Source organism: Malus sylvestris, chromosome 4 (genome assembly GCF_916048215.2).
Source record: "Malus sylvestris chromosome 4, drMalSylv7.2, whole genome shotgun sequence".
Taxonomy (NCBI): domain Eukaryota; kingdom Viridiplantae; phylum Streptophyta; class Magnoliopsida; order Rosales; family Rosaceae; genus Malus; species Malus sylvestris.
The window spans coordinates 23,487,764-23,629,772 of NC_062263.1; the positions used below are offsets into that span (position 1 = coordinate 23,487,764).

At 39.5% G+C, this 142,009-nt stretch overlaps 8 protein-coding genes, 4 long non-coding RNA genes and 3 pseudogenes across 21 annotated transcripts in view; 6 read left to right on the top strand and 9 right to left on the bottom strand.

Moving 5' to 3' along the window:
• Positions 1 to 8,129: 8,129 nt before the first annotated feature.
• On the bottom strand, positions 8,130 to 18,244 carry LOC126619130 (putative receptor like protein 25). Its single transcript, XM_050287406.1, has 3 exons — positions 17,651 to 18,244; positions 8,681 to 9,793; positions 8,130 to 8,570 (listed from the first exon to the last, which is right to left on the bottom strand). The coding sequence occupies exon 2, from the start codon at positions 9,581 to 9,583 to the stop codon at positions 8,726 to 8,728; it is 858 nt and encodes a 285-aa protein (XP_050143363.1). The 5' UTR covers positions 9,584 to 9,793; positions 17,651 to 18,244; the 3' UTR covers positions 8,130 to 8,570; positions 8,681 to 8,725.
• Positions 18,245 to 26,658: 8,414 nt separating this feature from the next.
• LOC126619140 (phosphoinositide phosphatase SAC8-like) lies at positions 26,659 to 28,857 on the bottom strand. Its single transcript, XM_050287424.1, has 4 exons — positions 28,613 to 28,857; positions 28,449 to 28,526; positions 27,972 to 28,338; positions 26,659 to 27,129 (listed from the first exon to the last, which is right to left on the bottom strand). Exons 1-3 carry the CDS (start codon positions 28,767 to 28,769, stop codon positions 28,313 to 28,315), a joined length of 261 nt encoding a protein of 86 aa, XP_050143381.1. The 5' UTR covers positions 28,770 to 28,857; the 3' UTR covers positions 26,659 to 27,129; positions 27,972 to 28,312.
• Positions 28,858 to 35,681: 6,824 nt separating this feature from the next.
• Positions 35,682 to 36,750, bottom strand: LOC126619143 (uncharacterized). Its single transcript, XR_007621976.1, has 3 exons — positions 36,715 to 36,750; positions 36,194 to 36,231; positions 35,682 to 35,813 (listed from the first exon to the last, which is right to left on the bottom strand). It is a non-coding gene; the product is annotated as an uncharacterized LOC126619143 (long non-coding RNA).
• Positions 36,751 to 38,475: 1,725 nt separating this feature from the next.
• LOC126619146 (uncharacterized) lies at positions 38,476 to 39,931 on the top strand. The gene is made up of 3 exons (XR_007621979.1): positions 38,476 to 38,621; positions 38,934 to 39,032; positions 39,623 to 39,931. It is a non-coding gene; the product is annotated as an uncharacterized LOC126619146 (long non-coding RNA).
• Positions 39,932 to 59,781: 19,850 nt separating this feature from the next.
• On the bottom strand, positions 59,782 to 60,588 carry LOC126618235 (membrane steroid-binding protein 1-like; annotated as a pseudogene).
• A 5,492-nt stretch (positions 60,589 to 66,080) lies between these two features.
• LOC126619125 (receptor-like protein 35) lies at positions 66,081 to 68,914 on the bottom strand. Its single transcript, XM_050287403.1, has 2 exons — positions 66,649 to 68,914; positions 66,081 to 66,379 (listed from the first exon to the last, which is right to left on the bottom strand). The coding sequence occupies exon 1, from the start codon at positions 68,674 to 68,676 to the stop codon at positions 66,694 to 66,696; it is 1,983 nt and encodes a 660-aa protein (XP_050143360.1). The 5' UTR covers positions 68,677 to 68,914; the 3' UTR covers positions 66,081 to 66,379; positions 66,649 to 66,693.
• Positions 68,915 to 69,773: 859 nt separating this feature from the next.
• LOC126619138 (uncharacterized) lies at positions 69,774 to 73,099 on the top strand. Of its 8 annotated transcripts, none has more exons than XM_050287418.1 (9): positions 69,774 to 70,044; positions 70,413 to 70,935; positions 71,074 to 71,182; positions 71,916 to 72,082; positions 72,173 to 72,259; positions 72,384 to 72,423; positions 72,508 to 72,561; positions 72,651 to 72,707; positions 72,790 to 73,099. In XM_050287418.1, the coding sequence occupies exons 5-9, from the start codon at positions 72,180 to 72,182 to the stop codon at positions 72,865 to 72,867; spliced, it is 309 nt and encodes a 102-aa protein (XP_050143375.1). In that variant the 5' UTR covers positions 69,774 to 70,044; positions 70,413 to 70,935; positions 71,074 to 71,182; positions 71,916 to 72,082; positions 72,173 to 72,179; the 3' UTR covers positions 72,868 to 73,099. The 8 variants fall into 8 exon arrangements, with proteins under 8 accessions (XP_050143375.1, XP_050143376.1, XP_050143378.1 ...); XM_050287419.1 differs by having other exon boundaries at positions 70,413 to 70,480; positions 70,897 to 71,182; XM_050287421.1 differs by lacking the exon at positions 71,074 to 71,182 and having other exon boundaries at positions 70,413 to 70,480; positions 70,897 to 70,935.
• Positions 73,100 to 88,197: 15,098 nt separating this feature from the next.
• LOC126618236 (bifunctional monothiol glutaredoxin-S16, chloroplastic-like) lies at positions 88,198 to 94,324 on the bottom strand (annotated as a pseudogene).
• A 3,023-nt stretch (positions 94,325 to 97,347) lies between these two features.
• On the bottom strand, positions 97,348 to 99,079 carry LOC126619142 (uncharacterized). Of its 2 annotated transcripts, XR_007621975.1 has the most exons (4): positions 98,729 to 99,079; positions 98,563 to 98,643; positions 98,106 to 98,454; positions 97,348 to 97,977 (listed from the first exon to the last, which is right to left on the bottom strand). It is a non-coding gene; the product is annotated as an uncharacterized LOC126619142 (long non-coding RNA). The 2 variants fall into 2 exon arrangements; XR_007621974.1 differs by having other exon boundaries at positions 97,348 to 98,454; positions 98,729 to 99,073.
• Positions 99,080 to 99,884: 805 nt separating this feature from the next.
• LOC126619132 (receptor-like protein 7) lies at positions 99,885 to 101,862 on the bottom strand (annotated as a pseudogene).
• Positions 101,863 to 106,979: 5,117 nt separating this feature from the next.
• On the top strand, positions 106,980 to 109,505 carry LOC126617950 (protein trichome birefringence-like 3). Of its 2 annotated transcripts, XM_050286030.1 has the most exons (7): positions 106,980 to 107,288; positions 107,391 to 107,416; positions 107,450 to 107,664; positions 107,927 to 108,098; positions 108,184 to 108,383; positions 108,660 to 108,818; positions 108,922 to 109,505. In XM_050286030.1, exons 1-7 carry the CDS (start codon positions 107,099 to 107,101, stop codon positions 109,253 to 109,255), a joined length of 1,296 nt encoding a protein of 431 aa, XP_050141987.1. In that variant the 5' UTR covers positions 106,980 to 107,098; the 3' UTR covers positions 109,256 to 109,505. The 2 variants fall into 2 exon arrangements, with proteins under 2 accessions (XP_050141987.1, XP_050141986.1); XM_050286029.1 differs by having other exon boundaries at positions 107,391 to 107,664.
• Positions 109,506 to 115,948: 6,443 nt separating this feature from the next.
• LOC126617983 (uncharacterized) lies at positions 115,949 to 117,104 on the top strand. Its single transcript, XR_007621612.1, has 2 exons — positions 115,949 to 116,399; positions 116,484 to 117,104. It is a non-coding gene; the product is annotated as an uncharacterized LOC126617983 (long non-coding RNA).
• A 12,360-nt stretch (positions 117,105 to 129,464) lies between these two features.
• On the top strand, positions 129,465 to 135,157 carry LOC126620099 (uncharacterized). The gene is made up of 5 exons (XM_050288579.1): positions 129,465 to 129,517; positions 129,733 to 129,831; positions 134,485 to 134,546; positions 134,649 to 134,710; positions 134,810 to 135,157. Exons 2-5 carry the CDS (start codon positions 129,752 to 129,754, stop codon positions 134,825 to 134,827), a joined length of 222 nt encoding a protein of 73 aa, XP_050144536.1. The 5' UTR covers positions 129,465 to 129,517; positions 129,733 to 129,751; the 3' UTR covers positions 134,828 to 135,157.
• A 1,300-nt stretch (positions 135,158 to 136,457) lies between these two features.
• On the top strand, positions 136,458 to 139,110 carry LOC126619189 (protein SCO1 homolog 1, mitochondrial-like). The gene is made up of 7 exons (XM_050287483.1): positions 136,458 to 136,755; positions 136,937 to 137,131; positions 137,227 to 137,317; positions 138,027 to 138,239; positions 138,395 to 138,484; positions 138,584 to 138,716; positions 138,804 to 139,110. Exons 1-7 carry the CDS (start codon positions 136,621 to 136,623, stop codon positions 138,910 to 138,912), a joined length of 966 nt encoding a protein of 321 aa, XP_050143440.1. The 5' UTR covers positions 136,458 to 136,620; the 3' UTR covers positions 138,913 to 139,110.
• Positions 139,111 to 139,360: 250 nt separating this feature from the next.
• LOC126619188 (AMP deaminase-like) overlaps positions 139,361 to 142,009 on the bottom strand; it is a 9,844-nt gene continuing 7,195 nt past the window's right edge. Inside the window, exons 12-20 of the mRNA XM_050287482.1 lie at positions 141,817 to 141,957; positions 141,500 to 141,652; positions 141,111 to 141,164; positions 140,925 to 141,035; positions 140,667 to 140,840; positions 140,507 to 140,587; positions 140,167 to 140,265; positions 139,884 to 140,008; positions 139,361 to 139,808 (exon numbers count right to left, since the gene is read on the bottom strand). Coding sequence (XP_050143439.1) covers positions 139,940 to 140,008; positions 140,167 to 140,265; positions 140,507 to 140,587; positions 140,667 to 140,840; positions 140,925 to 141,035; positions 141,111 to 141,164; positions 141,500 to 141,652; positions 141,817 to 141,957 — 882 coding nt within the window. The 3' untranslated portion in view covers positions 139,361 to 139,808; positions 139,884 to 139,939. The remainder of the gene's footprint in view (positions 139,809 to 139,883; positions 140,009 to 140,166; positions 140,266 to 140,506; positions 140,588 to 140,666; positions 140,841 to 140,924; positions 141,036 to 141,110; positions 141,165 to 141,499; positions 141,653 to 141,816; positions 141,958 to 142,009) is intronic.

Sequence of the window (142,009 nt, forward strand, 5' to 3'; positions counted from 1 at the left end):
TAACCCTGAACACTGGGCGAGCCCGTGGTTGAGCATTTTGAACCACTGCCCTCCTTAATTCGGTCAACTCATCCCTTAGTTGTTTAGTAGCTGTATTATTATTCTGGAAGAGAAGAGCAGACTCGTTCTTCGGGCTTCGGTCATTGCCTGTGAATGCTTCTTTCTTTGATTCAGGCTTTCTCCAGTTGGCTCCCCCCCTTATGAGCCAATGGGGGTATCCTATAAGGAAGAGGTTTATCCGAAGCTGCGGAACTTTCTTTTTGGCTGGACTCTCTTGTTGTTATGGGCATCCCATACTTCATCCTTTGTTGCTCACTTTGCTTCCTATTATTAAATGATAACAATGGGAAGCTAGGAAATTCCTTCTCCAGAACTGGTTCTATCACGGGTTGACTTTCTTCAGGAACTGCTTTCTTCTTTCCCCTATTCTTTTCTTCTTCTAACAACGGAAATAGGGGAATAACTGGTTCACTTCTGATGGTAACCTGGCGCATCCCACTTCCCTGAGCGCATTTTGGAGTGGAAAACTCCAGATCTAGCGTTCTTTGTAAATTCCTTGTTAAGGTACACAGTCTACTGACTTCCCCCTTGGTTTCCAAAGAGATTTTTTCATACTTCTTAATACTTGTATCATAGTAGCCTGTAATTCCTCATTAGTTCCTTTCCCTTCCGACTTTCCGGATGAAGATGGGTTTTCCAGGACCACTTGTCCTGAGAGGGAAGGAGGATTTCCTGGTTGATCTGCCATTTGTAACAAAGGTTGAGAAGAACCGTCCTTCGTATTTTGTTTCTGCAAAGTTTATGGCTTTTCTTCTTGTGCCAAAACTATGTTCGTTGCTAGAATTTCTGCTGGGGATGTTTCCTAGTCGACGAGCACACAACTCCCCGAGAGGTTGGTGCAGGTTAATGCTTTCTGTCGAGCTTCTGCTTCACTGGTGGGCTTATCGGGCAAGGCTTGTCTGGCAAAGCTGAAAGAGAAAGACATAGTTAACTTTGAAATGTGCCTTCGTGGGGCCTTAGGTGTAGGCCTTGAGGCTCACAATTAAGATTAACTTTTAAGTGCTCAGGCGTGCCACTGCCATCTTCAGCATGGCAGATGTAAAACGGACGTTGAGTTTTAATTGTATATATACCCGAGAGACTATGTTAGTTATGACAGGTGCCTTTGTGGGGCCTTAGGTGTAGGCCTTGAGGCTTCCAGTCAATAACTAACTCAGTACTCGAACATATAATGTTCGTTTCATTGATTGTATGAGTCTTATAACCATTATACTTCTGATTACCCGAGTTCGAAGATCAAAATGAATCCAAATAGGTGCCTTTGTAGGGCCTTAGATATAGGCCTTGAGGCTTCCCATCAGAACTCCTTCTATACTCAACGTTCTAGCCCGAGGAACAAAATGAATCCAAATAAGTGCCTTTGTAGGGCCTTAGATATAGGCCTTGAGGCTTCCTATCAAAATTCATTCCATACTCAAACATTCTATGGTAATCATAATATAATAGAAATAAAGCTAAGGGATAGGTCGATTACTTGCGCCCCAAGTAACTTCGGACTTCTTGTTATCAAAGCTTGTCGTGGATGGGTTAAGTCCACATAAAGTTCTTTTTTTTTTGCCTTAAGGCCAAGGACTTTTAAGTGATCAAATCTTACATGTCCGAGGGCTTAGAACTTAGATCTGGTTTGAACTGTGAAGACATATTCAAATCGGATTCAAGCACTGAGAAAACCTTTTAATAGTCATCTTACTAGAAATAACTTGAATACAACTTGAAGTTTACAACATATTGCTAGGTTAATGAATGAAAAGACAGAAACAAAGAAGGTCGGGCAAGGTTTAACCTTGTCGGGCAAGGCTGATCGTCTTGCAACTTCCTAACTTTGTGGTTTATCAAGGGGGTTGAGAGCTTTAGAAAAGAGGTAATGAGATGAGTTTACAGAAAGAAATCGATACTACAACAGGTCTTTGACAAGGTAGCAGAGCTATTACAAAGGGTTTATCCCGAGAGGGATGAAGGCTTGGGCTGACTACAGCTTCGTTTTTAAGGCAAATCTGGATTTGAGCAGAGTTTGTGCTTGTATTTGTTTGTTTGATTGAGTGTGTTCAACTCTAATTTCTCTTTCTTCTTGTATAGACACTTTGGCTTGGCCTTTTGTAGCAGTAATCTTTCCCGAATGCAGTTTGAAGGATAGTGACTCATCAGCTATTTACTTGTACTGCCACTGTAAAATACTTTTGGGCTGATTAGCTGGCTGGTCTATACCACTTGGTCTTTGGGTAGGTGAGCAAGTGGTGCCAATGATCTGCACCTAGTCGAGAAAGGTCTTTTCTACCTTCTGGGCTTCGGTTGGGCTTCGAGTTTCTCTCCTCTTTTTGGGCCACCTCCATTTTGAGCCCAAAGTTCAAGTTTTAACCCAAACACTTCTCCTTTCTGCGGAAAGGTTTTACCAAAATTAAAAAAATATATATAATTGTGTAAGGGTATTCTACATGTTAAAAGATGAAGATGAGTGGGGATTGAAAAAATTGTTAACATTTCTCTTGATTTGAAGATATATAATAACTATTATATTTTAACCATCGTGTTTTAGCCATGTCCGTGTCCTTTGTTTTTGAGATTTATTGTGTCTCGTGTGACCTTATCTGTATATATATATATGCAACTTATGATTTGATTTCTTAGTTGGATTCCATGCTTGTGGAGAGATTTTGTTAATTAACTATTTGATTAGGATTAAGATTCACTTCCAATGGGATTAGGATTCTAACTCATTGTAACCTAGACTTTAGGGTTAGTTTATTTTTGTGTGCCAAAATGAGGGAGGAGAAACAAAGCCAAAACAAAGGAGAAGAAACAAAAACAATTAAGTAAAACTGTTTGATTCAATGTTGATTTCCCATTTGATTTCGTTTCCTTGTTGACTCTTAATCTCGATAGATTACGATGTGAAAGCAACTCCATAGGACAGAGAAAAGGGCATAAAATTTCGACACTGATAAAAGCTACTTCAAAAAATGAATGTTGATTGATCCCAATTAGTCATCATCCAAAGTAGTAGATTTCTCAGTTTAGTGCAAAAGAACAAATAAGTCATCATTCAAAAATAATTAATAACGATAAGAAGTCATCGTCCAAAAATCAAAGCAAAATAGTATGAATTCCCTTTAAATTTCAGAACTTTATTTGGCAGGACCGGAAGTTTAAAGCAAAACCAGCTTTTATCCACTTATTTTCAGTGAATTACAAACTTGCAGTTTGAACTAATCACAACATGATTTTATTCTTATCTGGGATCACCAGATTAATCCTAGTTCATGGGGATATAATAGGAGATTACTACTAATGATAAAACTGTTGAATTTGTGGCTCATTCCATGTGGGCCTTTAGACCTTGTAAAAACGGCTTTAGGGTTAATTGGCCGCAATCACTCAAAAGGTACTCCCATTTGAAAAAGACATTTTGTATAAAGTGGATACCTTTTATTTCAAAGAGAGGGAAATCAGAAGCTACCCCTTTACGAGTAACGTTGAGTAGATCAAATTTATAGACTAAATTTGCAAACTAAATGATGTGTCACTAATAATAAATAAACACGTTAATCAACACTTAAACAAGCAAATAAGGAATAAGCCGTATCCTTTTTACAGAAGAAACTGAGAGTTGCTGCTCTTGCGGTTTGGGCAATTAGTCACTCAAAGATATTGGAGCCATATCTTGCAATGTCTTTTCATCTTTTCCATATCTAGTAAAAAACAACACTTTGCATGACGCAGGTCCTTCATCGCACAAAGTCAAAAAAACGTCGCGCAAAAATTAGCACAACGAACCTTCGTTGCGCACCAACCGTCGTGCCAAGGCAGTGATAGTAGGGTTTACGCAACGAAGAAGTGACATACGTCGTGCATAACCGCTTTGCACGACGTAGACCACTTCTTCGTCAAGCAAACCCTTTTTTTTTTGGCAAAAAAATTTTTTATTTAATTTTTAATAAATATTGTAATTAAATTTTAAACAATAATTAATAAACCAAGAAAAAGTATTTAATTATAAAATATATGAAAATATACATACAATATGTCCGAACGAAAAAGAAAAAACTACAAGTCCTCTAAGTTTAATACATCATGCTAATGGGTATCGGCTGGGCAAAGTGGCTAGGAAGTTGAAGGTGGAGCAAGATCAGGTGTTGGCATCAGGATTTGGAGGCCGAACATCTTTAAGGCCCGTACAATCACACTCATCTTCTCGTTTTGGGCCCTTATCTGCTCATCCTAGGCCCTCATTTGCTCGCCCTGGGCTGTAAGCTGACCTTTTAGGGTTGTCACTTCCTTCTTCAAGGCATTGACCTCTCATGTGGATGATCTGGAAGATGAGGCACCTGTCTCACGAGCCCCCGCCTTCCTCATACACCGAACAACCTTGCCATGACAACGACCCAACTTCTGATCCAGGACCTCAGTCACGATCTGAAGACCTACATCCTCAGGTACAGCAGTGCGCTTTTCCACCATAGAACAAAGAAGAAGCAATGGCTGAATACATCGCAAAGGTGAAGCAGCTGTAACAAGAAGTAGCCTCCACATAGATCATACAACATTAATGGAGTTCTATATCTATATCTTAAACATTTCCCGAGTGTTTCAAACTTTCAAGAAGAAAACACACACCAGAATGTAATAAACCAATCATTTTCAATTTCCATAGCTTCTGCTTTATAATTAAGTCATGATTTAAAGGTGTCACACTTCAAATGCTTGTTTAGTCATCCTCACAAGATTAAGGAATGGAATGCATAGGTATAAAAGTATTAAGCGATAAAGTATATAACCTAACTAAATCAGGGCGGCTATGGAATTGTGTCAAAAATTACAGCCCAGTATCAAAGTGAGAACAAACATCTAGTTTATTTTCATTACCAATGAACACACCATGTTTAATCAAGTGAAATGTTCATCTGACTGTAAATGTCGACAAGGAAATGCTCAACTGATAAAACAAAATGAAATTTGGGGTATGCCTATGTGTATCCAGCAGGTAAACATTTTCTATACATTTCCTCCAAGCATTTGAGTCAAATACTGTAAATTCTAACAAGAAAATGACACACATAATATTATATTTAGAAAGAAAAAAAAATTGAGAACATTCAAAGAAGAAAATAGTGAAGGAATAGAACCAAGTCCTCGAGCAATATGCTAACCTAGGTCAATACCTGCTGGCTGGCTGGGAATTGAAAATCTATACTGAACAATTATAGTGTTCAGCTCTAATGTCAATGTAACTTTTTTCACACAAGCATAAAACATTTTACCAGCTGCTAAACCAATTCTACACGCATACTTGTTGATGTTTTCGAGGCATCGTTCAAATTAATCTCAAACAATTTATCAAGGAACATATAGCATAAAAATCCCCAAATTAACAATTATAAACGAAAAATCATGATTTAACGGTAGTTTTAATTCCGATTTTGTTGATTTTTTACAGCTACACTCCTTGATTCTATATGAATACAATGAACTAATTCGATCGTCAATTTAAAACATTTACATAAGTGGATACCACAAAAGAAAAAGGCAATGCAAGAACCCAAATGAAAAGCAAAAGGGAAAAAAAAAAACTTTGCGCAACGCAGGTGCACCTACGTCGTGCAAAGATGTTTTGCGCTATGTAGGTGCACTTGCATCACGGAAAGTTGGGAAAAAAGCGGTAAAGCATCTTGGTTTGGCGCCAAAATCTTGCGTGACGCAGAAAACGTCGCGCAAACAACCTTTGCGCAACGCCAGCCTTTGTCGTGCAAAGTGTCGTTGCACAAAAGTTGTTTGCGCGACGTTTTCTGTTTGGCGTCGCGCAAACGTACTTTGTGCGATGATATTTGCTGCGTCGCGCAAGTTTCCGTTGCGCAAACATGTTTTTGTACTAGTGTTAAATGTTAATGATCTTATGGAATTGGAAAAAAGCTTCCATGCATGGTGGTTGGCTTGACTTATCAAGTCTTTTCTTCTCCTCTCCTCTTTGCATTAACCAGAAGAGAAGGGGGAAAAAAAGGAAGTATTAGCTTATAAGTAATTGGGTAATTCTCCTTATTGCCAATTAGTATTATAATTATAATTTCAACTTTCTTTATGGACCTGGTATCAGAGCAAATTATCTTATGCGTGAAGCCCAATTCCTATGTGTTCTATTGCCATGTCTGAGCCTATATTCGCACGAAATCTATTGCTGTTTAGATGAGTTTAGTTGTGATGATTTTGTTTAACTAGTTAGTCTGTTGGAACAAAGCATTAGCTTTTTTATACAAAGAAAAAAAAAAAAGAAGGGAAGCAAATGGAATTATTATCATTACGAAGATGACAAGTCACATTACCCCCGTGCTCTTCGGGTTCCCAATAAATAATCTGAAGCTTATGTGGAAATTGATGGATATTCATTTATAGATACTTGAATTGCATCATGCACTTGCTTGGTCCCGAAACCAGATTTTTAAAGCAAAACACAACTTTAAGCCAAACTAAGCTAGAATTTAGATTAGTTTTGCACGTAGCTTCAACTCATCACCCATTTCCGGAAGTATAAATAATCGCAACTCCTAAGCCAAACGTAATTCCAATTTCAACATTAATAGGATACCAACCAACCTCACGATCAGAATTTGAATGGCTTCCGTTTGATTGTGGTGGTGGTTACAATCCTGCTTTATTATCGGCAGACAAAGGAGGCCCCATAGGTCTGTGTTACCTATAAACGAGGCTTTTGGAAATGTCGAAGTCTGAGTACTTGACAAGTTGATCGTTTGAGAGATTCAAGAATTCTAGGAAAGTATGCTTTGCCAACTGCGGTGGAATTTGCCTGCTTAGCTTGTTTTGTGAGAGGTCTAACAACTTGAGCTGATGCATGTTGACGATGAGATTTTGCCTGTGAAAGAAATACTAAACTAGTTAAGGAAATATAGTGACTTAAACTCTCCCATTTCCTTAGGTATTGGTCCACTGAAATTAATGCATGAGAAATCAACCAAGGCCAAGATAGTTAGAATCTTAACCATATCCGTCCTTGAACATTTTTTGGTAATTGTTATACCATCCTCAAAAGAAAACCAAATGTGTCGTCATCATCTAAAAATTCTATGAGTTTGATTTTAAATGTTGGCCTTGTCAAGTTGTTGTGAGCTAGGTCTATGATGTGAAGCATTTGCCAGGTGCCCTTGGTTTTGGGACATGCAACGCGTCCATAAAATTTGTTGGATCGTAAAACCAGGACACGCAAAATGGATATGTTCAACCGACAAGGATTGTATGCCCTCCTTGTTTCCGTGTTCTCCCGTGCCCTCCTGTTTTGTGTGGTCACAGTTAAGCCACGTCAACATTTTCTATATATTTTTTTATAGAGATAATAAGACAAAAATGAAAAGTAATAGAAAATGTTGACGTGGCATAACCATGACAACACAGGGCATGAGAGGGCACGGGAACAAGCAGGGCATACAATCCTTGTCTATGTTCAACAAACAAGGAAAGGAATCTTTTGTCTGATTGTTTCCAAGTTTTAAACCGGCTTTAATTTGAAATGCTATTGCAGGGCCGACCTGGATAGCAGACCCCTCAAATTCTTTTAATTTTTTAGTGAGAGAAATATTCAATGTAGTTTTGGGCTCAAAAATTTTAAACGTACATTACAGGCGCTTCAACGATCACTTTGCGAAGATGTTGGGGAAATCTTCAACCAAAAACATTCAAGCTTCAACTTGAAGATATAAGAAAAAAGAAGAATTCTGCCTTTTTCTTTTCTAGCATGCGCAATTCTAACCCCTTTGATTCATTGCTTAGACATGAAAGGAACATCATCACTTGTGAAAATAGCAAAAAGCGAAGAATGGCATCTTATTCATTCCAGTATATTATAGATTGTTTAGGATTGAGCATAGACCGTTTTATCTCCAAAACTCAACATCCTCTCATACAGTAGCATGAAATTTGTGGACATTTATATATGTACACGCTTTCATTTCGATGTTGGGACGGGTGCGATCCAGTTAATTTGTGGCCAGAAACCAGAAAAGGTCATCAATTTAGAGGAAGCAAAAGCAAAGTCTAATTAATTCAATTGTGATGAACAATCACCAAGGTGTACTAATTTAACAGTCATCATTTGGCATAAATTTTTAGTTTTTACAGAAGCTGAAGGAAACTGTGGAGGAGCTGTCTTTCCATATCTTTCTCAATCAAAGCAAATTGAGCGATAATATATAAACAGAACTTGACCAGTGCACGAAAAACAGAGCAAACATTTAAAATCAAAGACTCTGTACAAACACACAAAAGAAAAGAGATAATTTTCTCACAAACCAAAGCCAAAACAAGGGAGAACAAACAAAAGAAGCATACAACAACAACAACAAAGCATTTTCCCACTAAATGGGGTCGGCTATATGAATCCTAGAATGTCATTACGGTCGATTCTAGGATATAAGATATAATGCATCCATGTCCTTGTTGACTCTTGATCTCGGCTGATTTCGATATTCATAGAAAGCAAACTAGACAGGGTAGAAACGAGGGTGCAAAACCTGTACAAAACAAAACCAACAGATATAAGATATAAAATAACTTCCAAACCTAATTACAACACAAGTTATAAATCAAAATATGAAACCATATTTTATTTGTTGGATCTTACCCTAGGCACAACATGGAGTCCAGCAGCTTGCTCCTCATAAACATTTCAACGTCTCCACCTCTGATTTATGTGAACATGTCTTCGATGAGGACCAATTCTTTCTTCAAGCTGAGGGAGTATCCTCACAATGATTTTATACATAGACCTGTAATACCATTTACTCCATCTCTTGAAAAACACAAGTGACCCAACAGCAACTGCAAAGCCAAATACAAATCCAATTTCGACTCTAATAAGATCCCAATCAATCTCATCTGTAGAATTTGGATGGCTTCCATTTAATGTTGGTGGTGGTAACAGCCCTGCTTTATAATCCACCGTTAGCGGAGGCCCCCATAATCCTTTGTTCCCTGTAAATGAGTAGTTTAGAAATGTTGAAATTTGAGTACCAGCTGGGATCTTGCCGACAAGTTGATTATTCGAGAGATTCAGGACTGCAAGGAAACTAAGGTTTGCCAGCTGTTGTGGGATTTGCCCGCTCAACTTGTTCTGTGACAGGTCCAAGGACTCGAGTTGTCGCATGTTACCAAATGACGATGGGATTTCACCTGTGAAAGCATTGCTCGACAAGTTGAGAAAATATAAAGATTTCAAAGCTCCCACTTCCTTGGGAATTGACCCACTGAAATTGTTGCATGAGAAGTCAATCAAGGTCAAGACAGATAGAATCTTTGCCAGATCCCTCTTTAAACCTTTGCTTGTAATCGTTATACCAGGCTCATAAGAAATAGCAGGCCGATAAGTAATTACAACCGTTTTGTCATCAGGGGATGCAACACACGTCCTAGGTCCAAACAATTCCCCTCTACAAGTTCCCGCTCTACCAGAATATTTCCTTCTTTTATAAGGGATTCTAGAAGCCCTGACTGTCGACGAGAAACCAATATCTCTGCCATCCTTCATTACTTGCCATGTTGTCAGAGAGAATCCTTGTACTTCACCATTGAAATTGTTGTAAGCTAAGTCTAGGATTTGAAGAACCCGCCAGGTGGCATTGGTCTTCACTGCTGGACATCCAATGCCTCCATAGAAATTGTTGGACCGCAAAGCAAAGAACGATCAAGGTGGAGATGTTCTTCAACAAGCATGGGAAGGTGTCTGTTATCTGATTCTCTGCAAAGTTTAAAAATATTAACCTTCTGCACCTGGCTAGAGACTTTGGAAATGGACCTTCAATCTGATTTTGGCTGAGGTCTAGAGCTTCTAATGACTCAGGAAATTCAAGATTGACATTGAGTGTCATGAGTGTGCTCATTGCAGCCAAGCACTGAGGAATCTCACCACTCAGAGAATTATTGGACAAATCAAGAACGATAAGACCACTTGCATTGCATATTGATAATGGAATACTAGAACTGAAATGATTGTCCGAGTAATCCAGATAATCGATATTTGGTGGGACAAATGAAATTGGCCCCTTAAGCTGGTTTGAATGAAGGTCAAGCCTAGACACATGAGATGTGGAGTTGATGAAAGGACCTTCGAGACTTTCCAAGGCATTATAAGAAACATCTAGGTAATCAAGAGAATCAAGCTTCCATATCCAATTGGGTAGCTGGCCTTCAATTTGGTTTTTCGAAAGGTCCAATTTTTTTAAATAGGTTTGATTTCTCAAGAAAACTGGGAATGTTCTCAACTTGTTGGAATCTAAACTGAAATTAGCAATTCGAGGAAATGAAGAGTACGAGGAATTGCTGCCATTGTATAAAACCAGCAAGCTATTGTGCGAAAGATGAATCTCCGTCAGATATGGCAGCTGATGAGGACCATTAAAAGGAAAGGCGCTGAAATTATTTGAAGAAAGAGTGAGGGTTTGAAGCGCTCGAAAATTAAAGATAGACACGGGTACTGGTCCTTCCAAATAGTTGAAACTCAAATCAATCAAAGTAACTAAACTAGAAGAGATGTTAAAAATTTCAGGGAGTTGCCCAGAGAAATTATTATGGGAAAGATCTAAGTAGGGTAACAAGTCAAAACACGCCAAAACTAAAAATAGGATTCACGCTCAAGTCAGCAAAGGGTTTACAAATGTATCGTATCACAAGCAATGCAAGCACTCTGTCAAATTTGTAAACCAAGCATTGTTGATTGATTGGTTGCTGAGTGGAAAAAGCTTGAGAATTGGGCTGAAGTTCTTTGGCTCAGGTTTCTTCGTTCCCGCGATTAACCCCTCTCTGCGACTTCGAAACAAAACTCCATGAAGATTTTTTGTATGGACTCAATTGCTCCGCTGCCTCTTTCGGTGCTGAAGGACAATGGGTTTTGGTTTTAGGCTCAACGTCCTCAAGTCTGGCTTTCCACTTCATCACTCTCACTGTCAAGCTGCTGCTTCTCCTTCCAAGCTCTCTTTTACTTCTGCTGATGAGTACAATGTTCCTACTCAATTGAGGAAACACATTCTGGTCACACCAACCTTCAAAACCAAAAGCAAATCAGAACCAAAGGAGCCTTGTCGAAGCTCGAGAAAATCTTTTTCAGTTGCAAGTCATCAGTGCCTTGTACTTGTTTGACGAATTGCCCCAGTCAATCTGAAAGCTCTCTTCGCTACTAGCACCTCCTCCTGCCGGAAGCTTGATCTGGATCTGGTTGCTTAGTTGAGGTGCCTTGTACCTGCTCGACGAATTGCTCCAGAGAATCTGCCTTTTTTTTTTTTTTTTTTTTTTTTTCAGGGTGCCCAAGGTTATTCTGCGTTCAACCTTGCTTTATGGTGTTGACAACTCTAAACTGATTTATCATGGGCACAAATATCGTTTGTCCATGGGATTTTCTTGTATGGACGGTTATGCCGACAACCAATATGCCCCCCACTCAACCAATTCTGAAGGCAAGGACTTTTGCTTCTGTGGTTTCCATCCCAATTGAAGACGTCCATCTCAGCCAACTTCCAACTCCGGTTGTGCGTGGGGACAAAACATATGTCAAAATTAGCGAGGATCTATACCAAGAACAGTTGAAGTTGTTTCAAAATAATCTCCTTGGGCGTTTGCTCCTAAAAAAGGGTTCTACGCCAATGAAGACCGGTGCTCTAAAATCTTGCTTAGAAGATGCATGGCGCCCTACTGCACCATGGAACCTGGTTCCTATAGGTAAAGGTTATTTTGATATCCATTTCAGTAAGGAAGATGATATGCGACGGGCATGGGGTGGCGGTACGTGTACTCTTGCTACTGGTTTATTCAGGTTATCAAAATGTTTTAAACCAGGTGATGTTCTCCCTCAAACTCATGCTCAGGTATGGATCAAAATTTTTGGTTTGAGTCAGGAATATTGGCATCCTAGACACTTGATGGAAATTGCGAGAGGGGTCGGCACTCCCTTGCAACTAGATTCAGCTACAAGGGAAAGGCAATATGGTTATTATGCACGTATATTAGTTGATGTCAATCTTGCAGATGATTTACCTACATCTCTTATGGTTGAAAGAGAAAGCCATGGCTTCCCGGTTGAGGTGGTTTATGAAAATTTACCGCCCAAATGTAGTCACTGTGGTTTGATAGGGCACTTGGCTACTAGTTGCAGACAACTTAAACAGATGTCGAGAGGTCGTTCTCGTAGCCGGACGCGAAAAGGTGGTAACATGGGGGACAACAAAACCGGAGATCACTCTCGCAGTCAACTGCACATGGAATATCGTCCCAAAAAAGATACAACAATACCGGTTAATGTCTTTTGTGGGTCACATGCTTCTGAACCTCTTCAACAGGTTGATCAATTGTTGCCTGCAGGTATTGAGGCAGCGGATGATGGTAATGCTGAGCCCATTCTTCAGTCTCCTCTTGGAATAACGCCAACTGTTTCTGGTAATGTCATACCAGAGACTGACACCGCTGATACGCATATTAGTATTCAATCCCCTGGGATTTCGCATATTAGCAATTCTATGACCGGATCGCTGTCTCCAGATGGATCACATCCTCATAATGGTCTTTCTTATGGTCAGCATTTGGGCAACACCATTGTCCCAAATAATCTTGGCCCACATGATCTATGTGACGACTCTAGCACTCCTCCTGGCTTTGAACAGGTCGAGACGGTTGCTCAGAATAGTCAGCAGTTGGGCAACACAGACGTCCCAAATAATTTTGGCATGCAGGATCCTCATGACAACCATAACATTCCCCCTGGTTTTGAACATGTTGCGACATTAGCTAAGGATGTCATCGATATTGTCAATCACATAGAAGGCTGTGATATGGATGGTTTTACTCCTGTGTTATCTAATAGTCAACGGAAAAAACAAAAGCAGCTTGCCAATCTTAATCAACCCTCTGATAAACCATATCCAAGTAGGGTCCGAGGACTACCAGCCTGTTATAAATGAAGGTTCTCTTCTGGAATATTCGTGGCATTGGTAACGATGACTCTCGGATGGAGCTCTCTAACATCTGTCGGTTGCATCACCCGGATTTGGTTTGCATTGCGGAGCCCATGGTGACTTTTAATTCTATTTCAGCTGCTTATTGGGATTCTTTAACTCTATCTGCTCTTACTTTTAATTCTAGAGGAACTCTTGCTCCCAACCTTTGGTTACTAACATCTTCGGCTTGTGCAGACCCTTTAGTTATTTCTATCTCTGATCAACAGGTTACGGTTCGCTGTACTTTTGACCATATCCCAAGCCATTTCACATTTGTTTATGCAAGCACTTCACCTATCAAAAGAAGAGACTTGTGGGCTGATTTTATCTCTCTGCGCCCACAAACACAAGTTCCATGGATGGCTATTGGCGATTTCAACGCTATCCTGGGCGCCCACGAGCAGATGGGATGAGGCAGACCGTCCCAAGCTTCATGCGCTCAGTTTAGTAACATGTCTGACACTTGTAACTTTACCCACTTGAACACATCTGGGGCAGCCTTTACATGGTCTAATGGCTGGAGGTCACGTGGTCGCACTGAAAGAAGGTTAGATCGCTCCTTGTGTGATTTAAGCTAGTTTGATTCTTGGCCCTACTCTAACTGCATAGCATTGCCAAAGGTAGTCTCTGATCACAACCCCCTTATCTTCTCTGGTTCTAGAGTTTTGAGCAGTGGTCATCGTCCCTTCCGTTTTCAATCAATGTGGGTTCAACATCCATCTTTTCGAGAAACTGTAACTCATTGCTGGAGAAATACAGTTGTCTATGGTTGTCCTATGTTTATCATTCTGCAAAAATTGAAAGCTCTAAAAACCTGCTTGCGCCAATGGAATTTTTCGGTCTTTGGTGACGTCTATAATAGAGTGGCTAATGCTCGGCATAATCTTTCTATGATTCAACAAAGAATTTCAACTGAGGGTATAAATAATGATCTTTTCGAGGAGGAGATTGTCGCCAAGACTACAGTAATGGAGTCTCTTCAAATGCAGGAGGCTTTTTGGAAAGATAGAGCTCGTGTTAAGTGGTTAACTAAAGGGGATAGAAATTCTTCTTTCTTTCATGCCTATGCTCGTATTAAATCATCCAGCTCTCATATCAGTTGTATTCTTGATGGAAACAATCTTCTTACTGACCCGCTGGCAATTGAGAACCATATTGTTAATTTCTATCAGACTTTGTTCGGCTCTTCTTTCACCCCTTCAGGTATTGATGAGGTTTGTGAAGTCATCCACCCGATGGTCACATACTCTGAAAATGATCTCTTATCTGCATTACCTACTGATGAGGAAATTAAGGAGGCAGTTTTCTCATTAAGTGCTTCCAATGCGCCAGGGCCAGATAGTTTTCCAGGTTTTTTCTATCACCACTGTTGGGATATTGTCAACTTTGATGTTATTCAATTTGTGAAGCAATTCTTTCAATCAAATTGGTTATACCCCAATGCCAATAGTAATTTCTTAGTTTTGATTCCGAAGGTAGAAGACGTTATTTCCATGACTCATTTTAGACCTATTGCTTTGGCAAACTTTCTCTTTAAGATTATTCCCAAAATTTTGGCAGTTCGTCTTTCTCATGTTGTTCAACGCATTATTTCTCCGCATCAAGCTGCTTTCATACCTGGCCGACGTATCACAGATTGTATTGGCCTTGTTTCAGAATGTTTCAATGTGCTTGACAAAAAAACTCGTGGTGGCAATATGGGAGTCAAAGTTGATATAGCTAAGGCTTTTGATACTTTAGATTGGTCATTTCTATTGCGGGTGCTTACTAACTTTGGGTTCTCCACTTGTTTTATAGACTGGGTTTCTACCATCTTAAGATCTGCTAAATTGTCCATCCTAATTAATGGTTCCCCGCATGGTTTTTTCTCTTGTTCCCGAGGAGTGCGCCAAGGGGATCCTCTCTCTCCGTTACTTTTCTGTCTTGCTGAAGAGGCTTTATCAAGGGGCCTGAGTCGTCTTCAACTTGATGGGCTTACTAAGCCAACTTTTGCTCCAAGAGGTTGTATCTCTCCTTCTCACGTTCTCTATGCAGATGACTTATTCATTTTCTGTAGAAGTGATGGGGTCACTCTGCGTAATTTGCAAGGTTTCTTCGATAGATATAGTAGAGCCTCTGGTCAATTTATCAATAAGGCAAAAAGTACTTTCTACTTGGGCTCTACCTCAAGGCATCGCAAAGCTGTAGTTGAGAGTTACTTGGGTTTCAAAGAAGGCAAAGCACCTTTTGTCTACTTAGGAGTTCCAATCTTCTGTGGCAAGCCTAAAAGGAGTCATCTTCAAGCCTTGGCAGATAAAGCTAAAGCTAAGTTAACTGGTTGGAAGGGGAAACTTTTATCTATGGCAGGAAGAGTTCAACTCACTCAATCAGTTTTTCAAAGTATGCTCTTGCATAGCTTTTCTGTTTATAAGTGGCCTTCTTCCTTGCTAAGGCCTCTTTCAAGATGTGCTCGCAATTTTATATGGTCTGGTGACGTAACCTCCAAGAAGTCTGTTACCGTTTCTTGGCGTCAGATATGTGCTCCGAAGAATGAAGGGGGTTTGGGTTTGCGTGATCTTGGCTCTCTTAACACTACTGCTATCTTAAAGCTTGGATGGCTTATTATTACTACTGATTCCCCTTGGAGTATTTATCTTCGGGAACGTTTCAAGCTACATGGTCACCTATATTCTTGTAGTTATAAGCGATCTTCTATATGGCTTGGTATTAAATCCGTTCTTCATATCTTGTTTCAGAATTGTCGTTGGGTGATTGAAAATGGTTCTACTACTTCCCTTTGGGTTGATAAATGGCTGGATAAGCCTATTGTGGACGTCGTTGGTGCAACAGAGATTGCTCCTTCTTTATCTCGTACTAAGGTCTCAAATATTATTCGTTTGGAAAAATGGGTTATTCCTTCTATTTTTTCTTCTACTTTCCCAGACCTAACTAAAGATATTTTAGAAATGCCTCTTCCAATTGATGAGGATAAGGACGTTTTAATTTGGGAAGTTTCCACATCTGGTGTTTTTTCATTCTCCGATGGTTATGAAATTGTTCGTCATCGGTTTCCTGTTAAGAGTTGGGCTTCCATTATTTGGCGTCCTTTCATCCCACCTCGTTACTCTATTTTAGTTTGGAAGATTCTATTCAACAAGCTCCCAACGGAGGATCAACTTCAGCGCCGAGGCATCCCGCTGGCTCCAATATGCCAACTATGTCACAAGAACTCTGAATCTATTGACCACTTATTTTCTAGCTGTGAATTTGCACAATGTGCTTGGCGTTGGCTAGCTACCCAATTTGGCACTATTATTCCACCTACGGGCTCCCTCTCTGATCTATGGCTTGTTTTTCTGTCAAAGCGGTTTTCTCCACATCTTCGCAATGTCTGGCTAGCTTCAGGGTTTTTCTTACTAATGGCTATTTGGAAGATGCGTAATAAAGTGAAGTTTGAAGGCAAACCTCCCTCCTTCTCACGTCTTTGCCGCTCCACCTCGGCCTGGATTCGGCAGGTTGGAGCTCTCACCCCTGGCCATGTACGAGGCATTTTGGATAGGCAACTTTTAGTTTCTCTCGGAATATCACCTAACTCTTGTAAAGCTCCTTCTATTGTCCCTGTTCTTTGGCATCCCCCTCCTTTTTCTTGGGTTAAAGTGAATACTGATGGCCTTGCTAAAGGTAATACGGGTCCTGCGGCATGTGGCGGGGTTTTTCGTGACTCTGCAGGTTATTTTCTTGGTGGTTTCTCCCTAAGCTTGGGCCATCGTACTTCTTTCTATGCGGAGCTCCATGCTGTCATCCTTGCTGTCGAATTGGCCCACGCGCGGGGCTGGCAAAATTTATGGCTTGAAAGCGACTATTTTAGTGTAATATCATGTTTTGCTTCTGGATCTTTCTCTCCCCCTTGGTCACTCCAGACACGCTGGAACAATTGTACTCTCCATTTGCAGAACATGGTTATTACCTTTTAGGTTTATAGAGGGGTTTGGGCTTATGTCCGCCCAGTCTTTTCCTTGTATTTTCTTTTCCAAGAGGGATACGGTCTATGTCCCCCTCTTTTGTATTTCCTTTCTCAAAAGGGGTAAGGTGCATGTCCCCCCTTTTTGTATTTCTTTTCTCTTGTTCTATGAGGGGTTAGGTTTATGTCCCCCTGTCTAGGTGTATCTTCTTTTTTCTTATCAATAAATTTCCCTCGTACCGCCGGGGTTCTCCAAAAAAAAAAAAAAAAAAAAAAAAAAAAAAAAAAAAAAGTAGGTTAGCAAGGGAAGAGAAAACAGAGATGACGGAATGCTCCCCACCAGTTGATTGTCGTACAACCAGAGATTTACCAGATTAATAAGGTTTTCCCAGTGAATAGAACTAATTGGACCATTAAACATGTTTGATGACAGGTCCAGATCAACCAATTTCGTTAGGTTTCCGATTGACTTTGGGATTGATCCAGTGAAATTGCATTCGGAAAGGTCTAGTGTGGACAACATGTTGAGGTTGCCAATAGAGTCGTGCAATAACCCTGAAAAGTTTGTCTGGCTTAAAATCAAGGATCGAAGAGATCCATTCTTGGGAAAATCTGGCAAGGAAACATGAAGTTCCGTATTAGAGGAAAGGTCAAGAGTTTGAAGAGTAGGTACCTGAAAGATCTGCTTCCGAAATGTTCCACGTAACCCACAATCACGTAGACTCAAGGTAGTCAACTTTGAAAAATTGGCAAAGAACTCTGGAACCGGAGCAGAGATATTGTTTCCGGCCAAGTTCAACACCGTCAGGTTTGAAAAGTTGGAAAAGAATTCTAGAATCGGACCGGAGATGTGTTGGCTGCTAATGTCAAGACCAACAACACGCCCGTTGCTACTGCAAGTAACACCGAGCCAAGAACAACAGTCTGTACTTGAATCCCACGATACAAACTTGGAAGAAACCGGAGAACCATGATCATCAAACGTGAGGTTTTTCTTCAAATGGAGCAATGACAGTTGCTGGTCCTTGAGACACTGGCTATAGACTCCAGTTGTGACATTATGACAGATAGTGAAGAACAACAGGAGGACAATAGATTGTAAAGTTTTCATTTTTGCTAGCAGAGTAAGGAAAGCGTTTGATGAACAACTGAGGGATTGGTGTGGTGGCTTTAAATTATTTTTCGTCGCTGCAGATTTGGCTTCAAGTCTTGGTCTATTTCTTCTTTTTACTTTAATCCCACTTTTTATCCCATTGAAGCCATGGTCTTCGTCTATTTCTTCTTTATACTGTGATTAGTGAATGCGACTGCACACACTTTTTATCCCTTTGAAGTCTTGGTCTTGATCTATTTCTTCTTTTTACTGTGATTAATGAATGAGACTGCACTCACGTTTTGTCCCTTTGGAGTCTTTTTGACTTGCAGATTTTGAAGTCTTGCGTCTTTTTCTTTTTCTTTTAACTGTAACCAGTAATATTAGAACATTGCAGAAATGAATTAGACAATGATGTGCCTTTAATGTCGTGGATAAATCTTCCACGGGATAATTTTTGTTGGCTTGACTTGCTTCCTTTGAAGTCTTTCCCCCATCTTTCCGATGGAGTAGGTGTGAACTGAGATAGGTGTAGGTGTAAGTAAATTATGCAACGGAAAAACTTATTCACAATTATCAACTTAACCACTTACCTGTAGAAGACATCGTCTCAGAGAACTAGGATTAATAACTGAAGTTCTTCTGCAACTCTACACTACCGAAAGCAAGGCTCGCTCAATGGGACTTGAGTTTTCTGTAAACTTGCGTGTTCTGTGAGAGAGCAGGGACCTCAGTTTTATACTTCATACGATGGAATTCAATCAGGATCCCTCCCATTAAGTGATCCTTATCAAAGAGTAGCCTTATCACCGTGAAACACTTATGCATTATATCAGCTAGAAGTGTTCTAGTCTTACCGAGAATGTATCTGACTTGAATCTCCAAAGAAATACAACTCCTGATAAGTCTACCACAAGTGTCAATCCTAATCTCCTTATCATTCCAAATGTCTTTAATCAAATCACAAAGTGTTTGCTCTCATATAGAACTTACATTCTCCCACTAGAGCAAATACTTTGTCAACTTGTATAGTTTATACTTAATATGGAATGAATCTGAATTGGCCATGAGATTAGTCTTTGACATTTTCTCGATTTACCAGTCTCTGTCATTAACAAGTATTCATGAGAACTATAGGGCAACACACTCAACTTTCAAAGAGTACCGTCCCCATAATTACTTACAATGAAACTAACCAACACATGAGACTCCAACAAGATATAAAAATAATGTAAGACATGACTGGATATGTATTTGTAATATGTCAAACATTTGGTCCCCTTCAGGATTGAAAGCAATCCCAATGCTTCTGAACGAAGCCCTTAGGTTGTTTTTCCTTCATGATAATTCAAGATCATTAATCATCATGCATAAAAACATTCATGCATTATCATAACTATATGCTGTATACTTTTTGGGAACTTTAACAACCTTACAACATTTTTCTTTATTAGCTAAGAAGCCTTTATTATTAATACTCGAATACAATTTCCAGAACATGAACTGCAACTGAAGAAAACTAACATTTAAAATGAACCTGATATGCAGCTCCCACTGATTTCCTGCATCAGTTTGCTCCCACTGGTTTCCTGCATGAGTTTGCTGCATCAAAATCACCCATTACCCCTATGCTTTGCTGACATGCTTCTTGAAAACCGCTATGATAACTGCCTTATTCAATGGATGAACAATCATTGAATTAGTCTCCAATTACTCAATCTTGACCAAACTAGCTACCACCTTTTCTCGAGAAATGAGATACTTCATATCCAAGTTCCTTGTTGCATTTTACCTTTTATTATTCTAAGTGAAAAATATAGCTACTCTGTCGTCAAATAAATCTGTATAGGTCTCAAGATTGAGTCTACCTCTTGTAGTCCTGTTATGAAATTCTTCAACCAAATGGCTAGATTCACAGTTTCACAATAGGACAAGTATTCTGCAAACATAGTTTGAAGCAACCACAGTCTGTTATTTTACACTCTTCCAAGATACTGCTCCACATGCCATTAAGATCACACAACCCCATGTTGATTTCATATCATCTGGACAACCCGCAAAATCTAAGTCATTGTAACCTTCTAAAATGATGTTTTATGTCCTTATGTAGACTAACATATGATCTTTGGTCCTATGTCATTCTGTAGACTAACGTATGATCTTTTAGTTCTCTAAAGATATCTCTACACTCTTTGCTGCATTCTAGTAAGCCTCTCCAGCACTGGATTGGAACCTACCAAGCACCGAAATGGTGAAGGCTAAATCAGGCCTTGTGCACACTTGTGCATACAACAAACTCCCAACCCAGGATGCATATTGCTTATCTTCCATCATCTTCCTCTCCAAGTCTGTTTTGGGACACTACAGTTCGATCAATATATCACCCTTTGATATGGGCATTTCTGTAGTCTCACATGAAGACATATTAAATCCTTTTTATGTATGCTCTTTGTGGAAAACCCAACAGCCCTCTTATTCTCTCACTTTTGATCTGAATCCCTTGGACATAAGTGTCATCTCTGAGGTCTTTCATCTCGAAGTGTCTTTGCAAGAAAACTTTAGTTTCATCCAACAAACTATGACTATTTGTGGTGAGCAATATATCATCCACATAAAGAACTAGAATGATAAAATTGCTCCCACAGAATCTCAAATAAACACAATTTATCTGATGGGTTCTCTATGAAACCTTCTTTTACAACTCGATGAAATTTTAGGTACCATTGTCTTGATGTCTGCTGTAATCCAATTGTCTATTTTTGGACTCGAGATGACTTGTTTGAAAATCCCAGGATCACAAAACTCTGATAAATTAAAATCTGTCTCTACCAAATACACAAAATATGATGAGAATGTTGACTTTCTTACCCTATCTGATTTCCTCAAAACAGTGGAACATTACCGACTGCCAAAACTGTTGACTCCAGTCGGTGGTTACTGCCATTCACGGCTGCTTCATCTTCATCCACGTGTCCTTGCTGATTTCCTGCATGCGGTTCACCGTCTAACAACACCTCAATTTCAGTGTCATGCTTCAGTTCATTGCCACTTGAAACTCTTTCCTCCACGTGCCTTGTATGATGACGAATTTGCTGCTCACCATGCAACAACACATCATTTTTGCCATGCTGAAAATAGCAATCATCATAGCCCTCATCTTCTTCCACTTGACTTGGAAGTTCAACCACTATTGCTACAGTCGGTGTTGGCTCAGTATTAATCCCTATTTGGCCATTTCAGTATTAATCTCCATTTGACCATCTTCTTGCCACGTTTGTCAGGTGTCAATTCCACGTACCCCGCATGAGTGTTTGCATGTTGTTGCAATCGGTGTAGTTGGTGCTCACTGCTGCTGGCCACGTTTGTTTGCTGGTTGTCGGTGATCGCAGCTGCCACTCACAGTTACTGACTCATCATGGCTTGCATGATCATAAGTATGTTTCTCATTGAGCAACAGCACATTATCGGTGCTTTGGTGTAACAGACCATCATCATTACACATACTTAATTTCTTATAATTGATCTGTAATTTCAACCAAGGCTGCTGCAATCGGTGAATGTTCAGCATCATTCCCCATTTAATCATCTTCTTCAAATATAAGATTGTCATTGTCCATCTCTAACTCCATAAACAACTTGGTAGATTAGTCTTACAAATCGTACTCCTTACCATGTCCATTAGGGTTCTCCTTCTTTTCTTAGCCACTTCGTTTTGCTCGAGATTTCTAGTGTGGTGTATTGAGCTACAATTCCATTTTCTTGTAGAAAAAGAAAAAAGGGCAAATGGACTAAGATGTCTGCCAGTTTGAGTGTATCTACCATTGTATTCACCTCTCCTATCATACCTAACCTCCTTAAATTAATTTTTTTTTAAATTTTTTTTTCTTCCAATTGGTTTTCGATGTCAATTTTGAAATCTTAAAGTTTCAAGTGCATTTGATTATTTTGAATTAGATAGATGAAACAAAATCAAGAAAAAGTAGTTTATGAAATATTTATGTCCCTCTATAGTTTGTGTGGGAAAAAAGACCACAAACGTCCGTATGGATGATTTCTAAAGTTTCTTTGCTTCTTGTTGATCCTTTCTTTCTACTACTTGTCATTTTTCCCTTAGCATAATCCACACAGAACTCAAAACCATTAAAAATTACGGGAGGCAAAATATCATTATTGACAAGTAACTCATCCTTTGTTTTGACATATGACCTAGCCTCTTTTGCTATAAGTTTGATGATTGTCGAGTCTTAGTATGTTCATTTGAATGTTAAAATAAATTCGACTTTGTTGAGTTTTATTTGATGTTCTCCTTGTTATGAAGTTCTGCAATGAATTCGTAACATGAATAGAAAAGCTAGAGTCAAGCCACCATTTAGTGCTAGGTATAATAATTAAATTAGACTCAAAACAAGCAAAAAAGTTTTTACCTTTCTTCATATGGCAAGCCAAGCCTTATACAAAAATAATGTTTGAGAATCGATGGCTTGTTAGGTTTGGTGTTTCTTTTAGGAGAGGGAACCCTTTTGGTAGAATTCTTTCTAGTATCGGTGGTTAAGGGTGTATGTGCCTCGGTGGTACTTCGTACATAGTTCAAAGACTTAATCTTCTCATTTTCAAACTTTTTCATCATTTCCTCCTCACTCACACATACTGAAATTAACTCATTCACATCCCACTTTTCACGCAATGGATTGTAGGACAATTTGAGATGTGTATAACTATCAGGCAGGGAACTCAATATCACATGTACCAAGAAAGTTTCAGGGATTAGTATCTCGAGAGCTTTGAGTTTTCCAGCGATGTCCACCATTTTTAAAATGTACTCACACACACTCTCTATGCCATCATGTCTCATGGTTGTCAGTGAATTCATGAGATTACCTGTTTCAATTTTTGGTGACTCCTGGTACTTTTCTTCAATGGACTTAAGGAAATTGTTTGCATTGGTAGCATCCGTCTCAGTTTTTGGTGACTCTTGGTACTTCTGCTCAATGGACTTGAGAAATCCTTTGCATTGGTAGCATCTGTGAAGGCTCCTCGAACCACATCAATCATGCTTCTTTTGATAATCAATAAGGAAATTCTGTTTGATTTGTGCCACTTTTCATATTTAGACTTCTGACTTGAGGTGCTTCCATCTGTTCGTGTAGAGGGCTCTTCAGTTCTAAGTGCTAAGTCCCAATCCATGACACCTAGCACGATCTCAAGTTCTTGCTTCCATTTCTTATAGTTGACACCAGTGAGTGGTTCAACTGTATTAAGGTGCATGGAGCTAGGATTCATAACTGTCAAAGCACATAGTTCAAGTATTAATCTTTAAATCCCCAGACTATAAATCACCTTTTCAACATCTTTGGATTGATGAACATGTGAAGACTTTCTTTAATCATATCACCTTTATAACCAACATTCGAATTTCTGTAATCAAAATTATAAACCTTTGTGGTTTGACAATAGTAATTCGATTCAAACATTCGTATATAAAGTGATATACTACTTAAATTCTAAGCATGAAAGAATGATCTTCTTTAGATGACCAGTGATCATGTCTTGAATTTAAGCACCATCACTGGTATGTATATCTGAATGAAAATATATGTCTTTATGATCAAGGATAGCTTTAGCTATCACTTGATCGTGTTCATATATATTTCCCTAATGATATACTACCAGTTTTGTAACCTGCGAGACAAGGAAAAATTTCTTGATGCCTTCAACATAGGGTTAAATGATATGTGAAGGGCTCTGATACCAAATGTAAGTAAATTATGCAACGGAAAAACTTATTCACAATTATCAACTTAACCACTTACATGTAGAAGACATCGTCTCAGAGAACTAGGATTAATAACTGAAGTTCTTCTGCAACTCTACACTACCGAAAGCAAGGCTCGCTCAATGGGGCTTGAGTTTTCTGTAAACTTGCGTGTTCTGTGAGAGAGCAGGGACCTCAGTTTTATACTTCATACGATGGAATTCAATCAGGATCCCTCCCATTAAGTGATCCTTATCAAAGAGTAGCCTTATCACCGTGAAACACTTATGCATTATATCAGCTAGAAGAGTTCTAGTCTTACCGAGAATGTATCTGACTTGAATCTCCAAAGAAATACAACTCCTGATAAGTCTACCACAAGTGTCAATCCTAATCTCCTTATCATTCCAAATGTCTTTAATCAAATCACAAAGTGTTTGCTCTCATATAGAACTTACAGTAGGGCCTGGGAATACCCTGTTAAGTAGGTAAGTTGTTTCTATGGTTTAGCAGGACTACAGTAGGAGAGAGATTCTATCTTACAAACAGATTACATGCCGAGAGAGATAGGGAGGAGATTATATCAAAATTATAGGAACGAGGGATTCCCATATGATACCTACTACGATCATTTCAACCATTGATAATATTGGGTCACCCAAAGTTTCTGAAGTTGAAATAGCGTTGCCACTACGATGCATTCGTCGACAGCAGGTGTAACGAATTCAATGTAGTTTTGGGTTAAGTCATACGAGAAAATGTGCACGTGCTTCGCTGCGCAGATTGAATATATTCCGTCACCACCACCCAGGGCTGACCAAGCTAGTGTGGGATGACGGACCGTCCGGGATCCAAAAAAAGTGGGGACCAAAATTATTAGAGTGGTACATTCATATATATTTTTCATAAGAGTATAAGTTTATAAAAGTTGGCTAAATGATCACCAAGTTTAATCATAAATAGTGGTTTCTTTTGTTTGAAGTTAACAAGGAAATGAGGTCTTAGGTTTGAAACTCATTTATATATTTACTTTCAAATTTTTACAAATTTCTTTTCATAAGAGTATAAATTTATAAAATTTGGTGAAATGATCAAGAGATTTAACTAGAAGTGGTGGTTTATGTTGTTTAAAATTAACGAGAAGGTCTTTGGTTTGAAACGATATTTATGCTTTTTTACTTTCTGTTTTTACGAATTTCTTTTCATAAGAGTGTAACTTTATAAAATTTGGTTAAATAATTAAGAAGTTTAATGAGAATCAATGGTTTCTGTTGTTTAAAATTAATGAAAGGTCTTGAGTTTTGGGTTCAAAATGCTATGTGCTTTTTTATTCTTTCCAATTTTTACAAATTTATGTTTGGTTGTTAATTTTTTTTTAATTACTAACTAGTAGTTATGTGAGTTGTAGTTTTTAAACATTGATTAATTCAAGTGTAACTTTTAACAAAGACTAATGTGTAAACTAAATTTGCAAATTATATAGCGTGTCACCAATAAAAAATAAGCACGTTTATCCAAATCATACGTGTGAAAGCAAATAATTATTCTTATACGAAGGCACTTTTTTTTTGGGTCTCCTCTCCCAGCCTTAAAATATCAAAACCTACCCTACCCACCAGAGTATACTTTCTATGATGGAGTTGGACCTTACAAGTTGATCATGATTTATATATAGATGCTTAATCGTATGACAGATTTGGAGTAAAATTGCAGCTAACTTCAAACCCTAAATTAATGCTAAGCAATCATAGACATGGAAGGACTATTGTCGTACTTGAACATGATGTCAATGTTAGGTTGGATTAATTTTCCACTCCAACAACATCATACCATTTACAAGTTGCTGCCACCCCAAATTTCATGTACTTGTTTGTTCATGCCAGAATTGCTAATTCAGACTTTTCCATATTTCGGTCAAAATCTCAGAAGTTTATATTCGTATTTTAGAATTTACAGTTTGTTTTTTGTGGGTTCAGTCAGGATCTTTAGGTTGGCCTATCAGTTTTCCAGAATCATACAGTTCTATTTTTGTTCATTTGGTTTAGGACTGTATCATGTGGAGGTTACCATGTCTATATCAACTGCATCAAGCGTCTCCTCCCGATGTATATGACAGTATTACAAACACGACTATGCGAGAATGTTAAATCGCACTCACAATATGTGATTGATTTAAAATGTTGTTATTGAGACATCTTAAATATAAGTGAACTTCTTGAGTCTAGTCATAGTAGTAGTATTATACGAATCAATCACACCACTATTGGGGAGGTTAAAATGTTTTGACAAAGGACGGAGTTTGTGTTATTTTAGATGGAGGAGAGTTAAAAAGAGGAAGTGTCATTTAATTTAGAAAAAAAAAAAAAGTGATTGGAGAGTTGATAATTCAGAGGTTAAAAGATTATTCATTGCTACTATATCCCGAAAGTGAATGTTTTGGATTTTTCAAGATGTTTACATGAATGCTACTTTCATTTGGCGACACGGTCGTAGAAGAGGTGTTCCTTTCTCCCACTGCAACTTGAAAAGTCCAAAACATCCACTTTGGAGATATGGCAACGGCGAAGAATCATTTAACTCCTGAATTACCAATTCTCCAATCAATTTTCTTAATTAAATGACCATTCCTTCTTTTAACTCTCCCGCATCTAAAATAACACCAACTCTGTCCTTGACACACACTCAAATTACATAATTGACTTAAAATACTGATGAAGTAACATTCTAAATATAGGTAAACTTCTCGAGATGACGATTATGACGATGTGCACCAAGCATATCTGTGGTTACTTATATACTGCTGCTACATATCGAAAATTCAGTACAAAACAAACTGTACCTCAACATGCTCTCTCATCATTCAATCAATAAACCTTGTAACAACCTGAAAATGAAATATTTCTAAAAGTAAACCAAAAGAAATGCATTTGTTGATTTGGCTGCTGATTACTACGACCAACCGAGAGAATGCACTTCATACAATTCAAGCTACGTAGTTAGTCTAATAGCAAGACTTGAATAGCTGATATTGAGATTCTAACATGCAACCGAGTGCAGTAAATCATATTTGTATACTTTCATTATGTTTCACGTGAATACTAGTAAGAAGATATACACTTGGTTGAACTGGTGGCGACGCTATATGTAGACTAGATGTTGTCATGGCTGCCTCAATTTTCATGTGGCTCCACGTAATTATAATAGAAAATGGTCAACAAATGTGTTTTTGGCCCTTTCAGATTCTTTAAGTGACCTCGACCACTAGGTGAACCCAGGAATTTCTGTTCCAAACAAATCGAGGGTCAGCCTGAAAACACAAATAAAATTAAAAACTACCAAGCAATTACTAGTTATAGATCGTAAAGAGTAAAGCAAACATTTGAAAGGGGCTAAAATGACATTAAAAGAAAAGACTGATGAACATCCATATGATCTGGTGGGTCAGTTGACTCGATACTCATGCTTTCTGGTGCCAACAGAAAATCCTTTGGATAAAGGGGAAGTGGGGATCACTTGACAATGAACAAATTGCACAAAGGATGGCATGTCTTCAAGGATAAGAACTTAGAAGGCATCTTTATTGAGCTGAAACTTTTTACCTTGAGAACAAAAGATAAGTATAAAAGGTCGTACCCAGTGCACAAGGCTCCCGCTTTACGCAGGGTCTGGGAGAGGTGAATGTCGGTTAGCCTTACCCCCATTTATGGAGAGGCTGCTCCCAAGTCTCAAACCCGAGACCTACCGCTCATGGGCGAAGGAACTTGCCATCACACCAAGTGCGACCTCTAAAAGATAAGTATAATACCCATAAAAAAAAAAGTTGGCAAATCCTTAGGGTGGTGTTCCTTTCTTTTCCCTATTAACCCTCTTACTTGGAAGGAGTTGAGGATAAACTAAACCCCGGGACAACATGCTTATATGCACCTGACCCATAAACCCAAAAATCCAAGTCTCCAACTAACCTGCCATCCACCCTTCAACTAACTTACATCTTATTTGAAAGCTGGTAGAAATGACAAAATACATATAACAGGATAAACTAACACAACACTTGACCAAATAGAAACATATATTGACATGATACGACTCGGAACCTTAACAGATACAAAACTTTTCAACTGTGGCAGAGTTCTAGGTATAAGAATTTACTTGAGTGTTATATCAGTCTCGTACGAGAAGTACAACCCCGGAGTTGATTGGACTGTTTTCAAAAGAGCCATGAAGTAAGCCTCATCTTTTTTCTGCGCAAACACATCACAATCTTTCAGGCAAAGACTCAAACTTTAAAAATCCCAACTCACTCCTCACATTCGCTTCGTACACGCATCAAATGAATAAAAAACCTTCCCTCCTGAGCAGTTGAATTCTTCAAGCCCTCATTGCAGGACAGAAACCTCATCGAGTTTACTCTGTAAACAGGGAAGCCTAGATAATTCCCGACTTCCGTCCGCGAAGTTATTACAAGTACATAATTTCCAGCACCAATCACGTCAATTCAACAAACAAACACCATATCCTGGAAATTTAGCCATTCAAAACACACATAGATACAATTATAGCAAAAAAAGGTTTCACATTTTAGATTCGAAATACTCAAAAGCAAGTACAAGAAAGCAATTCACTTACCTGCAAGCAATCTGATCGTTCCCGCCACTCCGTTTATCGTCGACTTTTTCGAAGGACTTGTAGAAGAAGAAGAATCGCCTAGCAATCACAAACGAGTATTGATTGAGCTACATAAAATCAGCGAAAAAAATGATATTCGCCCGAAAAAGCGGAAGATTTTGTACCGTTGAGCGGCTCAATGATGCCGTCGCGGCGGTCGATGGAGAATCCTCGATCCGGAGCCGCGACGGATTTGATCACGAACTTGTCCTGAAACTCCTGCACTTCCAGCTCTTCGTAGAGCTTGAAATTGCCGCCGGAACAAGATCCACCGCCGTCCATTTCCGCGGTGTTAGATCGGAGAAGAAAATGGTGGTTTATCAATTTGGAAAATATTTGAAGTACCCAACGACTCCTCCCTCTGTTTTCAGGCTTTCAGCTGATAACCGATGGCGAAGACAGAAAATGACGCTATCACCCCTAATAATTCGTGATTATTCTAATTATTGTCCGCGGGCGGCGGACAAAGGGGCAGCTGTGATGATTGCGTAGTACCGCAGTTTCACCGTGGGCAATAGCGCAATGGGCTGGCTCTCAAACAGAGCCAGACAGCCCGAGCAATGAGGTTCAGCGTGTGCTAGCGATTGAGCTCGAGCGGGCTAGAGGAAGAGGCTCGGCACGAGTAACCGGCCCGAGAACTCGAAGGTCAAGTGACGCAAGGCTGACGTTTGGGCGACGTCAGCCACGTTTTATATATTTTTTGCATCATGCGCGTGCGCTTCAAGCACTTGTGGGCGCGCGTCGTCCGACAAGGTTTTAGACCTGGGGTTCACGGTGCGTTTAAGAAATGTTATAGTTGGGGAGGCCATGTGGCTTCCCCACATCCGTTGGATTTCAACTACAACAATTTATGGACCGTTGGATTTCGAACAGTAAAAAATATTTAAAACCTTATTTAATTTCAGCCATTGGATCTGAGATCAACGGTCCACGTTGTTCGGCTTTATAAATTAAAAAAAAAACAGTTTAAAATTCTGAAATGTTACCGTTGTGCCATATGGCACAATCTGGAGTGTTGGAATTCAATTTTTTTAATTCAATGACAGAGATTAATTATGTGAATAAATTTTTTTTTAAATGTAAAAAATTAATAAAAATCTGAAGAAAAAAAAGTTTAAAATTTAAAAAAACAAAATTGATTTTACTTTTCTATAAATACCTTCTCATTATCTTCTACCTTACACCACAATTTCATATTTTCTCAACTACTTTCAACCACATTCCTATCTTTCTCTCAAAGTTTCAATCCAATTTTTTTCCAACAAAATGACTAATGATGCATGTACGAATTGGAGCACAATATGTTTGTGTTCTGGAATTGTTCATCGTGTCTGACTCATATTCATCAACGGCATCATAATCATACTCATCTTCCACAATCATGTTGTGAAGAATGATGCACGTCATCATGATGGATTGAAGCGACTCTAAATCAAACATTTTGGCAGCACCTCTGACAATCGCCCAGCAAGCTTGGAGGGTACCAAAATAACACTCCACATCCTTCCTGCACCCCTTTTGATAGCTTGCAAAGTGTTTATCCTTTGCACTTCGCGAACGTGGCACTGTTTTGACAAACGATGACCACATTGGGTAAATACCGTCTGCTAGGTAGTATAGCCCATCGTACTTATGTTCGTTGACCCAGTACGTGACATTTGGTGCCTCTCCTTGCAGGACATCGTTGAATACTGAGGATTGGGCAAGGACATTGAGGTCATTTTGAGCTTCCGGAACCCCGAAAAAGGCATGCCAAATCTATGTATCAAAAGATGCCACCGCCTCCAAAATGATATTTTTTGCTCATTTTATGTCCCCATAAGTGTCTTGCCATGCACTTAGACAGATTTTCCAGGTCCAGTGAATACAGTCGATGCTTCTAATCATCCCAGGAAAACCTCACATCTCGCCCTTCTTCAGAAGCCTTTGCAAGTCCATCTCAGTAGGTCTCCAGAGGTACTTTGCGGTGTAGATAGATTCGATTGCTCCGCAAAACCTCATCAGGGACTCAAGAATGGTTGACTTCCCCATCCTTGCTATCTTGTCCACTTGGTCTGCAAATACTCCATATGCAAGCATCCGCAAGGCAGTAGTAATTTTTTACTCAGGAATGAGACACATAACACCAAAAACATCATTCTTTTGCACAAAGTAAAAATCATTGAAATATCAATCATGATTTGTTGAACAAATGTTGTTCCATTCTATAACGACATCTAAAGTACGTATCAGGGAATGCACTGTTATAGAGAAAATAATCGTCCAAGACTTCCGTACCTCGTTGTTGCCTGCTTCTATAAAGGTTTGCGGAATGGCTGGGCTTGCAGATCTGAGCCACAGCTTGGATTACTCGACGGGAATGTGAGGCTCTGGCCATTCTTGCTTCATCATCTCTCCTTTTACGCTCCTTATCATCTTCCATCTCATTTGGGGTCACTTAGAGATTGAACATTCCTCCTGATTGGTTAAACAATTATTCCTCTTGCTGATCAATTTCTCACATCATCCTTGAAGAAGAAGACATTGTAAGAATGAAGCAGAAACTATGAATAATGATACAGATTTTGATTTTGGTGAAGAAGAAAACATAAACTATGAATAATGATAGAGATCTTGAGAAAATTGGTGTGAGATTTTTGAGGATGGATGGTGGATTATATAGAGGATTAAAAAAGGATTAGGTTATAGATAATACCATGTGGCATGCCGTCATTCGTTAAAAATCTGATTGAAATTTATCCTCAAAGATTGTAAACAGATTGTGACACGTGACGCAACGTGATTGGTTAAAAATCTTATCGGAAATCTATCCTCAACGATTTTGAAAAGGTAACGACATGTGGCACGACGACATTGGCTAAAAATCTTATCGAAATCCATCACCAATAATTGTCTTTTCGGATAGTGACATGTGGCGCAACGAGAACGATTAAAAAATTTATCCGAAATTACAAATTAAATTATTTTGTATTATTTTATAAAAAAAAATACTAATATTTTTTTGCCTGCTAGGGCTATTGAGTGTAGGGGTGGAGATGCAAAAGGTAGTTACTGTTCATTAAGGGCAGTTCTGTTCACTGGGTGGATGGGTGGATTAAATAATGAAAGCCCTGGGGGGGCTTTTGCAATGGTGGAGTTGCTCTAATAAGCTACAGTCGCATTGTTCGTCGCGTGAAGGGAGTGAACAAACGTGGCGATGTTTTGGATGGCGTCAGTGGGGAAATTTTTTATTGTGACGGGAATACGAATGGTACACCACATGTTTTTATGTAAGTGATGAGAAATTTTATTTTTTAAGTATTAATTTTTTAACACACATATTCTACCATTTGTGTAGTGACACGTGATGTACTATCCTCATGTGCCGGTCACATTGAAAAATTTGGGGACGAGGGACCATCAAATCCACCAATCCGAATCCTTGAAATTTGATCTAAAGGCTAAAAAAAGGAGCCCCTTAAAAGTTATAATAACTTTGATCGTTTGATCAAATTTCAAAGGTTTGGATTGATGGATTTGGTGGAAGGAATCCGGAAATGATCTCTTTCCGGCGACGGGAGTCAATGTGTTGAAAACAAAAGATGGCCGCTTGGATTGTGTCAACAGAAAACAGTTGGAATTGCGTACACGTATTTTGGGTTGAGCTCAGCAACTAACTCTTAAAATTTTCTATTAGTTGGAACTTGGAAGCAGATAAATGTGGGTTAAATCAATTGGTTGGGATATAATCCCCTTGTACCTAAATTCAAATCTCCTTTCTGTTAAATTACAATAGAATAAGAATTTTTTCATTTTTGACAGAGCCTGAGGTATCGCACACCCTGAAGGGTAGGACTGATACCTAGTGGAGCCCTGAAAGACTAAAGGCATTTCAGCTCATCTCTGGTCACAGTCAAATAGCACACGTCCTCTCAAAGCTTTCAATCAACAAATCATCTGTATTTTTGTCCCTTTGTACCTCAAACTCAAGACCATAGAGCATACCTAACTTGAAATTCTACCCAAAAATTGAATGTCACCTTGCAAAAAGAAGGAAAAAACCAATGAAGATGACGGACAACTTATCATTCCCCCTCAATCAAATTTTCCTTCACCCAACTTTATTTGCTCAAAGTTCGAGAATTACAAGCCTAAGGCCTCGTTTGGGACACCGTATTAGACTCCGGATAGGATTAATAGTGCGGGACAAGTGTTTGGTGCAGTTTTGAATTAATTAGCCGGCCGATTATATATCCCGGGCCCACTTTTTAGTTCGGCTCACACCTGCTAAATAATACATTCCAAAAGCTCAGGATAATTTAGCAGGTTCAAAACTCAAAAGCCCAGGAAAATTTAATCACGTTGTCTCTTCACTCTCAAATAAATTTGTGCCTTCTCCGTTCTCTCCTCTATCCAGAACGAACTCCATATGTTGTTCTTGTTTTTCTTCCTCCTCTCGAATTCATCTGTTATCCTTCATTCTTCTTCGTCCTTTTTTCCGCTCCCTTTCTCTGTTTGCTCTCTATTCCCTCTCTAATGAAATTGGTTGATTTGTCTATTTCTTACAAATTTATTTTGGTGCGGAGAATCCATTTGGGTTTTGGGAGATTAAGAAATAAGGAAATGGGTTCGGCAGAGAGAGTGAGATTTGATGCGCGGGGATGATGATGAAGAAAGGATAACACAACTGTGAGAGAAACCTGGGTTTCTTTCCTTCCTTTTTTATGTTTTGTTTTATAATTTTGTCGGTGCAATGAGGATTAATTCTTTTTTTTTCTTTGGTTTTCTTCCTTTTTTTCCATTTTAACATCAGTTATTCGGTGAATTTTTTTTAGAAATTTATTGTAATCCGATATATTATCCGATGGACAGATTTATCCGGAAAAGCACCAAACGCCCAACTAATTAGTCAGTACTATCCGATGATTATTTATCCTATCCGACTGAAATAGTCAGTACAGTCCGAGCTGCCAAACGAGGCCTAAATCCACGACAGCCTAAAGTTTTGAATCCAGTCCATCACAGCTCACGGTCTACCCGGTAATTCGATGTGTTTCTACCATTTAAAACCCAAATTCCATTCTTTGTTCACAAATTATCTTTTCTACATAACTCGTATAAAACTAATTAATTTCATCAATTTAACATAAAATCAGAGCTACTTTAATAGATAAAATGAAATACAAAATATGTAACCCAACTTATCTTTTGCTAGTTATTGAGCAAAGCATTAAATTGTGCAACAAGCCTTTAAACTCCTAGATGTCCCTAGTATGAGGTGTTGCGTCTCTTAAGGGTTTACCAATTATGCTACCCCCAAATGCTTTATGTGAACATTTCAACTTCACCACCTCTGATTTATGTGAACATGCCTTCTGTGAGGACCAATTATTTCTTCTGGGAATATGTTAACAAGGATTTTATACATAGCTCTATAATACCATTTACTCCATTTCTTGCACAACACAAATGACCGAACAGCAACCGCAAAGCAGACGCAAATCCGATTTCGACACTGATAAGATCCCAGTCAATCTCATGTCTAGAATTTGGATGGTTTCCATTTGCTTGTGGTGGTGACAATCCTAACTTCTTATCCATCGTCAACGGAGGCCCCATAATCCTTTGTTACTCATAAATGATTCTTTTGGAACTATTGAAATTTGAGTACCAGCTGGGATCTTGCAAACAAGTTGATTATTTGAAAGATTCAAGAATGCAAGGAAATTAAGCTTTGCCAATTGCGGTGGAATTTCCCCGCTCAGCTTATTCTGTGAAAGGTCAACGACTCCAGTTGATGCATGTTGCCAAATAACGATGGGATTTTGCCTGTGAAAGAATAGTAAGACAAGTTAAGGAAATATAGTGACTTAATCTCTCCCATTTCCTTAGGTATTGGTCCACTGAAATTGTTGCATGAAAAATCAATCAAGGTCAAGATAGTTAGAATCTTAACCATGTCCATCCTTGAACCTTTTTCAGTAAATGTTATACCATCCTCAAATTAAGTACTCCCACACCTTTTTTTTTTTCGGTAAACAAACATCGAGGAACCATGCCACTCAAGGAATTATTGGACAGATCAATAAGCTCATGACCTTCCTTGCATATTGATGCTGGAATGATGCCATGCAAGTTATTGTTTGAAAGAGATAAGAACGAAGTGTCCAGATTAAAGAAATCGCCTATGTCAGCTGGAATACTACAACAGAAATGATTGCTGGAGTAATCTAGATAAATGGCATTTGGTCAGGTACAAGGGATTTCTCCTTAAAGTTGGTTTGAGTGAAGGTCAAGGATAATGACATTAAAAGTATTGAAATGAGCTTCTAGAGTTACCAAGGAGTTACAAGAAAGATTTAGGGAAAGATCTCTGAAGCTCCAAATCTAATTTGGTATCTCACCTTGAATATGATTTTCCGAAAGGTCCAACTCAGATAATTCAGATTGGTTTCTCAGGACACCTGGTACTTCTCTTTACTTGTTAGAAGCCAAATGCAGTGTCATAATTTGAGGAAATGAGAAGTACGAGGAATTGGTACCATTATACAAAATCAGCAAGCTATTGTACTAAAGGTCAATGAAGGTCAGTTTTTTCAGATGTCGAGGACCGTTGAAAGGAAAGGCACTGAAAATGTTTGAAGATAGAGAGAGTTCTCCAGGCCTTTGAAAATTAAAGATAGACGCAAGAATTGGACCTTCCAAATTATTAAAACTCAAGTCAAGGTTAACTAAGTTGGAAGAGGCGTTAGAAAACTTACTGAGATGACCAGAGAATCGATTGTGGGAAAGTACTAGTTCCACCAACAAGGGAAGAGAAAAGAGAGACGATGGGATTGGACCATTGAAACTCTAGTTCCTCTTCGCGGATCTGTGTTTTGTCGCCATCGGTTGTCGTCTCCTGTCATTCTCAAAACTCAGCTTGCTCGATTGATATCCAACTTTGTAAGCTTTTTCAGATTTTGAGTTTCCTTTTGGAGAAAATGTTTACTTTTGTTGTGTTTAAAGATATTAAGGTTTGTTGGTCTTTGTTTTTTTTTGGTGGGTTTCATAGTTTTGGTGGTGTTATGGGTTTTGGTGAGGGATTGAGTTGGGTTCGAAGGTTTTTATTCGTAAACCAATTGAATGTCCACAAAAGATAATTTGGAATTTTGACACAAATCTTCTCATTTATCTTTTCCTGTGTGTATGAATTGAGTGCTGAAGTGCGTGTGCAGGTGGATGCGTTCACTGGCTCAGCTTTCAAGGGGAACCCAGCAGTGGTTTGCTTGCTGGAGGAAGATAAAGACGACCAGTGATTGCAGGTTTTGGCTGCCGAGTTCAATCTCTCTGAGACATGTTACTTGACTTGGCTTAGGGCTGGTTTGGTATTGCTGTGCTTTGAAAAAAAACTACTGTGAGAATAAGTGGCTGTACTGTGAGAATAAGCGGCTGTGAAATATATCAGCAGAGTGTTTGGTAAACTTTTTTGTAAAAGTGCTTTTGGAAAAAAAAAAAGCAATCTGATAAAGGGTCTTTTCATTAAACGAGTACTGTAGCTCTGTGTGCTTTGAAAAAAAGCCAGTTTTCCAAAGCTACAAATAGCAGTTTCAGCTTTTTCCTTTAATTTCAGCTTATTCTCACAACAGCTTCCAAAATAAGCCCTTTTTTTTAGTTTACCAAACACCTAAAACCCTCACAACTTTTTTTCATGGGTGTTTTTTTTTTTAAGCACCTCACTCCCAAACCACCCCTTACTGACTCGGGCTCAGCTCCTCGGTTTGGTCTCACATTCCTTTCTCCATCTTTTTAAGTTCTTCATTTTTCCCCATTATCTTATGGTATTTGTTGTTATGATTGATTTAATTGTTTTTTGTTCAAAGGTGTTGTAGCAACTTGGGCTGGTTTGGTATTGTTGTGCTTTGAAAAAAAACTGCTGTGAGAATAAGCGGCTGTGCTGTGAGAATAAGCGGCTGTGAAATAAAGCCAGTAGAGTGTTTGGTAAATTTTTTTGTGAAAGTGTTTTTGGAAAAAAAAATCAGGATGATAGTGTGTCTTTTCATTAAAGGAGCACTGTAGCTCCGCGTGCTTTGAAAAAACTGGTTTTTTTTCAAAGCAGCAAATAGCAGCTTCAGCTTTTCCTTTGATTTTCAGCTTATTCTCACAGCAGCTTCCAAAATAAGCCATTTTTTGTCAGTTTACCAAACACAAAAATGACCCTCAGCTTTTTTTCACAGTGGCTTTTTTTAAAATCACCTCAATCCCAAACGGGGCCTTAGTGGCCAAACACCTGTTTTCTCCAAAGGTAATAATTTTTCAACCGTTTGGATTTTTATTGGTAATTCATTTCTTGCATCATTTGATCTGTCTGCTACTAGAAATTCCAAAATGTATAATTCACAACCAAATTGATGTTCAAAACATTTTTAAGTCCAAAGGGTATTTTGAGGTGTACTCAATTTATAATTTTAGCTAATAAGACAATATTATGTCCGTTCTCTTATATTCGGATTCAAATCGTTCTCTTTTTAGCTTTGTAAGCATTGATCTTTTACCAATTGTCAAAGTGCTTCCAAGGCACCTGCTTTATAACACTTAAGAAATTGAATGATATATATGTAAAAAAATTATTGTGGATTTTTGTTAGAGTGGGGTTTATGTAAAAAAAAAAATTAATTTGAAAGGAGAAGTTATATTTTCAATAATTTTTATAATATTTTGTTTTTAAAAAATAGAACCTTACGCAACGTCTCAATATAGTCATCGCGCAAAATCACTTTGCGCAACGTCAAATTGTAGAACGTCGCGCCAGTTGTGAAAATTTTGGATGTGCAATAGTGAAAAATAGGCGCTTTTTTTTTCTTTCAATTTTCCATGTCTGGCAACCTTGACATAGTCCCATAGTCCTGCATCTCCTCTTTCTGTCCCGTAGACCTCTCTCTTCACTCTCGCTCATCTCTCCTTCTCGTTCTAAACGACGGGCAGCCACGCGAATCTCGAAGCCGACGCGAATCAAGTTCCAAAATCAAGGTAAAGGTTCCTGATTTTCGATGGGTTTTTGTTATTTAGGGTTTAGGGTCAAATTGCATGTTGATTTCTGAGTACTTTGTCGAAATCTCTAGATAAAATTGGATGTTGGTTCTGATTTGATAGGGTTTCCGATTTGTGAGGGTTTGAGGTTATGTGGGTTTCGAATTAGGGTTATTTTATTGTGGATTTCAGGGTTTGTGAGGGTTTCTCTTCCATTTTTCTTGTTCTGTGAAAATATGAAGAAGATTAGGAGTTCTTTATGATTATCAAACAGGCCTGTGGTATTGTGTCTTTCAGTTTGCTTCGCACTGATGAAATAATAGCCTACTTATGTAGATCATACGTAATATTGTTTGCTGTTGGTTAGGTCTTGCCCCTGAAATTCCTGAGGATCTATACCATCTTATCAAGAAGGCAGTTTCAATTAGGAAGCATTTGGAGAGGAATAGGAAGGATAAGGATTCAAAGTTTCGGTTGATTTTGGTGGAGAGCAGGATCCACAGGCTTTCTCGTTACTACAAGAAAAGTAAGAAGCTTCCACCCGTCTGGAAATAGTAAGCATTCTTACTCTGTTTCCAACATATAAATTTCTATGATTCATTCTAGTATGTTGGTATCATTCCTAGCGGCTTGTTAGAACTCCTGGTTTCTAGGCCTTGTAGTGTTGGACAAACACGGCTCTTTGCTTATCAACTGCCATAGTTATATCTAGTCATAACATGTATCGAAACCCCCTTGCTTTGAAAGATTTTATCTTAATGTTTAAGATGCATTTGATATTTCTTAGCATCACAAGAATCATTTTATCATTCCCTATCTTGCAAGAATGGATACATAATTGAAGTACCCAATACATAATGTCTCTTCCTTGCATATCTGCCAGCCAACATTTGGAGTTTGTTGTCAGCATATTTGTTTTCTGTTTCTATACAACAATTTACGAATTCTCTTTTGTTTTACAGCGAGTCAACCACTGCCAGCACTCTTGTTGCTTAGGTTGGTTTTGCAACTTGCTACCGCTCTGTGATTAGCTTGGGTTGATGAGGTATGCTTCGGAAAGCAAAAAGGGAGGATGGTGGTATTGCCGATTTGGGGTTTTGGTGACTTATCAGACTTCTCCAATTTGGGGTTTTGCCGAAATTCAATGTAAGTCTCGAGTCTCTATCATGTATATAGGTTGTTTTAGTGATTGAAGAGATTAGGGTGGTGTTCAATTTTGAATGCGAGTCTTAATCGGCATGAAACAAGTTAATTTCAATGTCAATATTATATTCCTAAAGCAGACTCGTATAGTTTAGGATTTTGTTCAAATTCTAGAGCATGTATTTAAGTTCCAGGTGTGAAAGCTAGTTCATTTTCAATTTCAAAACCACCAAACAACAGGAAAAGAAGAGGGGCACAGGGGATAGTTTCATAAGATGCGCTAATTTGGAATCGTGTGTTTGTATGTGCTGACAGGATTTTGATATACTTGTGGCCAACCCTAGAAAACAAAAATTATACATCCAAGTCAACGATTCTCTTGGATTCGCAGACTTAACTATTGGTACAGGAGAGGTAAAAGATCTAATCCTTTCAAATACTGAACTTGTTTTCATGATTGCAATGGTCGTAGCATACATGATTGGGATGCATGCATGTAATGTTTGTGTTTTCAGAACCAATACGTCATGAACAACATCTCGGTTTGAGTCTTTTTGAATTATGAGTTGTAGAAAGAACGCACAACAGATATTTGAAAAAAAAAAAGATGAAGGAAGATCAAAAGGATAGAAACTATTAACATCACCCCCGCAGGGTTCCTAGGAGGGTAAGGTTGCATCACACAAACCTAGAGAGAAGCAAAGCTCCAGCAATTCTATTAATCTTTAAACATGTACCCAAAGAGTTACAAAGATGTAAATTATAGACTTAAACCTAAAATCCTTAAAGAAGAATTAAATAATTCTTGTAGAACAAGGAAACTAAAAGACTAATGCGCCTGCTGGAGCTGGCATCCTGTGTTTTAAAACCCTAGACAGTAAAAGTAAAGCACCCTTTGCCCACTTGACAGACTTAGGGCTGCCTTCACTTTTGCTCTTCATTTGCTTCTGGTATTTGTGTTTTATCGATATGAACCATCTTCTGGTATTTGTGTTTTATTGAAGGCGGAAGTGACGCAGCTGAGGGCCGAGGACGAGTAGATGAAGGCGCAGCTGAGGGCCCAGGGCGAGGAGATAAAGACCTGTGTCGGGAGGGTGCAAGAACTTGTACAAGCCATACAGATGTCCGGCCTCCAAATCTCGCTACTAGCACCTCATCTTACTCCACCTTCGATCTTAAAGCCACCTTGCCATGCCAATACCCAGTAGCCTGATGTATTAAACCTAGTTCACTTGTAGTTTTTTCATTTTTGTTCGGACATCTTGTATGTACATTTTCATATATTTTATAATTAAATACTTTTGCTTGGTTAATTAATTATTCTTTAGAATTAATTACAATATTTATCAAAAAAAAAATTATTTTTCACTAAAACAAAAAAAATTATTTTTCACTAAATAAAAAAAAAGGGTTTGTGCGACGCACGCCCTAGGATGCGTGTCGTGCAAAGATACTTTGCACGACGTATGTTATTTCTTCGTCGCGCAAACCCTACGTCATTACCTTGGCGCAACGGTTAGCGTGCGACGAAGGTGCGTCGCGCAAACCCTTGCGCAACGATTTTTGACTTTGCGTGACGAATGTACGTACGTTGCACAAAGTGTTTTTTTACTAGTGACGACGTCCTCAACAAAACGATCTTGTAGTTCTATAGGGGCAATTAAAGGGTTTCAAAGGGATTGACCGACGGCAACGACAAGCTTCTCGCTGTCTCCAATCCAGCCTCTCTTCCTTCCGCAAGCAGTGACTCAAGGCTGCAGAGCGACTCAAGGTTATCTCTTCCACCTCCTCCTCGTTTTCTTTTTTCTGATTTGAAACAAATTCAAAGTTGTAAACTTTGAAGAAGGAGAAATTGAATTGTTGTTGTTCTTTTTGTCTGCAGATTCTTGAAGTAGCAGAGGAAAAATGAGAGTTTTATGCTTTTTTTTTTTGTGATTATCGGGTTTCTGGGTCTTGTGGAGATCGACAAAATAATTTCTGGGTTTATGTGTTTCCATTTCTTGTGCAGATTGGCAAAGCCGTTTCTGGTGGGTTTTTGGGTTTTGAGGGTGTTATTGGACTTTAGAAAGTTTCATTAAAGGTGCACTGTAGCTCTGCGTGCTTTGAAAAAAAGCCAGTTTGCCAAAGCAGCATTTAGCTACTTCAGCTTTTCTGATGATTTCAGCTTATTCTCATACCAGCTTCCAAAATAATCCCTTTTTTTTAGTTTACCTAACATCTTCAACATAAAAACTTTGAAAATAAGCAGTTTTTTTTTAAGCACCTCAATGCCAAACCATACCTAACTCAGCAATCAAGAAAAAGAGGAAATCATTTTGGATATTATAATTTTTGTGAGAAGCTCAGGGAAAGTGAAGAGAAATGTATTGGGTATGGTGGCTTTGAATATTAATGATCTTATGGAATTGGAAAAAATCTTCCATGCATGGTGGTTGGCTTGACTTATCAAGTCTTTTCTTCTCTTCTCCTCTTTGCATTAACCAGAAGAGAAGGGGAAAAAAGGAAGCATTATCTTGTAAGTAATTGGGCAATTCTCTTTATTGCTAATTGGTTTTATAATTAGAATTTCAACTTTCTTCATGGACCCGGTATCAGAGGAAATTATCTCATGTGTGAAGCCTAATTCCAACGTGCTCTATTGCCATGTCTGAGCCTATAGTCGCACGAAATTTATTGCTGTTTAGATGAGTTTAGTTGTGATGATTTCGTTTAACTAGTTAGTCTGTTAGAACAAGGCATTAGCTTTTCTATACAAAAAAAAAAAGAAAAGAGGAAGCAGTGGAATTATTATCATTACGTTAACGTCTCTCTAACTCCAAACGACCTGGCTTTGTGGACTTTGAAGTCTTTCCACGTCTGTCTGGTGTGAGTAGGGCTATTGACTGACTAATTAAGGTACTAAAAAAAAGCGAGAAATTTCGCCTCTACAAGCACCAGCATAGCCAAGTGGAAGATGAACGTAGATGACGAGTCACATTCACATTACCCCCGTGCTCTTCGGGTTCCCAATAAATAATCTGAAGCTTTCCATGTAGTTTCGGATCATATCGTTATGAAGCTTCTGTGGAAATTGATGGATATTCATTTCATAGATATTTGAATTGTGTCATGCACTTGCTTGGTCCCAAAACTAGAACTTTAAAGAAAAACACAACTTTAAGCCAAACTAAGCTAGAATTTAGATTAGTTTTGCACGTAGCTTCAACTCATCACTCATTTCCGGAAATATAAATATTCGCAACTCCTAAGCCAAACGTAATTCCAATTTCAACACTGATAGGATCCCAGCCAATCTCACGATCAGAATTCGAATGGCTTCCGTTTTATTGTGGTGGTGGTTACAATCCTGCTTTATTATCGGTAGACAAAGAAGGCCCCATAGTCCTTTGTTACCTGTAAACGAGACTTTTGGAAATGTTGAAATTTGAGCACGTGACAAGTTGATTGTTTGAGAGATTCAAGAATTCTAGGAAAGTAAGCTTTGCCAACTGCGGTGGAATTTGCATGCTCAGCTTGTTCTGTGAGAGGTCTAACGACTTGAGTTGATGCATGTTGGCAAATGACGATGGGATTTTGCCCTGTGAAAGAAATACTAGACAAGTTAAGGAAATATAGTGACTTACACTCTACCATTTCCTTGGGTATTGGTCCTCTGAAATTGTTGCATGAGAAATCAACCAAGGCCAAGATAGTTAGAATCTTAACCATATCCGTCCATGAACCTTTTCTGGTAATTGTTATACCATCCTCAAAAGAAAACCAAATGTGTCGTCATCATCTGAAAATTCTATGAGTTTGATTTTAATGTTGGCCTTGTCAAGTTGTTGTGAGCTAGGTGTATGATGTGAAGCATTGGCCAGGTTTCATTGGTTTTGGGATATGCAATACAACAACAACAACAACAACAACAAAGCCTTTTCCCACTAAGTGGGGTCGGCTATATGAATCCTAGAACGCCATTGCGCTCGGTTTTGTGTCATGTCCTCCGATAGATCCAAGTACTCTAAGTCTTTTCTTAGAGTCTCTTCCAAAGTTTTCCTAGGTTTTCCTCTACCCCTTCGGCCCTGAACCTCTATCCCGTAGTCCCGGAGTGTCAGTAGGCCTTATTTGCACATGTCCAAATCACCGGAACCGATTTTCTCTCATCTTTCCTTCAATTTCGGCTACTCCTACTTTACCTCGAATATCCTCATTCCCAATCTTATCCTTTCTCGTGTGCCCACACATCCCACGAAGCATCCTCATCTCCGCTACACCCATTTTGTGTACGTGTTGATGCTTCGCCCACCCAACATTCTGTGCCATACAACATCGTTGGCCTTATTGTCGTCCTATAAAATTTTCCCTTGAGCTTCAGTGGCCTACGACGGTCACACAACACGCCGGATGCACTCTTACACTTCATCCATCCAGCTTGTAATTTATGGTTGAGATCTCCATCTAATTCTCCGTTCTCTTGCAAGATAGATCCTAGGTATCGAAAACGGTCGCTTTTTGTGATCTTCGCTAGATTTCTCCGGTCATCAGTGTGGATAAGTATATAAATGGATAGAGATAGGAAAGCAAACAGAAGATGTACGTGGTTCACCCAGATTGGCTACGTCCACGGAATAGAGGAGTTCTCATTAATTGTGAAGGGTTTACACAAGTACATAGGTTCAAGCTCTCCTTTAGTGAGTACAAGTGAATGATTTAGTACAAATGACATTAGGAAATATTGTGGGAGAATGATCTCGTAATCACGAAACTTCTAAGTATCAGAGTGTGGTATCGTCTTGACTTGCCTTATCTGTCTCATAGGTAGATGTGGCATCTTCTCTGGAAGTACTCTTCCTCCACCCAGGGGTGATATCTTTAACTGGTGGAGATGCACAAGGTAATGTATCAATTTCACTTGAAGCTTACTTGTAGTTTCAGGCTTGGTCAAGCACGATACAAACCATGTAGTAGGAGTCCCCCAAGTCGCCGAGCTAGGGGATCTGCTGAAAAAGGTGACAGACAAGGTAAGCAATCAGAGCTCCGGCTGATTGTTCACATTCTCCCTATCTTGCAGGCAGCATGAAGGATAAAGAGAAGAAAAATAAGGAGAGATGATATGGGATACTTTTTCTTTTGAAGAAGTAACTTTCCACAGGCTTATTCTTGAACTAAGCTGGAGGGTTTTCTGGTTTCCTCCAGAGGATAAGGCCGACTGAAGAATTTAAGGGTCAAAACAAGTCCATCAAATCTAGAGTACGTTCGACCCTGCTAATATGGGATACTTTTGCTTTTGACAGAATAATGGATGTATCGGCACGTAAGCTGTTACGTTTGTCTCCACATGCTTCCTTGTATCATTCTCACTTACCCTATCTGTTCCTCAGGCAGATGCGGTATCTTCCCTTGAAGCATAAGATGTTGAAGATGAGTACTCGAGAGCAATGCCAGGTAAGTAATCAGGTAAGGGGTTCCAGGCAGTCAGTTCCTGGCTGGAAGCTTGATTCCAAGTGCTGACTGATTGCTCTCTTTCTCCTTGTCTTGCAGGTAAGAACAAAGCCAAAGGAAATGACAGGGAAAAAGCATGATATGGGATACTCTTGCTTTTACCCCTGATGATATGAGATATTCTTGCTCTAGTATAGCTTGTTTGCAGAGGTATTATCAGGGGGAAAGAAGGCTGAATATTTCGAAAGGCTTCGTTGGGAGTGCCCTCTCAGATATGAGGAAGGGTTAAGTATTTTTGCAGGTCTGCCTGTCCGTTGGGGATGAAGGTCGACATATATAGGAGTCTCCCTAACAACAAGTAGTAATGTTATTCCTTTACCCTGCTTAGTCATAGCACGGTAGTGGGAGCTGCCAGTTTCACATGTTTTAACTCTGTCAGAGCACTTTGAAAAAGTGGTCTGTGGTATCTGGAAAACTGATGTTGCGTGTGAAGATTACAGACAAGCTTTATCCAAGGAGATCCGGCTCTTGAAGTTGGGAAAGTGGTGCCTTTTCGGTTTTCGAACAAGCAATCCTATCGGGGATCTGTCTCTCGAGATTCGGAGAACGATGCCTCTTCGATTTTTGAGAAAGCAATCATCCTGGGGGTCTGGCTCTCAAGATTCAGAGAGCGGTGTTTCTTGGATTTTTGAGAAAGTAATCATGTTGGGAGTCTGGCTCTCGAGATTCGGAGGGCGGTGCCTCTTCAATTTTGGAGCAAGCAATCTTGTTGGGAGTGTTTTCTCGAATGTGAGTAAAGGTTGGGCATGTTTGCTAGTCTACCTTGCCACGAAGCACAGAGGTTGACACACAGGGACTTTCCAATTATCCAGCAATGGTACTGTTCTTTTACCCTCTCTTCGATTTTTTAGAAAGTAGTCATGTTAGGAGTCTGGCTCTCGAGATTTGGAGGACGGTGCCTCTTCGATTTTGGAGCAAGCAATCTTGTTGGGAGTGTTTTCTCGAATGTGAGTAAAGGTTGGGCATGTTTGCTAGTCTACCTTGCCACAAAGCACAGAGGTTGACACACAGGGACTTTCCAATTATCCAGCAGTGGTACTGTTCCTTTACCCTTGTGGGTAATAATATGGTAGTTAGACCTTCAAAATTTATGTGTCTAAACTTTGTTAGTGCTGTTTCTTTGCTATTCTTTTACCCTTCTTGGTCAGAACGATGTAGTGGGAGTTGCAAGCTTCACATGCTCAACTTTGGCAGAGAACTTTGGCAAAGTCATCTGTGGTACCCATGAGCTACTGTTGCGTGTGGGAAGTGGGTGATTGAACAGTAAGATTCATGTGCTTTCTACTTCACCAGAAGTCTTCGATAGAATGCCCATAATTTCCGCAAAGCTGAGTGTGCGTGTGACAGGTGCTGACAAGGCTGGAAAAGTAGGTGCCTCTTCGATTTCTGATATCGGCACTCGTGGTCTCTGAGCAGCCCAGATTTTGAGAAAGCAAGCGCCTCTTTGATTTCTGAGATCGGCCTTCGTGGTCTTTAAGCATCCCCGCTTTTGAGAAAGTAAACCCCTCTTCGATTTCTGAGATCAACCCTCGTGCTCTCTGAGCAGCCCAACTTTTGAGAAAACAAACGCCTCTTCGATTTCTGAGCAGGCGCCTCTTCGATTTCTGAAGCTTCGTCAAGTGCAGATTTTTTATAGGGGCTTGCATTAAGTTCCAAAGCACACTTGAATCTCCACCAGTAGAAGCTCCATTCTTGCACTTCTAAGATCTTGATTTGTCCGACCTCTTTTCTCTTCAACACCTTTGAAAATGTCTGGCCCCTCCGACCGTCGTTTTGACTTGAACCTTGTTGAAGAGGCAGCCCCGCCTTCTCCAGACAACATATGGCGCCCAACCTTCGTCTCTCCTACTGGTCCTCTTACCGTTGGGGATTCCGTGATGAAGAATGATATGACCGCTGCGGTGGTGGCCAGGAACCTTCTCACTCCCAAAGATAACAGACTACTTTCCAAACGGTCTGATGAGTTAGCTGTTAAGGATTCTCTGGCTCTCAGTGTTCAGTGTGCAGGTTCTGTGTCTAATATGGCCCAACGCCTATTTGCTCGAACCCGCCAAGTTGAATCATTGGCGGCTGAAGTGATGAGTCTCAAACAGGAGATTAGAGGGCTCAAGCATGAGAATAAACAGTTGCACCAGCTCGCACATGACTATGCGACAAACATGAAGATGAAGCTTGACCAGATGAAGGAATCTGATGGTCAGGTTTTACCTGATCATCAGAGATTTGTGGGTTTGTTCCAAAGGCATTTATTGCCTTCGTCTTCTGGGGCTGTACCGCGTAATGAAGCTCCAAATGATCAACCTCTGATGCCTCATCCTTCTAGGGTTCTGTCCAGTACTGAGGCTCTGAATGATCCCCCTCCGGTGCCTTCTCTTTTTGGGGCTCTACCGACTGCTAATACTTCTCCTAAGCAACCTTTGTGAAGGCTCCCTCTTGTTTGTTTATTTTGACTCATGTATATGTACATATTTGTAGCTTATCGGGGATATCAATAAATAAGCTTTCCTTCATTTCAACGTATTGTGTTAAATACACCAAAGCCTTCTTCGCTAAGTTCTTTGAATTTTCTTTTGTTGAAGCTTGTATGTTGAAGCTTTGTGAGTGGAGCATGTAGGTTGAGGTAGTGTTCCCTTAATTTCCCGAGTGAGGAAAACTTCTCGGTTGGAGACTTGGAAAATCCAAGTCACTGAGTGGGATCGGCTATATGAATCTTAGAACGCCATTGTGCTCGGTCATGTGTCATGTCCTTCGTTAGATCCAAGTACTCTAAGTCTTTTCTTAGAGTCTCTTCCAAAGTTTTCCTAGGTCTTCCTCTACCCCTTCGGCCCTGAACCTCTGTCCCATAGTCGCATCTTCTAGGAGAGTCAGTAGGCCTTCTTTACACATGTCCAAACCACCGTATCCGATTTTCTCTCATCTTTCCTTCAATTTCGGCTACTCCTACTTTACCCCGGATATCATCATTCCTAATCTTATCCTTTCTCGTGTGCCCACACATCCAACGAAGCATCCTCATCTCCGCTACACCCATTTTGTGTACGTGTTGATGCTTCACCGCCCAACATTCTGTGCCATACAGCATCGCCGGCCTTATTGCCGTCCTATAAAATTTTCCTTTGAGCTTCAGTGGCATACGGCGGTCACACAACACGCCGGATGCACTCTTCCACTTCATCCATCCAGCTTGTATTCTATGGTTGAGATCTCCATCTAATTCTCCGTTCTTTTGCAAGATAGATCCTAGGTAACGAAAACGGTCGCTCTTTGGCATTTCTTGATCTCCGATCCTCACCCCTAACTCGTTTTGGCCTCCATTTGCACTGAACTTGCACTCCATATATTCTGTCTTTGATCGGCTTAGGCGAAGACCTTTAGATTCCAACACTTCTCTCCAAAGGTTAAGCTTTGCATTTACCCCTTCCTGAGTTTCATCTATCAACACTATATCATCTGCGAAAAGCATACACCAAGGAATATCATCTTGAATATGTCCTGTTAACTCATCCATTACCAACGCAAAAAGGTAAGGACTTAAGGATGAGCCTTTATGTAATCCTACAGTTATGGGAAAGCTTTCGGTTTGTCCTTCATGAGTTCTTACGGCAATCTTTGCTCCTTCATACATATCCTTTATAGCTTGGATATATGCTACTCGTACTCCTTTCTTCTCTAAAATCCTCCAAAGAATGTCTCTTGGGACCCTATCATACGCTTTTTCCAAATCTATAAAGACCATGTGTAAATCCTTTTTCCCATCTCTATATCTTTCCATCAATCTTCGTAAGAGATAGATTGCCTCCATGGTTGAACGCACTGGCATGAACCCGAATTGGTTGTCCGAAACCCGTGTCTCTTGCCTCAATCTATGCTCAATGACTCTCTCCCAGAGCTTCATTGTATGACTCATTAGCTTAATACCCCTATAGTTCATGCAATTTTGTACGTCACCCTTATTTTTGTAGATAGGCACCAAAGTGCTCGTTCGCCACTCATTTGGCATCTTCTTCGTTTTCAAAATCCTATTGAAAAGGTCAGTGAGCCATGTTATACATGTCTCTCCCAAAACTTTCCACACTTCGATTGGTATATCGTCTGGGCCTATTGCTTTTCTATGCTTCATCTTCTTCAAAGCTACAACCACTTATTCCTTCCGGATTCGACGATAAAAAGAGTAGTTTCTACACTCTTCTGAGTTACTCAACTCCCCTAAAGAAGCACTCATTTCATGTCCTTCATTGAAAAGATTATGAAAATAACCTCTCCATCTGTCTTTAACCGCGTTCTCTGTAGCAAGAACCTTTCTATCCTCATCCTTGATGCACCTCACTTGGTTTAGGTCCCTTGTCTTTTTTTTCCCTTGCTCTAGCTAGTTTATAGATATCCAACTCTCCTTCTTTGGTATCTAGTCGTTTGTACATATCGTCGTAAGCCGCTAACTTAGCTTCTCTCACAGCTGTCTTCGCCTCTTGCTTCGCTTTTCTATACCTTTCACCATTTTCATCGGTCCTATCCTTGTATAAGGCTTTACAACATTCCTTCTTAGCCTTCACCTTTGTTTGTACCTCCTCATTCCACCACCAAGATTCCTTTTGGTGTGGGGCAAAGCCCTTGGACTCTCCTAATACCTCTTTTGCTACTTTTCGGATACAACTAGCCATGGAATCCCACATTTGGCTAGCTTCCCCCTCTCTATCCCACACACACTGGGTGATTACTTTCTCTTTGAAAATGACTTGTTTTTCTTCTTTTAGATTCCACCATCTAATCCTTGGGCACTTCCAAGTCTTGTTCTTTTGTCTCACTCTTTTGATATGTACATCCATCACCAACAAGCGATGTTGATTAGCCACGCTCTTTCCTGGTATAACTTTGCAATCCTTACAAGTTATACGATCCCCTTTCCTCATTAGAAGAAAATCTATTTGTGTTTTTGACGACCCACTCTTGTAGGTGATCACATGTTCTTCTCTCTTCTTAAAGAATGTGTTGGCTAAGAAGAGATCATATGCCATTGCAAAATCCAAGATAGCTTCCCCATCCTCGTTTCTCTCCCCAAAACCATGGCCACCATGAAAACCTCCATAGTTGCCTGTCTCCCTGCCCACGTGTCCATTTAAATCTCCTCATATAAATAATTTCTTCGTCTGAGTAATTCCTTGCACCAAGTCTCCAAGGTCTTCCCAAAATTTCTCCTTCGAACTCGTATCCAACCCTACTTGAGGTGCGTACGCACTAATCACATTGATAAGTTCTTGTCCTATTACAATCTTCATTGCCATGATTCTATCTCCTACCCTCTTGACATCTACAACATCTTGTGTCAAGGTCTTGTCCACGATGATGCCAACACCGTTTCTCGTTCTATTTGTACCCGAATACCAAAGTTTAAACCCTGAGTTTTCTAGATCCTTTGCCTTACGACCAACTCACTTAGTTTCTTGTAGGCACATAATATTTATCCTTCTCCTCACCATAACTTCCACTACTTCCATAGATTTTCCCGTTAAGGTTCCTATATTCCACGTTCCTAAACGCATTTTGCTCTCTTGAACTCTACCCTTCTGTCCTAGCTTCTTCACCTTCCCCCGTCTAATAGGATCAAAGTACTTCTTTTGTGTGTCCCGTGTAAAGTTGATAGGAGCATATGCTCCCAAACAACTTTGAGTGGAGTCGTTTGAAAAAAAGTTTCTATGGCCCCCTTGCTCATTTAACACTGCATCCGGGTGCCGATGGAGATACAGCGACCCTTGCTCATTTATCACTGTGCTCGGGCCACACAGCGCGCCACTTACGGGTGACGCCCTAGCTTTAGCGCGATTTTGTTCTGGATTCATTTTCATAAGGATTCGACGTGATCATGGAGTGCCGGCTGTCGACTACCTGACGCCCTCCCCCTCCTCCTTTATCCGGGCTTGGGACCGGCAATGTAAGATAAACTTACATAGGCGGAGTTTTTTGGGATATGCAATGCGTCCATAAAATTTGTTGGATCGCAAAACCAGGACACGCAAAATGGATATGTTCTTTGACAAACAAGGAAAGGAATCTTTTGTCTGATTGTTTCCAAGGTTTAAACCGGCTTGAATTTGAAGTGTTATTGCAGGACCGACCTGGACAGCAAACCCCTCAAATTCTTTTAATTTTGAAGTGATAGAAATATTCAATGTAGTTTTGGGGTCAAAGATTTTAACTCACTTTTGCGAAGATGTTGGGGAAATCATGAACCAAAAACATTCAAGCTTCAACTTGAAGATATAAGAAAAAAGGAGGAGAATGCTGCCTTTTTCTTTTCTAGCATGCGTAATTCTAACCCCTTAGATTCATTGCTTAGACATGAAAGGAACATCATCACTTGTGAAAATGGCAACCGTGAAGCGAAGAATGGCATCTTATTCATTCCAGTATATTACAGATTGTTTAGGATTGAGCATAGACCGTTTTATCTCCGAAACTCAACATCCTCTCTTACAGTAGCATATAATTTGTAGACATTTATATATGTACACGCATTCATTTGGATGTTGGCCCGGGTGCGATCCGGTTAATTTGTGGCCAGAAACCAGAAACGGTCGTCAATGTAGAGGAAGCAAAAGCAAAGTCTAATTAATTCAAGTGTGATGAACAATCACCAAGGTGTACTAATTTAACAGTCATCAATTGGCATAAATTTTTAGTTTTTACAGAAACTGAAGGAAACTGTGGAGTGTAAAGTTGTGAATGACAATGAATGATGTATTGGATTACTTGTGTTGTAAGCCACTTGTTTATCGAGTTGTTAACGACATAAGTAATCTGATAGTCATAGTGAAATAAGAATTATGGAGTCTTAACCTTTGCAATTGACCTCAAAGAAATCTGATGGATTTCGCCACAAAGATATAGTATCATGGTGGGACTTAAACACTTAAGTGATAGGGTTTGATTTTCACAACCAATAATAGATTAAGCGTATGGAAGCAGGAACTTAACCCTAATGATATAATACTATAGTTAAGTTCCTGCTTCCATACGCTTAATCTCTCAAAATACGCTAAATCCTATTCACAGCAGAGAGATATTTTGAAGTACTGGAAGTAGAAGACAACCTAGAGTTCATCAATGGATTCATCTTCATAACCATGTTTTTCGAATTCTACAGATAAGTTCAATATAATTAGTCAAACTCTATTTTATATTGATTTGATTTATTCGTGATCCTAATGTCTTGTTGTTGTGATTTCAAAATATGTCTTACATTTGGTATCAGAGCCACACAACAAGCTTAGGGTTCGATTCACAGGTAATTTGATTAACTAATATTCTGTAGTGATTGATACAACTGAAGCATAATTTGTGTTTATCGTTTGGTTGGCTATTTTTGACTAATCAATCCTGTGAGACTTTATAAAATGCTTCCGCAATTTTGTATTACTTGAGTCTGCAATTTTGTTTAGGGATTTAGGTCCAAATAAATTGAAATTGGGCATGGAAAATAAAAAGGGGAAATAATTAACTACACGTTGAATTGGAGTTTATAATTAGTCATCGGCTAATTCTCCTTTTTTTTCTTCTTTTCGGTAGAGCCTGGAGTTTTCTTGAGTAAATAGGGTTGTTTTCTTTTCCAGAACACCTTCACGCACCTACTCCCGATTGGATAAGGATTGTCTGCCCTCCTAGTTGTGGTGCCCTTCCATGCCCTCCTATTTTGTGTGGTCACAGTTAAGCCACGTCAATATTTTATATTTTTATTATTTTTTTCTTATTATCTTATTAAAAAATTAATATAAAATATTGACGTGGCTTAACTGTGACCGCACAAAATAGGAGGGCATGAAAGGACACCACAACTAGGAGGGCAGACAATCCAAGTCCCTCCCGATTACAGAAGCTTTTGGTTCCAATTGATTATCTATCTAATGCCAAAATTAAAAACTAGGAAAAGGGATTGTTGAATCTGGGCAATGAGGTTTTCCTGTCATAACCATGCTTTCGTTTTCTGCAATTTTTTCTTGCAATTTTTTTATATTTTTTATCACGTTTACCTGGGCATCAAGATAAACTGAAATTGGTATACAACTCTAACAAGGTTTGTTGTATGCAGCTTTATGGTCTCCTATTTGATAATTATTAATTCATAATTCATAAATATATATATATATATATATATATATATATATGCAAGGTCACTATTGTTTTCGGCGAACGATGACCTAATCTTATCTTGGGTAATATTTTGATTTATTATATAATTTTCTTGGGCAATTTTTTCTTGCAATTTTTTTATATTTTTTATCACGTTTACCTGGGCATCAAGATAAACTGAAATTGGTATACAACTCTAACAAGGTTTGTTGTATGCAGCTTTATGGTCTCCTATTTGATAATTATTAATTAATAATTCATAAATATATATATATATATATATATGCAAGGTCACTATTGTTTTCGGCGAACGATGACCTAATCTTATCTCGGGTAGGTACTAGAGATTTTGTACAGTTTCTACAGCACATCTTTTTCTGAATTCGTTTTTTACTACCTTGTAAAATTATAAAAATCATGAAATTTTCAAAAAAGTAGTCACATATGTCTAGTGCATACCTAAAAATTTTCATAACAATCTAAAGATAATTGAGTTTTTAGTGAATTTGCAAACTAAAGTAGTATTGATGAATTTTAGCACTTCAAAACTAGTTTTGTTATGTGATATTGTTTTCACTTATTTGTGCACATCTATTGGTACCGATTATTATACTAGTGTATGGTTCCAATATGGCCTTATTTAATGCAAATTCTTAATACTAATGACTCTTATTAGACAACACTGATTAAATTTTTATTTAAAGATGTATTGGTTTGTTTTGCTTAAACCAATGTTTTGTTTGGTCATCAATTCTGATTATGATAATAACTGTCTTTTGAGAGAAAATTGGAAAGTGGCATCAGTTTACTAATTGATCATTTTGGTCCCTATCGAATAACTGAATAACCATGTTTTTCAAGAACTCTATTGTTCAATATCAACAACGACATACTTTTGTGTCTGATTGAATCTTTTGAGAATCATTAAATATCCAACAAAACGGTTATTTAATATTGTTCTAAAAGATTATTTTGAAAAATCAGAATTCTAATTTATATGGTGAATACTTTTGTCCCAATGGGAATTTCAGGAAATCACTCACCAATTATAAATTGGTATTATAGCAAATCATAAAGTACTTCTAAGATATTTTCATCTGGCCAAAGCTGTTGAAGCTATATGTATTTTATGGTTTGGCTAGCTATGCAAGTATTTTCTTTGCATGATTAGTTTCTGCCCAAAGGTGTAACAATCATGCAATTTGGAGTTGGTTCGATCTTCCACAACTCGACTACTTCCATGATGAATCTTGCAAAATCGAGAATGAATAGGCAAATTTGTCAATCTTTTGCCTTAATTTTCTGTGAGCTCTAAATTGGATTAAAATTATTGTTGAAAAATTGATGTTGTTGAGATATCTATGTGTTTACTTTAATCGACTTTGTTTTAGAATTAAAACATAAATTTTGAGTTTGGATTCTCTTATTAGGTTTCATTTTAATTTATGACCTAATCTTTAACACATATGTGAGTCTTCTCTCATACACTAAAATAAATTTTGTAGCCATTGGTTTATCTAATCACTTGTCACTTTTAGATCGATTAATAATGTTGAGATATTGTTCCTTATATAAGCCTAATTTTGATACATATAGATTGGTTTATTATGTCCAAACCAACTATTTTGTGACTCAACAAATTTGTTTAAGAAGTTTTAATGTTTTGGGCATATTAAAGGTTATATATCTAATGAAATGAATTTTTAATTTATTTAAGAAATTTTCATGTTTTGAGCATATTAAAGATTGTCAATTGGTTTTTGTGAACACGAAAAATTCCTGAAACGAAAGAGACAAGAACACGTGTACAAAATAATATTTGTATTAATGATTTTGGATTACAATCTCTCTCAAATTTGATCCTCTGATTCGATCTCCGTAAGGTGTTGATTTGTGGATGTGCGATTGATCCGAAGGCCGTCGGGGCTTGATCTTGGATGAATGGTTGAAAGTTTCTTTAAAGGGCCGTTGAGGCTTGATCTTGAATAACGGTAATGAACGGATCTTTAAAGGCTTTTGGGCTTGATCTTGAAGAACAGTGATTGACGGATCTTCAAGGCCTTTTGGGCTTGATCTTGAATAACGGTGATGAACGGACCTTCTAGGGCTTTTGGGCTTGATCTTGAAGAACAGTGATGAACGGATCTTCAAGGGCTTTTGGGCTTGATCTTGAAGAACAGTGATTGACGGATCTTCAAGGGCCTTTGGGCTTGATCTTGAAGGACGGTGATTGACGGATCTTCAAGGGCTTTTGGGCTTGATTGACAAATATTCAAGGGCTTTTGGGCTTGATCTTGAAGGATGGTGATGAACGGACCTTCAAGGGCTTTTGGGCTTGATCTTGAAGAACAGTGATTGACAGATCTTCAAGGGCTTTTGGGCTTAATCTTGAAGGACGGTTGGATGTGTGGATTCGTTGATGTTGTTGATCCAAAGGGTCGTTGGGGCTTGATCTTAGGATGAACGGATGATGAACGATGAACAGTTTCTTCAAGGGCCGTCAAGGCTTGATCTTGAAATGGTGAAAGTTCTTTAAGGGTCGTCGGGGTTTGATCTTGGAAGAACAATGAACGAAGAACGAAGAAGGCTTTCTTGATTCTTTGGGAACCTGGATACTTGAGAGCTTCGGAGTTTCAGAGCTTTAAGGATTTTGCCTAATGATTTTTTATTCCCTTAAATGAATGAAATGACTTGTATTTATAGAATTTTCCAAGACCTAATTTTGAATATAATATTCCAGATGAAATAAATCATCTCTACCAGGTGTTGACAGGTGTCATATTTGATGCCTTTTCTGACTCATTTCAATTTTTCGTTGAGTCACGCGCTACGTGTAAAATTTATGTAATACATGAGTTGAAACTTTGATTTATCGGTCAACATTTATTTACCGAAATTTCAATGTCTACAAATGCCCCCACTTCAAGGCGCGTCATATACATGTGCTTGTCACGTGTAGGAGATGCGTTTTGAAGTTCCTTACTGTAGATGTCGATCCAAGGGCCTTTAAGGTTTGATCTTGAAATGGACTGGAAATTTCTTCAAGGGCCACTGAGGCTTGATCTTGAATTGGGCTGAAAGTTTTCTTCAAGTGCCGTTAAAGCTTGTTTCTGAATTTTTTTGAAATTTCTTCAAGGGTCGTCGATGCTTGATCTTGAATGAAATTGGGCCATAATAAGCTTCACGTGGTAGATGATCTTTGGCTTTGGTAATGGACGAATCGGCGTGTATTTTCCACAACTTTGATCTTGAACTGGGTTAGAGGATTTTCTGGTTTCCTCCAATTGTTTGACTTTTCACAGGCTTATTCTTGAACTGGGCTGGAGGATTTTCTGGTCTCCTCCGATTGTTGACTTTCCAGAGGCTTATTCTTGAACTGGGTTTGGAGTTCTGAGCAAGGAAGATGAGAGTTCCTTGTGGTGGTGATTTGATGGCATTGTACGGCGAGGCTTTGCTCTTTGGTGAATGTGCCCTCAAAATGTTGTTGAAGCTTCTCGAGCTCTTGGATTCAACTCAAACTCCTTCTGCTGAGTTATATGATTGTGCATGGAAAGGTGTCATGCTATAGTGATCTGCTCCAGCTTATCATGCTGCATTTTTTTCTGCTCGATTCTTCTGTATGGCAGGCAGGCACGAGGTAGAGGTGATGGTCTATTTCTTTGTTCAATCTTTCCAAGTGCCGACCGATTGCTTTCCTTCTCCTTTGTCCTGTAAGTAAGAGCAAGGGTAAAGGAAAAATATGCCATAAGATATCTTTGCCTTCGACTCTGATGATATGAGGTACTTTTGCTTTTGAAGAAGCATCTTTCCACAAGTTTTTTTTTTTTTGAACTGGGCTGAGGAGCTTCTTAGCAAGGAAGAGAAGACTTGATCTTGAAGAGGATTGGGCCACAGTCTCACATGGCAAGTAATCCTCAGCTTTAGTTGATGATGAATTAGCACATTGTCTCCACATGCTTCAACGTATCATTTTTACTTGCCTTACTTGTTCTCCATGCAGATGTGGCATCTTCTCTAAAAGTATGACAACAGTTCAAGATGAGTACTCGAGAGCAAAACTAGGTAAGCAATCAGGAAGGGGTGAGAACAAAGACAAGGAAAATGACAGGAAGAAAGCATGATATGAGATACTTTTGCTTTCAACCTTCATGATATGAAATACTTTTGCTCTTGATGACTTGTTTGCAGAAGTACTCCAGGGGATGAGGAATACTGAGTAACTCGAGAGGCTACGTTAGGAATGCATTCCCGGAGATGAAGAAAGGTTGAGCATTTTTTTTTTCTTTGTAAGTTTGCCTTGCTATGGGCGAACGTTGACATATATAGGGATTTCTTCATAACCGGTAGAGGTATTATTCTTTTACTTTTGTCGGCAACCGTTGGGTGATTGAATAGTAAGATTCATACGCTTTCAACTTTGTCAGAAATCTTTGACAAAGTTGCCCGTAATTTTCGCAAAGCTGAGGTTGCGTGTGAAAGGTGCTGACAAGTCTGGAAAAGTTGATATTTTGAAATTCGGAGATCACCCATTCGATTTCTGAGCATGGCCTCTTCGATCTCTAAGCAGGCGCCTCTTCGATTTCTTCTTTTTATAGAGGCATGCATTACGTTCCAAGGCACACTTGAATTACTTCATGTAGAAGCTCTCTTGTTGCATTTCTGAGGTCTTGATTTGTCCGACTTCTTATTTTCTTTCAACTCCTTTGGAAATGTCTTGCTCATCTGATCGTCGTCTTGATTTGAATATTGGGGAAAATGCTGACATGCCTTCTCCAGACAACATATCGCAGCCATCATTCGTATCCCCCAATGGTCCTCTTACAGTTGGGGACTCTGTGATGAAGAATGACATAACCGCCACGGTGGTTGCTAGAAATCTTCTCACCCTCAAGGATAACAGGATATTTTCCAAGTGGTCTGATGAGCTGGCTGTTCAGGACTCTTTAGCCTTCAGCGTCCAGTGTGCAGGCTCTGTATTGAACATGGGCCAACGCCTTTTGCTCGAACCTGTTAAGTTGAGTCACTGATGGCTGAGGTGGCGAGTCTTAAGCTAGAGATTAGAGGGCTTAAGCACGAAAATAGGGAGTTGCACATGCTCGTAACTAGTTACTCAACAAGCAAGAAGAGAAAGCTTGACCAGCTGCAGGAATCCGAAAGTCGGATTCAGAGTGACCATCAGATGTTTGTGACTTTACTCCAGATGCACCTATTGCCTTCGTCCTCTAGAGTTTTACCGAGTGTCGAGGCTCCAAACAATCAACCTCCGGGGCCTCTTCTTCATGGAGTTCCGCCGAGTGATGAGGCTCCACCTGATCGACCTTTGTGAAGGCTCTTTTTTTTTTATTCACTCATGTATATGTTCTCTCTGTAATTTTCCAAAAAAATCAATAAATGAGCTTTTATTTCATTTAGTGTACATTTATATATATATATATATATATATATATATATTATTTATTTATTTATTATTATTTTTTTTCACATGGTGCCAGAAGCACCAAAGGACTTCACATGGTGTCGTCCCCCAACATCCTTTTTTTTATTTTTATTTTTTTCTTTTGTTTGCTTTCGGTGCCACTACCTTTCTTTACAATTTTTTTTTTAATCATGCACCCACCCATTATTATTTTTTTCATGGTGTGGATTCACCAACATTCCACCATCCTTTTTTATTATTATTATTTTTTGTATAAATTTGGATGGTGGGTTGAGGAATTTGTAGGGAATGACGAAGATGGACGGAGAGCTGCAGTCGAGGCTTCATGACCGGCTAGTCGTTTGACGGCGATCATTGAAGTTCTTCGTCGTTGCTGTTTTCCATTGCCACTGCATTCTTGTTGCCTTGCACCGCCGCCGTTGCATAGCCATTGTATTGCCTGCCGTCGTAAAGGAAGAGACGGATAGGGAACTGTAGGAGGCAAAAGATGGAGGAGATGTGGACAGACGGTGCCAACGCTTTGGAGCTGGGTTCCTCGCTGGGCTTAAGCGTTGCACAACGGAGAGGGTGCTCAGATGATGCACTGCAGCACCACCGCTTGCACCATGAAGTTGTCGTTGCGGGTGAAGTTGGTCCAGAGGCCGTTGTGGCGAGGAGGTAATGTTGCACTATAGTTGCTGTTCACTACGCTCGCTGTATAAAAGCGAAACTGATGGGCAGAAGAGAGAAGCTTGCAGAGAAGAAAGGTGGGTGCTGAAGCATTCATGGGGTCCTTCACTTCCATGGTGTCGAGATTATGCTTCCTCGTGCGGATGATGCTGATAAACTGGACCTGGTGGCGCAACTCTTCACTGGTGAGAACTCGCCGAGAATGTGGTGTCTGATGAGCTCGAAATTCTGAGACCTGATCAATCATGATCAAGGTATTAAATATCGGTAATATCGGACATATCGGTAGTCCGAAAACACGGAAATATCGATGGAAATATCGGTAAAGTATCGATATCGATAAAAATTACATGGAAACCACGGAAATTGTAAGAAAAACTTGGAAATTTTAATTGAAACTTTGCAAGATGTTTATTTAGTCAATTATCTATTAGTTTATCACAAAAAATTGGAAGGAAATGCATTGCATGATGGATTTAACTGATTTAAATTGATTATATAGCGAGCTGGCAAACATTGTGAGTGTAAAAAATATGTAATAATTAATGAAAAAAGTTTAAAGACACCACAATCATTATATATAATGAATTAGTACAATATTTACACTTTATATATTGCATTTTTTTTCTCTCAGATAACACACACAGACTGACACATAGCTTGGATATTTTGAAAGCATGTTTGGATTTTTTTTTTCTTCTCTCGGATAACACACACACACACACCCCACTTCTACACACACACACACTTCAAAGTGCACCCCACTTCTACACACACACGCACAGACACACTGTAACAAACCAACCCCAAATTTTTATATATTTTCGTGGTTCCCCAAATAATTATGAAATTATCGTTTTAGTCCCCTATCTTAACCAAATCTGGACCATTCATCTTGATTTCCAAATTCTCTCAAGCTACCACATGGCAGCACCCTAGCACCCTCACGTATCTCTCTCTCTCCCCACCCCGTGACCTCTTTCTCCTTCTTTCTTCTCTGCACTCACTCTCCCTCTCTCGAAAACCCTCACTCTTTCACCCTTTGACCCACACCCGAGAGCACCCACGCACACCCTTCGTGGTACTCCGTCGACGGCATCGTCATCACCTTCTACACGTCGTCGTCTCTCTCTCTCTCTTTCTCTCTCTCCCGTCAATGCGCAACTCGACGAAACCCCAAGAACCTCCGGCGAGTTCTTCATGGGTTATGGTTAGGTAAGCCTCGAACCTCTCTTTCCGTGTTGGTTTGTTGCTTGATGTGATTATTGAGGTTATTCTGTCCTTTTTACCAAGGATTTAGCACGGAATCAGCCCGGGAATAGGCGCACCCATCTCCGGCGAGACCGTGGGTGTCGAGAGGTTTTCCGACCACCACGGGTCGTTTCACGGCAAATGGAAGGTATAAACGCACTCCTCTCGTCTCGTGCTTTTGTTTGATACCTAGATCGTGGTCTAAAACCCTTGTTTGTGGTCGGCCGGAGCTGTAGAAGCTCCGGCGTTCTTCTCCGAGTAGCACGGTTAAAAAAATATCGCGATATTTTGCCGAAAACCATTTGGATACCTATTTAAATATCCATTACCTGAAAAACCGATAATATCGGCGATATTTCGCCGATATTATTGATATTTTTTTCCATGATCATGATATTCCTCTCGAGTTGGAGATCGGAGCCGACGTCTCTGCGATACCTTCTAGTGGATTCTCCTTCAGTTGCAGGAGCGGTGCTCTTAATAGATCCGACCTTGCTATACTTGCTCATGAACTTGTATTCTCATTCCTGCAAGGCCTCGAGTTCGAATGGACCAAGACCAGAGATATCACTAGTCAGATCTTTGTCTTTAAACGACATTTTTGCAAGAGCTCTGCTAGCATCTTTCCCCATGAACAGTGCGTAAGGCCTACTAGGTCCATAAAACATCCTGCTCTGGGACATGTCATAGATCTGACCCTTGATAGCCTTGAGCAGAGGCTTCTTAGAATCAGAGTCGTCGTACTGCTTCAATTCTTCTTCAGTGATCTCGCCGAGCTGGACAGAAGGCGGCATATGCTACATCTCCTCCGAGCTCCTAGCCCGCTGGTGGTTGTCGAACGACCCAAACAACCCGGACGCCACATGGTAGATGGCCACAAGCAGAGCTAGCATAGTGAAGAAGGTCGTCAAAGAGAGGCCTGTGTAGGCCACGATCGCCTCTTTCAGTGATTCCCACAACTGCAGAGCCATTTTTGGGATTTAAGAGAGAGAAAGTGGGATGAGAGAGAGAGACCGGCGGAGATGAATGCTTGGAGCCGAGTAAGGATGGGCAGAGAGTCGTTCTGCTGGTGCTGCTGGCATAGAATTGTGGCGGCGAGAGCTTGTTCCTGGATTAGAGCGTTGTTGAGCTTCTCTTTCCGGGAGGATTGGACACGGCTTCAGCGATTGCTGGAATTGGGTTGCAGTGGCGCTAAAGAGAATGGAGGAAAATGCGAGGGGGTGATGAGGAATTGGGCTTTGAGGATTTTAGCCCGTGACCCAACAGCCGGCCCAAATGGTGATGGCCGAGGTGGGTCTTCTAGTCGTCACGGCAATGAAGTCATGGGAGTGGGGTTTGCGGACATGGATCCTGGCATCGCAGGCCAAGCAAAGAAAGGCCCAGTAGGCCGAGTGCGGAGAAGAGTTTCCATTTTCTGATTTTATTTTATTTTATTTTTTTGTTTTTGTTTTTTTTTTGTTTTTGTAATGAAATTGACTTTCTTTAATAAAACATTTATTTTTTTATTTTGATATGACTGAACTCGAAATTAAATATTCCAGCTGCCTACGTACCCTTCTAAAGAAAGAGATCAAGTCAAAACGTAGTTCAAAAAAAAAAATATATATATATATATATATATTTGTATTTTCTTTTGGTGCCATTTGCAGTTTCAACTCATGCAGGCAAGGAGCGTTTGATGCCGTGATGCAGTTTCAACTCATGCAAGCAAGGAGCATGTTGTGTCGCCTTTTAAACTCGTGCGAACCAGGAGCGTTGATGTTGCCTTTTATGCTCGTGCAGACCAGGAGCGTTGGTGTTGCCTTTTATGCTCATGCAGACTAGGAGCGTTGTGCCATGCAGTTTAGGCTCGTGCAGGCGATGAGCCTTGTGTCCTGCAGTTTAGGCTCTTGCAGACAAGGAGCTTTGCATTCTGCAGTTTAGGCTCTTGTGGACAAAGAGCTTTGTGAATTTGTCAAACGATCTTGGAGAGGCATTCCTTGCAATCTTTATAGCAAGGAGTTTTGACTGAATGATTGAATAATTCTTTAGGGAAGAAATCGCGCATTGTGATGGGAACAGACGATCTTCTTGTCGAAGTTTCATCATCCTCAACATTTTCATATCACTTCGGAGGTTGATGAGAGCTGATTTGCCCCCTTTCTGGTTGGTGAACTTGTGGATGAGACGTATGCTTCTTGTCCAATTTCTTTGGAGCAACATGAGTCCATCCTTCAACTTCGCTTGACTTGGAACATGCCCCTAGCGGACAAGGTGAAGACTTTTAGTCGAAAGAGCCAGAAGCGACAGTGGTATAGTTTGACTTCACCATATCGTCAAGATCTAGCTCAATGATTCATTTCTGAGCCAGCTTCATGATGAGATCTTTCAGCACGAAGCACTTTTCTGTCGGATGACTGATGAAGCGGTGGAATTTACAGTATTTTGGACTGTCGGTACGATTCATCTCTTCCGGCCGTTTGCACTCAGGCAAACCGATCACCTTCTTTTCCAACAAGTCTCCCAGAGTCGGGGAATGGATAAGTCTTCTCCTCAAGCTCCTTCAAAGTGCGTCTACGCATCTCTTGATCTCGAAAAGCTTCGGTTTGAATCGCCTTGCCTCGTGTAGAGACTTTGACGAGAGTTGTGTTGACCGTCATTGTTTCCTTGGTGGGTTTCCATGCAGTCTTCTCCACCTTTGGCCCAACAACTTTGTCGTTCTTGTAGTCGGCGATTGGTTATTTCTTCCCATGATGGGCGATGCTTAACTCCATGTCATGGGCGCGAGTGGCCAACTCCTCGAAGGTCCGTGGTTTAATGCCTTGAAGGAAGTATTGCAAACCCCATTGCATGCCTTGGATGCACATCTCGATTGAAGAGGTCTCCGAGAGCCTGTCTTTGCAGTCAAGGATTAGAGTACGCCATCTGTTGATGTAGTCAATGACGGGCTCGTCCTTCCACTGTTTTGTGCTCTTCAGCTCTAGCATGCTCACAGTGTGGCGGGTTCTGTAGAAGCGATTGAGGAATTCCCGCTCCAATTGCTCCCAGCTGTTGATGGATTTGGGCTCGAGGTCGGTATACCAGTCGAAGGCGTTACCTTTCAGTGAGCGCACGAACTGCTTTGCAAGGTAGTCCCCTTCAGTCCCCGCATTGTTGCAAGTTTCAACAAAGTGGGCAACGTGCTGTTTCGGGTTTCCCTTTCCATCGAATTGTATGAACTTTGGTGGTTGATATCCCATCGGCATCTTCAGGGCATCAATCTTCTTTGAATAAGGCTTCGAGCACAACCCGTAGGTATTTGAGCTCTATTCGTATTGCGCCTTGACGGTGCTGGCGATCATCTCCTGCAGTTGCTTGATGGAGAGAGATCTCATGAGCGTCGTTGCTTGGTCTAGTTCTGGCTTTTCTTCAACCTTCTCCACTGTAAGCTCTTCTTCTTATTCGTCGCCACCTTTCTTAGAGTCAGAGCCGAATCCTTCATCATGCCATGCCCCCAATTTGCTCACGAGCATAGCAATCTTCAAGTCTTTTTCTTCGAGGGTCTTCGTCATCATTGCAAACATCTCCTTCATCTGAATCAGCTATTATTCGATGGAGGTGGCGCCGATGACTTGTTCCTTATTTGAAGTCATTGTGCTTGAAGTGTGCTTTGGATTTCTTGAACGGAGAAAGATATGAGAGGTAGAGATTGTCCCACCGGGCGTGCCAAATTTGTGAACACGAAAAATTCCTGAAACAAAAGAGACAAGAACAACGCGCACAAAATAATATTTGTATTAATGATTTTAGGTTACAATCTCTCTCAAATTTGATCTTCTGATTCGATCTCCGTAAGGTGTTGATTTGTGGATGTGCGATTGATCCAAGGGCCGTCGGGGCTTGATCTTGGATGAATGGTTGAAAGTTTCTTCAAAGGGTCGTTGAGGCTTGATCTTGAATAAGGGTGATGAACAGATCTTCAAGGGCTTTTGGGCTTGATCTTGAAGAATAGTGATGAACAGATCTTCAATGGCTTTTGGGCTTGATCTTGAAGAACATTGATTGATGGATCTTCAAGGGCTTTTGGGCTTGATCTTGAAGAACAGTGATTGACGGATCTTCAAGGGCTTTTGGGCTTGATCTTGAATAACGGTGATGAACAGACCTTCAAGGGCTTTTGGGCTTGATCTTGAAGAATAGTGATGAACGGATCTTCAAGGGCTTTTGGGCTTGATCTTGAAGAACAGAGATTGACAGATCTTCAAGGGATTTTGGGCTTGATCTTGAAGGACGGTGATTGACGGATCTTCAAGGGCTTTTGGGCTTGATCTCGAATGACGGTGATGAACGGACCTTCAAGGACTTTTGGGCTTGATCTTGAAGAACGGTGATTGACGGATCTTCAAGGGCTTTTGGGCTTAATCTTGAAGGACGGTGATGAACATACCTTCAAGGGCTTTTAGGCTTGATCTTGAAGAACTGTGATTGACGGATCTTCAAGGGCTTTTGGGCTTGATCTTGAAGGACGGTTGGATGTGTGGATTCGTTGATGTTGTTGATCCAAAGGGTCGTTGGGGCTTAATCTTAGGATGAACGAATGATGAACGATGTACACTTTCTTCAAGGGTTGTCGGGGCTTGATCTTGGAAGAACGAAGAACGAAGAACGAAGAAGACTTTCTTGATTCTTCGGGAACCTAGATGCTTGAGAGCTTCGGAGTTTCAGAGCTTCAAGGATTTTGCCTAATGATTTTTGGTTCCCTTAAATGAATGAAATGGGTTGTATTTATAGAATTTTTCAAGGCCTAATTTTGAATATAATATTCCAGATGAAATAAATCATCTCTGCCAGGTGTTGACATGTGTCATATTTGATGCCTTTTCTTACTCATTTCAATTTTTCGTTGAGTCACACGCTACGTGTAAAATTTATGTAATACATGAGCGTTGAAACTTTGATTTATCGGTCAACATTTATTTACCGAAATTTCGATGTTTGCTCAAAAGTGTTTTCTTATTCAGTAAAACTATAAATCAATGTATAGTGAAGCATGGAATTGACAAGATGGTATATACTTCATCTACTCAAAAGTGTTGAAGCTATATATGTTTACCCTTGTACTTATGTTTTAGCTATGCAAACCTAATATAATTAGTTTCTGTCCAAAGATGATTCTAGAAATATATGCTTTTGATGCATTAGAAAACATTTAGTTAAAGTTTTCTATTTCTGTCAAATGTTGGATGAACAAAACTGACCAAATGATTTTGTATAGTTTTTCAGTCATAAGAGTCACTTCCCTACAAATATCTAGAATAAAGATGTTGAGCTCACAAATTTTATGTTTTAGATCCCATGACTAATGTTTTGCTAATGTGAGTATTTGAAAGGTATCTGTTTCATTTTGTATGCATTTATATATATATATATATATATATATATTTTACTCTCTTAATCAGTGAGAGTAATAATTTGTATATCTCTACTAATCAGTGGGAGTAAGAGATTACCTTTTGTGTTAAAAATTTGAAGTGTTAGAGGCTGATATTTTAAGAGTAAATTTTGTTTAAGTTTTGTTCATAAGTTTTAATAAGAGGTTCTGATTTTGTAAATTGTATGTCGTATTTTACTTGTTCTCTTATCATATTCTAAATTGACAGAAAAGTTGGGTGTTGTTACCAACGTTGTTGAGTTCTTTTATGAACTACTTTTGTACTGAAATATATTTTCATATTTTTAGTTCGACTATTGTGAGCTAATGTTTTGACTATTAGCTCTTGACACCATGACTTTGATAGCAACAAAGTGCTTTAAGTTGAATGTGCATGTGATCTTGGAGTGTAAAGAACAAACCAAATTGTTCTTTGTTTTCTTTGGTTCTGCATTTGATTCAAAGTGATAGGTTGCTAGGTAAGGTTGTTGCATACTTATGAAGACTCAGTGATCACCATGAGTTCTTATTTGTTAGGATAAATCATTGACATTCAAGTGGGAGAATGTAAAGTTGTGAATGACAATGAATGATGTATTGGATTACTTGTGTTGTAAGCCATTTGTTTATCGAGTTGTTAACGACATAAATAATCTGATAGTCCTAGTGAAATAAGAATTATAGAGTCTTAACCTTTGTAATTGACCTCAAAGAAATCTAATGGATTTCGCCACAAAGATATAGTATCATGTTGGGACTTAAACACTTAAGTGATAGGGTTTGATTTTCACAACCAATAATAGGTTGGTTGTGATTAAACCCTAATGATATAAATACTATGGTTAAGTCCCTGCTTCCATACGCTTAATCTCTCAAAATACGCTAAACCCTATTCACAACAGAGAGATATGTTGAAGTACTGGAAGTAGAAGACAACCTAGAGTTCATCAATGGATTCATCTTCATAATCATGTCTTCCGAATTCTACAGATAAGTTCAATATAATCAATCAAACTCTATTTTATATTGATTTAATTTATTCGTGATCCTAATGTCTTGTTGTTGTGATTTTAGAATATGTCATACATGGAGGAGCTGTCTTTCCATATCATTCTCAATCAAAGCAAATTGAGCGATAATACATAAACAGCACTTGACCAGTGCATGAAAAACAGAGCAAACATTTAAAATCAAAGACTGAGTACAAACACACAAAAGAAAAGAGCTAATTTTCTCACAAACCAAAGCCAAAACAAGGGAGAACAAACAAAAGAAGCATAAATAATTAAAATTGTTTGATTCAATACTGATTTCGTATGTGTATCCATTTCCTTGTTGACTCTTGATCTCGACTGATTTCGATATCCAAAGAAAGCAAACTAGACGGTAGAAACGAGGTGTGTGCGAAACCTGTACAAAACAAAATTCAAACAACATAACCCCTTTTCCTTGCTCATGTGTTTGAGTGTCCATCCTAGAAAAGTGTTAAAATGAAATTCAAAATGAGAGCGTAAGGCATTGGTTAGTAGGCTTGTTCTTTTCGTTCTTTAAGAAACCTCGACAGTACAAGGAAACTTTATCAACCATAATGCAGATAGATACAAAATAACTTCCAAACCAAATTACAACACAAGCTATAAATCAAAATGTGAAACCATATTTTATTTGTTGGATCTTACCCTAGGCACAACATGGAGTCCAGCTGCTTGCTCCTCATAAACATTTCAACGTCTCCGCCTCTGATTTATGTGAACATGTCTTCGATGAGGACCAATTCTTTCTTCAAGCTGAGGGAATATCCTCACAAGGATTTTATACATAGACCTGTAATACCATTTACTCCATCTCTTGAAGAACACAAGTGACCCAACAGCAACTGCAAAGCCAAATACAAATCCAATTTCGACACTAATAAGATCCCAATCAATCTCATCTCTAGAATTTGGATGGCTTCCATTTAATGTTGGTGATGGTGACTGTCCTGCTTTATTATCCACCGTCAGCGGAGGCCCCCATAATCCTTTGTTCCCTGTAAATGAGTCTCTTGGAAATGTTGAAATTTGAGTACCAGCTGGGATCTTGCCGACAAGTTGATTATTGGAGAGATTCAAGAATGCAAGGAAATGAAGCTTTACCAGCTGTTGTGGGATTTGCCCGCTCAACTTGTTCTGTGACAAGTCCAAAGACTCGAGTTGTTGCATGTTACCAAATGATGATGGGATTTCACCTGTGAAAGCGTTACTCGACAAGTTGAGCGCATATAATGATTTCAAATCTCCCATTTCCTTGGGTATTGGCCCACTGAAATTGTTGCATGAGAAGTCAATCAAGGTCAAGATAGTAAGAATCTTGGCCAGATCACTCTTTAAACCTTTGCTTATAATCGTTATAGCATTCTCATGAAAAACTTCACCCCCTCCTCCATGAAGGTCTTCACCTTGAAAAACACTGACTGTCGACGGGAAACCAATATCTTTGTTATCTTTCATTGCTTGCCATGATGTCAGAAAGAATCCCGGTACTTCACCATTGAAATTGTTGTATGCTAAGTCTATGATTTGAAGAATCGGCCAGGTGCCATTGGTCTTCACTACTGGACATCCAATGCCTCCATAGAAATTGTTGGACCGCAAAGCAAGAACGCTCAAGTAAGAGATGTTCTTCAACAAGCATGGGAAGGTGTCTGTTATCTGATTCTCTTCAAGGTTTAAAAAGCTTAAACTGCTGCACCTGGCTAGAGACTTTGGTAACTGACCTTTGATCTGATTTTGACTGAGGTCTAGACTTTGTAAGGTACAATTTTCAGGAAATTCAAGATTGGAAATAGTTCCAGCAATGTTGTTTTTCCTCACATTAAGTATACTGAGTGTACTCATTGCAGCCAAGCATTGGGGAATCTCGCCACTCAGAGAATTATTGGACAAATCAAGAGTGCCAAGATCACTTGCATTGCATATTGAGATTGGAATACTAGAACTGAAATGATTGTCTGAGTAATCCAGATAACCGACATTTGGTGGGACAATTGAAATTGGCCCCTTTAGCTGGTTTGAATGAAGGTCAATCATAGACACAGGAGATGTGGAGTTGAGGAAAGGAGCTTCGAGACTTTCCAAGGCATTATAAGAAACATTTAGGTAAACAAGAGAATCGAGCTTCCATATCCAATTGGGTAGCTGGCCTTGAATTTGGTTTTCCGAAAGGTCCAACTCTGTTAAATTGGTTTGATTTCTCAAGAAAACTGGGAATGTTCTCAACTTGTTAGAAGCCAAATTAAAATACATAATTTGAGGAAATGAAGAGTATGAGGAATTGCTGCCATTGTATAAAACCAGCAAGCTATTGTGCGAAAGATCAATCTCCGCCAGATTTGGCAGCTGATGAGGACCATTAAAAGGAAAGGCACTGAAATTGTTTGAAGAAAGAATGAGGGTTTGAAGCCCTCGAAGATTAAAGATAGACACGGGAACTGGTCCTTCCAAATTATTGAAACTCAAATCAATGGAAGTAACTAAACTATTAGAGACGTTAAAAATTTCAGGGACTCGCCCAGTGAAATTATTATGGGAAAGATGTAAGACCGGTAACAAGGGAAGAGAAAACAGAGACGACGGAATGCTCCCCACCAGTTGATTGTTGTGCAATTCGAGACGTTCCAAATTAATAAGGTTTTCCCAGTGAATAGAACTAATTGGACCATTAAACATGTTTGATGACAGGTCCAATTCAACCAATTTCGTTAGGTTTCCGATTGACTTTGGAATTGATCCAGTGAAATTGCCAATAGAGTCGTAAAATAACCCTGCCTGGCTTAAAATCAAGGATCGAAGAGATCCATTCTTGGGAAATTCTGGCAAGGAACAATGAAGTTCCGTATTCCAGGAAAGGTCAAGAGTTTGTAGAGTAGGTACCTGAAAGATCTGCTTCGGAAATGTTCCACGTAAACCACAACCTGCTACACTCAAGGTAGTCAACTTTGAAAAATTGGCAAAGAATCCTGGAACCGGAGCAGAGATATTGTTTTCGTCCAAGTTCAACACCCTCAGGTTTGAAAAGTTGGAAAAGAATTCTAGAATCGGACCGGAGATGTGTTGGCTGCTAATGTCAAGACCAACAACATGCCCGTTGCTACTGCAAGTAACACCGAGCCAAGAACAACAGTCTGTACTTGAATTCCACGATACAAACTTGGAAGAAACCAGAGAACCTTGATAATCAAACGTGAGGTTGTTCTTCAAATGGAGCAATGACAGTTGCTGGTCTTTGAGACACTGGCTGTAGACTCCAGTTGTGACATTATGACAGATAGTGAAGAAGAATAGGAGGACAAAAGATTGTAAAGTTTTCATTTTTGCTAGCTGAGTAAGGAAAGTGTTTGATGAACTGAGGGATTGGTGTGGTGGCTTTAAATTATTTTTCGTCGCTGCAGATTTGGCTTCAAGTCTTGGTCTATTTCTTCTTTTTACTTTAATCCCACTTTTTATCCCATTGAAGTCTTGGTTATTCATTTATTTATGACCGACCAAACCGAGCATGTCTTTTAATTATTAATTTATTTATCTTCTATATATATCTATATATATATATAAAGGGAGAATACCAGTTTGGTGAAACATTCAATAAACCCAATATTGCCCTCATTTCATATGCAAAATACCAAAAGCTAACTGTCTAAAAAATAGGGTTAAAAACGTAATAATACGGAATTCTCAAGGATAATAATTCACAACCATTGGATAAGACATTCACACTTTAAATTCATTTTCACCTTTTAGATCAATTATTCCATAACTGCTACATTACATCCTATTTGAAGAAACACTCCAGATGGAAAGAGGGAAACCATCTATTGCACGTTCAGAGCAGCAGTTGTAGCGGTTGACAGACCGGATATGGAACCGCCATTTATCGCACGTTCTCGATTCCCACATAACATACAAAAGGGAAAATTGGATGATTTTCTCAAACTCACTTTTGTCTTCCGTACAAAACCCCCTCCTCCATGCCTTTTCTGTATGATTTCTTCATCTGCAACTGGCAATCCGGAAAATAAACGCTAGGATTCACACAAATCGGTGAGTATTTTCCCCTCTTTATTCAATTTCCGTTTTGTTGTTGTCCCATCGTTTGCACATTGTTTTTTCTATCTTTTCGTTTGGTGGCCTTAGGTACCATCCATTACTCTCTCTCTCTCTCTCTCTCTCTCTCTCTCTCTCTCTCTCTCTCTCTCTCTCTCTCTCTCTCTCTCAAACATTGCACTAAGGAAGAATACACACTCATTCTTTTAGACTAAAAACCTTGAAATTCTAACTTTCAAGGACGATCTGATAAGCATTTTCGCTAATACTCACTCTCATATTTTCTGTGCTTTCCTTGGTTTTTTTGGTTTGTTCAAGTTTTTAATGGGTTTTGAGTTTATTGTAGTCAATTTTGGGTTTTGTAGAGTCGGAAAATCGAAGACTAAGAAGCAGAGAAGGAGATCGGTGAAGAAAAGGCAAGCAAAAGTAAAAGGTAAAAAACGTGAATTATTTTTTATTTTTTATTATTCTCATTTTCCAAAAAGCAATTTTTTGATATTTTATAATTACTGTTTGGTTGCTGGGAAAATTGGATTATTGGGTAGCAAATAAATTTGATTGTTTTGGACTTATTGGGTCCCACCCACATCGAGAGAAATGCGCCTTCCATCTGTGGTTTTGGAGTAGTTGCATGAAGTAAATTTAATTACATTGTATCTACTGGATGGCTAAGAAATTTTTGGAAGTTGATATCTTTTTGTTGTGTTAAATACTTAAAACTATGTCAACATTGTTTGTATTGCATTAGCAATGATTTTCTTTTTTGGTGTTTCTACATGTCCATACTTGGTGTGGTACTGTCGTTCATCATCTAAAATCTCAATGCTCGTTGAATTATCAAATACTGAGGTTTTCAGCACTGATTGCAAACTGACAGCACTCCCTCAGGTAATCAAATTTTGTATTTCTACGCGTTTACAGTGATTATATGAAGCTCAAATTTGTTTATGTTTTGGTAATTTCGTAGTAGAAATGCTGGAAAGCGATATTGTACGTAGTTTTGATTTCGGAAATTTGTTTCGATAGGTTGAACGTGTAAGTCAATTACATTTTGGTGCTAAGAAAATTGGAGATTGTTTACTGCTCTAATTGTGTGCTACATACTTGGAATTTAGAAGCAAACCAAAACACAGTGGTAATTCTTTTGGAAAATAAATTATTTAAGGATAGCATTTTTTTCCTTCTTAATCTCACTCTATATGTACATAGCAAAGTTTTGGTGGATTTCGGTTTATCTGATGTATTAAAGTGTATGGTAGTTTTGTGCTTTAGTGAAGAAAAAAGAATGCTGCCCTTTGATTTTCGTGGTCTTTTACTGGATTTCTTTATGAAACTCATTTCTGACCCAAAGTATAAAATTTTGGACTCCATTCCTTTGGTTGCAGAATATGGTATGTTATTGTTCTATTATTGCATGTATGCCAGACAAGCTTTGAAGTGCCTTTTGTTAATAGATTATTTGGATGATTGAATAATTGGATCCTTCTTATTTCCAATGAGCACAAGCAGTAAGAAAAGCTTGACAATTTAGTACCTGAGATGACATTTGTTATTGTCTCTATGCCTTTGACATTTTCTAACACGTTTGTTAGTGATTTTTTATATTTTACCGTGCGAAGAAAGTATGAGACTATCGTGTTGCATTGTAAGAAGGTTTAAAAACATTTGTACGTACATATATGAAGACACTAAGTATAGACAATCTCTGAATACTAATTGTACGCGTGATTAAGAAAGGCTCTTTAACATATGCATTGCATTTTAAGATGTCCTAAAATGGGACATATGTTATACATATGCCCAAAAGTCGTGCATTTTTCATATTTATTTTGGTTGTGTCAAAAGTTATTTATTTTGTTTATTTATAGGAACTCTACAAGAAATGCAACAAAAGTGAAGATGGCACAACCTAAAAATGAGCTACCTAGCAGACTTGTTTCTATTTTTTCGCCTGGTTGGGGCATCTCCGTTGGGGTGAAAACGTTGAACTTAGCAAACTAATTCTCAAAGAGTTTAAAAAGAAGAAGCATGAGCAGTATGTATTCATTAGCTTTCTTCTTAATTTTTTTATAAAATAAAATTTTGAGAGGAAACGTTGAACCTTATATATACCTTTTTCATATAGGTGGCGCATGAAAATTGCTTTAGCAGAAATGAAAAATGCAAATGCTCCTCACATCATACGAACCTACAAAAAAGTTCAACGAATAAGGTATAATCCTACTTACCATGCCTATCTATCTTTCACAATATTCTTCCTTTATAATATGTTTGCCAATTAATTATTCATAATTATAACACATGAATATTCTAACTGGCCAATTATGTGGGTGTAGGAAGAAGATTAATCGTAACCATACAATTTTTCTAGATAAGGTATAATAACATTTTTTAATAGTTAAGTATGCAGTACATTATATTATATTAGTTTGAAATATTTCAAACTTAATTTTGTAACAGTTCTACAAGCATCATACCTTGCTCAAACTGAAAAAGTTGAAGCATAGGATTAAGGTACAACATCACATTATTACTTATTTCATAAACGTGATCACAAACTTTTAACTCAAACTTGAACAAATACTTAAATACTTAATTTACAGTTTTCTTCAAGCAATTGGAGTAAAAGTGTTGCTATGGGTAAATTGTCTAATTTAAAGGTACATGTTATTACTCTCTACTTATATAATGATGCTTTGTTTTTTTATAGTTTGACTTCTAATTTCCTCATATTGTTTATAGATTCACAATGAAAACTTGAAGCATCACGTGAAAACAAATGGGTGGCAACCATGGCGCTCATGTTGCAAGAAAATTTAACTCATGGATGGATCTATTTTATTTTATTTTTAATGTTGGTAACTACAAACGTGTCTTCAAAACATATTATAAGGTTTTCTTTAATTTTCATGGATGTATTATAAATAATTTCCTCTTTGTTAGGTTTTCGTTCCTTTTTATTTATTTTTGGTTCCCTGCATGTTTGTGAGATGCACTGCCTATGGAGAAGAAATACTAAAAAGAAGGAAAAAAATAGAAAGAAAAATAGTTAAGCAATTCAGTAATGAGTAACTGAAACGTGTTGGGAAAAAAGAGCCTAACAAAAACAAGAAGTTTGCTTGCTGCCAAAATAGTTAATTTTCTCACTATTGTTTGTAGATTGGCAATGAAAATTTGAAGTGTTAATCAGGAACTGTTTGTACCATACTTGACCAATCCCGAAACTACCGAGCACCGGCCAACGCTATACTGTCAAGGATCCAGAAGAGTTCCCCTCCGACCAGGAGGCCAATCACTACTCGACACGTGTCAAGATTAGAAGTCAATCAGAGCGCATCACGTGTCAACATCAAGAACCAATCATAACATGACACATGTCAATGTGACAAAGCTACAAGTTTTTCTATAAATAGGGGTCATTCCCCCACAATATTGCCTAATGCCATTTGTGTTAAATCATTCACAAGAACTCACTAAATTGAGAGCTGGATCCTTTGTACTTGTGTAAGCCCTTCACTACTAATAAGAACTCCTCTACTCCGTGGACGTAGCCAATCTGGGTGAACCACGTACATCCTGTGTTTGCTTCTCTGTCTCTATTCATTTACGTACTTATCCTCACTAGTGACCGAAGCAACCAAGCGAAGGTCACAAAACCTGACACTTTCTATTGTACCAAAGTCTTCGCTGATTTTGTGCATCAACATTTGGCGCCGTCTGTGGGAAACGACACTTATTCCTACTCTCTTCAGCTGGGTCAAGCTGGTTTCTATCATTCGTACACTTTCTTTTGATCAGGCATCCCTCTCCAACATAGGAAGCGAAGGAAGCCACAGCACACAGAATGACACCCCCCTTGCACATAGTGCGAAACAACGAAAGAAGGAAGGAAAACGAGTTCTTCTTCAAGCTAAAGTCGATGAGTTGGAAGCTCAGAACAACAAGATAGCAATGAGGAATGAGGTCCTCCAGGAGCAATATGAGAAGCTCTTCGAGACACTCCACGAAGCTAGGCAAGCTCAGACACGCGAGCTTGTTGCCCCCGTGGAAGTCAACCATCAACTGGGTGCCCTCCAACATGGAGGGTCACATGCATTCGACATAGATATCCCTGATAGGGAACAGATTACCCCTCGACTTGATAATCAACATGAGGCTTCTCTTAACCCAGTTGCTTCGACCCGAACCATGAGAAGTGGAGGGAGACACCTCTTTGTTGAAGGGGCAGAAGGATCGAAAGCCGTCTTTCGCGATTGTCGGGATTTCCTGAAGCAACGTCGAGAGAATTCCATCCATATAAGCTCAAAGATTAATGACCCAAGGATTTCTGAGAGACTCGGTCCCCTGCCACGGCCCAAGCCGGCCACCAATTTGGGGAATGGGCAACAAGTCCTAGAGAGACATGAGGGTACAGGGGACTCAGAGGTGTTCCGACAGACATACCCTGGAAGCCAGTACAGCGAGTCCAGGGAAAAATCACATGCCCTTGATCAAACCTTCCTAATTCCAAGAGGAGATGGAGATTTACTAAAGAAAGCTCCAGTGGCACATAACTCCGCTCAGGACCCCCTTGTCCTACAACTTCTTGAGGAAGTAAACAAGTTGAAGGCTGAACGTCAGGCTGAAATACCTGACTGGAACCAACCCAGGCCTGGCCCTCTTACAAGGAGGATCCTCAACACCCCCTTCAAGCAAAGACAAAGCAGAAGCTTGGCTTGCAACTTTATACTGGAAAAGAGGACCCGATTGAGCACCTTAACCTCTTTGAGTCCACCATGGCATACCGGATGCACACCGACGAAGAGCGATGTCTTCTCTTCCCCTCCACCCTCTCTGGCGGAGCTCTAAATTGGTATTGTCGTCTTACACCTGAGACGGTAGACTCATTTGAGGAATTGAGGAAACTATTTGTTTCCCAACACATTTTCCAAACCGATCGCTTGCACTCTGCAGATGACATGTACACTATCCGCCAGAAGCCAGACGAGTCATTACGTATGTATGCTGGCCGCTTCAGCCATGAATACTCCCGGTGTGCCGAGGCAGACGACAAGACTGCCCTCAAAGCCTTCACGGCAGGCCTACGTGATTGTTTCTTTAAATACATGATCAATGCCAATACTTGGAAGACTTACTCTGAGGTGATGGCGCAGGCTTATAACCATGCCTCCGCCGAGGCAAAGACATATCAGGAGAAACCCCCTACAACCATCCTTTATCAACAAGTGGGAGGTGGAAGCCAGACTCACCTAAATGAGAAGACCTCGACTTTCTAAACAGCAGTGGCACCTCCCCATGCCTTGCATAATGCTTCGCCGAATCAACAGACATATCAATTTCAAGGCAAGAGGAAGGATTTCCATCCTCACCACTCTCCTTTCAGTAAAAAGAGTAAGGGACACTATCCCGATAACCAAGGGTATCGCCACAATAACGCTCGCCCCCAGGCAGTCAATGCAGTGGGTCAAACCCACGTCAAGATACCCCCTACCCCAAGGTATGAGACATACACGCCCTTGAATGCCACATGCGCGGCCATTTACCCCAGCATAGCTCACCTGATACCAAAGCCAAAGCCGAGGCACCCAGATTACACGCCCCCGAATAACGCGGGCATGTTTTGTTGCTACCATGAGCATAACGGCCATGATAGCGAGAAATGTATCATCCTCCGTGATCGTATTGAAGCTTTGGCACGAGAAGGAAAAATTGATCAATTCCTCATTCACCCTCAAAGGGATAACCGTAACCAACGCCAGGTGAATGTCATATATTCCATAAGCGGCGGCACACCCATATCTGAATCTTCCAATAGGGCCATGAAAAACAGTGAACGAATTTTGAGGCCTAGTCACCAAGTGTTTCACGTGGAAGACATTAGGGGAGGGAAGTATCAAAAGCCTAACTGGGATCCGATATGTTTCTACCCTGAGGAAGAAAGAGGCATCATCTACCCTCATAACGACCCATTGATCGTGGAGGCTCACATAACCAACTTTGATGTTCGACGAATCCTCGTAGACACAGGGGCTTCGGTCAATATCATGTTTGCCGAAGCTTTCAGGGCACTCAGTGTAGCTGAACACTTGCTCGATCGCTCGATTTCTCCTCTGATAAGCTTCTCCGGTGATATCGTGCAACCCTTAGGGAGCATACATTTACCCTTTACTATTGGTACAGGCCCTTACACGGCTACCATTACCACTAACTTCCTAGTGGTTGACTGCCCAACGGCATACAATGTCATCTTTGGGCGCACAGGCATCAATGATCTCAAGGCTATGGTATCCACGCATATGCTGTTGATGAAATTTCCAACCTCCCATGGCAACGGCTACATCAGAGGAGATCAGCTTACTGCACGATCATGTTACAACACTTCAGTTAAGCAACAACACTTGCCCGGACCCAAGGAAACCCTATCTGTACATGACCAAGTCACAAAGACCAGCCTAGATGAAGCGAACTTGGATCTTCCTGATAGCAACAATCAACCCGATGATCCTCGAGATGACTCTTTCACCCAGCAAGCCCAACCTGCTGAAGAGTTGGAGAAGGTACCTATCTCAAGAGATTATCCAGATCGCATGGTGAAGATTGGCACCACATTGTCACCACCCCTTCGGTTAGCATTGATATCTTTTTTGAAAGAGAACACTGAAGTCTTCGCCTGGTCATACGAGGACATGCCAGGCATCTCTCCCGATGTCATCTGTCATCGTTTGAGTATTGACCCCAAGATCAAGCCGGTGAGACAGAAGCGAAGATCTTATGACGCTGAACGATACGAGGCAATGAAAGCAGAAGTTGAAAAACTCAAAGGCATAGGCTTTGTCCGCGAAGTCAATTACCCGACATGGGTAGCAAATGTGGTCCTTGTTAGGAAAAATCCGACCAAAGAAAGTCTTTCGCTTCAAAAGGTCTTGTGGAGGATGTGTGTTGACTACACCAACCTAAACAAAGGGTGTCCGAAAGATAGTTTCCCTCTTCCTCTTATTGACAGGCTTATAGACTCTACGGCAGGGTGTGAGCTCTTGAGCTTTATGGACGCTTATTCAGGATACAACCAAATCCTCATGAACCCCTCAGACCAAGAACACACGGCCTTCACTACTGACAGGGGACTATATTGCTATAAAGTCATGCCTTTCGGCCTAAAGAATGCAGGAGCAACTTATCAGAGACTGGTCAATTCAATGTTCGCCGAACAAATTGGGAAGAACATGGAAGTTTACGTTGATGATATGTTAGTCAAAAGCAAACATGCTGACCAACACATCACCAACCTATCTGAAACTTTCACCATTCTAAAGAGGTATCAAATGAGGTTGAACCCCAACAAATGTGCCTTCGGCGTGGGCTCTGGCAAATTCTTAGGCTTCATGATTAGCCAACGAGGCATTGAAGCTAACCCTGAAAAGATCAAAGCAATCCTCGACATGAAAGAGCCAATAACTTCAAAAGACATCCAAAGCCTTACTGGCAAGGTGGCAGCCTTAACCAGATTCATCTCTAAGGCCACAGACAGATGTGCTCCTTTCTTCAAAGCACTCAAGGGAAATAAGAAGTACATTACATGGACGGAGGAATGTGCCAAGGCATTCAGGAACCTCAAAGAGTACATGAGTAAAGCCCCTCTGCTCTCCAAACCAGAAGTTGGTGACACTCTCATCATCTATCTATCGGTTTCGGCTTCAGCAGTCAGTTCTGTTCTTATTCGAATGGACAGTGGTGTCGAACGACTCGTCTACTACGCTAGCAAGGCCCTACAAGATGCGGAGACACGATACTCCAACATTGAGAAATTAGCTCTAGCATTGGTCATGTCTGCTCGAAAACTCCGCCCTTACTTCCAAGCGCACTCCATCATCGTGCTTACCAATTATCCTCTTCGACAGATACTCCAAAGTCCTGACACTTCAGGGCGAATGATCAAATGGGCAATAGCGTTGGGTGAGTTTGACATCTCCTACCAACCAAAGCCAGCTGAGAAGGGCCAAGCAGTGGCAGACTTCATTGCCGACTTCACATATCCGGTTGACATTGCTTCTACACCTGAAGCAGTGGCTTCATTACCCCCGGAAGCTCAGAAGATAGAACCAACGACCTCAGCATGGAGTCTGTATGTTGATGGCTCATCCAACCAACAGGGCTGTGGAGCGGGACTAGTCTTGACTACGCCCGACAAAGTAGCAATGGAGTATGCTCTTCGTTTCAAATTCAAGGCATCAAACAATGAGGCCGAGTATGAAGCCCTTCTAGCAGGATTACGTTTGGCCAAACACCTCGGGGTTAAACAAATTGATATTTTCAGTGACTCCCAATTAGTGGTCAACCAGGTTACCAACAACTTTGATGCTAAGGACAGCTCCATGGCAGCATATCTTGCGCAAACACAACTTTTGCTCAAGCACTTCCACTACCAGATCACCCAAGTTCCTCGAGCGGCAAACAGTCATGCAGACGCCCTAGCTCGCCTCGCCTCAGCTGTGGAAGACAAGATTGGAAGAAAAATTCATGTCGAACTGTTGGCAACACCAAACACCATGGCCGCAGAAGTATGCAACTTACAACAGGGGGATAGTTGGATCACCCCGATCTATAATTTCCTTGCTCATGGCACCCTCCCAAATGATAAAGTCCAGGCTAAGCAAATTCGATACAAGTCTACCCACTACCTGATCATCAATGATCAACTCTATAAGCGAGGTTTTAGCCTGCCATACTTAAGGTGTCTTACGCCTGCCGAGGCGGAAATCGTCATTCGGGAAATACATGAGGGAGTCTGTGGAGATCATGCTGGATCTCGGTCCCTAGCACACAAGACTTTTCGCCAAGGATATTACTGGCCAACACTCCACCAGGATGCCATCAAAGTATCCCGCTCATGTGACAAATGTCAACGATATGCGACTATTCCTCATTCGCCTCCAGAGCCCCTTACTCCTATGATCAGCCCTTGGCCCTTCGCCCAGTGGGGACTTGATTTGATCGGCCCAATGCCGGCAGGGAAGGGCAAAGTCTGTTACGCAGTCGTTACAGTGGACTACTTCACAAAGTGGGCCGAAGTAGAACCCTTGGCAACCATTACTGAGGCAAAGATAGAAGACTTCGTGTGGAAGAACATCCTTTGTAGATTCGGCATTCCCAATGCGATAGTCACTGACAATGGGCGACAGTTTGACAACAAGAAGTTCAGGTTGTTCTGCTCTAAGTTCAACATCAACTTATGCTTTGCCTCTCCAGCTCATCCCCAGTCTAATGGACAAGTTGAGGCCATCAACAAAATAATCAAGCGCACTTTGAAAACCAGCTTAGACAAAGCTAAAGGCTGTTGGCCAGAATTTGTACCCCAAGTTCTTTGGTCATATCGCACTTCATATCGGACTTCAACAGGAGAAACTCCATTCTCACTTGCCTTTGGCACAGAGGCGGTTGTCCCTGTTGAGCTCGAGCAAGCAACATTCCGAGTCCAGAACTACATTCAAAGTGAAAATGACAAACAACTCACCCTCAACTTGGATTTAGTCGAGGAACACAGAAACCAAGCTCACTTGAGGAATGTCGCCTACAAGCAGCGCATCTCCAACTATTATGACTCTAGGGTCAAGCCTCGTTCTTTCAAAATAGGAGACTGGGTCTTAAAGAAAAGATTACTCTGCGACAGAGTCCCGAGTGAAGGCACACTTAGTCCAAACTGGGATGGACCGTATGAAGTCATTGGCATCAGTCGCCCTGGCTCTTACACACTTAGAAGCTCCGATGGCAAGACCCTTGGCCATCCATGGAACGCTGATCACTTGAAGTACTACTACAAATAGACTCACGATGTACAAGTGTTGAGCTATAGCCGTTCGGCATCCTATGTAATGAAGGCCATTTGGCAATGAATTCAATAAAGAGGTAATTTAGTCAACTCAGCCCTCACTCTTTTACATTCATAGCAAGCGATGCCGGAACCCTTCTCAATCAGAAAGCAATCCGTCTTCCACAGTCACTACAAAACAAGCAAATGAAGACCGTGTCAAGCGCAAAAAAAAAAAAAAAAAAAAAAAAAAAAAAGCTTCATCCAAAAAGCTTCACCTAAAAAGCTTCACCCAAAAAGCTTCACCCGAAAAGCTTCACCTCCAAAGCTTCACCCACAAAGCTTCACCTAAAAAGCTTCACCCAACAAGCTTCACCCGAAAAGCTTCACCTCCAAAGCTTCACCTCCAAAGCTTCACCCACAAAGCTTCACCTAAAAAGCTTCACCCAACAAGCTTCACCCGAAAAGCTTCACCTCCAAAGCTTCACCCACAAACCCACAAAGCTTCACCAAAAAAAAAAAAAAAAACTTCACCCGAAAAGCTTCACTTAAAAAAGCTTCACCTACAAAGCTTCACCTAAAAAATCTTCACCTAGAAAGCTCCCTCTACATACTTTCACCATCAAAGCTTCACCATCAAAGCTTCACCTAGAAAACTTCATCTACAAAGCTTCATCTACAAAGCTTCACCATCAAAGCTTCACCTACAAAGCTTCAACACAAAACCTTGCTCCAAAGAAACAAATTTTGTTCACAAAACCCAAGATGCCCTTGAACTTGTACAAAAACACTTGGGTAAACATAAACATTTTTTGTTTTACACCCATAAGGGCCCAAAATCTTCCTTCTTATTTATTCACTTATATATGTTCCCAAACATATTATAATAGATCAAATAATAATTCAAAGTCCAAAATTTAGTTATGGACAAAAATACAAGCAATTCACCAGTACTGAAGTTGCTACAAAAAACTGGAATCTTCCCCAGCCTAGAAATCCAACAAAGCTTCGCCTCCTTTCCTCTATCAAATTTTTGCAGCTGCTGCTTTTCTCCAATGGAGCTGAATTTTGGACACCCTCTAGTTCTTGAGCAGATGAACAACTTTCAAGAAGGAACCATTTCTGTTTGAGCCACGGAAATTAAAGTGTTGAAGCTCCAAGCATGACAGTCGGATTCTTGCAGATTTCGAAGCTGCTGTGATGTTTCGAAGATCTGGAAATATTTAACCATTAGTTCATTCTGAATTTTTGATATGTTATGAAAGAGACGATGAGGAACAACTTCAATGAAGAAAGTATGCTGATCTGAGCAAGAGAAAATGGGGTTTCGAAGCTCACAACAAATCTGACGGGTTGACAGAAAAATAATAACCAGTCATTCATCATACCTGGATTTCTGGAGTTATACTGCTCCGAGGGATCTCAAATTTGGATATGTTGTAGTTCACAAGCTGAGGAACAACTTCAATGAAGAAAGAATGCTGATCTGAGCAAGAGAAAATAGAGTTTCAAAGCTCACAACAAATCTGACGGGTTGACAGACAAATGATAAACAGTCACTCATCATACCTGGATTTCTGGAATTATACTGCTCCGAGGGACCTCAAATTTGGATATGTTGTAGTTCACAAGCTAAGGAACAACTTCAATGAAGAAAGCATGCTGATCTGAGCAAGAGAAAATAGAGTTTCAAAGCTCACAACAAATCTGACGGGTTGACAGACAAATGATAAACAGTCAGTCATCATACCTGAATTTCTTGAGTTATACAGCTCCGATGGATCTCCAATTCGGATATGTTGTAGTTCACGAGCTAAGGAACAACTTTCATGAAGATGGTTTTGCGATTTGAGCCACAGAACATGATGTTTTATTGCAGAGCTACTGCACCCTCTCCGTTAACTCCTTCATTCCCTTCCTTGGCTCCAACACCCACTTTCCTTCATCATGCCTTTGGACTCATTCAGATTTTTGTGAGGACATGAAGACCTTTCCAGCAAAGAAAGAAAAAGGCCAGTCAAAAGAATAGCCAAAAGCCACCAAAAGTGATGGACAAAAGGAATAAGTGCACAGTGCCATATTGAACAAAGTCCGGGGAAATGGGGAAGAAGACACAGGCAAAGGGATGAGACTTTGAGTCTCATTGTTATTATTTATCTACCTCCCAATATGCAGCAAGAATACATTGGGCTTCACAAAAAACTAAATAAAGGGGAGTGGGCACAAACATGTTCTCCTCTTTGGGCTTGCCACACAAATAACAAATGAACAAAGGCACTAGATCCCTTCTTTTCGTGGGCTTGCAAACAAATGAGCAGTTTTGGGCTACACAAAAATTTTGGGCCCTCCCAAAGCTAAACCTAGCTTGAAATATTTTTGGATAAGGCATATATGAAGGTGTGACATCAAAACAAGCCTTCGTTACTTTGACATATTAGTAGCAAGCAAGACATCTCATTCGGCAACTCTCCTCGCCTGAAGACTTGGGGGACTCCCATCATATGCTACTGCACCCTGATACTCGGAAGTCTCACAACCACTCAGTGACTTGGATTTTTCAAGTCTCCAACCAAGAAGTTTTCCTCACTCGAGAAATTAAGGGAACACTACCTCAAACTACATGCTTCACTCACAAAGCTTCAACAATACAGGTTTCAACAAAAGCAAAAATTCAAAGAACTTTATGAAGAAGGCTTTGGTGTATTTAACACAATATGTTGAAATGAAGCAAAGCTTATTTATTAATATTTTCGATAAGCCACAAATATGTACATATACATGAGTCAAAATAAACAAACAAAAGGGAGCCTTCACAAAGGTTGCTTAAGGGAAGTCTCAGCAGTCGGTAGAGCCCCAGAAAGAGAAAGCACCGGAGGGTGGTTATCCGGAGCCTCAGTACTTGACAAAACCCCAGAAGGAGGAGGCATTGGAGGTTCATCATTTGAAGCTTCATTACCAGGTACAGCCCCAGAGGACGAAGGCAATAAATGCCTTTGGAACAAACCCACAAACCGCTGATGATCAAGTAAAACCTTACCATCAGATTCCTTCATCTGGTCAAGCTTCCTCTTCATGTTTGTAGCATAGTCATGGGCGAGCCGGTGCAACTGCTTATTCTCATGCTTGAGCCCTCTAATCTCCTGTTTGAGACTCATCACTTCAGCAGCCAATGATTCAACTTGGCGGGTTCTAGCAAATAGGCGTTGGGCCATATTAGACACAGAACCTGCACACTGAACACTAAGAGCCAAAGAGTCCTTAACAGCCAACTCATCAGACCGTTTGGAAAGTAGTCTGTTATCTTTGGGAGTGAGAAGGTTCCTGGCCACCACTGCAGCGGTCATATCATTCTTCATCACAGAATCCCCAACGGTAAGAGGACCAGTAGGGGATATGAAGGATGGGCGCCATATGTTGTCTGGAGAAGGCGTGGCTGTCTCTTCTCCAAGGTTCAAGTCAAAACGACGGTCGGAGGGTCCAGACATTTTCAAATGTGTTGAAGAGGGAAGAGGTCAGACAAATCAAGATCTTAGAAGTTCAAGAAATGAGCTTCTACTGGTAGAGATTCAAGTGTGCTGTGGAACTTAATGCCAGCCTCTATAAAAATCTGCACTCGACGGAGCTTCAGAAATCGAAGAGGCGTTTTCTTTCTCAAAAGCTGGACTGCTCAGAGACCACGAGGGCCGATCTCAGAAATCGAAGAGGCGTTTGCTTTCTCAAAAGCTGGGCTGCTCAGAGACCACAAGGGCCGATCTCAGAAATCGAAGAAGCACCTGCTTTTTCAGCCTCGTCAGCACCTGTCACATCCACACTCAGCTTTGCGGAAATTACGGGCAATCTGTCGAAGATTTCTGGTGAAGTAGAAAGCACGTGAATCTTACTGTTCAATCACCGCTCTCCATATGCACCATCAACTCCTCGGGTACCACATATAATTTTGTCAAAGATCTCTGACAAAGTTTAGGCACGAGAATTTCGAAGTTCCAGCTACCCTACTATTACCCATAAGGGTAAAGGAACAGCACCACTGCTTGACAACTGGAAAGTCCCTATGTGTGTCGACCTCCGTGTTTTGCGGCAAGACAGGTTGGCAAGAACGTCCAACCTTTACTCACATTCGAGAAAAGACTCCCAACATAATTACTTTCTCAAAAACCGGAGTAGCACCGCTTTCCGAATCTCGAGAGTCAGATCCTCGACGGGATTGCTTGTTCGAAAACCGAAGAGGCACAACTCTCAGAACTTCGAGAGCCAGATTTCCTTAGATAAAGCTTGTCTGTAATCTCCACACGTAATATCAGCTTTCCAGATACCACATACCACTTTTTCAAAGTGCTCTCACAAAATTAAAACACGTGAAGCTGGCAGCTCCCACTACATTGCTGTGACCAAGAAGGGTAAAGGAATAGCATTACTACTTGTTATTGGGAAATCCCTATATACATTGACCTCCCTCCTCAACGGACAGGCAAACCTGCAAAAATGCTCAACCCTTTCTCGCATTCGAAAAGGCACCCTCAACATAACCTCTCGAAATACTCAGCTTTATTTCCCCCCGATAATACCTCAGCAAATAAGCCACACCAAGAACAAGAGTATCTCATATCATCAGGGTCGAAAGCAAGAGTATCCCATATCATGCTTTCTCCATGTCTTTGTCTTTGTCCTTGTCCACACCTGCAGGACAAGGAGAAAGAGAGCAGTCAGTCGGAACCTGAAATCAAACCTCCAATTTGGAACTGACTGCCTGGAGCCTTTACCTGGTTGCTTACTTAGCATTGCTCTCGAGTACTCATCCTCAACTGCTGTCAAGGTCACGAATTCCACCGGCAAATACCTCATGACAGTTGATCAGATATTGGCTCTTTACACTGAAGCTGCCAAGCGTGGATGAGTCACTATGAAAGAATGTTCTGAAGGACCATTTAAATGCAAAGGTTGCACACCACTTCTGCCATGCAAAAGATTGAAGCAGAAGGTTCAACGGTGAGCTGAAACAGATCACTACAACACGACACCTTTCCATACCACATTCATTATTCCGTCAACAGCAAAAGTATCCCATATCATCAAGGTCGAACGTACTCTAGATTTGATGGACTTGTTTTGACCCTCAAATTTTTGAGTCGGCCTTATACTCTGAAGGGCACCAGAAAACCCTCCAGCACAGTTCAAGAATAAGCCTGTGGAAAGTTACTTCTTCAAAAGCAAAAGTATCTCATATCATCTCTTATCCATTTGCTTCTCCTTATCCTGGCAGTTGAATGAGAGACAAGGAGAATGAGAACAATCAACCGGAAGCCGAAGTCAAACCTCTGATCCTGGGTTGCTTACTTGGAAGTTTGACTGCTTACCTTGTCTGTCACCTCTTTCGGCAGATCTCCTAGCTCGGCGACTTGGGGGACTCCTACTATAGGGTTTGTATCACACTTGACTAAGCCTGAAACTACAACTAAGCTTCGCCTCCTTTTGATACATTACCTTGTGCGTCAACATCAGCTAAATACACCATTCCCGGATGGAGGAAAGGTACTTCCAGAGAAGGGCAGATGAAGATCAGACCACACTTCGGTACTTAGAAGTTTCGTGATTACTCAAGGGATTGGATCTTGCAAGTCCCCAACCGAGGAGTTTCCCTCACTCGGGAACTTAGGGGAGCACTGTTTGTACCATACTTGACCAATCCCGAAACTACCGAGCACCGGCCAACGCTATACTGTCAAGGACCCAGAAGAGTTCCCCTCCGACCAGGAGGCCATTCACTACTCGACACGTGTCAAGATTAGAAGCCAATCAGAGCGCATCACGTGTCAACATCAAGAACCAATCATAACATGACACATGTCAATGTGACAAAGCTACAAGTTTTTCTATAAATAGGGGTCATTCCCCCCACAATATTGCCTAATGCCATTTGTGTTAAATCATTCACAAGAACTCACTAAATTGAGAGCTTGATCCTTTGTACTTGTGTAAGCCCTTCACTACTAATAAGAACTCCTCTACTCCGTGGACGTAGCCAATCTGGGTGAACCACGTACATCCTGTGTTTGCTTCTCTGTCTCTATTCATTTACGTACTTATCCTCACTAGTGACCGAAGCAACCAAGCGAAGGTCACAAAACCTGACACTTTCTGTTGTACCAAAGTCTTCGTTGATTTTGTGCATCAACAGGAACGAATGGGTGGAAATTGCAGCATTGATGTCAACTTTCTTTTCAAAAGAAACAATGACATATAGACTTTATGGGTATTGTGAAAAATGGACATATTGTGATGTAGGTTTTATATTTTGACATTTAAGATGTTTTGTATTTTGCTATAAGTACTTAATGTTTTCATCTACTTTTTTTTATTCACATCTACTTACTATTGTTTATGAACTTTAGGTAGGAACTTGCTTCCGGATGATGTTGTTTGACAATTGCATGAATAACATTTAAATCATTACTTTAGGCAAAGTGAAAACAAAAAATATGACAACTTTTTAAGACGTGCATGATAAAGATAAAGTTCATCTTTGCCCAATACATCTAAAATATATCTTGACAATTACAATAGAAAAAAAAAACACAATACACCTTTAGGGGCGCGTAGCGCCCGTGATGCAAAAATGCCTCTCGCGTGCGGAGAGGCTAGTTTTACATATGTCAACTTATTATATAGGTTATTTAGAGGCTTCATTATATCTTTAATCTTTAATATTAGAAAGTCAAAAGTATAATTTGGTGTCTTAAGGTTTCACCAAAAAATTTGGGACCCTCCAAACAAAAAAAATCAAAACTGACAAAAAAAAAATACATATAAAAACCCCAAGGCTAATTTCATCAGAAAAAAAAATTTATAATTCATTTTTTAAGAAAGAAAATTTTATTAGAAAAAATCTTGAAATGTTAATATATATATATATATATATATATATATATATATATATATATTTATCATGTGTTGATTGGTTTAAATGTTAATGACCTTACGGAACTGGAAAAGGCTTCCATGCATGAAATGTGTGGTTGGCTTGACTTATCAAGTCTTTGTTATCTTCTCCTCTCTGCATTTGCCAGAAAAGAAGGGTACTAAAAAAGAACGGGCATGGAAAAGGAGAGTAGGCATAGGGCCAGCACGGTACTGCATGCACGCAAGGATTTGACGAAGTTATGTTGAACAAATGACAGAATACTTCGAGGAGATGATCGTCAGAAGATAAAAGAACACAGTGAAAATATGTCTATTTGGAGTCCGAGCTACGAGGATCCATAATACTTTTTTAGAAAGGAAACGATGCCATGAGATAGGATGAATTTTGATCATCCAGGGTCGTTTAGGCCTCTAAATTAGTGTTTTAAGTTTTGTAACAAAAATCGGACTTCTGATTTTCCATCTGATTAATGTTTAGTTAATATTGTTTTAATTTGTGTAAGTCTTTTGAGTTGGTCCAAGCGTTTGTAAACTTTAATTGTCTCTATTTCTCTTCGGTTTCTTCATTTATCTGTCTTTAATTTTGATTGAGACTGAAACCTGCAACTAGCTACAGTCCAAAAGACTTGTGCTTTGTTTACTTTGAAGTCTTTCCACATCTGTATGGTAGGGCCATTGGCCAGCCAATTGGGAAAAAGGTGCTCAAAGACTTGTGCTTTTTTTGCATTGACTTTTGCGTCGTTGATTTTGAAGTCTTTCCACATCTGTCTAGTGGGGCTAACCGGCTAAGGCGATTGACTGACTAATAAATGTGCTCAAAGAAAGAAAGTGGGGAAGAGGGCGAAAAATTTCGCCCCTGCACACAAGTACCAGCTTAGCCAAGTCGAAGAAGAACGTCGATGATATGTCATGCTGTGGAATTGTGATATTGTTGAGTTGATTTGTTGATTTATAGACTTTGAAGTCTTAGTCTTTTTTCCAAATTTTGCATTGATCAGCGTACGTGAAAATAAAAATCTCACAAACCATTTTTTTTTTATTGACAACGGGACACAAGCCTGAAAGAAAATCAAGATTACATAAGAATTTCACGAGAAAAGCAGACTCCAACTATATTTGCAACTTATCCTTTATCAAAAAAAAAGTATAAAAGAAATGTATATGTGAACAACCGGTAAGCATTAGGCAACATCCTTTTCTGTGCAGCATAGAACATTCAGTTTTCTCCGAAAGATAGAGAGAGGAAGAACGTCCCAAATACTGAATTTGGGAAAAAGGAGAAACTGCAAATAAGGAAGGATACCCCAGATGCTGATTCTGGGAACACGGAGAGGGTTTTCTGGGAAATAGCCCAACAAAGCATGACATTATTTTTCGAAAATTGATATTAGTAGGGAAAGCACAAAACTTGATAAATTAAATGAAAATTTTACTTCAACCAAATAAATATTTTTTCTTCAATAATTCATAGAATCCACTGTATTGTCACATACTACAGCTATGCGTCGGTCCAACACTAATTTTTTTATTTGGCCTAAAACAAAAAAACCCCAAAACTTCAAATTCAAAAATTAGACAAATAAATTTAAAAAGGGTAAAGATTTTAGAGAGACAAAGTACGAGGAGAGAGAGAGTGAGAAGGTGGGGGGGGGGGGGGGAGAACCTTGAGCGAGATGGCAATTGAGGGTTTCGTTGGAGGAGAACATCATTGCAGTTACAATTTTGTCAAGCTCTGCACCAACAATTAAAAACAGATAAAACCATCAAATAACACCTAATCCTTAATCAGTCATCTCAGGCATTGATTCTAGGAAGATTCTACACCACGCAGCACAACAAAATGTAATTTGACAAAACAAAAAAATGTATCCAAAATCTACACAAAAATACATTCACCATTATTACCTGAAGCTTGGCTGCTTTCTCTAAACCTTTCTGCTTTTCAATTCTACTTCTCTTGCCTGCCCAAATATAAAAAAATCGAAATTACTTTCTATTGAAAACTCAGTAATTCACATAATTATGTCATTATACCCATTTCTGTAAGAAATTGAAATTAATTACATTTAAATATTACAAAGTATTGTATAAACACTGGGATAAAAACCTGGCAGCAACGAATGCAAAATCATTCACAAAACAGAACAGAAAACATTAACTCACACAACATGATACAAAATCCTAACACACTAATTCATACAACATTGTAATCCACCATCCCATTTGTCAACATAGTTCACCTCTCTGACTATCTTCCCCACCCCCCTCCCCCCCCCCCCCCCCTCCTCTCACCTGCAATTATATAATTGAAAACAATATATAATAAAAACAGAAAAGAGTGAACTCAAGATTAATAAAGGCAAACCAAAATTTAAGTGTTCATAGACGAATCAGCAATGAAAATGCGGAGAATCAAATAACAAAGTTTTTTTAATTTCCTCTTGTAGCAATAGACGATCACCAAGCATTACACTAACTTTCAGTCAAGCTTAAACTGATATCCCATCTTTCCTTGTAACTCATCTTTCTTTTCATGGATATTAGTTTTTGTTTCTACATTTAAACAAAATGGTAGCATGAAAAACTTCCAAATTAACAACCATTCACAAATAGCTTCTAGAAAAGGTCAAAGTGAATAAGATCATTTCAACCTTTAGCTCTAGAACAATTCATAAAAATCTACCCAAATATCAAAATTCCTGCACCATTCTTTGTGATATTGGAACACAAAATTAAGTTGTTTGATTTCAGGCAACCCTACTTCACCTCTAAACATGGAAATGGTCCTATTTATGTTGCATCACACATTAGCAAAACCATATATTAATTGAAAAGATAATCATCAAACCTAGCTAGCTAGTTGAATTATTTGTTAATTAAACGTACTCGTGGCTTGCAGATTGGCAGGCCATGCCAGAGGGAGAGAAGATGATCATGAGGGCAACTTCAGCATCATAGAGGATAGAGAGGTCAACAGCCTTCTTCAAAAGTCCATTTATGCGTTTGCAGAAGGTAACCTCTTAAGTCTCACAAAAGAAAAATAAAACCATCCTATTTTTTCACTACATAAACAACAAATCACAAATTTAACACTTGCAATGGTATACGAAACCAACCATAAACGAAAAAGAGAATGTTGAGAAAATAACCCAGATGAAGGCAGCTTTGGAGAGTTTAGAATCCAAGTATGGTATCAACAGCCAAGATATGTTCCATGTAATATCCTTTTATAGATCCCAAAGCAAATACAATCTGCACAATCAAGTTTCTTGTTATAGCCAAAAGAGAATAATAGTCTGCAAGGTAGTGCATCTCAAACATTAAATGAATAATTCAGATAAAATGAAATCACAAAAGAACCCAGAAATTTAAAGGAAAAATCTTTATAACTTAGCATCCTGACCGCTTTGGATCCAAAAACTTTTAGCACAGAGAGTGCACTGCAATTTATCTCAGGTAAAACCCTAAACCTATCAAGGCAGCGTCTGATTTTTCTGTACTGAGTTATGATAATAATAAAATCTAGCTATGAAGTTTCACATGCATATGTCTCTGTGTTTCATCCTTCTTCTCGCTACTTTTTTATTGGAATTATGTGTTGGTTGTTGCCCGAATAGAAATTTCAATTGGTTAAGCTTTGAGGGCTGGAAATAATATTTTCCGAGCAAGAAAACAGAGGTAAATAAATCAAACTGCCGATCGAGTGCAAGTTGTCCCCTAAGCAATTCTTAAGCCAATGTAATTGGCTTCAAAATTCTTGGTTATTGTCTCTCTCTTTCACGCAAGCTTACATCAGTAAAGGCAGCCAGAGATTTTTACCTTGGGTCTGAGATCCTCAAGTCGCGCGCTCTCCAAACGGTTCCAGAAAACAAAAAGCACCTTTTCCTGAAAAAGCACCAATATTCAGACATTTGCACAACTAATGGTGCACTAATTGAGTTCCCAACCTATAAGGATGCTAAATTCATCATATAGCACTACAATTAAACACATTTCTTTCCGAAATTAAATTAAGAAAAAATTCGACATTCACATGCCACAACAATTACACTGTTCCATGAAGTAATCTTACTATCGCAGCCAAATTGACACAAAACATGTAACTGTCCTTTCGAAAACAAAATTCCCCCCATTAATCATATACTCATTTAACAATCTATATACAGATTACAGAGTTTCAATAATTTTCCGAAAACAACAAACCTAACAAACAAATATAAAGAATAAAAGTAACTAAGTTCCCAATAGTATAATCCATCAGAAAAATACAAACTTGCACATGTTTAAGGACCATGAGAAAGAAGCAGGGTAGTTCCAATAAAATGAAAGCAAAGACCACAAAAGTAGGAAAATGAAGATGCAAAAAATGCAGAAAACCACCAAATACACATGCAATTTGGTTTGTCCAGAACCAAGAATAAGGCATACTTTTCCACAATTGTACAAATTTGGATTAAATCAAAGGCCACCAGAGTGGTAGTAGACATTCCGCATAACGGAGTTCCCGGTTAGGCCAAAGATGTAAACAGATACAAATCAATTCTAGGCGTTCAAAATTATCACATACTGGTGGTACATTGGAATAGCCACTGGGGAAGCAAACATCAAAGAAGAAGAGACCATCATGGTAAGGAGTACCCTCCGCCCCAACAATTACAGCTCTCACACAATCCATTATTGTCTCATAAGCTCTAACAAATATTGTATATGTGGATGTCAATGAAAAGGGGGTAAGCACATCTAAGTTTCTATAGTACAAACACCAATCCAACAACTATAGTCCATATATTCTCAACTCCAAACAAAACCAAATTAATTACAGCAGTCAGCATCATGAAATAGTCAGTGCAAAATATTTGATAAAAATGAATAGGCTAAGTATGGGAAAACTTCACTACCATTAATTCAAAACAGTTATTTAAAAGGAAATTCAAAATAAAAAACGGAAGAACTTGCCTGGCAAATCCTTCTCCAGGATCTTCCACTCTTCCTGAATTCTATTTGCCACAGACAGAATCGTCGGAGCTTGGGAACCGAATCCGTCATTGGTAACTGTCATATTCGAATGTAAGGGTTTTCTTGAAATTGAGTAACAACAGTTGCTTTCTGGTGTTGAATACACTGGTGGTAAATTGCAGGAATAGTACTATTAGCACAAGTAGTAGTGATAGTGGAGACATTGAACAAGAATAGGAGAAAGAAATATTGGAGCAAAGTTTTCATTTTCCAGACACTTAATTTGCTAAGTTTAATTAGCAGAGAAAGTAATCAAGAACAATTGAACAACTCAGAATGGTTGGGTGACTTCTATAGGCATGGTCATTGGCCAACTATTGGTAAAAAGGCGTCAGGTTTATGTGCTTGACTATGTCCTCTATGGAGTTGGCATTAAATTTTCAAGGCCATTATAAATGTAACCTAAGCAGGGGCTAGAGGATGTTTTTTCCAAAAAAAAAAAAAAAAAAAAAGGAGATAAGACACTTTTTTTTCCAAAAAAAAAAAGAGGAGTATTCTTAGGGCCATTATAATGGCCCTAAAAATTTAATGTCAACCCCACAGAAGCCACATAATTCTGACGCCTTTTCAGCAATCGCTGGCCAATGGCCATGCCTATAGAAGTCACCCAACCATTCTAAGTTCTTCAATTTTTCTTGATTACTTTCTTTGCTAATTAAGCTTAGCAAATTAAGCGTCTGGAAAATGAAAATTTTGCTCCAATATTTCTTCCTCCTATTCTTATTCAATGTCTTCACTATCACTACTACCTGTGCTAATAGTATTATCCATGTGTATTCAATACCAACAACTGTTATTGCTCAATTTCAAGAAAACCCTTACATTAACGAGAAGAAATTCATTCTGAACAATTCCAGAGCTTGAAGGGGTTCAGAGAAAAAGCTGCTGCTTCTGGGTTTAGAAAGCAGGGAAGAAAGTGCCAGAAACTAAAACCCCACTAATCATTTTCTACTTCAGATTCTCAGATTCGCACTTTCTCGTTGTTTCTCCCCTTTTCTTGTTAGCTCAACAAAACAATTATCTTCTGAGTTCCCTCGCGTCTGTCTCCATCCTAAACCCACTCTGATTGAGACCGACGTAACACCTTATCTGCAATGGTCAACACGTGCACGGGAGAAGCGGTGGCAACTTCGTAAATAAATCGAAATTTCCAATCTGAAGTGAAGAGGCGGTGGCAATTTTGTAAATAACTCAAAATTCACCCCAATTCACTGTTCATTTGTAGTTTTGACACAAGCGATACTAGGAGAGAGGAGATCAAAGACATACACACGACTGCCCAAACGATAATTTATATGAATACGAACTCGATTGCCTGGTGCAGTTTCAATATCACATATCCCTGCTCAACTCTGGCAATCTACATAGACGGACCAAAATTTGAACGATCACTTTTTAAACAAGCTGGAAAGTTCACCCTTCTCCTGCATGGAACTTAGAATATCACAGCCCCCAAGCAGTTCTCCATTCACAAATATCTGCGGGAAAGTTGGCCAGTTACTATACTTCTTCAGAGTCTCCCTCAATCCACTATTATACTCTTCGTCAAGCACATCAACGCTAGGGGTCAAGCACATCAACGCTCTCATAATCCACCCCCTGGTTTTCGAGAATGCCAACAACCCTCTACGAAAATCCGCACTATGGGGCACTTCTCGAGCCCTTAATAAAGGCCACGACTTTGTTCTCTTTCACCAACCAGTCAATGAGTTCCTCCAATGGCACTGTCAGCTGCACATTAGAACTGGGTGCTAGCCGGAGATCAGGCTTCTTCTTCCTTGGTAGTGGCTTTCGGACCCATGTGGCGTTGCCTGATTCATTTCCCGGAGGAACCTTCCCGGTAGCTTTTATGTGTTCTTCCATCCATGATTTCCAAGCTTCGTTAGAACCGCCCTATCTGGTTCATCTACTACCCCAACCTACAGTACAATACCATCACGGTTAGTAGAGCAATATTACATAGTTCCTTATACATTTATACTAGTTTTGCAGTAAAATCAACACCGATTAAACATTTCGATTCGATCCAATAAACTTCTATCCTGTAGGGGAAAAAACACTTCTTTCACCAGAGTATGCATTTCCCACAAAAATCAATAACAATGTGGATTAGGGGTTTGTAGCTCAGTTGGTTAACTAGGCCGAGTTCCCGAGTTAGAATTCCCCTTCCCCAATATCGCTTGTATTACAAAACGAAAATTGAATTGAATTGATATTATTTATTGAATTCTTCAGTTCACAATAAATTGAATTTAACTCTTGAATCAATATATAGATGTTCAATTTCAAAAAAAAAAATTTAAATTAAATTAAATTCACAAAAACTAAACTTTAGTAACAAATAAAGGTCCCAGAAAAAGTCCGTACCTTGACGGAGTAGCAAAGCTCTGGCAACGACTTCCTGTGTCAGAGAACACTCGCCGCTATGTTCCTCGATAACCCGACGAACTGCAGCTCGCCGTTCTGATAAAAAAAAAAGGCGTAGATCCCGGTCTCCGCCCCTCCGGCGCGGGGATTAGATCGGCCTCCGACAGAGTCTTAACCGGCGAAGTGATGACCAAAGCTCGAGCCTTGGTTGCGGTGTAGGGTTTGAGAGAAATGGAGGGAAAGGTGAGGGCTTTGGAGGGTAAATTGAATGAAGGATTAGGGGTATTTTGGGAAGAGTGAGAAGAGAATAAGCGGACAGAGGGAGGCGACAGCACTGGTTAGACATCAACAGATATTGTTGAGGTAAGGGATTCGGGTTTTGACCCGACTCAGCTATTTGCGAGTAGCTAGTGGAGTTGGGCCTAGGAGTCAAGGACCTAAAGAAATAGATAACATTGAGCCCGTGTTAGTCAAGAATCGATCACTATTACGTGTGAAAGTTAAAATACGTATCAATATGTGATTGATTTATAGGGTTATATTGTGTATGGAGTTTGATGGAATCTGCTTGACTCTTAAAATCAAGTGTATTTAAGATAGGCTTTTATGGAGTAAAACCACCTTGTATTGAATAAAAACTTGAGAAATGCAAAAGGGAACTCTTTGTCACCTCGCAGTTTAACGTCAGTTCCCATACCAACCTTATAAAACATAGTACCAAAAACATGAGGTGGCAGAGAGTCTCACTTTGAGTGAAGTGAGAGAATTTTGTTGCATTTCTCTAAAAACTTTTTATGATTTCTAAAAAGTCTATAAAAATCTTATGATATTCAAATATGACTTGGTGTATTCAAAATTTCATTGATTTTAAAGGATTTTTAAAAAATTCATAGACCTTCATATACCTTTCTATGGTATTTTTTTGTTATTGCAATTTCAACTTCTCCCCTTAAAATTTTGATAGACTTTCATAGACTTTGATACTCCACCACCCACCATGATGCAATAAGAACCACTATTTTCACTTCCACACACCATTCAGTCACCACCACCCAGGGCCGACCAAGCTAGTGTGGGATGACGGACCGTCCGGGATCCAAAAAAAGTGGGGGACCAAAATTATTAGAGTGGTACATTCATATATTTTTTTCATAAGAGTATAAATTTATAAAAGTTGGCTAAATGATCACCAAGTTTAATCATAAATAGTGGTTTCTTTTGTTTGAAGTTAACAAGGAGGTCTTAGGTTTGAAACTCATTTATTTACTTTCAAATTTTTACAAATTTCTTTTCATAAGAGTATAAATTTATAAAATTTGGTGAAATGATCAAGAGATTTAACTAGAAGTTGTGGGTTATGTTGTTTAAAATTAACGAGAAGGTCTTTGGTTTGAAACGATATGTATGCTTTTTTACTTTCTATTTTTACGAATTTCTTTTCATAAGAGTGTAATTTTATAAAATTTGGTTAAATAATTAAGAAGTTTAATGAGAATCAATGGTTTATGTTGTTTAAAATCAATGAAAGGTCTTGAGTTTTGGGTTCGAAATGCTATGTGCTTTTTTATTGTTTCCAATTTTTACAAATTATGTTTGGTTGTTAATTTTTTTTTAATTACTAACTAGTAGTTATGTGGGTTGTAGTTTTTAAACATTCATTCCAATTCAAGTCTAACTTTTAACAACGACTAATGTGTAAACTAAATTTGCAAATTATATAACGTGTCACCAATAAAAAATAAGCACGTTTATCCATATCATACGTGTGAAAGCAAATAATTATTCTTATACGAAGGCACTTTTTTTTTGGGTCTCCTCTCCCAGCCTTAAAATATCAAAACCTACCCTACCCACCAGAGTATACTTTCTATGATGGAGTTGGACCTTACAAGTTGATCATGATTTATATATAGATGCTTAATCGTATGACAGATTTGGAGTAAAATTGCAGCTAACTTCAAACCCTAAATTAATGCTAAGCAATCATAGACATGGAAGGACTATTGTCGTACTTGAACATGATGTCAATGTTAGGTTGGATTAATTTTCCACGCCAACAGCATCATACCATTTACAAGTTGCTGCCACCCCAAATTTCATGTACTTGTTTGTTCATGCCAGATTTGCTAATTCAGACTTTTCCATATTTCGGTCAAAATCTCAGAAGTTTATATTCGTATTTTAGAATTTAAAGTTTGTTTTTTGTGGGTTCAGTCAGGATCTTTAGGTTGGCCTATCAGTTCTCCAGAATCACACAGTTCTATTTTTGTTCATTTGGTTCAGGACTGTATCATGTAGGTTACCATGTCTATATCAACGGCTTCAAGCGTCTCCTCCCGATGTATATGACAGTATTACAAACACGACTATGCGAGAATGTTAAATCGCACTCACAATATGTGATTGATTTAAAATGTTGTTATTGAGACATCTTAAATATAAGTGAACTTCTTGAGTCTAGTCATAGTAGTAGTATTATACGAATCAATCACACCACTATTGGGGAGGTTAAAATGTTTTGACAAAGAACGGAGTGTGTTATTTTAGATGGGGGAGAGTTAAAAAGAGGAAGCGTCATTTAATTAAAAAAAAAAAAAGTGATTGGAGAGTTGATAATTCAAAGGTTAAAAGATTATTCATTGCTACTATATCCCGAAAGTGAATGTTTTGGATTTTTCAGGATGTTCGCATGAACGCTACTTTCATTGAAGAATCATTTAACTCCTGAATTACCAGTTCTCCAATCAATTTTCTTAATTAAATGGTCCTTCCTTCTTTTAACTCTCCTGCATCTAAAATAACACCAACTTCATCCTCGACACACACTCACAATACATAATTGACTTAAAATACTAATGAAGTAACATTCTAAATATAGGTAAACTTCTCGAGATGACGATTATGACGATGTGCACCAATCATATATGTGGTTGCTTACATACTGCTGCTACATATCGAAAATTCAGTACAAAACTACCTCAACATGCTCTCTCATCATTCAATCAATAAACCTTGTAACAACCTGAAAATGAAATATTTCTAAAAGTAAACCAAAAGAAAGGCATTTGTTGATTTGGCTGCTGATTACTACAACCAACCAAGAGACATGCACTTCATACAATTCAAGCTACGTAGTGAGTCTAATAGCAAGACTTCAATAGCTGATATTGAGATTCTAACATGCAACCGAGTGTAGATCATCATATTTGTATATTTTCATTATGTTTCACGTGAATACTAGTAAGATGATATACACTCGGTTGAACTAGTGGCGAAGCTATATGTAAGACTAGATGTTGTCATGGCTGCCTCAATTTTCATGTGGCTTCACGTAATTATAATATAAAATGGCAACAAATGTGTTTTTGGCCCTCCCAGATTCTTTAGGTGACCTCGACCACTAGGTGAATCCGGGAATCTCTCCTTATATAATAGTTATCTCGATACTCATGCTTTCTAGTGCCGACAGAAAATCCATTGGACAAAGGGGAAGGGAGAATCACTTGACAATGAAAATTGCACAAAGGATGGCATGTCTTCAAGGATATGAACTGAGAAGGCATCTTTATCGAGCTGTAACTTTTTACCCTGAGAACAAAAGATAAGTATAATACACAAAAACACAGAAGTTGGCAAATCCTAAGGGTGGTGTTCCTTTATTTTATTAACCCTCTCACTTGGAAAGAGTTGAGGATAAACTAAACCCGTGGACAATATGCTTATATGCACCTCACCGATATACCAATATTCCAAGTTTCCAATTAACCTGCTTCCATATTGGTTTGGCCATCCAGCCTTCAACTAACTTACATCTTCTTTGAAAGCTGGTAGAAATGATCAAATACATATAATTAGAAAACCAAATACAAACATAAAATTGACATGACGATTCTGGACACTAACAGATACAAAACTTTTCAACTGTGGCTGAGTTCTTGGTATAAGAATTTACTTGAGTGTTATATCCGTCTCGTACGAGAAGTACAACGCCGGAGTTGATTGGACTGTATTCAAAAGAGCCATGAAGTAAGCCTCATCTTTTTTCACATCACAATCTTTCAGGCAAAGACTCAAACTTTAAAAATCCCAACTCACTCCTCACATTCGCTTCGTACACGCATCAAAATGAATCAAAAACCTTACCTCCTGAGCAGTTGAATTCTTCAAACCCTCATTGCAGGACAGAAACCTCATTGAGTTTAAGGGAAGCCGAGATAATTCCCGACTTCTGTCCGCGAAGTTATTACAAGTACACATTTTCATGCACCAAACACATCAATTCAACAAACAAACACCATATCCTGGAAATTTAGCCATTCAAAACACACAGACTCAATTATAGCAAAAAAAAGCTTCACATTTTCGATTCGAAATACTCAAAGGCAAGTAAAAGAAAGCAATTCACTTACCTGCAAGCAATCTGATCGTTCCCGCCACTCCGTATATCGTCGAGGTTTTCGAAGGACTTGCAGAAGAAGAAGAAGTATCGCCTAGCAATCAGAAACGAGTATTGTTTGAGCTACATAAAATCAGTGAAAAAATGAAATTCGACCGAAAAAGCGGAAGATTTTGTACCGTTGAGCGGCTCAATGATGCCGTCGCGGCGGTCGATGGAGAATCATCGATCCGGAGCCGCGACGGATTTGATCATGAACTTGTCCTGAAACTCCTGCAATTCCAGCTCCTCGTAGAGCTTGAAATATCCGCCGGAGCAAGATACACCGCCGTCCATTTCCGCCGTGTTTGATCGGAGAAGAAAATGGTGGCTTATCAATTTGGAAAATATCTTTCAGTTCCCAACGACTCCTCCCTCTGTTTTCAGGCTTTCAGCTGATCACCGACGTCGAGCGAAGACATAAAATGACGTTATCACCCCTAATAATTCGTGATTATTCTAATTATTGTCCGCGGGCGGCGAAGAATGGGGGGCAGCTGTGATGATTCCGTAGTACCGTAATAAGCTACAGCCGCATTGTTCGTCGCGTGACGGGAGTGAACACACGTGGCCACGTTTTGGATGGCGTCGGTGGCGACGACGGAAAGGGCTCCGGATCCTTTCCATCAAATTTATCAATTCGAAGTCTTGAAATTTGATCAAACAACTAAAAATAAAAGTCACTTTAAAAATTTTAATAATTTTAACCGTTAGATCAAATTTCAAAGGTTTAAATTGATGGATTTGACAAATTTGCTGGAAGGGATTTGGAAAATATCCCTTTCCAACGACGATAGTCAGTGTGCTGAAAACGAAAGATGGTCGCTTGGATTGTGTCAACAGAAAACAGTTGGAATTGCGTACACGTTTTTTGGGTTGAGCTCAATAACTAACTTCTAAAATGTTATGTTAGTTGGAACTTCGAAGTAGATAAATGTGGGTTAAATCAATTGGTTGGGGTAGAATCCCTTGTACCTGAATTCAAATCTCCTTCCTGATAAATTAAAATATAATAAGAATTTTTTTCATTTTTGACGGAGCCTAAGGTATCGCAGACTTTGAAGGGTAGGACTGATACTTAGTGGAGCCCGAAAAGGCTAAAGGCATTTCAGCTCACCTCTGATCACGATCAAAATGCACACGTCTTCTCAAAGCTTTCAATCAACCAATCATCTATATTTTTGTCACTTCGTACCTCAAACTCAAGACCAAAAAGCATGTCTGACTTGAAATTCTACCCAAGAATTGAATGTCACCTTGTAAAAAGAAGGAAAAAACCAATGAAGATGACAGACAGCTTATCAATTTTCCTTCACTCAACTTTATTTGCTCAAAGTTTGAGAGTTACAAGCCTAAATCTAAGCACGACAGCCTAAAGTTTTGAATCCAGTCCATCACAGCCCACGGTCCACCCAGTGATTCGTTGTGTTTCTACCATTTAAGACCCAAATTCCATTCTTTGTTCACAACTTATCTTTTCTACGTAACTCGTATAAAACTAATTAATTTCATCAATTTAACATAAAATCAGAGCTACTTTAATAGATAAAAAGAAATACAAAATATGTAACCCAACTTATCTTTTGCTAGTTCTCGAGCAAAACATTAAATTGTGCAACAAGCTTTTAAACCCCTAGGTGTCCCTAGTAGGAGGAGTTGCGTCTCCTGGGGGTTTACCAATTACGCTACTCTCAAACGCTTTATGTGAACATTTCAACTTCACCACCTCTGATTTATGTTATGTGAACATACCTTCTGTGAGGACCAATTCTTTCTTCAAGCTGAGGGAATATGTTAACAAGGATTTTATACATAGCTCTATAATACCATTTACTCCATCTCTTGCACAACACAAGTGACCCAACGGCAACCGCAAAGCCAAACGCAAATCCGATTTTGACACTGATAAAATCCTAGTCAATCTCATGTCTAGAATTTGGATGGTTTCCATTTACTTGTGATGGTGACAATTCTGCCTTCTTATCCATCGTTGGCGGAGGCCCCATAATCCTTTGTTACCCGTAAATGATTCTTTTAGACAAGCTCAACACCCTCAGGTTTGGGAGTGAATATGATATCGCTTGACACCACTCATTCCCCTATGCTGATACATTCACACCATCAAGATATAGCTCTGTGAGATCTGTGAGGTTGTGAAAGAGCATGCTTAAATTAGGGCTCTCAAATGGCCTGTACCACAGATTGTAAGATTGAGAAATATCAAGGACAGCCAACCTTGTCAATTGTGAAATCTCAACCGGAATTTTCCCCTCGCCGTCATAATAGCTATATGATAAATTTAAGTACCTCAAGTTTGTAAGCTTTCCAATTGCAGATGGAATGCGAGAGCCATAGCTAAAGATATTATCTGCTAAACTGAGGCTTTGAAGCTGTTGAAGATCAAAGAGACTGCTCCAATTGTCAATCCCACCAGAGATAGATTGGTAGCTAATGTCAAGACCAACAACATGTCCATTAGTACTGCAAGTAACACCCATCCAAGAACAACACTCTGGAACTAGATTTCCATGATATGAACTTGGACAGAGTAGGAGAAGAATCATGAAATGTAAGGGTTTTCTTGAAATTGATCAACAACAGTTGCTGGTGTTGAACTGCAGGGATGGAGATTAGCACAGGTAGTAGTGATAGTGGAGATATTGAACAAGAATAAGAGGAAGAAATGTTGGAGCAAAGCTTTCATTGTCCAGACACAAGTTGCTAAGCTTAAGTAGCAGAGAAAGTAATCAAGAACAATTGGACAACTGAGAATGGTTTGGGTGGCTTTTATAGGCATGGCCATTGGCCAACGAATTGGAAAAAAAGTAAAAGAATATGGCTGAGGATTGTATTGATCATGATTATACATGTATAAAAGAAAATATAATCTGAAAAGATATGATTACGTTCTCTTTGGGGTTGCCATTAAATTCGTCGGGCCATTGTAAATGTAGCGTTAGGCTGTGGAATTGTGATATTACTGGGTTAACTTGTTGACTTGTTGACTTATAGACCCTGAAGTCTTGGTCTTCTTCTCTCTTTTTTATTTTCTTTTCTTTTTACATTGATAATGGAATATGAACCCATATAATTTCTTTCTACATCATCTTACTACCTACAAATATATTATTTTTCATTTAACTATCAATATCTCTTTAAAACTTTCCATCATTGAACTGAATATTTTTTAGTAAAATCAACGAAAAAGATTAAATAAGAATGTAGGTAAGTCCCTTGACCAACCCCATATGGCATTGCCTGATTCATTTCCCGGAGGAACCTTCCCGGTTGCTTTTATGTGTTCTTCCATCCATGATTTCCAAGCTTCGTTAGAACCGCCCTATCCGGTTCATCTACTAAGCCGACCTACAGTACAATACCATCACTGTTAGTAGAGCAATATTACGTAGTTCCTTGTACATTTATACTAGTTTTGGAGTAAAATCAACACCGATTAAACATTTCGATTCGATCCAATAAACTTCTATCCTGTAGGGGAAAAAAACACTTCTTTCACCAGAGTAAGCATTTCCCACACAAATCAATAACAATGTGGATTAGGGATTTGTAGCTCAGTTGGTTAACTAGGCCGAGTTCCCGAGTTAGAATTCCCCTTCCCCAATATCGCTTGTATTACAAAACGAAAATTGAATTGAATTGATATTATTTATCGAATTCTTCAGTTCACAATAATTTGAATTTAACTCTTGAATCAATATATAGATGTTCAATTTCAAAAAAAAATTAAATTAAATTAAATTAAATTACATTCACAAAAACTAAACTTTAGTAACAAATAAAGGTCCCAGAAAAAGCCCGTACCTTGACGGAGTAGCAAAGCTCTGGCAACGACTTCCTGTGTCAGAGAACACTCGCCGCTATGTTCCTCGATAACCCGACGAACTGCAGCTCGCCGTTCTGATAAAAAAAAGGGCGTAGATCCCGGTCTCCGCCCCCTCCGGCACGGGGATTAGATCGGCCTCCGACAGAGTCTTAACCGGCGAAGTGATGACCAAAGCTCGAGCCTTGGTTGCGGTGTAGGGTTTGAGAGAAATGGAGGGAAAGGTGAGGGCTTTGGAGGGTAAATTGAATGAAGGATTAGGGGTATTTTGGGAAGAGTGAGAAGAGAATAAGCAGACAGAGGGAGGCTACAGCACTGGTTAGACATCAACGGATATTGTTGAGGTGAGGGATTCGGGTTTTGACCCGACTCAGCTATTTGCGAGTAGCTAGTGGAGTTGGGCCTAAGAGTCTAGGACCTAAAGAAATAGATAACATTGAGCCCGTGTTAGTCAAGAATCGATCACTATTACGTGTGAAAGTTAAAATGCGTATCAATATGTGATTGATTTATAGGGTTATATTGTGTATGGAGTTTGATAGAATCTGCTTGACGCTTAAAATCAAGTGTATTTAAGATAGACTTTTATGGAGTAAAATCACCTTGTATTGAATAAAAACTTGAGAAATGCAAAGGGGATTCTCTCAAAATTGGAACTCTTTGTCACCTCGCAATTTAACGTCAATTCACATACCAACCTTGTAAAACATAGTACCAAAAACATAAGGTGGCAGAGAGTCTCACTTTGAGTGAAGTGAGAGAATTTTGTTGCATTTCTCTAAAAACTTTTTATGATTTCTAAAAAGTCTATAAAAATCTTATGATATTCAAATATGACTTAGTGTATTCAAAATTTCATTGATTTTAAAGGATTTTTAAAAAATTCATAGACCTTCATATACCTTTCTATGGTATGTTTTTTGTTATTGCAATTTCAACTTCTCCCCTTAAAATTTTGATGGACTTTCATAGACTTTGATACTCCACCACCCACCATGATGCAATAAGGACCACTATTTTCACTTCCACACACCATTTTGTCACCACCACCCAGGGCCGACCAAGCTAGTGTGGGATGACGGACCGTCCGGGATCCAAAAAAAGTGGGGGACCAAAATTATTAGAGTGGTACATTCATATATATTTTTCATAAGAGTATAAATTTATAAAAGTTGGCTAAATGATCACCAAGTTTAATCATAGATAGTGGTTTCTTTTGTTTGAAGTTAACAAGGAGGTCTTAGGTTTGAAACTCATTTATTTACTTTCAAATTTTTACAAATTTCTTTTCATAAGAGTATAAATTTATAAAATTTGGTGAAATGATCAAGAGATTTAACTAGAAGTGGTGGTTTATGTTGTTTAAAATTAACGAGAAGGTCTTTGGTTTGAAACGATATGTATGCTTTTTTACTTTCTGTTTTTACGAATTTCTTTTCATAAGAGTGTAACTTTATAAAATTTGGTTAAATAATTAAGAAGTTAAATGAGAATCAATGGTTTCTGTTGTTTAAAATTAATGAAAGGTCTTGAGTTTTGGGTTTGAAATGCTATGTGCTTTTTTATTCTTTCCAATTTTTACAAATTTATGTTTGGTTGTTAATTTTTTTTTAATTACTAACTAGTTGTTATGTGGGTTGTAGTTTTTAAACATTCATTCCAATTCAAGTCTAACTTTTAACAAAGACTAATGTATAAACTAAATTTGTAAATTATATAACGTGTCACCAATAAAAAAATAAGCACGTTTATCCAAATCATACTTGTGAAAGCAAATAATTATTCTTATACGAAGGCACTTTTTTTTTTGGGTCTCCTCTCCCAGACTTAAAATATCAAAACCTGCCCTACCCACCAGAGTATACTTTCTATGATGGAGTTGGACCTTACAAGTTGATCATGATTTATATTAAATGCTTAATCGTATGACAGATTTGGAGTAAAATTGCAGCTAACTTCAAACCTTAAATTAATGCTAAGCAATCATAGACATGGAAGGACTATTGTCGTACTTGAACATGATGTCAATGTTAGGTTGGATTAATTTTCCACGCCAACAGCATCATACCATTTACAAGTTGCTGCCACCCCAAATTTCATGTACTTGTTTGTTCATGCCAGATTTGCTAATTCAGACTTTTCCATATTTCGGTCAAAATCTCAGAAGTTTATGTTCGTATTTTAGAATTTACAGTTTGTTTTTTGTGGGTTCAGTCAGGATCTTTAGGTTGGCCTATCAGTTCTCCAGAATCATACAGTTCTATTTTTGTTCATTTGGTTCAGGACTGTATCATGTGGAGGTTACCATGTCTATATCAACTGCATCAAGCGTCTCCTCCCGATGAATATGACAGTATTACAAACACGACTATGCGAGAATGTTAAATCGCACTCACAATAAGTGATTGATTTAAAATGTTGTTATTGAGACATCTTAAATATAAGTGAACTTCTTGAGTCTAGTCATAGTAGTAGTATTATACGAATCAATCACACCACTATTGGGGAGGTTAAAATGTTTTGACAAAGGATGGAGTTTGTGTTATTTTAGATGGGGGAGAGTTAAAAAGAGGAAGCGTCATTTAATTTTTTTTTTCTTTTTAAAAAGGTGATTGGAGAGTTGATAATTCAGAGGTTAAAAGATTATTCATTGCTACTATATCCCGAAAGTGAATGTTTTGGATTTTTTAGGATGTTCGCATGAACGCTACTTTCATTTGGCGACACGGTCGCAGAAGAGGTGTTCCTTTCTCCCACTACAACTTGAAAAGTCCAAAACATCCACTTTGGAGATATGGCAGCGGCGAAGAATCATTTAACTCCTGAATTACCAATTCTCCAATCAATTTTCTTAATTAAATGACCCTTCCTTCTTTTAACTCTCCCGCATCTAAAATAACACCAACTTCATCCTCGACACACACTAATAATACATAATTGACTTAAAATACTAATGAAGGAACATTCTAAATATAGGTAAACTTCTCGAGTTGACGAGTATGACGATGTGCACCAAGCATATATATGGTTACTTATATACTGCTGCTACATATCGGAAATTCAGTACAAGTACCTCAACATGCTCTCTCATCATTTAATCAATAAACCTTTTAAGACCTGAAATTGAAATATTTCTAAAAGTAAACCAAAAGAAAGGCATTTGTTGATTTGGCTGCTGATTACTACAACCAACCGAGAGACATGCACTTCATACAATTCAAGCTACGTAGTGAGTCTAATAGCAAGACTCCAATAGCTGATATTGAGATTCTAACATGCAACCGAGTGTAGATCATCATATTTGTATATTTTCATTGTGTTTCACGTGATGAATACTAGTAAGATGATATACACTCGGTTGAACTAGTGGCGACGCTATATGTAGACTAGATGTTGTCATGGCTGCCTCAATTTTCATGTGGCTTCATGTAATTATAATAGAAAATGGTCAACAAATGTGTTTTTGGCCCTCCCAGATTCTTTAGGTGACCTCGACCATTAGGTGAATCCGGGAATCTCTCCTTATATAATAGTTATCTACGAGTGTGAAGGATTTGTTCCTTTAGACCATCTTCAAAGGAGATGTCAAATCCTAAGTGGAATGTCATGTAATCAATTTTGAATGTAGGAGTAAGCTCCAACCGATATATCAATCCTATGTGGATTGACATATGAGTTTTCATGTCAAATTTGAGATATGAGAAAAGGTGATATCAAATAATTTTTAATTATTTTATTGTGTTGCTCTTATTAATGCACCAATTATAGATCTTGAAAATTTATTTTAATTGATTTCATTTTAAAATGAATCCTAGAAATATCATACATAACAAAAAAAAACATATCGGTTGGAAAAAGAAAAAATCTAACATTGCCACGTCAGCCATCAAATTTAACATTTAACATTTATCTTTTGACATCTCTTTTGGAGATGCTCTAATCGGATTTTTTTTTTGTGCATAAAAAGTTTAGGAGGGGAGGCTACCCCATTCTAGGGTTAGGGCATGCCACAACCCTCTTTGAAGACTTATAAATGGGGTTAGCTCCATTTTTGGTTTTTACAGATCGCCCACCAAGAGCGAATACTGGCAGCAGGACTCAAACCTAAGCCTTAATTTAGCGAAGAGAACGAACCTTACCAACTCAACCAACCCTCATTGGCAATTAGATTTACATACATACATAGACATACGTACATACATATAGATATACAGACATCAATATATATGATATATAGATGAATCCTACTAGATAGCCAAATAAGTCAAAAGAGAGAGAGATAGAGGGGTGGATTCTAAACTTTTTTTTTGTTTTGCTTATGAAAGCAAAAACATAGTTGTTGGATGATCATCATATAAGCTATGGCTAGCTCCCCACTATATCCATTTGCACAGGACACAAAAGGAACGCGAGATGTTAGCCTTGCAACTTACCCCTAAACATTAAATAATTTTAAAAAAAAAAGTTAAAAAATTCCCACCCAACCAATCCATTCCTTTAGCTTTACTCCTACTCAAGAACCCTATATAAAATGTTCCCCCAAAAATAAAACACCTCTCTCACTAAGTCCTCATCATTCTGTTTGTACACATCATTTCATATAATCCTCCCTTTTCTTTCTTCTCCCACAATCAAAAAGCTTTCTGCAGTACTCTACTCTCTCCCAACCATGAGCTTCCCTCCTTCTGCATCAGGCGCGATGAAAGCAGTTCGAGGAAAGCTACATTTTCCTGTTATCATGGTTTGCGCTATCGCCTTTATCAGTCTCCTCTACGCCGAACGAACTAGCATCATTCTTTCCTCCAACCCTTTTTTCAAAATTAAATCATGTTCCAAACCCGAAGCCATTACGAAAAATAGTAAGTCTAAATAACTATTGATTTTTCTTTTTCCTGTTGAGATTTTTTTTCCAACAAAGATTTCCTAATTGATTTTTGTGGTCACCAATCACTACCAAACAGAAAACAGAAATGCTACCGAGGATAAGTTAAGGGATTCCATATTAGATGATAGGGATAACTTAAGGGATTCCATATTAGATGATAGGTTTGCTTTCAACCCCGAGGAGTGCAGTGTTGAGAATGGAGAATGGGTGTTCAACCGTTCGATCAAGCCTCTTTACTCAGACAGAAGTTGCCCGTATCTTGATAGACAAGTTTCGTGTGTCAAGAATGGACGTCCGGATTCTGGCTATCGCTACTGGCAATGGCAGATTGAAGATTGTACATTGCCAAGGTTGACAACTTACAATGCATGTCAAAACACATCTATGCACGTTTGTGCAGACTAGAATTAATGTTGATATATTTATTGGGAGATATTATTTACTCCGAAAAAATCATCTTTCATCTTCCCGATTTCAAATTAAAGGGAGGTCGAGTGCATAATGACTATTTCGGAGTGGTGATAATATGCAAGTTTATGGATTTATATATACTTAATTACTGCATGAACTATTGTTTTTCTAACAGGTATTTGTTTCCAAGTTTATATGTAGATTTGATCCAGAAGTTACACTTAAGAAACTCAGAGGAAAGAGACTACTTTTTGTTGGGGATTCTTTGCAAAGAGGTCAATGGCAATCTTTAGTCTGTATGGTCGAATCCATCATACCCGAGAACCGAAAATCCATTCAACGAGGGCGGTCTCATACAGTCTTCAGAGCCAAGGTAACGTATAATTCTTAGTTTTTGATCGGTTGAACCAACGATTAAACAAAAGAGATGAAGCTAATCAAAAGTTTTCCTTCTTCAGGAGTATAATGCTACTATTGAATTCTACTGGGCGCCATTTCTGGTTGAGTCCAATTCTGATGAACATATAATAGGAAATCCAAGGGAAAGAATACTAAAAGTGGATTCCGTTGCCAAGCATGCGAAATACTGGACAGGAGTTGATATCCTTGCGTTCAACACTTACGTTTGGTGGATGAGCGGCTACACGATCAAATCATAGTAAGTTTCTCACAGAATATGCATAAATAGAGTCGGTTACTAACTTCTAACAAATAATAGAAAAGGAGTGACATTAAAGCAATGAAGTGCACTAAACAGTGCTTTATATACGGCTTATTGTCTATTTAGTTAACCTCTTCTATTATGATTAAAAGTCATGACCCGTTCTATTTGTGCATATCTTTCAAGAAAATTAACTATGCCAATGGATTATATTGTCATTTTCTTTTCGGTTTAAGATTGATCAATTGAGCAACAATGTGTAACTGAACACAGCTGGGGATCGTTTCCAAATGGTGAAGAAGGGTATGAAGAATTGGATGCACCGGTTGCCTACAGAATGGCATTGAAGACATGGGCAAACTGGGTCGACTTAAATATCAATCCGAACAAGACTCGTGTTTTTTTCACTACTATGTCCCCTACACACATGAGGTATCTCTCTCTCATACACAACTTGTTATGATTAAGCACAAGATAAAAATTGAGTGTTTTTTACTAATTACTCGAGTAACAAGTTAAATCTCTAATTCTACAGAAGTGCAGACTGGGAAAATCCAGATGGGATGAAATGCTTCAACGAAACAAAGCCGTACATGAAAAAGGGATTCTGGGGAACAGGTTCGGACAAGAGGGTCATGCGCGTGGTGTCCGAAGTAATCCGCAAAATGAAAGTTCCGGTTTCAGTACTTAATGTAACGCAGATGTCAAATCACAGAGTTGATGCTCACACAAAAGTTTACACCGAAACCGGAGGCAACCTACTAACTGATGAACAAAAGGCTGATGTGCTGCACAATTCAGATTGTATACATTGGTGCCTTCCTGGAGTTCCAGACGCATGGAATCAAATTTTTATGGCACATTTGTAGCGCTACGAACCACTTGTAAATCTGCAGCGCTATCAAACAACAAGAGGCAGAACAATCGAAAGTAACACGTTTCTACTTTCTGATCAAGTTCTTGTCTCATTTTTTTTTTTTCAATTGTAATGAATTGAATTTGTACAGCAAAAGCTGCTGAAGCAACTTCTTAGTTTCTTCAATGTTCTTGTGTTTTGGTAACATAATGCTGCAATGTAGCAAATTCTAATTTATCCAATAAACTAGGTCATGGTGATTAGTCTGGAGGACTTACCAGTTACCCCCCTTGACAGGACGGGGGATGTTTACTGTTGTAAGTTGTAACAGGAGCAGGTAAATTTTTGGCTGATGTACCATGGTAAATTGCCCTGCAAGTCATGTTTCTCAACATTAAACAGAGGTAAACTAAACAATCCAACCGTCCAAATTCGTACCATCCACCATCCTAATACAATCGCCTCCTCGCGTGCTGACACATGACGAAGTGCTCCGAAAGTACGCGCTGTATACAATTGTTACACCTTCGACTATTTGGCTTCAAATTGAATGTTTCTGGTATTGTATCTTGTAACATCTTGTCCAAAAAGTTAATGCATATTCTATGATATTCTGATCTCACTATTTATTTTTTGACAAATGATGGATAATCTACACTAAATTCATCAAACTACAGAGAGCAGGAAGAGTCTGAAACACATTAGATTAAAGTGGAATGCTCTACCGGTAAGGCAATCCACCACTTGCCGAGCTCAAGCTTTATTCGACAGAAAGGGTACGGTGACTGTTAACTTGGCACACCAACAAAAGTTTGTGGTGTTATAAATAGGCAAAAGTTAGAGAAATAACCTTTGCTAAGAACAAGGACGAAACCACCACAAAAGTATTGCAAGTATTAGAAAATGAGGAATACTGAAAGTATTATACTTCTTCTTTTCTCTTTCTGATGTTTTGTCACACTTTGAACAACCGAAGTGCTCTATTTATAGAGCCACCTCAACGAAAACTTACAAAATTTACTATTAGTATGTGAAACTTTACTATACACATGTGGGCAAACATACCAACTGTTTACAACACTCCCCCTTGGATGTCCACATATCAACATCAGTTGCCTCGTTAAAACCTTGCTTGGAAAAAATTAGTGGGAAAAAAAAACCATAGCGAAGGAAAAAGAGTACAACTTTACCTGGATTGTTGATATGGTGTTAAGCATGCTTACGTTGCCTCGTTAAAAACATTGATAGGAAAAACCTAGTGGGAAAAAATCATAATCGAAGGAAAAAGAGTACAACATGCATGTATCATGGATGCTCCCCATGAATTGTATCTCCCCCTGATTCCGCATTCTTCAAATTTGTAAGCCGATGTAATCCGATTCCCTGCACCAACTTCTTAAATGTGCACTTTGGTAGAGATTTGGTGAACAAGTCTGCTAAATTTTCATTGGAACGGATTTATCTGACTTCAATAACTTTACCCTTCTGAAGCTTATGTGCACTGAAAAATCTTGGAGATATATGTTTAGTCTTATCACCCTTGATAAATCCTTCCTTCATTTGGGCGACACAGGCTGCATTATCTTCATGGATGACAGTTGGAGTGTCTGTCTTTGAAGGTAGACCACATGAATTCCGGATGTGATGGATCATTGATCTTAACCAAGAACATTCACGACTTGCTTCATGTAAAGCAATTATTTCCGAGTGATTGGAAGATGTAGCAACTAGCGTTTGCTTCGTTGATCGCCATGAAATTGCAGTATCTCCATTAGTGAACACATATGTATTTTGTGAGCGGGCTTTATGAGGATCGGAGAGAAAACCAGCATCTACGTATCCAACAAGGATCTGGTCATTTGTGGGCTTGTCTGAGTAGAAGAGACTCATATATGTTGTCCCACGAAGGTATCGTAGAACATCTTTGACTCCCTTCCAATGACGAATTATTAGAGCAAAGCTGTACCTGGCTAACAAGTTAACTGAAAAAGCTATATCTGGTTTAGTACATTGTGCTAAATACAATAAAGCACCTATTGCGCTCAAATATGGTACTTCTGGACCAAGGACCAGTTCATCATCTTCTTTTGGACGGAATTGATCTTTCTTAATGTCCAAAGAACGAACGACCATTAGGGTGCTAAGTAGATAAGCCTTGTCCATGCCAAATCGCTTCAGTATCTTTTCAATGTAAGCTGATTGATGGACCAAAATTCCATTAGCACAATGCTCGATCTGCAGGCCGAGACAATATTTTGTTTTCCCAAGGTCTTTCATTTCAAATTCGCTTTTCAGATATTCAGCAATTTTATTGAGCTCTTCAGGGGTTCCAACTAGGTTCATATCATCAACGTATACTGCCACTATAACAAATCCAGTATTTGATTTCTTAATGAACACATAAGGGCAGATGACATTGTTGGCATATCCTTCTTTAATCAAATACTCACTGAGACGATTATACCACATTCGCCCAAATTGTTTCAGCCCATATAGTGATCGCCTTAATTTGATTGAGAACATACCTCATGGTTTGTTAGTTGCTTCAGGCAACTTAAGTCCTTCTGGGACTTTCATATATATGTCAGTATCTAATTCTCCATATAGATACACAGTGATGACATCCATAAGTTGCATGTCAAGTTTTTCTGAAATCACCAAACTTATTAAGTAACAGAACGTAATTGCGTCCATTACAGAAGAGTATGTCTCTTCATAATCAATTCCAGGTCTTTATGAAAAACCTTGTGCAATGAGTCTTGCTTTATATCTTGCAATCTCGTTTTTCTCGTTGCGTTTCCTTGTGAATACCCATTTGTAACCCACGGGGTTTACAACAGGCGGAGTTTAGACTACTGGTCCAAAAACATTTCGTCTTTCCAAGGAATTTAATTCTGCCTGGATTGCATCTTTCTACTTAGGCCAATTTTGTCTCTGTTTGCATTCTTCAATAGAGCAGGGCTCAATGTCATCGCTTAATGTAATTTCAATGGCTATTGTAAATGCAAATATGTCGTCTGTTGATGCACAAAATCAGCGAAGACTTTGGTACAACAGAAAGTGTCAGGTTTTGTGACCTTCGCTTGGTTGCTTCGGTCACTAGTGAGGATAAGTACGTAAATGAATAGAGACAGAGAAGCAAACACATGATGTACGTGGTTCACCCAGATTGGTTACGTCCACAGAGTAGAGGAGTTCTTATTAGTAGTGAAGGGCTTACACAAGTACAAAGGATCAAGCTCTCAATTTAGTGAGTTCTTGTGAATGATTTAACACAAATGGCATTAGGCCATATTGTGGGGGAATGACCCCTATTTATAGAAAAACTTGTAGCTTTGTCACATTGACATGTGTCATGTTATGATTGGTTCTTGATGTCGACACGTGCTGCGCTCTGATTGGCTTCTAATCTTGACACGTGTCGAGTAGTGATTGGCCTCCTGGTCGGAGGGGAACTCTTCTGGGTCCTTGACAGTATAGCGTTGGCCGGTGCTCGGTAGTTTCGGGATTGGTCAAGTATGGTACAAACAGTGCTCCCCTAAGTTCCCGAGTGAGGGAAACTCCTCGGTTGGGGACTTGCAAGATCCAATCCCTTGAGTAATCACGAAACTTCTAAGTACTGAAGTGTGGTCTGATCTTCATCTGCCCTTCTCTGGAAGTACCTTTCCTCCATCCGGGAATGGTGTATTTAGCTGATGTTGACGCACAAGGTAATGTATCAATTTCACTTGAAGCTTAGTTGTAGTTTCGGGCTTAGTCAAGTGTGATACAAACCCTATAGTAGGAGTCCCCCAAGTCGCCGAGCTAGGAGATCTGCCGAAAGAGGTGACAGACAAGGTAAGCAGTCAAACTTCCAAGTAAGCAACCCAGGATCAGAGGTTTGACTTCGGCTTCCGGTTGATTGTTCTCCTTCTCCTTGTCTCTCATTCAACTGCCAGGATAAGGAGAAGCAAATGGATAAGAGATGATATGAGATACTTTTGCTTTTGAAGAAGTAACTTTCCACAGGCTTATTCTTGAACTGTGCTGGAGGGTTTTCTGGTGCCCTTCAGAGTATAAGGCCGACTCAAAAATTTGAGGGTCAAAACAAGTCCATCAAATCTAGAGTACGTTCGACCTTGGTGATATGGGATACTTTTGCTGTTGACGGAATAATGAATGTGGTATGGAAAGGTGTCGTGCTGTAGTGATCTGTTTCAGCTCACCGTTGAACCTTCTGCTTCAATCTTTTGCATGGCAGAAGTGGTGTGCAACCTTTGCATTTAAATGGTCCTTCAGAACATTCCTTCATAGTGACTCATCCACGCTTGGCAGCTTCAGTGTAAAGAGCCAATATCTGATCAACTGTCATGAGGCATTTGCCGGTGGAATTCGTGACCTTGACAGCAGTTGAGGATGAGTACTCGAGAGCAATGCTAAGTAAGCAACCAGGCAAAGGCTCCAGGCAGTCAGTTCCAAATTGGAGGTTTGACTTCAGGTTCCGACTGACTGCTCTCTTTCTCCTTGTCCTGCAGGTGTGGACAAGGACAAAGACAAAGACAGGGAGAAAGCATGATATGGGATACTCTTGCTTTCGACCCTGATGATATGAGATACTCTTGTTCTTGGTGTGGCTTATTTGCTGAGGTATTATCGGGGGGAAATAAAGCTGAGTATTTCGAGAGGTTATGTTGAGGGTGCCTTTTCGAATGCGAGAAAGGGTTGAGCATTTTTGCAGGTTTGCCTGTCCGTTGAGGATGGAGGTCAATGTATATAGGGATTTCCCAATAACAAGTAGTAATGCTATTCCTTTACCCTTCTTAGTCACAGCAATGTAGTGGGAGCTGCCAGCTTCACGTGTTTTAATTTTGTCAGAGCACTTTGAAAAAGTGGTATGTGGTATCTGGAAAGCTGATATTACGTGTGAAGATTACAGACAAGCTTTATCTAAGGAAATCTGGCTCTCGAAGTTCTGAGAGTTGTGCCTCTTCGGTTTTCGAACAAGCAATCCCGTCGAGGATCTGACTCTCGAGATTCGGAAAGCGGTGCTACTCCGGTTTTTGAGAAAGTAATTATGTTGGGAGTCTTTTCTCGAATGTGAGTAAAGGTTGGACGTTCTTGCCAACCTGTCTTGCCGCAAAACACGGAGGTCGACACACATAGGGACTTTCCAGTTGTCAAGCAGTGGTGTTGTTCCTTTACCCTTATGGGTAATAGTAGGGTAGCTGGAACTTCGAAATTCTCGTGCCTAAACTTTGTCAGAGATCTTTGACAAAGTTATATGTGGTACCCGAGGAGTTGATGGTGCATATGGAGAGCGGTGATTGAACAGTAAGATTCACGTGCTTTCTACTTCACCAGAAATCTTCGACAGATTGCCCGTAATTTCCGCAAAGCTGAGTGTGCATGTGACAGGTGCTGACGAGGCTGAAAAAGCAGGTGCTTCTTCGATTTCTGAGATCGGCCCTCGTGGTCTCTGAGCAGCCCAGCTTTTGAGAAAGCAAACGCCTCTTCGATTTCTGAAGCTCCGTCGAGTGCAGATTTTTATAGAGGCTGGCATTAAGTTCCACAGCACACTTGAATCTCTACCAGTAGAAGCTCATTTCTTGCACTTCTAAGATCTTGATTTGTCTGACCTCTTCCCTCTTCAACACATTTGAAAATGTCTGGACCCTCCGACCATCGTTTTGACTTGAACCTTGGAGAAGAGACAGCCACGCCTTCTCCAGACAACATATGGCGCCCATCCTTCATATCCCCTACTGGTCCTCTTACCGTTGGGGATTCTGTGATGAAGAATGATATGACCGCTGCAGTGGTGGCCAGGAACCTTCTCACTCCCAAAGATAACAGACTACTTTCCAAACGGTCTGATGAGTTGGCTGTTAAGGACTCTCTGGCTCTTAGTGTTCAGTGTGCAGGTTCTGTGTCTAATATGGCCCAACGCCTATTTGCTAGAACCCGCCAAGTTGAATCATTGGCTGCTGAAGTGATGAGTCTCAAACAGGAGATTAGAGGGCTCAAGCATGAGAATAAGCAGTTGCACCGGCTCGCCCATGACTATGCTACAAACATGAAGAGGAAGCTTGACCAGATGAAGGAATCTGATGGTAAGGTTTTACTTGATCATCAGCGGTTTGTGGGTTTGTTCCAAAGGCATTTATTGCCTTCGTCCTCTGGGGCTGTACCTGGTAATGAAGCTTCAAATGATGAACCTCCAATGCCTCCTCCTTCTGGGGTTTTGTCAAGTACTGAGGCTCCGGATAACCACCCTCCGGTGCTTTCTCTTTCTGGGGCTCTACCGACTGCTGAGACTTCCCCTAAGCAACCTTTGTGAAGGCTCCCTTTTGTTTGTTTATTTTGACTCATGTATATGTACATATTTGTGGCTTATCGAAAATATTAATAAATAAGCTTTGCTTCATTTCAACATATTGTGTTAAATACACCAAAGCCTTCTTCATAAAGTTCTTTGAATTTTTGCTTTTGTTGAAACCTGTATTGTTGAAGCTTTGTGAGTGAAGCATGTAGTTTGAGGTAGTGTTCCCTTAATTTCCCGAGTGAGGAAAACTTCTCGGTTGGAGACTTGAAAAATCCAAGTCACTGAGTGGTTGTGAGACTGCCGAGTATCAAGGTGCAGTAGCATATGGTGGGAGTCCCCCAAGTCTTCAGGCGAAGAGAGTTGCCGAATGAGGTGTCTAGCTAGTAGTCAATGTCATGAGTAGGAAAACTTCACTTGTTTCTTTTCGAAGTGGTAACCCAGGGCTCTTTCTTCATATACTGTTTTTTGTTATGAAGATGTGTTAGGCCCAAAGAAGTGGAGGCCTAGGCCCTTTTTTTTTTTTTTTTTTTTTTTTTTTTTTTTTTTGTAATGTTTGTACAGATATCTATAATGTGGCCTTTGTCATGATTTTGGAGGATGGGTGTATTCGAATCCAATGAGGGGTAGGGTATGACTCATTATCATGTGCCATGATTTTGTCTTCCTTTAGCTTTTCTTTTGCTTTGCTTTACCATTTTTGCTTTCCTTTAGTCTTCCTTTAGCTTTTCTTCAATATAACACCATTTTCTGTGGCTCAGATCGCAAAACCATCTTCATGAAAGTTGTTCCTTAGCTCGTGAACTACAACATATCAGAATTGGAGATCCATCGGAGCAGTACAACTCCAGAAATTCAGGTATGATGAGTGATTGTTCGTCATTTGTATATCAACGCGTCAGACTTGTTGTGAGCTTCAAAAACTCCATTTTCTCTTGCTCAGATCAACATACTTTCTTCATCGAAGTTGTTCCTTAACTTGTGAACTACAACATATCCAAATTTGAGGTCCCTCGGAGCAGTATAACTCCAGAAATCCAAGTATGATGAGTGACTGGTTATTATTTTTCTGTCAACCCGTCAGATTTGTTGTGAGCTTCGAAACTCCATTTTCTATTGTTCAGATCAGCATGCTTTCTTCATTGAAGTTGTTCCTCATCGTCTCTTTCATAACATATCAAAAATTCAGAATGAACTAATGGTTAAATACTTCCAGATCTTCGAAACATCACAGCAGCTTCGAAATCTGCAAGAATCCGACTGTCATGTTTGGAGCTTCAACACTTTAATTTCCGTCGCTCAAACAGAAATGGTTCCTTCTTGAAAGTTGTTCATATGCTCAAGAACTATAGGGTGTCCAAAATTCAGCTCCATTGGAGAAGAGCAGAGGTTGCAGAAATTTGATAGATGAAAGGAGGCGGAAGAGGGAGAGAGAGAAAAAGTCTCTTGGGTTGGATTTCTATTTTGGGGCAGATTCCAATTTTTGTAGCACCTTCATTATTGATGAATTGCTTGTACTTTTGTCCATTATGAAACTTGGGACTTTGGCTTGTTGTTGGATCTATTATAATATGTTTGGGAACATATATAAGTGAATAAATAAGAAGGAAAATTTTGGGCCCTTGTGGGTGTAAAACAAAAAATGTTTATGTTTACCCAAGTGTTTTTGTACAAGTTCAAGGGCATCTTGGGTTTTGTGAACAAAATTTGTTTATTTGGAGCAAGGTTTTGTGTTGAAGCTTTGTAGGTGAAGCTTTGGTGTTGAAGCTTTGTAGGTGAAGCTTTGTAGATGAAGCTTTCTAGGTGAAGCTTTGATGGTGAAGCTTTGTAGATGAAGCTTTGTAGATGAAGCTTTCGAGGTGAAGCTTTGATGGTGAAGCTTTGTAGATGAAGCTTTCTGGGTGAAGCTTTGATGGTGAAGCTTTGTAGATGAAGCTTTCTGGGTGAAGCTTTGATGGTGAAGCTTTGTAGATGAAGCTTTCTGGGTGAAGCTTTGATGGTGAAGCTTTGTAGATGAAGCTTTCTGGGTGAAGCTTTGTAGATGAAGCTTTCTAGGTGAAGCTTTGATGGTGAAGCTTTCTGGGTGAAGCTACGTAGGTGAAGCTTTGTAGATGAAACTTTCTGGGTGAAACTTTTTGGATGAAGCTTTTTTTTTTTTTTTTTGGGTGAAGCTGTTTTAAGTGAAGTTTTTTGGCTGTGTATGAATAGATCTATTGTTTGGATATAAGCCATTGTTTGGTTGTTCCTTTCTTTGTATAGTCTTGTCGACACATACTTAGATTTTGTTTCGTGTTGGATATATCTGCTTTGAGGTTTCAACACTTGAGTGTTCCATTGCTAGGAATGTAAAAGAGTGAGGGCCAAGTTGGCTAAATTACCTCTTTAGTGAATTCATTGCCAAATGGCCTTCATTACATAGGATGCCGAACGGCTATAGCTCAACACTTGTACATCGTGAGTCTATTTGTAGTAGTACTTCAAGTGATCAGCGTTCCATGGATGGCCAAGGGTCTTGCCATCGGAGCTTCTAAGTGTGTAAGAGCCAGGGCGACTGATGCCAATGACTTCATACGGTCCATCCCAGTTTGGACTAAGTGTGCCTTCACTCGGGACTCTGTCGCAGAGTAATCTTTTCTTTAAGACCCAGTCTCCTATTTTGAAAGAGCGAGGCTTGACCCTAGAGTCATAATAGTTGGAGATGCGCTGCTTGTAGGCGACATTCCTCAAGTGAGCTTGGTTTCTGTGTTCCTCGACTAAATCCAAGTTGAGGGTGAGTTGTTTGTCATTTTCACTTTGAATGTAGTTCTGGACTCGGAATGTTGCTTGCTCGAGCTCAACAGGGACAACCGCCTCTGTGCCAAAGGCAAGTGAGAATGGAGTTTCTCCTGTTGAAGTCCGATATGAAGTGCGATATGACCAAAGAACTTGGGGTACAAATTCTGGCCAACAGCCTTTAGCTTTGTCCAAGCTGGTTTTCAAAGTGCGCTTGATTATTTTGTTGATGGCCTCAACTTGTCCATTAGACTGGGGATGAGCTGGAGAGGCAAAGCATAAGTTGATGTTGAACTTAGAGCAGAACAACCTGAACTTCTTGTTGTCGAACTGTCGCCCATTGTCAGTGACTATCGCATTGGGAATGCCGAATCTACAAAGGATGTTCTTCCACACGAAGTCTTCTATCTTTGCCTCAGTAATGGTTGCCAAGGGTTCTACTTCGGCCCACTTTGTGAAGTAGTCCACTGCAACGACTGCGTAACAGACTTTGCCCTTCCCTGCCGACATTGGGCCGATCAAATCAAGTCCCCACTGGGCGAAGGGCCAAGGGCTGATCATAGGAGTAAGAGGCTCTGGAGGGGAATGAGAAATAGCCGCATATCGTTGACATTTGTCACATGAGCGGGATACTTTGATGGCATCCTGGTGGAGTGTTGGCCAGTAATATCCTTGGCGAAAAGTCTTGTGTGCTAGGGACCGAGATCCAGCATGATCTCCACAGACTCCCTCATGTATTTCCCGAAGGACGATTTCCGCCTCGGCAGGCGTAAGACACCTTAAGTATGGCAGGCTAAAACCTCGCTTATAGAGTTGATCATTGATGATCAGGTAGTGGGTAGACTTGTATCGAATTTGCTTAGCCTGGACTTTATCATTTGGGAGGGTGCCATGAGCAAGGAAATTATAGATCGGGGTGATCCAACTATCCCCCTGTTGTAAGTTGCATACTTCTGCGGCCATGGTGCTTGGTGTTGCCAACAGTTCGACATGAATTTTTCTTCCAATCTTGTCTTCCACAGCCGAGGCGAGGCGAGCCAGGGCGTCTGCATGACTGTTTGCCGCTCGAGGAACTTGGGTGATCTGGTAGTGGAAGTGCTTGAGCAAAAGTTGTGTTTGCGCAAGATATGCTGCCATGGAGCTGTCCTTAGCATCAAAGTTGTTGGTAACCTGGTTGACCACCAATTGGGAGTCACTGAAAATATCAATTTGTTTAACCCCGAGGTGTTTGGCCAAACGTAATCCTGCTAGAAGGGCTTCATACTCGGCCTCATTATTTGATGCCTTGAATTTGAAACGAATAGCATACTCCATTGCTACTTTGTCGGGTGTAGTCAAGACTAGTCCCGCTCCACAGCCCTGTTGGTTGGATGAGCCATCAACATACAGACTCCATGCTGGGGTTGTTGGTTCTATCTTTTGAGCTTCCGGGGGTAATGAAGCCACTGCTTCAGGTGTAGAAGCAATGTCAACCGGATATGTGAAGTCGGCAATGAAGTCTGCCACTGCTTGGCCCTTCTCAGCTGGCTTTGGTTGGTAGGAGATGTCAAACTCACCCAACGCTATTGCCCATTTGATCATTCGCCCTGAAGTGTCAGGACTTTGGAGTATCTGTCGAAGAGGATAATTGGTAAGCACGATGATGGAGTGCGCTTGGAAGTAAGGGCGGAGTTTTCGAGCAGACATGACCAATGCCAGAGCCAATTTCTCAATGTTAGAGTACCGTGTCTCCGCATCTTGTAAGGCTTTGCTAGCGTAGTAGACAGGTCGCTCAATATTCCCATCCTTTCGAATGAGAACGGAACTTACGGCTGAAGCTGATACCGATAGGTAGATAATGAGAATGTCTCCTACCTCGGGCTTGGAGAGTAGATGGGCTTTACTCATGTACTCCTTGAGGTTTTTGAATGCCTCGGCACATTCATCAGTCCATGTAATGTACTTCCTACTTCCCTTAAGTGCTTTAAAAAAGGGAGCACATTTGTCTGTGGCCTTAGAAATGAACCTGGTTAAGGCTGCCACCTTGCCAGTAAGGCTCTGGATGTCCTTTGAAGTTACCGGTTCCTTCATGTCGAGGATTGCTTTGATCTTCTCGGGATTAGCTTCAATGCCTCGTTGGCTAATCATGAAACTTAAGAATTTGCCAGAGCCTACGCCGAAGGCACATTTGTTGGGGTTTAACCTCATTCGATACCTCTTCAAAATAGTGAAAGTTTCAGATAGGTTGGTGATGTGTTGGTCAGCATGTTTGCTCTTGACTAACATATCATCAACGTAAACTTCCATGCTCTTCCCAATCTGCTCGGCGAACATTGAGTTAACTAGTCTCTGATAAGTCGCTCCTGCATTCTTTAGGCCGAAAGGCATGACTTTATAGCAGTATAGTCCTCTGTCGGTAGTGAAGGCTGTGTGTTCTTGATCCGAAGGGTTCATGAGGATTTGGTTGTATCCTGAGTAAGCATCCATGAAGCTCAGGAGTTCACACCCGGCCGTAGAGTCTATAAGTCTGTCAATAAGAGGAAGAGGGAAGCTATCTTTCGGACACCCTTTGTTTAGGTCGGTGTAGTCAACACACATTCTCCACAAGACCTTTTGAAGCAAAAGACTTTCTTTGGTCGGATTTTTCTTAACAAGGACCACATTTGCTACCCATGTCGGGTAATTGACTTCGCGGACAAAGCCTATGCCTTTGAGTTTTTCAACTTCTGCTTTCATTGCCTCGTATCGTTCAGCGTCATAAGATCTTCGCTTCTGTCTCACCGGCTTGATCTTGGGGTCAATACTCAAACGATGACAGATGACATCGGGAGAGATGCCTGGCATGTCCTCGTATGACCAGGCGAAGACTTCAGTGTTCTCTTTCAAAAAAGATATCAATGCTAACCGAAGGGGTGGTGACAATGTGGTGCCAATCTTCACCATGCGATCTGGATAATCTCTTGAGATAGGTACCTTCTCCAACTCTTCAGCAGGTTGGGCTTGCTGGGTGAAAGAGTCATCTCGAGGATCATCGGGTTGATTGTTGCTATCAGGAAGATCCAAGTTCGCTTCATCTAGGCTGGTCTTTGTGACTTGGTCATGTACAGACAGGGTTTCCTTGGGTCCGGGCAAGTGTTGTTGCTTAACTGAAGTGTTGTAACATGATCGTGCACTAAGCTGATCTCCTCTGATGTAGCCGTTGCCATGGGGGGTTGGAAATTTCATCAACAGCATATGCGTGGATACCATAGCCTTGAGATCATTGATGCCTGTGCGCCCAAAGATGACATTGTATGCCGTTGGGCAGTCAACCACTAGGAAGTTAGTGGTAATGGTAGCCGTGTAAGGGCCTGTACCAATAGTAAAGGGTAAATGTATGCTCCCTAAGGGTTGCACGATATCACCGGAGAAGCTTATCAGAGGAGAAATCGAGCGATCGAGCAAGTGTTCAGCTACACTGAGTGCCCTGAAAGCTTCGGCAAACATGATATTGACCGAAGCCCCTGTGTCTACGAGGATTCGTCGAACATCAAAGTTGGCTATGTGAGCCTCCACGATCAATGGGTCGTTATGAAGGTAGATGATGCCTCTTTCTTCCTCAGGGTAAAAACATATCGGATCCCTGTTAGGCTTTTGATACTTCCCTCCCCTGATATCTTCCACGTGAAACACTTGGTGACCAGGCCTCAGAATTCGTTCACTGTTTTTCATGGCCCTATTGGAAGATTCAGATATGGGTGTGCCGCCGCTTATGGAATATATGACATTCACCTGGCGTTGGTTACGGTTATCCCTTTGAGGGTGAATGAGGAATTGATCAATTTTTCCTTCTCGTGCCAAAGCTTCAATACGATCACGGAGGATGATACATTTCTCGCTATCATGGCCGTTATGCTCATGGTAGCAACAAAACATGCCCGCGTTATTCGGGGGCGTGTAATCTGGGTGCCTCGGCTTTGGCTTTGGTATCAGGTGAGCTATGCTGGGGTAAATGGCCGCGCATGTGGCGTTCAAGGGCGTGTATGTCTCATACCTTGGGGTAGGGGGTATCTTGACGCGGGTTTGACCCACTGCATTGACTGCCTGGGGCGAGCGTTATTGTGGCGATACCCTTGGTTATCGGGATAGTGTCCCTTACTCTTTTTACTGAAATGAGAGTGGTGAGGATGGAAATCCTTCCTCTTGCCTTGAAATTGATATGTCTGTTGATTCGGCGAAGCATTATGCAAGGCATGGGGAGGTGCCACTGCTGTTTGGAAAGTCGAGGTCTTCTCATTTAGGTGAGTCTGGCTTCCACCTCCCACTTGTTGATAAATGATGGTTGTAGGGGGTTTCTCCTGATATGTCTTTGCCTCGGCGGAGGCATGGTTATAAGCCTGCGCCATCACCTCAGAGTAAGTCTTCCAAGTATTGACATTGATCATGTATTTAAAGAAACAATCACGTAGGCCTGCCGTGAAGGCTTTGAGGGCAGTCTTGTCGTCTGCCTCGGCACACCGGGAGTATTCATGGCTGAAGCGGCCAGCATACATACGTAATGACTCGTCTGGCTTCTGGCGGATAGTGTACAGGTCATCTGCAGAGTGCAAGCGATCGGTTTGGAAAATGTGTTGGGAAACAAATAGTTTCCTCAATTCCTCAAATGAGTCTACCGTCTCAGGTGTAAGACGACAATACCAATTTAGAGCTCCACCAGAGAGGGTGGAGGGGAAGAGAAGACATCGCTCTTCGTCGGTGTGCATCCGGTATGCCATGGTGGACTCAAAGAGGTTAAGGTGCTCAATCGGGTCCTCTTTTCCAGTATAAAGTTGCAAGCCAAGCTTTTGCTTTGTCTTTGCTTGAAAGGGGGTGTTGAGGATCCTCCTTGTAAGAGGGCCAGGCCTGGGTTGGTTCCAGTCAGGTATTTCAGCCTGACGTTCAGCCTTCAACTTGTTTACTTCCTCAAGAAGTTGTAGGACAAGGGGGTCCTGAGCGGAGTTATGTGTCACTGGAGCTTTCTTTCGTAAATCTCCATCTCCTCTTGGAATTAGGAAGGTTTGATCAAGGGCATGTGATTTTTCCCTGGACTCGCTGTACTGGCTTCCAGGGTATGTCTGTCGGAACACCTCTGAGTCCCCTGTACCCTCATGTCTCTCTAGGACTTGTTGCCCCTTCCCCAAATTGGTGGCCGGCTTGGGCCGTGGCAGGGGACCGAGTCTCTCAGAAATCCTTGGGTCATTAATCTTTGAGCTTATATGGATGGAATTCTCTCGACGTTGCTTCAGGAAATCCCGACAATCGCGAAAGACGGCTTTCGATCCTTCTGCCCCTTCAGCAAAGAGGTGTCTCCCTCCACTTCTCATGGTTCGGGTCGAAGCAACTGGGTTAAGAGAAGCCTCATGTTGATTATCAAGTCGAGGGGTAATCTGTTCCCTATCAGGGATATCTATGTCGAATGCATGTGACCCTCCATGTTGGAGGGCACCCAGTTGATGGTTGACTTCCACGGGGGCAACAAGCTCGCGTGTCTGAGCTTGCCTAGCTTCGTGGAGTGTCTCGAAGAGCTTCTCATATTGCTCCTGGAGGACCTCATTCCTCATTGCTATCTTGTTGTTCTGAGCTTCCAACTCATCGACTTTAGCTTGAAGAAGAACTCGTTTTCCTTCCTTCTTTCGTTGTTTCGCACTATGTGCAAGGGGGGTGTCATTCTGTGTGTTGTGGCTTCCTTCGCTTCCCATGTTGGAGAGGGATGCCTGGTCAAAAGAAAGTGTACGAATGATAGAAACCAGCTTGACACAGCTGAAGAGAGTAGGAATAAGTGTCGTTTCCCACAGACGGCGCCAAATGTTGATGCACAAAATCAGCGAAGACTTTGGTACAACAGAAAGTGTCAGGTTTTGTGACCTTCGCTTGGTTGCTTCGGTCACTAGTGAGGATAAGTACGTAAATGAATAGAGACAGAGAAGCAAACACAGGATGTACGTGGTTCACCCAGATTGGCTACGTCCACGGAGTAGAGGAGTTCTTATTAGTAGTGAAGGGCTTACACAAGTACAAAGGATCAAGCTCTCAATTTAGTGAGTTCTTGTGAATGATTTAACACAAATGGCATTAGGCCATATTGTGGGGGAATGACCCCTATTTATAGAAAAACTTGTAGCTTTGTCACATTGACATGTGTCATGTTATGATTGGTTCTTGATGTCGACACGTGCTGCGCTCTGATTGGCTTCTAATCTTGACACGTGTCGAGTAGTGATTGGCCTCCTGGTCGGAGGGGAACTCTTCTAGGTCCTTGACAGTATAGCGTTGGCCGGTGCTCGGTAGTTTCGGGATTGGTCAAGTATGGTACAAACATCGTCAATGATTATTTCATTTTGATCCCATAATTCATTAGTACATGCATAATTTATGGATATTTCTTTGCTTTCATGTACTTCCGTCTCTTCAGTGACAGGTGTATCATTAAGGACATTTTCTTTTTCTGGAAGTACATAGTCATGAATTGAGGATTTATCATTCATTTTCTTTTCCTGAATGATTTCATTTGGGTTCAACTGTGCCCTCATCTTTCTCTTTCGAGGGGCTGAATCTTTTGAACCTAGGGATCTACCACGCTTCAGGCGTGCACTAGATGAATCATTCACTGCCACTTTATTTTGTCCAACAGGGACATCAATTCTTGCAGGTGCATTTGCAGCTGGTATATGTGACTTTGTCACTTTCGAAGCATCATTAAATGCATCTGGCAGTTGATTAGCAATACCTTAAAGATGAACGATCCTTTTCACTTCATTTTCACATTGAATGCTTAGTGGATCAAAATGAGATAAGGTGGGAACAATCCATGTTAGCTCTTGCCGTTCTTCTGGAACAGTCTTTTCTCCCCCTAACGACGGGAAGACTGTCTCATCAAAATGACAATTCGCAAAACGAGCTGTAAATATATCACTCGTCAAGTGTTCCAAATATCTAATGATAGGTGGTGAATCAAAACCCACATAAATTCTCAATCTGCGCTGAGGTCCCATTTTAGTTCGTTGTGGCGGTGCAATATGCACATAAACAGCACAACCAAAAACTCGTAAATGTGAAATGTTTGGCTGATGTCCAAACACGAGTTGTATTGATGAATATTGGTGGTTGGTTATGGGTCTCAATCTAACCAATGATGCAGCATGTAATATGGCATGTCCTCATGCAGAGACTAGCAATTTCGTTTCATGAGCAAAGTGCGGGCTATTAATTGAAGCCGGTTGATAAATGCATCTGCTAAACCATTTTGAGTATGGACATGAGGAACAGAGTGTTCAACATCAATGCCCAGTGCCATATAGTAATCATCAAAGGTTTGAGATGTATTCACTAGCATTATCAAGTCGGATTGACTTAATGGGATGATCTGGGAATTGTGCTCACAACTTAATTATCTGAGTAAAAAGTCTTGCAAAAGCTACATTTCGAGTAGACAATAGGCAAACATGTGACCATCGGGTAGATGCATCAACCAAAACCATAAAATATCGAAATGGTCCACAAGGTGGTTGAATAGGTCCACAAATATTCCCTTGAATTCTTTGTAAAAATGATGGGGATTCATCATCAACCTGTAGTTGTGATGGTCTAATTACCAACTTCCCTTGGGAACAAGCCTTGCAAGGGTTATCATTTGAGACATCAATGTGTCTGCTCAATAATGGATGTCCATTAGAGTCGGCAATGATTCTACGCATCACAGTATATCTTGGATGACCTAGACGGTCATGCTAAAGCATGTAAACCTTTGAATCAATGAACTTCTGGTTGCTGACAGTATATGCCTCAACTGTCTTTATGTATTTATAATGCAATCCACTCGATAAACCATGCAACTTCTCCAATATACGCTTCTAGGTATCATTAGAGGTAATGCATAAATATTGCACATTTTCTACACTTTTCGTTTCAATGTGGTATCCATTTAGACGTATGTCTTTAGAACTCAACAAATTTTGAATGGATCAAGTAGCATATAATGCATTCTTTATGGACAATATTGTTCCATTTGGTAACATAATCTGGGCTTTTCCTGAGCCTTCAATTACATCTGATTGCCCTGATATTGTTGTTACCTTTACTTTTGCAAGTACCAAATTCGAGAAGTACTTTCGATCTCAAAGTATTGAATGAGTGGTTGCGCTGTCTACAAAACAAAAGTCTCTGCCATTACTCTTGTTTTGAGAATAACCATAATTTTTATCCATGTTCTCTGAGTAAAGAAAAAGCAGTTTATTCATACTGGAATACTACTTTTATTGAATTGAAAATGCGAGCATTAAACCACAAGTACAAATAACAAGAGTACATTAAACATAAATAATTCAATCGGACCCATAAACTTCATTCCTTCTTTCATTAATAAAGTATGTAGCATCCAGGTGGGTTGTGTTTAACTGTCCTGATAAATTGGTCATTGGATCAGGTGTTTCCATTGGTTGAGCCTGGTCGAGGAAATTGATCTCGACACCTTTCTCCTTGAAAGAGGCTTGATACAGATTCACCAGATGCTTTGGGGTGCGACAAGTACGCGCCCAATGTCCATTGCCACCACACCTATGGCAACCTCCTTCAGGATTTCTAAGAGTGTTCATATGAGTTTTTCCTTTCTAGCGATTTGCATTTTTAAAGCTCGGGCCTGGATTATGCGTTGGAACCTATTGTGAAACTGGACACCATGGTTCTTGCCTTTCCCATTCCACTGGCTTTGCTTATGGCCACGTCCTCATTTGTAATTATTGTCACAGGAGGATATGGTATTCCTTTCAAGGGAAGCAGCATTCACTTCTGGGAACAATGTTGATCCCGTAGGTCGAGAATTATGGTTTTTCATCAGGTGCTCATTGTTCTGTTGAGCTACTAGGAGCACATATATCAGCTGGTTGTATTCAATGAAGCCCCGCGCTCTATATTGCTGCTGCAGAAGCATGTTAGAGGCATGAAATGTGCTGAAAGTCTTTCCAATAACACCTCCTCAGTAATAGTATCCCCACAAGGCTTCATCTGAGAGGTAATTCTAAACAACGCAGAATTGTACTTAGCCACTGACTTAAAATCCTAGATCCTTAGGTGAGTCCATTCATAGCGAGCTCTTGGAAGAATCACCGTTGTCTGGTGATTGTATCTGTTTCTCAAGGCCTTCCAAAGGGCTAACGGATCTTCAACCGTTAAGTACTCGTTCTTTAGTGCCTCATCAAGATGGCGACGAATAAAAATCATGGCCTTCGCCCGATCTTGAGAGGATGAGCTGCTCTCTTCCCTAATGGTATCTCCAAGATTTGCTGCTTCCAAATGGATCTTGGTATCCAGTACCCAAGTAAGGTAATTCTTCCCGGTAATGTCCAGGGCAGCGAAATCAAGCTTTGCCAAGTTTGCCATTTTCTTATCTGAAAGAAAAATGAGGTGTGTAAGAATTTGCAATAATATGTGTTCTGAAGGAATATATTGTTAGAACTTCTGGTTCTTACAAATTTTTGATCTTCAGGCCAAAATGATAAGTACTCGAAACTTCAAGCTCGAGATTTACATGATTAATGAGAAGGGCAATTGTACCGCACCATTCTCATCGAAACAAGTATAGGATGGGCGATTATTCCGCACCACTTTAAATAGCATGAAAATTTAAATATGTAGAGTAAGGTGGACGATTATACCGCACCATCTAAAATTGCGATAAAATTTAAATATGCAAAGTAGGGTGGACGATTATACCGCTCTACCTAAAATTGCGATAAAATTTAAATATGCAAAGCAGGGTAGACGATTATACCGCTCCACCTAAAATTGCGATAAAATTTAAATAGCAGAGCATGGTGGGTGATTATTCCAGACCACCTAAAATTGCTATAAAATTAGATATGCAGTCCAAGATAGGCGATAATACCGCACCATCTTGAATTGCATAAATAATCAGTGGGTTAGTAGTTAATATCTACACCAAACAAGAAATCAAAGATATAAGTAACTGTTAGTTTGAGAACTAGAAGTAAACATGGTGCAAACAATTCTTTGCGAGGGTATATCCAGCAGTTGAGGTAGAGGAAGAAGAAGAACAGTAAAATCCTTAGAGGAAACTTTTTTTTCTTTTCTTTCGGCAAAGAGAAAATGAGAAATGGTTATAGAGTCGTGCTGATAACGTGTTATAAATAGGCAAAATTTAGAGAAATAACCTTTGCTAAGAACGAGGACGAAACCACCACAAAAGTATTGCAAGTATTAGAAAATGAGGAATACTGAAAGTATTATATTTCTTCTTTTCTCTTTCTGATGTTTTGTCACACTTTGAATAACCAAAGTGCTCTATTTATAAAGACACATCAACGAAAACTTACAAAATTTACTATTAGCATGTGAAACTTTACTATACACATGTGGGCAAACATACCCATTGTTTACAACATGTGGGCTGTTTTCAGGCCTAGTATTTTGTGGCTTCTTCAACACGCTATTGGAGAAGTGTGGAATATACAATTCATATGGCTTGAGAGAGAGAGAGAGAGAGAGAGAGAGAGAAGGCGGCTGCATATTTGGGTGTGGAAGTCACTGATGTTCCTACGGGTTGACCATGAAGAAAAGTTCTTATCTTCTTTGGTGTACTTTCTTGCCTGTTTGTTATTTGTTCTGCACACAAGCTTTCATGTATTAGTTGACGAGTCCAAATAACTTTCACACAAGTACAATTTCTAAAATTATATCAAGTGAGGTCACATAACTACCATGTTAGAGGCATTGGGTGTACGATATGAGTTTTATTAGCACATAATAATATGTGATTGACTTGTATTATCGTCACTGTAATACTCTATTATCTTTCATGTAAATTTTTTGCCCGCATATAAAACACTCGTTTTGTCACAAAATTGGTCTTAAAAGTGAATTGAAGTACAACCGTCTTTCAACTTGAAAAAATTGCTTGGTTAATACAACTACGACATGTTTGCTAATTCTTAACCGAGTGAGAAAGAAATGAATTGAAGAGGGTTAAATTAAAGTTTAATAAATTATTTAAAATGCAAGTAATCAATTGCTAGTCATTACAAATTAATACTGATTAATTCCTAAAAAGGTTAGTATGAATTTAGGCCGTGGGCCTAGGGCCCATAGAATAGAAGATTGTTGCACTCCATTTGACGGCGGCTCAAAGCCAACTAGCCATTCATCTCTTGGGGATTCGAGAAGCTACGCGAACGTCTGATAGCCAACGTTGTTCAGGTAAAATTCCCCCCCCCCACCACCAAAAAATTAGGGTTCTCTCAATCACCAATCACATTAGGATTTAAATCCAAATCCCAATCCCAATCAAAATTCGTTCAAGTTTCTCAATTTAACCTACAAATCAAACCTGAGGCTTATGCTATCGGGTTTAGTCGAATCTCTCACCCCTCTCCTCTCTGAATCGAGTGCGAATTTTCTCTCTTTTTGGTCAGGTGACGTAAGCAAACTGCCATGGCGGGCGGTGGGAATTTCATGAACAGAGTTGTGTCGTACCTCGTCAATGAGCTTCTGGTCGATAGCCTCGCCAACAGGTACTTTGTCTCGATCCTTTTGAATCGTTGATCCTATTTGATTGGGTTTGATTTGTTGAAAGCTTCATTCTCTGGCCACACGGAACTCTCCGTTCCCGACTGGTTCGTTCCTTGAAGCAAAATTAAGCCAAAGCTATGATTTTGCTCTCAGCTGTGGCGCCAACATTTTATGGCGCTTCGGCTTTGGATGCTTTGAGGAAACGTTCGCCACGAGAGAAGGATCTTTATTGCTGTTTTTCAATTTTCTATGATAGGGAGTGTGTTTTGTGTGGTGGGAATTTTTTGTTTTTGTTTGATTGTTCACGCGGATGAATATTGAGCTAGTGAGACATTTAGTCCACTTGATGGGATAAGGCTTTGTTGTTGTTTAAATGTTTGTGTGCTGATGACTATTGAGCTAGTGGATTAAGCTTCTCAATAAACCATCGGGAAGATTAGATTCCTGATTGGGTGCTCCTAGAAGCAAAATAAGTTCAAAGCCTTAAAAAATCTGCAGTGTAACTGTAGACATCGAAATTTCGGTGAAATAAATATTGACTAACATATTAAAGTTTCGACATGCTAGGGTATACATGACATGCACTAAGTGTTGCACAACTTGTACAAACTCAACAAAATCGGACAAATCACCTCATATTGAGAAGTGGTGTGGTGCACCCCTACCTATGAACAAGGGTGCATGAAGGGTATCAGAAGAAATACCCTTGGAGATGGCATAATTTGAAGCTAAGGTGGAGATTGTTAGACAGATGGCTTCCAATAATGTCATTATTGATTAAACAAGTTTTTTCTCATTATGAGCAATGACGAGTCAAGCACAATTCAATTTTAATATTGTATTAAGTAGGAAAATTAGGTCATAAGTTAGGCCACAAAAATAGTGTTCGGCTGGAAAGAAAAATTGTGATGGTGATTCATTCTCAAAGCCTGTAAGTAGGCTTCTCCATCAAAGTATCAGGCATCCCAAAATTATATATTCCAAGCAAATCAACAAGAAAGAAGCAAAGCATTTTTGGCTTCTCTAGTTTCCATGAGGCAATGTATCGTTCAAGATCAAGTTATCATGACCATTGGATTAACAACCTCTACATCACAAGAACCACCAAGCACCCCTACACGTGCCGATTCTTCCATTGCCAAGAGCCAAAACCTTGCGGCCCTCGTTCATCCAAATCAAGTCATCGCGACCTTTGAATCAACAACACTACACATCTACACCGTTCGGATATCGAATCAAAAGATGAAGTTGTAAAGAGATTGTAACCCTACAAATTCATTAACACAAAATTTACTTTGTACACGTATTTCTGTTTCATTTGTCGCAAAAACTTGTAGGAAGCCGCCACTAATTGCAGAAACTTGCAGAAAGCAGCCAATAATTGCAAATTCGCAGAAATCTGCCATCAACTGTGAGCATGGACAAAAGAATCTCTGTCAAAACATCAAGGAAATCCATTAATGTGCGCAGATGCAAAAAAAAAAGGAAAAAAAGTGATGGTGTCGTGGGTGGATATGTATACATTGAATGAAATAAACATTATATATTGATATCTCCAAGAAATTACAAATATGTGCATACATATGAGTAAAAACAAACAAATATGAGGGAGCCTTCACAAAGGTTGCTCATGTGACGCCTCACTACTTGGCGGAACTTCAGAAAGAATAGGCACCAGAGGTTGATTATTTGGAGTCTCAATACTTGGTAAAACTCCAAATAGCAATGACAATATGTGCTTTTGGAATAAAGTCACAAACATTTGATGATCACTTTGAATCCGACTTTCGGATTCCTGTAGCTAGTCAAGTTTTCTTTTCATGCTCATTGAGTAATTATTTGCAAGCATGTGTAACTCTCTATTTTCGTGTTTGTGCCATCTGATATCTTATCTAAGACTTGCCACCTTAGCCACCAATAATTCAACTTGGCAAGTTCGAGTAAGTAAGAGTTGGCTCATATTGGATACAGAATCCGCATACTGAACACTGAAAGCCAGTGAATCTTGAACAACCAATTCATCGGACCGTCTTGAAAGTATCCTGTTATCCTTGGGAGAGAAGATTTTTAGCTACCACTGTAGCGGTTATGTTATTCTTCATCACAGTGTCTTTAACTGTAAGAGGACTATTAGTAGATAAGAAGGATGAGTGTCCTATGTTGGCTTGAGCAGACATGTCTGCATCTTCCACAACATTCAAGTCAAAATGACAATCAAATGGGCAAGTCATTTTCAGAAATGATGAAGGAAAAAAAGAGATCAAATAAATATCAGAAGTATAAAAAGGGAAAATTTCTACAGGCAGCAACTTTTTGAGTGTGCTTTTTGAACACAATCGATGCCTCTATAAAAGAAAAGGCAACATGGTCACTTGTCACTTTTCAGACCTAATCTCAATTTTTCGGATATTACTGGCAACTTTGTCAAATATTTCTGACAAAGTTGAAACTCGTGAATTTTGTAGTTCCAACTACACCACTATTAATAACAAGAGTAAAGGAATAACACCATTACTTGCTATTGAAAAATTCCTATATATGTTGACCTCCGTCCTCCATGATAGGTTAGATAAATTTGAGAAGTGCAAAATGGGGAAATTTCTACAAACAACAACATTTTGAGCGTGCTTTTTGAACACAATCGATGTCTCTATAAAGAAGAGGCAACAGGGCCACTTGTTCAAAAACCGAAGAGGCATCACTTTATAGGCTTTAAGAATGAATCACCACCACAATTTTTCTTCCCAGGCGAGCACCATTTTTTGTGGCCTAACTTATGGTCTAATTTTCCCACTTAATATAATATTAAAATTGAAGTGTGTTTGTCTCGTCATTGCCATAATGAGAAAAAAAAAACATGTTTAATCAATAATGGCATTATTGGAAGCCATCTATCTAACAATCTCTACCTTGGTTTCAGATTATGCCATCTCCAAGGGTATTTCTTCAGATACCCTTCATGCACCCTTTTTAAATTTGTAAACACGAGAATCCTGTGACAAATGAAACAAGAACACGTATATAAAGGAAATTTTGTGTTAATTAATTTGTAGGGTTACAATCTCTTTACAACTTGATCCTTTGATTCGATCTTCGAAAGGTGTTGATGTGATGTTTTTGATCCAATGGTCGCAATGACTTGATATTGGATGAAGTAGTGGTGTTGTTCTTTTACTCTTGTCGATAATAGTGGTGTAGTTGGAATTGCAAAATTCACGCGTTTCAACTTTGTCAGAGATTTTTGACAAAGTTGCCCTTAATATCCGAAAAGCTGAGATTGCGTCTGAAAAGTGACAATGAACTTTATTCAGGAAAATCTAGCTTTTGAAATTCGAAGAGCGGTGCCCCTTCTTTTATAGAAGCATCAATTGTGTTCAAAAAGTATATTCAGAAAGTTGTTGTCTGTAGAAATTTTTCCTTTTTGCAATTCTGAGATTTATCTGACCTTCTTTTTCTTCATCATTTCTGAAAATGGCTTGTCTATCTGACCATCGTTTTGACTTGAATGTTGTGGAAGATGTAGACATGTCTCCTCAAGACAACATATGACACCCATCTTTCTTATCGGATAATGATCCTCTTACAATTGAGGACTCTGTGATGAAGAATAACATAATCGTTACAGTGGTAGCTAGGAATCTTCTTACTCCCAAGGATAACAGAATACTTTCAAAACGGTCTGATGAATTGGTTGTTCAAGACTCTTTGACTTTTAGTGTTCAGTATGCGAGCTATGTATCCAATATGGGCCAATGCTTACTTGCTCAAACTCGCCAAGTTGAATAATTGAGGGCTGAGATGGCAAGAGATCAAAGAGCTTAAGCATGAAAATAGAGAGTTGCATGTGCTTACAAAAAATTACTCAACGAGTATGAAAAGAAAGCTTGACCAGATGCAAAAATCCGAAAGTCGGATTCAAAATGATCATCAGAGGTTTGTGGTTTTATTTCAAAAGCATATATTGCTTTCGCTATCTGGAGTTTAACCAAGTATAGAGGCTCCAAATAATTAACATTCGATGCCTCATCTTTCTAGAGTTCCGCCAAGTACCGATGCGTCACATGAGCAACTTTTGTGAAGACTTCCTCATGTTTGTTTGTTTTAACTCATATGTATGCACATATTTGTAATTCTTGGAGATATCAATAGATAAGTTTTATTTCATTCAATGTATACATATCCACCCACGACACCATCACTCTTTTTCCTTTTTATTTATTATTTTTTTTTTTGGGTATTTGCGCACCTTAGTAGATTTCCTTGCTCTTTTGACAGGGATTCTTTCGCCCGTGCTCGCAATTGGTGGTGGCTTCCTGCAAGTTTCTGCAACAAATGAAACAAAAATACATATACAAAGTAAATTTTGTGTTAATGAATTTGTAGGGTTACAATCTCTTGTTATATAATATTACTTGGGTGATCTTAATGGTGTTGTCCTCTGTGGTGGTTTTTGATCCTTAATTCATGACAACTTTTTTACACGAGCTTCTTCACATTTACATTACTGAGCGACGACTATCTATCATTGGGATCATTGCTAATTTCCATGTCCTTAAGATACACAAATTCTCTGCATGCTGTTTAGCCTAGTCGCAGACTAGTTTTTCCCTATGACCATTATGTGTACCTTACATAAAAGTTTTCTGGTTTTTCAGCCGTGCATTCCAAAGGTTTGCTGTGAAGACATCAAAGAGGATTGAAGATATTCAAAATATCGGTAATGTTTACTTTGTGCTTAACGCTATTTTGTTTGCTCTGTACTGCGCCTTTGAGTATATATCATGCTGATGGTGTTATAAAATGGTTTTTGCTTGTGCAGCTGCAAAGAAGAAGGAACAACTTGCTGAGCAGATGAAGGATTTTTCAAAGAACATGGAGGATGTGAGTTTCCTTTCTTTGAAATTTTGTTCATTCTGAATCTTTGAAAACATAACATATTTTGCGTCTGATGGCTTCTGCTTCTGTTTTTCCTGGCTGCAGTCATTCAAAGACCGGTGATACTTTGGTCGATGAGTCTTTCAAAGACCGGTGGTACTTGGTCAATGACGGGCGATACTTGAGCGGTCGTAGGCCTCGGATTGCAAACATGTGTATATCGTTACATGGAATCCTATTTCCTTGCTCTCTCCACTGCCTTTAAGAGGGGAACTTTCAAATGTACTTGGCATGTTAGTTACATAACTTACACACTTAACAAAAAAATAATGTCGTTCCAATTCTTAATCGGTGATGTTTTGCAAGACATGACGTGAAAATTTAAGATGTAAAAGCTACATTTACGACTCACATAATATTTTTGAATTTTGGTAGGTGTAACTTTTTTTTTTATTTACATTTGTTCTGGCAAAGTTAAGCATTTTCCATCTTGTCTACTGGATTGGTTTTTGCATCTCTTGTTGGAGATGCTCTTAGAATATTTGGGTTCATGGAGCACTTCTAATCTTGAAGAAATGTGACCTCAATCAAGTTTTACTAATTGCTTCAATGCTTTTAGCCAACCCTTGTTCGGCCGTGTTTATAATATAATTAAAAGCACTTTTATATCTCTAAAATCACTTTTGACGATATCTCACTAAAAGAACTTTTGACAATATCACTAAAAGCTAGATCAGTAAACGGGTCGGGTTTATTGGGTTTGAGTCAGGTTCAATCTGACTCGTTAAGCTAACGGGTCATCCGTTTCATCCGTTAACAATTATTATTTTTTTTTTTTTGCATAGAGTTTATTTTTTATTGTTAAGACTTTATTGAAATTACTAAAACATCATCAACTAACAGGTGCTAACGGATCTAAAAGGTTGATCCAAAGTGACCCGTTATTTAACGGGTTCACCCGTTAGCGACCCGACCCGTTAAGTATCCACCCAAATACTAATATTAACGGGTCGGGTCGGGTTAACGGGTCGGATCCAAAATGTCAGGTCTACTAAAAGCACTTGTAATAGTATTTGGAAAAATGCGCCTGCTAAGTGCATCTTCAAGAAGCATAGTAAGACCTAGTTTGGGAGTGAGGTGCTTAAAAAAAAAGCACCTATGAAAAAAAGCAGTTAGGATTTTAGGTGTTTGGTAAACTGAAAAAAATGGCTTATTTTGGAAGCTGCTGTGAGAATAAGCTGAAATCAAAGGAAAAAGCTGAAGCTGCTATTTGCAGCTTTGGAAAACTGGCTTTTTTTCAAAGCACACGGGGCTACAGTGCTCCTTTAATGAAAAGACCCACTATCAGACTACTTTTTTTTCCAAAAGCACTTTTACAAAAAAGTTTACCAAACGCTCTGCTGATTTATTTCACAGCCGCTTATTCTCACAGCACAGCCGCTTATTCTCACAGCAGCTTTTTTTCAAAGCACAGTAATACCAAACCAGCCCTAAGTGTCTTTTCAAGAAGCACCTTGACATCGACTTACTAATAGATGAGCTTTTACAGGAAATGCTTGCAAAAGTGCTTTTCAAAAAAGCGTTTTTAAACTGGCAAATGTTTGACAAAAACTTTGAAACTACTTTTCGATCCCATAAGCACTTTTCTTCTAGGTGCTTCTTCATCCAAGTTTTTTTTATTCAAAAAGCACAATTATTTGAACATGCTTGTGATAAGCACTTCTAACAAAAACGATTCTAAGCAAAGCATTTCCAAACCGGTACTCAATTGTCTATCAAAAACGTAAAGCCCATAAAAAAAATTTGGGCAAATTACAAATCCGATAAAAGAGAATAAACGACATCTGGAAGAGGTTTTAGCTTTCTTCCCGAAAAACCGAAAAGGGTTTAGCATTCTCTCCCCTCCTCCACGATCCATGGCGTCGATCATTTCCAGAACCGTAAACCAACTCCGCCACGTCAACCGCTCAGTGATCCGATCCGGATTACCGATTCCACAGCCACCGCTCGCCGACTGTCTCCAAAATCGGCATCTTCCACTCCTCGGACAGGTTCGTCTCCTTCAACTCTCTTCTGCTAATACTCCGTTTGATTCTAGAGAAAAAGCAAGTAAAGATTCAAGATTTCGCGTTATTTATTTCCCTTTTGTTTCTCTGCCTCCAAACAGCTCGAGCTTATTTCATTTTCTGTATTTTGTTTTTTTATTTTTTTTTGTATTCGATTGGACCGCAGTCGTTGACGATTTATCAAAGATGTCTTTTTTCGACGACACCCAATACTACGTTGGAAAAGCAAGGAATCCCAGATCCCAAAACCTCAGAAAATGCAAATTCTGGTAATTCTGGTAAATCTGGTGATTCTGGTGAAGGGAGCAAATCTGGGGAATCAAGTGAAAGTAGTAATGCTGGCAAATCTATTCGCGGAGGGGTAATCTTTACAATGGCCATATAACGATTTTTCTTAGTTATTTCAATGTGAAAATGTGATTGACGTTTCGATTGATTTTGTTGGTGATTTTGCAGCCTGTTTCGTGGTTGAGTTTTCTGCTGCTGGTGGCGACTGGAGCCGGAATTATACTCTATTACGATAAGGAAAAGAGACAACATATTCAAGGTAGACTACTATGGTGAGTTGGATTGTATGTGAGTTTTGCATGTGGGACTTGAATTCATGACTCTGCAACTTTGTCAACGCTGCTCTTTAATCTTGCCCGTGTTGTATTTGATGCGTAACGAATACCTGTCATCAAGTTTTTATGCTATGCCAAATGGATTTTCCTGTCCAAAATAAGCTTAAATAAGCTTTGTAGTTGTGTCATCAATCTACTGCCAATGCTGATATGAGGTTAGAGTAGCCTTTTGTTCTGTTCTCTCTAAGAATGCTTTCAGCTTTGACTCAGAAGACGATGGTTGTGTACTTAAAAGCTTAAATACTTAATTTATGCACTTCAAGCCTTCGATAAGTATAACACTTTCCCGCCAGCTTGGTCAGTTCACTTGTAGATTAAGCTGCTTAATGTTGATTCAAGTCAGTGATAAATACTCATACATCTATATTAGGCACACAATACATGACTAAGCACACCCATGTCACCTATTAAATATGCCTTTTTGATTGAGTACTTCACTTTGTATTCTTGTTCATTTCGAATATTTATATCCGGTTAAATTCAGGGTAGAGTAAAATGTAATTAATGTTGTATCAACTCATTGCTTCTCTTGTTTTCTCATAAGGCATCGAAGCTCAGTGCTTGTTTTTTCTCTTCTTTACTTCCTTTAAAATGGCATTTGTTCTATTAATTGACTTTTTTTTTTTTCTGCAGAAATATTTAAAGCGTCAAAGGAAGTAAAGCGGGGACCATCTGTGGGAAAAGCTGCCATTGGGGGTCCATTCAATCTTATCAACCATGATGGGAAGCGAGTAACTGAAAAAGATTTTTTGGGGAAATGGACATTGATGTACTTTGGTTTCACTCACTGCCCTGATATCTGCCCAGATGAGTTAGTAAAGCTAGCTGCTGCAGTTGATAAATTACGTAAGTCTTGCGTTTTTACGAGGGTCTACCCTTTTTTTTTTCTTCTCGCAGATAGTGCAAATCATAAAATCTCAATAGGCTTGATCTCTAGCTTTTATTCTCTGTATTCTCAAGCATGTGATGCCTGAAATTTTTGGTCTGTTGTGTGAGTTCAGAGAAAGATGCAGGGATTGAGATAGTACCCCTGTTCATATCCGTTGATCCTGAAAGAGATACCGTTGAGCAAGTCCGTGAATATGTGAAAGGTACATCTCAAGATTTTAGTGTGCACCATAGAGCTAGTAAGAACGACCATACATCAGATAATGTAAGTTTTTAACCTGATGTTTTCTCAACTATCTCAGAGTTTCATCCAAAGCTGATTGGCTTAACTGGTAACCCGGATGAGATACGGAGTGTCGCTCGTGCATATCGTGTGTACTATATGAAGACAACAGAAGAAGATTCAGATTATCTTGTGGATCATTCCATTGTCATGTATGTATCAACATTTTCTTGAGTGGAAGTTGAAAAATTAGTTGTTTGTGTCATTCTGATGTTGAAATCAATGATTATTTTGTGCAGGTACTTGATGAGCCCCGAGATGGAATTCGTGAAATTTTTCGGGAAGAACAATGATGTCGATTCACTTGCTGAAGGTATAACAAAAGAGATAAAGCAGTACAAAAAGTAGCGACTTAGTTTTCCTTTCATTGCAAGTGAATAACATTTGCATGGTTACTTTTCAAAGTTACCTTACGAGGCGAAAGCTCGTTCCTCGTTTTCCTCTTTTTGATAGTTGCCGTTATCTAAGTTGAGAGAATGTAACGAGGCGATTATATTTGAAAAACTGATTTCATTTTTCAATCCAAGACATTTCATGGAGTGACAATTTTCATTAAAGTTATCCGAATTTCAGGATTACGATTTAGTGGTATTCTTTCACTTTTAAGAGACAGGTCTTAGGTTTGATTCTCGCCAAAGGCGAATTTAAACCACATTATTACTAACCCATTATAAGGCTAAACCTGCTTTCACTATAACATGAGTATGAAAATTCACTTTTTAACACTCTCATGTGTTTAGTAACATACATGGAATTAGAAAGTGCAATTTTCCCGTTGAAATTTGTAATCAAATACTTAACAACGAATAAAATACTTAATAACGAATCAATCATGAAGCCATTCAGGCCGGATTGTTCATGGTGCTGAATGATGCCCTCATGAGTCATGTTCCTATTCCATCACCAGTCAATGAAATCCGACCATGACACGATGAGTGCTGAAGAACAATGAAGCATATCGACAGGTTGCGCTCTATAAGCCTTTGTACGGTGACATCTTACATGGTTTTACATAAAACTAACTGCGACAGTAGAGTATTTAGGTGACATTGAAGCTAATTATTAAACTAACCCTAATTAACTTGGGTACAAAAACCACTTCTTATTTAACCAAGGCTATTATAGTCGCGTTTTCTCGACCCAGTTTGCCTTGTGTTTGCGCGCCTTCTACAGTGCCTGTCATCTCAGTTTCCATGATTATCATACTTTCACACAGGTACGGGGCATAGATGCAACTTCCTCACCTGATAAAATGTGTTTCTGTAAGATTTCCTACCAAAATACCTATTATTTGAACAAGAATCGCTATCCAGTCCTACCTCCGGTAACAGATTACTCTTCAAGAAGGGGTTAAAGCTGCACATGCCTTTGGGATTCACCTGTCGACTTCTTTTGGGATAATGGCCTTGCCGAGATAGACCTGTTGCATCTCGTCTCTCCAGATCTGCAAGCACAGTGATTGGTACGTCTCTTAGTTCTTTCAGTCTTCCCCAAGGCTTGTTTGTGTGGGCGTGTGTGTGTGTGTGAAAGAGAGAGAGAGAGAGAGAGAGATGAAGCATAGAACAAGCATGACTGGAAGAAATCTCAGAGAAAGTTCCACACCGTATCACGAAATTCCAACCGGATATGAGGCACATTTGTTCTGTGGATATCATTTCCATCTGGTCCTCTCTTGTAGTACTCTCTGCCGATCCAGTGTGACTGCACCACAAAATTTGATGACTTACGTTCATGTTCAACAGTAGAGAACTAATCGGACATATCATATGCCATTACAGAGAAATCATAGAAATAAAAACTTATCACAAACCAAGTGCAGATTGGGGAAACTAATATAAATGTGGTTCATATACTAAAGAAATCAATTGCACACTCAATTCTAGTATATCTAGTTAGATGTGGGAACTATAGATTATGTAAATTCAGTAGCGCAGTAACTTACCTTCAATGCATGTGAAAATCCTGATTGGTAGACCGAATTACGGGCAATTTCACATAGATCACATGAGCTCAATTTCCATACCTGTGTAAAGGAAGAACTTATAAATAAATGGGTCTTTATAACCTTTAGAGAGAGAGAGAGAGAGAGAGAGAGAGCTTACAGAAGCAGCTATACTATATTCTTCCACCAAAGGCTCTTTTGTTAAGTGGATTTGGAGAGGATCATCGGTGGAAAGAGAAACATTAAGACCCCGTAAGAAAAACATAGGAAAAGGATTCCGATGGTAGTCCAAAAACAACGAATTGTTGCTCAGGGGTGACATAGCCAGACCAATCTGATGAGACAAACAACACATGGCAGCCAATAAAAAATCGCAAAAGATAAAGACGTTTATATAAAATAAGAAATTCTTCCTTACCTGGGATAAATAATACAGATATTGAAGTACAGGAGATTTTCTCAAATTGATTCCATGCGCAATATTAGTTGCGGTAAGAAAGGTTGCAGCAAGGTGGTCAATGTCACCAGCCTGAAAAATATTGAATAAATGACTTCGCATTATGTAATACTTGTGATCAAATAGAAAATATCTTTTAATAAATACCTCCCCAGAATGTGGACGGAGATTGATTGTCGTCATGCCCTTAGATTCACGAAGCTGAAAACAAAAATCCAACAGTTCAGCACTTAATGCCAATTTATGACAAACTTATATGAAGTGTCATCACAATTACAAAGACTAAAAACGAGATAAGCAACCACTAAACATCGTAAAGAAACCTAATAACAACCAAAGTTCGTGGAATCTAAGCCCTGGTGTTGCAACCAAAGCAAACGAGACTGACAACATTGGAAAAAGAAAAGCAAAGAAGGATTTCCAATAAGCTATATGCTGCTCTAGTCACAAAGCTGTTCAAACTTGTATGGGGAATATAATTTAGGTAATAGAACACATAGTATGGCATAAAAATCTCTGGACTGCAGAATATGTACCTTGTTTAATGTGTAGAGATTAGCATAACAGTAGTACACGTAGTATGAAAATGCAGGATTGAATACATTGGTCCATTGTGCTGGCGTTGGCATGTGTTTTGTGGGGCGTCTTTCAGGTTTGCTTTCATCATCCACCAAATCTAACCCCACAACCTGTAAGATCAAACATGTTTAACTCAAGCATTTATTTTGGAAATATATAAATGCTTCAAAAACGTGAAACGCACACACGAGAGAGAGAGAGAGAGAGAGAGAGAGAGAGAGAGAGAGAGAGATGTTTCAGGGGAAAAATTGTAGAATTTGACAAGATGGCAAACCTGTTTCAGGAAAACGTGCAACTGTGGATGGGAATCTGGATCTACAGTAACCTCAAACAGTGGAATAAAGATATTGTCGAGAATGTTCTGAAATGATGTTACAATTCCCATTTCCTTGTATATATTGTACAGCCGGGGCAGCTGGAAGAAGGAAAATACAAGAACCAAACGTATGAGTAGCATTCAAGACTTT

What these genes read in the sequence shown, in the direction of transcription:
- LOC126619138 (XM_050287420.1), top strand. Translation starts at nt 72,180, where the DNA reads ATGAAAATTGCTTTAGCAGAAATGAAAAATGCAAATGCTCCTCACATC. An exon ending in AGTTGAAGCATAGGATTAAG is followed by an intron (nt 72,562 to 72,650) that starts GTACAACATCAC and finishes CTTAATTTACAG; the next exon opens with TTTTCTTCAAGCAATTGGAG. An exon ending in GTAAATTGTCTAATTTAAAG is followed by an intron (nt 72,708 to 72,789) that starts GTACATGTTATT and finishes TATTGTTTATAG; the next exon opens with ATTCACAATGAAAACTTGAA.
- LOC126619130 (XM_050287406.1), bottom strand. Translation starts at nt 9,583, where the DNA reads ATGAAGGATGGCAGAGATATTGGTTTCTCGTCGACAGTCAGGGCTTCT.
- LOC126619189 (XM_050287483.1), top strand. Translation starts at nt 136,621, where the DNA reads ATGGCGTCGATCATTTCCAGAACCGTAAACCAACTCCGCCACGTCAAC. An exon ending in AGTCCGTGAATATGTGAAAG is followed by an intron (nt 138,485 to 138,583) that starts GTACATCTCAAG and finishes CAACTATCTCAG; the next exon opens with AGTTTCATCCAAAGCTGATT. An exon ending in GTGGATCATTCCATTGTCAT is followed by an intron (nt 138,717 to 138,803) that starts GTATGTATCAAC and finishes TATTTTGTGCAG; the next exon opens with GTACTTGATGAGCCCCGAGA.
- LOC126619125 (XM_050287403.1), bottom strand. Translation starts at nt 68,676, where the DNA reads ATGTTTAATGGTCCAATTAGTTCTATTCACTGGGAAAACCTTATTAAT.
- LOC126619140 (XM_050287424.1), bottom strand. Translation starts at nt 28,769, where the DNA reads ATGGACGGCGGTGGATCTTGTTCCGGCGGCAATTTCAAGCTCTACGAA. An exon ending in CATCATTGAGCCGCTCAACG is followed by an intron (nt 28,527 to 28,612) that starts GTACAAAATCTT and finishes TGTGATTGCTAG; the next exon opens with GCGATTCTTCTTCTTCTACA. An exon ending in AACGATCAGATTGCTTGCAG is followed by an intron (nt 28,339 to 28,448) that starts GTAAGTGAATTG and finishes CTAAATTTCCAG; the next exon opens with GATATGGTGTTTGTTTGTTG.
- LOC126617950 (XM_050286029.1), top strand. Translation starts at nt 107,099, where the DNA reads ATGAGCTTCCCTCCTTCTGCATCAGGCGCGATGAAAGCAGTTCGAGGA. An exon ending in CGAAGCCATTACGAAAAATA is followed by an intron (nt 107,289 to 107,390) that starts GTAAGTCTAAAT and finishes ACTACCAAACAG; the next exon opens with AAAACAGAAATGCTACCGAG. An exon ending in GAAGATTGTACATTGCCAAG is followed by an intron (nt 107,665 to 107,926) that starts GTTGACAACTTA and finishes GTTTATATGTAG; the next exon opens with ATTTGATCCAGAAGTTACAC.
- LOC126620099 (XM_050288579.1), top strand. Translation starts at nt 129,752, where the DNA reads ATGGCGGGCGGTGGGAATTTCATGAACAGAGTTGTGTCGTACCTCGTC. An exon ending in GTCGATAGCCTCGCCAACAG is followed by an intron (nt 129,832 to 134,484) that starts GTACTTTGTCTC and finishes CTGGTTTTTCAG; the next exon opens with CCGTGCATTCCAAAGGTTTG. An exon ending in TGAAGATATTCAAAATATCG is followed by an intron (nt 134,547 to 134,648) that starts GTAATGTTTACT and finishes TTGCTTGTGCAG; the next exon opens with CTGCAAAGAAGAAGGAACAA.